At 40.4% G+C, this 144,179-nt stretch overlaps 1 protein-coding gene across 1 annotated transcript; it reads left to right on the top strand.

The window, feature by feature from the left end:
* Positions 1 to 41,700: 41,700 nt before the first annotated feature.
* On the top strand, positions 41,701 to 42,222 carry LOC149246594 (uncharacterized). The gene has a single exon (XM_089441918.1). The coding sequence runs from the start codon at positions 41,701 to 41,703 to the stop codon at positions 42,220 to 42,222; it is 522 nt and encodes a 173-aa protein (XP_089298044.1).
* Positions 42,223 to 144,179: the final 101,957 nt, after the last annotated feature.

Below are 144,179 nucleotides of genomic sequence, written 5' to 3'. Positions count from 1 at the left end.
TAGTGGGTACAATCAGATTAGAATAGCAACAGAAGACCAAGACAAAACTACATTTACTTGCCCATGGGGAACCTATGCATATAATGTTTTGCCATTTGGTTTATGCAATGCACCTTCAACTTTTCAAAGAGCAGTGCTTGCGATATTTGTTGATCTAGTCCATGAATGTGTCGAAGTTTATATGGATGACTTCACAGTGTATGGAAATACATACGATGATTGTCTTAACAATCTTGAGAAAGTCTTGAAGAGATGTATCGAAACAAATCTGTCATTAAGTAACGAAAAATGCTATATGATGTTAACAGAGGGTATAGTTCTGGGACACCATATTTCCGGCTCCGGAATTAAGGTGGATCCAGCCAAAATTCAAGTCCTAGTTAACCTGATGCCACCTACAACTCAAAAGGAGGTCAGAAGTTTCTTGGGCTATGCGGGCTATTACAGACGATTCATAGAAAACTTTAGCAAAATAGCTCAACCCCTGTTTAAACTATTAGCACGAGATGTTGAATTCCAATGGACGAATAGCTATCAGAATTCTTTTCAAATTTTAAAAGATAAGTTGTCAGTGGCACCCATACTTCGAGGGCCAAATTGGTCTTTGCCATTTCATATTTCCACTGACGCATCAGATACTGCAATAGGTGCCTCTTTGGGACAGAAATAAAATTTGTTCAACTATGCAATATACTTTATCAGTAAGAATTTGACACCTGCAGAAACAAACTATACAGTCACCGAAAAGGAAATGTTAGCCGTCATACATGCAGTAAACAAATTCAGGCATTACATAACAGGATATCGAGTTTTTATTCACACAGATCATTCAGCAATAAAATACTTGATGAACAAACACATCACTAATGGACGAATTACAAGATGGCTCCTGTTATTGCAAGAATTTAACATTACAATCCAAGACCGGCCAGGTAAAGAAAACCAGGTGGCTGACTTTCTGTCCCGCATCCAATCACCTGAAGACCCAAATCCAGTTATAGACAAATTCCCTGATGAACATCTGTTTGCCATAACAGTTAAAACACCTTGGTTTGCAGATATTGCCAATTATTTGTCATCTGGAAAATTTCCAACTCAATTCACTAGCAAGCAAAGAAAGAAAATTGTTAGAGAAAGTTCTAGGTATAGCTAGGTGAATGGTGATTTGTTTTATACTGGTCCAGATCTAATGATTAGAAAGTGTGTGCGTGAAGATGAAATACTAGATATTCTCAGGGCATGTCATGACGAACCATGTGGTGGTCATTTTGCAGACAAGCGAACAACATATAAAGTGCTGCAACTGGGCTATTACTGGCCATCTGTCTTCAAGGATTCTAAGGCATATGTCAAGCAATGTGACAGTTGCCAAAGAATAGGGAGACCCATCATGTCAGATGAAATGCCGCTCAAACCGCAGGTCCTCATTGAGCCATTTGAGCAGTGGGTAATTGATTTTGTTGGACCCATTAATCCACCATCAAATGGAAAAAGGTACATCCTAGTGTGCACGAACTATGTAACCAAATGGGTGGAAGCCAAAGCAGTGAGCAGAGCGACAGAGGACACAGTGGTTAACTTCCTCTTTGAAGAAATTTTTGTAAGATATGGAGTACCAAGACAAATAGTGACAGATCAAGGAACGCAGTTTACATCAAAGTTAGTGCGGGATCTGACAGAGAAATATAAGATAAAACATAGGAAGTCTACTCCATATCACCCTCAAGCAAATGGTCAGGTAGAATCCACAAACAAGGTCTTAGAAAATATCATGACTAAGACGGTGCAGCTGAATAGAAAAGATTGGTCTGAAAAGTTAAAGGATGCATTATGGGCCTACAGAATCACATGGAAAAATACAACTGGTTTTAGTCCATACCAGTTGGTCTATGGGAAAGAAGCCTTATTGCCTATTGAATTTCAGATACAAACCTATAGACTAGCAGCAGAATTGGGCATGGACCTGACTGAAGCACAACAACAGAGGATCATGGAACTTAACCAATTGGATGAACATCGTTAACAAGCAATTGAACAGACAGCATTAGTACAGCAACAGAGAATGAAATGGCATGATAGATACATTAAAACAAAGACATTTCATAAGGGAGATTGGGCCTTATTATTTGACTCCAAATTCAAGGATTTCAAAGCGAAGTTTACAACACACTGGCTAGGGCCATATGAAATTGAGGAAATCTTTGACAATGGAGCAGTAAAGATAAAGACCATTGACCAAGACCCCACCTCGTTTGTTGTAAATGGTCATAGGCTGAAAGTTTATCATCAGCCTATTAGTAAAGAGACATTCATGAAACAACTGGTAGAAGAAACAGGACTGGAAATTATGGCTCTGCCATCTTCCAGTTCGAAAAAAGAATAAAAAATTGTTGAAAAAATAAAAAATATATAAAAAAAACATAAAAAAAGGAAAAAGATATATGAAAAAACAAAACATAAAAAAAAATAATTTGTTTGCTGGTGAAAACCAGGCAACTGGCACCATGCAAACACGAATTCATAGGGGAAAACTAGGGAAACCTGGACTGTATGAATTCTATATTCTTGTTTTACTATTCTCACACAATTTCAATGCAGGACCTTTCCACAATTGACTTGAGGACAAGTCAAACTTTCAGCAAGGGAGAGTCTTGTAGCAAGCTTTTAGCTGCCACAGCTAAGGGATTGTGTTGTCCACTTTGGACCTGAAGCAAATTTGTTGCAGCAGAACCTGAAGGGACCTGAGCTGAAACATTATTACAGAAGGGACCTGAAGCAAACATTAGTTGCAGCAGATCAAATCATTCCAGAAGCATTGCAGAGGGACCTGAGATGAAATAGTATTGCAGAGGGACCTGAAGCAAACTTGTTGCAGCAGAACCAGATCAAAGCCGACACAATATACCAGAAGCAGTGCAGAGGGACCTGAAAGGAAAACATTATTAAAAGGGACCTGAACAATTCAAGAAATGGAGCATAGTGAACAAGGAACAGTAATAAAAGTCTACTTTTCATCTATCCACAACATTCAACATTCCACCTATATAAACAGCATTCAACATTCCACCTGTACAAACAGCATTCAAGGGAGTATATTCATAGCCATTTTGTGCTTGAAATTCAAATTTTTTTTAGAAACTTTTAGTTTTGATCTAATTGAAGTTAGTATCTGCGAATATTCATTAATATTCATTCCCAATATATACCCCAAATTCCCTATACATATTCCATTTCATTCACATACATTTCCTATACATCTTCTTATAACCCTAGGTATTTTCCTTAAACGCAAAAAGATCAAGCTAGGACAACTCTTTTCACCTGCACATAAACTCAGAGCATTAGAATGATTATAATTTTAAACATGACCCCAATGGTCATTTTAAAATTATAAAACTATGTTATAAAGATTATGCGCTATATAAGTCAAAGGCATTAAACATATATATCATAAGTTTATATATGCGCTAAAGTCATGTGCATAAGCTAATGGTATAAGGTATATATGTTACAAAGAGAATATAATATACGCATATATCAAAAACATTAAGGTATAAGGTAATGCGCATATAACATGGAGGTATAAGGAATATACATAAATCAAATGCGCATATCCAAAAGCATATAGCATAGTTATGAAGGGCCGCGGGTTATGATAATGAAGTTCATGGGTTGCAAAGGAATGATATAAGGAGAAGGCCGTAAGCATTAGAGAATGATAGCGGAGAAACATGGTATTCAAACAAACATTATGGCATATAAATTTCCAATGCAAACCTATGATATTTAAAGTGCAAAGATTAAAGTTTGGGCGCATATCATATGGAGTATAAGGGATGTATTTGGCACATTTATGCAACCAGCCATATGATAATAATCAAACAGCAGTGCTGCGGCCAAGTCATGAAATAATGTATGCAAATGTCATTGCAATGAAGGCGCACGATGGTGGCCATAATCAACGAGGGTCGCAGCAATGAAAAAAACGATAACCCATAAACACCACACAGGCCAACACGCAAGTACGGTTTGAACACGGTGTCATGGCAGTTTATGGTTATTGGACGGCGTAGCGGCGGAAGAAATATGCGTATGAAACAATAATATGGCCATCCTCATGACTCAGTCGGGCGACTGAGTCAATGAGGACGGCCATGTAACCACGCATAACAACACCAATGAATGAAACGCAGGGTACAGTAGTGAAACGGTCATAAACCAACCTCCCCTGCGCTGTTCAAATCACAAATCCTCATTGCCATAGCTCAGAAAATCGTGTTTGAAGCCGCAGCATAGTAAAAGGAGAAAGGAGTGTATTGAGGTGATTTTAAAGATGAAATCTGAGTCAAATGAGTGGAGAAAGCCGAGTTTTGGAAGCAAGCAAGGTAAGACTGGAGTTTATTTCGCTCGGCGACTGTAGATATGTATGAGTCCTCGCCATTAAACTGATAGATTTTGTTGCTTTGCCACCAGTTTGACTGACAAAAGAAAAAGGGATTTGAAGTGCTTGTTTGCATTCCACGCGCCCAGTGACAGTCAGGTAACACTAAAACCATGATAACTCCAAGATGACAGCACTTATGGATAGACTAAATAGATTTTTATGCGTCAATTATGGTATAGAAACAGTGGTCAACCGTCCAGCATTTAAAGTTTAGCTATTGCATGCATAACACGTTATAAGAATTTGGAATATAATGCATCAAACGCGGAGAGTTAGTTTGAATGCCGAAGTGCCGAAGGTTGTTTATATATGAGCGCTGATTGTTTAAACCATTGTTGCATTTAACCTTCCTTTTTGCTGCGCGCTGGTCTCTGTCATGTGTTTTATGCATGTTAATATGTGGTTTGACCAGAACAGAGGAACGCATTAAATCAGAGAATGTTTGTCATATGTGTTGTTGACTGCCAAACGAAATCAGATTGTTGAGCATTGTTGTATGTGTTATGGGCTGCAAAACCGAGAAACACATTATTATATGCCAAGAGAGGTTGGATTGTTAAATGTGAAACAGAGGAATGCTGTAGATTGCGCAGATTTCAAACTAATGAAATGCATTCATGCCTTAATGCGCGCCTGTGTATTGAGATTTTAATGTATTTATGCCATTTACATTAAAACAAAGGATTGAAATGCGTAGGGATTGGTTGCATACATGCTGTGTTGACTGCAAGATTTAGTTGAATGCCAAAAATTTGCATTGTTCTGTGTCTTGAGGCTGAGAGCCTTTTTCAAAATTTTGAAGCCAAGGATTGAGAAATGCATTCTGCGTTTTTTTTTCAAAATTTTTTTTGACATTTGTTTATAAGCAGTAAGCATAATGAGGTTGAGCGTATGTGAATAGTCCTCTAAGCTTATAACTTTGTCAATTAAATCCATGTGCAGCAATTTGCTACATTACACAGTCATTTTTTTGAGTATTTGTTGAAAGGCCGAGAGCAATTTGCTACATTACATAGTCAATTTTCTTGAGTATTTGTTGAAAGGCCGAGAGCAATTTGCTACATTACACAGTCATTTTTTAAAAAAAATGATAAAATGGGATTAGGCCGAGAGTGTTGTGAGTCCGAGAGCCAATTTTTTTTCAAAGTTTTTGTTTAAATACACAGTAACTCATGTTATTTTGAGCTGAGTAAACATGGTTATTGCTGCATGTGTATTTAATTTTCAAAAACAAACAGAGAGCAGTGTATTGATAGAAGATATTCAGGTGTTGTTTGCCTTAAACAGGGAATTGAAACAGTGCTTGTGCAGAGGAAAGACAGCAGAGGTTAAAGAAGGCAGAGTCAAACAGATTAAAGTTGAGTCAGAGGGGGAAGGTAAGCCTCGTTGCTTCTAGAATTTCATTTAAAAACAATAGTCATAATTTTTGTTAAAATGAAGTTAGTAACAGCAGAGGATTATATTGATTGGTTCACAGAAATCATGACAAACCGGGTAGAACCAAGATTTCAAATAGAAAGATGGGGAAACGAAACTGTAGAAAAACTGTATCAGTCAGGGATGATAGGATTTCTACAGAAGTTTAATGGCCATTCTGAGCAGATAACTAAAGATTTCATTAATAATTTCAGCCAAGACCAAACTCAAGTAGGAGAAATCATTGTCCCAATAACTCAAGAGTACTTGTCCAAAGCCTTAGATTTGCCAATGATAGGGGAGAAGTATCATAAAGGTTTACACTTCAAGGAGAAAGCGTGGACTTTCTTCCTTGAGAAAAACCGGAAGGGGACATTTGATAGGATGAAAGGGATACCCAGGGAGTGGTTTAATGAACCATGGGGGGAACTGGTCTTGGTCATTCAAAAGTTCTTGACTTGTGATCATGGATACAGCATTGCTCACTTATATCATGTTAGATTACTACAGCATATCAAAGGGGATGATATGATTAATCTACCATATTTCCTATACAAAAGTCTTGTGAAAATGATTGAAACAGTGAAACAGGAGCATAGGCCAAAGGCAACACAGATATATCATCAGGGGTTAATCAAAATCTTAGTGGAACACCAGGTGAGATCAAAGGGCCTAGAATGGAAAGAATTCATGAATAAAAATCATTTTACTGAACAGATTATTGGGGTACAGGACAAAGTAGAACAGGAAAACAGGAGCTTGATGAATTCTCCCTTATATCCAAGAACAAGAGCTAGAAATATGGCCATGCATGAGACTGAAACATCTGTCATGTCTGTTCCTAGGAATAGGAATTCTATTGACTGGGAAAAAGAAGTAGAAACATATTCTCCTAGAAAACCAGAAGAACATGATATGGCACAAGAACCCCTTGAAAGGGATTCCACATATGATAATGATGTAGGAGAATCATTAATGAAAACCACCCAGGACTTTGAAAAGGAAATTAATTTGGCCAAAATCCAAGACTTAACTAATCAGATAGAAATAAGCAAAATTGTGGAAAAGCAATTAAAAATAGAGAATAAGACACATAAAAAGGACAATGCAAAGCTGATCAAAACAAATGAAAAGTTACAAGAAGAAATAAGCAGGTTGAAAAGGAGAAATGAATTACTTTCCAAGCAAGCATTCAAATGGTTAAAGGACAAAAATATGTGGCAAGCCAAATATGAGAAACAAAAGGTTAAAGCAGCAATGTTGAAGGTAAAGCAGGAATCAGAATTTGATTGTTTGAACAGGGAAACAGCTACAGGTACAGCATCCACTTTAGAGGGCAGAAGGTCCAAGAGAAGCAAGCAAGCATGGGGACATGCTTGATCATAAGCATGGGAGAGATGTTGGGCCTCAGTTTTGATCTTATTTTGCTTTGAGAAACTTACCTAACCATCTATTTATCCTTCATTTTCACTCCATCCATTCCATTTTAATGAATATTTGATGTTTAATCAGGTATTTAGCTTTAATTTGTCAATTTCTAAAGTTTTTATAAAAGTTTGATTTTAAGTGCAATTTTGGCAATCTCAGAAATTCCCGTAATCACTTCATGGTTGATATGGATGCAGACCACTTCAGCACGAATGGGATACATGAATGGAAAGCTTGGGAACTAGGACCAAGCCACCTGTGCTTGGTTCCAATAGAACGAGCTTTATTATGCCTATTTGGAGCTAGTCAATCATGACTAGTCATCCAGAAATCCCATCTAAATAGGGCAGTTTTGAGATTCCATGATATTAGTCATATTTCTTGGGATGAGGGGAGTGGATTTGACTTGGATAGGTGGCTTAGAGTAGATAGGTTTGTTAGAGTGAATGTAGATCAGTTGGTTTCATGAAACTCCTTATTTAAGAGCCACAACTTTGATGGCTCAACACATTGACTTATGATACTTTTATGCTGTAATATTTTTGGTTTGAAGACTTAATTTGAAGACTTGTGCTACTCTCATTTTTTCTGCTCAATACATGGATGTGTGACTGATATAAAGCTTCTGATATCATCTTCAAAAGTGTGCAAGGCAAGGGTGGAGGGCCCCCACTCCAAGCTAAGTACACTTCCAAGTTAAACTAGTTTTATTTCATTGCAAATCTGGTTGATTGTAGCTTTAGTTTTTCAAAGTCTTATTTCAGATTGCCTTATGGTTATGCATAGTGATTGATTTCATTTGTTAATGGTTTTTTCATCATCTAATTGAGTTGGAAAACAAGTGTTCAAGTTGGGCATTCCCTCTATGAAATGGTGAATCAAAACTAGTCTCTTTTGTCTACATGCAAATAGTTTGTTTCCATTTAGATTTATATCTTGAGATGAATGAGTTATGATGGAAAACTTTAAGTTTCTCTTAAGTTAAGAGCTTATTTCATGTATAATTTATGCATCTTGAGTTTTTGGTTACAATCTCTAATTCATTAAGTAATAACTGAGGTGGAAGTGGACTTCTTGAGTTCAAGAACCCTTTCAATGTTTTCTCTTTTGAGCTGATTGAATTAGAGTTATAAGATATATTCTCTTTAGCTTTTAATCATTTATCTTTCAAGGTTTGGTTGTATTAGATCTTCAAAAATAGTGAATTTGCCTCAAAGAATAAACAACCCGGATTGATAATAAATAATTCTGTTAGTTTAGGAACATAAATTAGCTCAACAGTGCTTCATGTTGAAGTGCTGCCAGGTTCAGCCCAACTCCCTTCATGTCACTAACAGTGGGCCTGTTAGCCTCATTTTCTGTGGTCAGTGCTCCATCCGACATCATTATCACACTCGAAGCCTTCACACACAGCATATCGACAGCCTCTGAAGTGTCGGTATCCAAGATGGTAGACACCATACCAGCATGTGATGCATGGGTTTGCAACTCTTGCAACCTGGTCTAGATAGCTCCTAGGATGATTTTCTATTGTTGTTCAAATTGCTGCAGGGCCTCCGCAGTGACATCCCTGACTGTGTCACCGATATCATGTAAGTCGCCCTTTGTCAATGTGATAGGGTCCAATGAGGTCTTGGTCACCTTTGATTTCTTCCTGGACCCTCCCTTCTCCAGCTCTCTTGGGTGCTTAATGCAGGTGGATGTCTCCTAAGGGTCTACGCCGTGCTATTCTGTTTCTTCCTCTTTTGTCTCAGGTGAAGGCGATCTCACACCTTTGTGAGAGCCACGCTCTATTCCAACTATTTTCTTTCCTGCCTGTTCCACCTGGGGCTTATCAGTGGCCTCCTTTTTCCTCTTTTCAATCAACTGTGCCATATTTAGCTTTGCCTACTCTTTCTTCCTTTGTGTGGTGGACTTTCCTCCACCTACACTAAGTCCGTGGTAGTGCGCCACTCCGCCGGCCATGGATCTGGCACCACATCAATGGCATCATCCATGGCTAGATATGGAAATTCATACCACTTTTGCATAGGGTCCTTCTACGCCCTATTGGATATTTGATGGAAATCAGCTTTAAACTCGGTGTAGCCCTACAGGTTTGCATACACCATGGGTGACAATCACATCTTGCGATTGATAGCCATCCCAATGTTCATCTCCATCAAGATCCAGAAGATCTTGTTGTCCTGGACTCGTTGCGCATCCTTGGTCACCCACAATGAAGCGTACTTCATTGCTTCATGGTCTGGGGAAACCAAAGGGAACTGGCTGTCTTCTGGTAGCTCCCACGCTACCAGCACAATCAACAACAAGAGCCATGCATAGTGGAACATCTTGCTGAGATCTTGTGCTCTGCAAAAGTTTGCCAAGAACTCTCCATGAAGGTAGTCTGACCAATTGAACTGGACTCCTTCAGTGCACTAATGTGCGAACGCGACGACAGGCACCAGCACCTCATCGATGCGACACTTCTTCATTACCTTCCCTATGAGGATCTATGTGGCTACCTTCATAGAGGGGTCACATATGCTAGAGACAGTGTACCTGCATGACTTCTTCACTAGCTTGAATTTTTCCTTCATTTACTCTACAAGAGCCTACTCACCACCCTTTCCACCAAACATCGCGGTTGGATTCTCACTTATATGGCAGGCACATTATTCGGTGAATCAACCTATTTGTGATGGGTATTGTTTCCTCCAGCCACAAACATCCATCATGCACTAAGCACAACAGTTGCTTGATGACCAAAATTATCACCGGGATGCGGTTGTAGTGTGGCACCCAAAGCAGGTTGAGCAACCCTGCCTTTTCTACTCCCTTGAGCCACCTACATGGCTATAATGTAGTCATTCCCATATTTAGATCTATGATGCGGCACATCAGCTTCTCAGTAGCTAGGTGTGGGAACTTCTCATGGTCCACCAAGTCCCAGTCTTCAAGCTTCAGTAGGGGCACTCATGCCAAGTGCGGACCATTGAAAATAATTTCATCCAGAAGTAGAGGCGCTTGCAAGGGAGTCTTACTATCATCAATTTCCTTTGAGACCTTGGACTTAGGCTTGTGTCGAGGGACATACTCTGAAAACCATGTAATAAGGTCTGTACCGTGGGCTTCAACCTCCTCCACTTTCATTCCCACATCCTCATCATCCATCAAGATGTCTTTAATATCTTCCTCTTTTGGTTCTAGGTTTATAGCCTTGCCTTTCTCTTGTGCAGTGGGCTTTGATGGGCTTCTCCTTGGCGATGCACACACCGGTATGGCAGGCTTCTTACCCTTGTTGTCCTTCAAAGTATCCTTAGTTGGGGTTGGCTTTGGTCTCGGCATTCTCAGTGATTTAGGAACCTCTGCCAATACTTTGGCTAGTTCCGGAGCAACTACTTCTGTCTCTCTTTCTGTTTCCTGTGTCGTCTCCTCTACTACTTGTTCAATATTTACAATCTTTGCTGGTGCCAACATAACACTTTATAGCAGTGCACGCAATGCCTCTGGCAAGTTCGCAAATGTGAGAGTCTCTTTGAAAGCCTCGAAGAATTCTCGGTCCATAGGTGTCTGAGAGCTCAATAACTCAATACTCAAAATGCCAAGTGTTTCTTGCTAGACAGCCACTTGTAATTTATAGGGCATTTTGAATTCAAATTCGATTGTTCCCCCCAAATTTGGTTCATTAATGCCAGATTGGCAGTAGATTTTCAAGGATCTGAGCCATAAATTTCATCTTAAATGCCGGTCGCCCGCTCCATTTGGCCTCACTTCTGCCATCAAATCATGAAAAATAACTTTAATGGTCACTTTCCGGCTGACCTGCGCAAGTTCTCCCTAGGCAGCATAGCTCCCTCTGCGCTGCTGCGAACCCTGTGACACTTCCTTGCTTCGCACCATCCTCCACCCACATAGCTCCCCAACCTGGGCAATGTCGTTTATAGTCCCGCGCATCCTTTCAACTACCTGGAGTACCAATATTGTGCTACCTTTATTTAGTCACATGGTCGGACCGCTGGTGTATGGATTCAAGCAACTGCCATTCATGTTTCCTAGGAAGGGTTCTCCATTCAATTTGATGAGTTGTACTGCTCCTCCATCGATAATTTCCTTAATGACATACGGCCCTAACTAGTGCATTCTGAATTTCCCTGGAAATTTATCAAACTTACTATCATATAGCAAAACCAGGTCATTTACCTTAAATGAGCACAACTTAATGTGTCGATCATGCCATGCTTTTTTGTGCTGCTTTTGGACCTGCTGGTGAAATCTAGCCAAAAATATCTCTTCCTAGAGATCATCCAGCTATGCAATACTCTCATCCAGGGCTCTGCGATCCATCATACCTATGAGTGCTGCTATACACAGACTAGGCACAATATATTCCATAGGCATTGCCACTTCAACACCATAGACAAGGCTAAAGGGGCTTTGTCCAGTCAACTTCTTGCATGTCATTCGATAAACCCATAGTATTGAAGATATGCATATGTCCCAATAACTTTGCTGAGCATTTCAAACCTTGGTCAGTGTGTTTTTGAGCACCTTGCTGAATGCGTACACCATCCAGTTAGCCTGCGAGTGATAAGGTGTGCTCTTTTGGTGGTATATCTGAAATTCTTTCATCAGTGCACTGATCGTCTCATTCAGAAAGTGCATACCATGATCACTCATCAAGATATTTGGATATACAGATCGCATTAGTACATGCTCAAAGAGGAAATTCGTAGTGGTCGCACCTATGCAATCCTTCACAGGCTGTGCCTTCGCCCAACGAGTCAAATACTTTGTTGCGGTGATAATGTATCTTGCTCCCGTCTTTCCTTGGGGCTGAATGGGTCCCACAAAATCTATCGCCCATTTCTCAAAGGGTTGCAACGTCATCTATGGATTCAAAGGCATCTCATCCCTCTGTGATGGTCTGTCAGTCCTTTGACACACATCACACACCTTGCAATATGCTTTTGAGTCCTGATGGAGGGTTGGCCACCACAACCCTGCACATAGAATATTTTGTGCGGTTTCTCTTCCTGCATAATGTCCTCTCGTGGTGCCCCCATGAGCGTCTATGAGGATGATGCTTCTCTTAGACTCAGGTACATATCATCGCAATATCTCATCAGTCCCCATCTTGTACAGATGCCCAACAATGACAGAGAAACCTGTCGTGCGAACCACTAATTCCTTCTTCTGCTGGATAGTGTATCCTCCTAGTGCAGTACCTATCGTTAGGAAATGTATTATATCCTCAAAATGACCATCCACAACGCACACTGCATATATCTATACGTTAGGTAATCCCTCCTCCAAAGTAGTGGTATCTTCCCCTGTTTCGATGCGTGATAGATGGTATAATCCCACATTTAGTCATCTATGCTTTACAATAACTTCAAAATCATATTCTTGGAACAATAAGAGCCACCTACAGATTCTCCCCCCCAACATAGGCTTATTGACCAAGTACTTCAGCGCAGAGTGATCCATATACATCTTAAAAATCCCTTCCAGCAAGTAGTGCCTAAACTTCTAGAGTGCATACACCATAGCTAACCCTTCACGTTCGGTGGTGGAATAGTTCTTTTTTGCTTTGGATAATCTTTGGCTCGCAAACGTGATAGGATGGTCCAAGCCTTCTTTGCCAGCCTCTGTCAAGACTGATCCTAGCACTATACATGATGCATCGACATGTACATGAAACTCTTTCTTCCAATCCAGGAAGACTAGAATCAGCGCAGTGACCATCTTTTCTTTCAATACATCCAAGATCTTCTTACAGTCATTGTTCCAGCACAATGTGACATCCTTCTTCAATAATTTCTCCATAGGCATGGTGATCTAGGCATAGCCTTTGATGAACTTCCTGTAATATCCTGTATGTCCCAGGGTAGCACACAGCTTCTTTACACACTTCAATGTTTCCAAGTTCAATATCAGCACTATATTTACGGGATCTACCATTAGTCCCTGTCTGCAAACCACATGCCCCAACAAGTTCCCAAAAGAAACACAAAACAGATACTTTTTGAGATTGAGCATGATCTGTTATCTTCTATAGGTATCAGGCATTAGGTGCAAGCTTTCTACATGGAGTTTAACCAGCCCAAACATAGTCCAGTCATCAAAATATACCTCCAGGAAATTATGAATAAATTCCTTGAATGCAACAACAACTACGTGCGAGAAGATCACAGGTGCATTCTTCAATCCAAACAGCATTACAGTGTACTGAAAGAAACCCCACTCAGTCAAGAAGGTTGTCTTTCTCCTATCCTCCGGTGCGATTTTGATTTGGTGGTACCCAGAGAACCCATCAGTGAAGGAATATGCTTCTTGGCTGCCTACATTGTCCAACACTTCATTAGTGAATAGAGTCAGGAATGGATCATGTACATAAGCATCATTCAGCATTTGGATATCCACACGTGTCCTTATTTCATCGTTATGCTTTTTCTCCTGTACCATCATTGGTCTTACCTAGTCAGATTCTTCACCAGGCTGAATGATGCCTATTGCAAGCATATTATCTAGTTCTAAGCAGACCTTCTCCTTATATTTTGGGTTGGGATGGTAAGGTCTTTGCTTAACTAGCTTCGCATCAGGCTTCAATGTAATCTTCACCATTCCTAGGTCCTCGATTATCCCCTTTAGATCCGTACACTTAGTAGGGAATAAATCCTGGTATTCTCGTGGAAATTCAGTGACCTTACCTACCGTTGCGTCATCCCAGTAGTATCTAATCTTCGCGAATTTGGGTTTTGCCTCCATACCAATGTTTGCTTGTTTCATTTTCAACAACGTGGTTATATTAGGGTTCTGAATCTGTGGTCCTTTAACCTTGTGGTGACCTTCCATTTCCGGAATGATAATCTTCCGTGGATCCTCATCTTCTTCTTCAGCGGTCACATTATAACATTCCAGCACATGACTTAGGTGAGTAGCCCACTCAGGCTAAGTGAGGTCCAAAGGATCTTCTGGTATCTGTCAGGTAGCTGCTTTCACTTCTTGTAGTGGCTCATCACTACAATCAAACCCATCTTCAAAACTAAATGCCATTATGAATCCCTTGTGCAGAATATCCCATTCACCTGTACCATGGCGAGCTTTGTTTCGACATACCAATTCATTGGGACAACATCCAGAGTCTGACAAAACAATTGTGCCCATTCAGGTTGGGGCTTTTCTCCATACGCCTAGGCCCATTTTGCCAAATACGCACACGGATCATCCTACCCATCATACTTGTCTGTCATTCACATCTTAGTCTTCCCGAATCATGTTCTCATCATCCTCTTACACTCGTGCCAATCATCAAAGCTTCCTTTATGCATACCCCACCATCTTGCGGGCGTAGTGCGCAGCGCCCAATCCAACACCTGGAAGTGCTGCTTTTTTGGCACCTCCCTTTCAAGTACATCCAAAAAGATATCTACCTCATTCAAACCATACTAAATAGGCAGATTTCTTACCTCTGAGGACACACAGCGCAATGATCAGGTCATCATGTTGCAGTGCAGCATAGTCACTTCATGTAACTGATTTTTCCAGTGATCTAACACTTCATTGGAGTCTAAAGTGCAGGAACTCTCACGATCCCATGTAATTTTTCAATCCATGCTAGGATTTACCTGGGCTTGATCTCGCATTGTTATCTTATAGATACAGTCCAAATCATCATCACTCTCATAATCATGGACTAGTTCAGTATAGAACAATCCCTCAGCAGGATCTAGGGGTACTATTACACGCAGCGATTTCTTCTCAAAGATCATCTTCTCCTTCTTTAAATTGATTACCCCATTCATATCAGTAGCCCAATCAATTCCCAGGAGCATGGGATAGGGATTGTTCTCATCCACTATCTCTACTACTTCAAAGTTAGCCAGTGCTCTCTCACCTTCAATATCCACAATCACCCCCTGCAGCCGCCCCATAGGAATGATCTTCTGCTAATTGGCCATCCTTAGCTAAATTGGAGACCACTGTAGCATGGGTCTCCCCATTCGTTCCCAAGTCTACTTTGGTAGGATGTTCGCATCTAACCCTAGGTCTAAAATAACCTGATCCATTTCATACTCTCCTATCTGCGCGGTCAGTCTCATCTCCCATCTCATTCTTGTTTTATGCTTGCCAATCTTTCGTACTACGTGCAGCTCACCCGACGCAGTTCCAGTGCATCTGTTGATGAGCTCTTATAACCCTTTCACAACATTACTATCTTGCAGTAACTTCATATAGGTCTCCAGGAATGTTGTGAGCATAGAGGGGTCCATCTCCTGCTCAGGTTTATCCTTGCTTCCTAAGGTGGAGGCCTCAGCGAAGCTCTTCTTAGCTTTGATGAAGGTTTGATGTGTGCACTCCAAATCGAACTTAGCCTCCTTCGTCGGAGCTTTGGGAACCTAGGTACTGTCTTCTGGTGGTTTCCCTTTGTCATCTCCTGTCACGATTCCACTTCTGAGCACAATATTTACATTTGGATCCTCTTTGCATAGCTCAGATCTCATCATCTACAGGTGCTGAGTTGGCAAAGTTGGTAGTGCCCCTTTGTCACGTGTCCTAGCTATTAGCATAGGACAGTCGTTCGTTTCATGATCAAACAGTGTGAAATACTTGCACGACGGACGTGTTGGGTTAGTGCAATCACGGGCATAGTGTCCTAGTCCTCCGCACTTGTAGCAGATCAACTGTCCTTGAACTTTTCCAGGTCTTCGTCTAGCTCGACCTCGCCCGCACTCATGAAATCATATTTGTGTTTTTATTCCTCTAAAATTACTGCATCAACATTGGGGAAAACCACCCGGTCTGGACCTTAGTGGACTTCCTTTTCCGTTTGGTGTGGTGGCTCTGAGTGGATGTAATAGGACCAGTTTCCTAGTGATATATGAGTTGGTGGGTGATTGGTTTGTAATGTATAATGAAAGTGATAAGTGCTCTATTCTAAAGTGCAAAAATATACAAAGATAACTAATCTATCCCAGGTGTTCTTCTAACAATGCGATTCTCAAATGTTTCTATTGACAAATAAACATAAAGATGACTTATTCATAACATAGAAATATGCATTCATATGATGATTACTTTGTTTAATTAATTAAACAAAGTAATAATTAAAACATTACCGCATTGATCATAATATATCACTGACATATATATTTAAAATATGACAACTCTAAAACATTCAAAAGTGACAAGTTAAAGAATTGTTTTAGAAACATATACATTTCAATAATAGAAAAGTTGATAAATGCTAATTCACATGGGAAATAAAGAGAAAACATAAATAATAGTACCGTATGCATTTGGATCTCCTCTGATGTAAATCACATTCAAATTTTTCCTTCCAATTTGGGAATACTTTCATAGGATGCAAAAGTGCAAATCTCATAAAAGCCTTCTTTGACAAAATTCAGAATTCTGGTCTAGTCTTTTATATAAAAAATATATATCGGAAGTACAGTAGTGCAACCTCCGATTTAAGTCTTAATACAAAATGGCAGACCCTTTCTAAAAACATGAAAGGGTCTTTAAATACTACAAATAATAACAAACTATGAAAGAAATTCGCTATGTGCTGGTATAACAAAAAACACATAAATCTGGGATTTATTCTGAAAATAGTAGTGCTGCGGCGGTCGAATGGATTCACTGTATCGGCTTACCTTATTGTGATCGCAGTTGATAAATGGAAAGCATTGGCTAGATCTCTAGTGGCTGACTCATTTGAGAGTGTAACTAAGTTGTATATGTGCCATCGACAAGTTCGGAGATCATGCAATTATTCGCTTCCATGAGACACTTCATCACCATTTGCTCACTATGTGGTTTAACAAGGAAAAAATAGAACATTTCCCATGTTAGGCTTTGAATGCCTCCGATCAATTTTTCTTTTTGCATTAGCTCTTGTTTCCAATTTCGTTCCAACAATTTTACCTTTGGGAGTTTTCTTGGAGAGCAATCTGTAATTAGATTAGATAAATGCAGACTATTGTTGATTAATTCAATCAGATTATTTGTTGTTGCTCTGCATCTAGATGTAGCTCTCTCAACTTTCATTAATTGAGACTCCCATTCGGAAAACAAGATTTCCTTATGTGACTCCTGTATCCTTGGCAGATTGGTAGCTTTTCCCTCTTTCGAATCTTGCCATGATAGAAAATTAGTTAATCTTTCATCTGCCTTCTCTAACTCAAGCCTTGCATCCACTGATTTTTCAATCATAGATGCTGAGATATCACATAAGGGGATGGCCAATGATATATTATGACATAGAATATCCAATTTCCGGGACAAAGCCTTGGTTATTTCTAGGGCTTCAGTTCTGAATTCATTTACCTGGGGATATCCTTTGAATCGCTCTATCTGATCTTTCATTTGCGCGATTTGCTCTTCTTTTGATTTCTTCTCCTGCTCGCTCAATAGCTGTAGTTTGCTCAATGCTTGAGACAACTCATGCTATTTATGGATGGCCTATTCATCAATCCTCTGCTTTTCATGTTTTAACTACTCATTTAATTGTTCATTAAGCTGCCTCTGTTCTATCAACTGTTGTTCAAGCTGCTTTATCTTTTTTTGTCGTTCTGCCAACTGTGCCTCTAGCTAAATGATTACCTGGTATTTTTCCTTCAACAGATGACTAACCTCTAAAGCCTTATATATTTTTGCTGTTGTATATGCTTCAGCATACTGAGATAGTTTTGTTAAATCTTTGAAGGGATTTACCTTCTCTCTCCATACCATGTTCATCATTTCAATTTGAGGAGTCAAAAGAGGAATGTGATCAATTTTCTTCTTCTTCATTTGTCTTTTGACTACAGCCCTATGCTTAGGACTGTAGAAGACATCCAGTGGTGGTATTTCTTCAATTTGCAGTACAATCTCCTCATTGGTATTTTCAGGGATAATCTCTATGTCTTTGTAGAACTTGGGTGGGCCGCTTGTTCCAACAATCGAAACTGTGTTGACTACTGATTTCTGCATTGTAGAAATTTATGATGTAGTGAACCCTTGGATTTTCTCAGGATTACTGATGATTGAATCAAACTGTACCCATCCCTTGATTAACGTGGGATCAATATTAATATTTGTATCAAGGGGTTTGCTAGCTGTTACCTGCTTCTGCTCCTTTTTTGGTGTCCTCTCCTTCTCAGAAATCTTTTCAATTTCAGGAGTCTGCTCAGTAATTTCCTTGTCACTATGGCCTTGTGGTTGTACCATAGAAGTTATAATTAATAAGTCTAGACAAAGTGTTTCCAATCTCTTTGCCCTGAGCTTATAGAATTCCTCTAGTCTTTCTGCTCCCAATTTGATTTTGGCCATATGTTTGACTTGAGAAAATACTTTTGAAGAAACAAACAAGTCATTGAAGCTATCCTCCTCATGATCAAATTTGGCTATTTAAGCCTGAGAGGTAACATTGTAGGCAACCTTTCTAGGATCGTACTGGATAGTGGCAAGTTTTAACAACTTTATTTTCTCACCCTCTTTCCTTGCATGTTTAAAATCATGTAGGGTAAGAGCTCCACATCGAAGGGGAAATGTCAGCCACATGTGTTTTTTAAAGTCCCTAAGGGTCCTTGACATCCCTTCAACTATTATCTGATGTACTAATTCCTTGGCCAGCAGTTTATCAGGGATGTACAGAGGAAGAACATGATGGTTGGAAACGCTACTGAAAAGTCTTATATAGGTGAATCTTTCTTCTCCAAACTAACTGCCAATTGTAGTTAGGTCGACTGATGCTTCCTCGGATATCCTAGGTGCAGGCTTATTAAATATGGCATAATACACCGGAAGAATAAAACCATAACAAATTCTATACAGATTATTCTTATAATGGGCTTTCCATATCTCCTTATGATAGATGTGAATGCGATTACGATCCTACAGAGTCCATTTCCATCCAAGAACAGGGTATTCAGAATTAAAACAGATAGTTTCCATGATATCGACACTCATGTAAAAGGGAGGTATCACCCAGGTAGACACAAACCTATTTTTCCTATATTCAAGTATCTCTGTGGCCATTTTAGCAGACATAATGTTTGCCTAGTCCATCACATAACCATTAATTTCAACCTCCATTAATGGGACCATATCTATAGAGAATTTAGCAGAATCATGGACTTCGAAGAGTCTTCACATCATTGCACTAGCATAACAATAAGGAGAAGCCAATGAATATACAGGGTACATACCTAATGTCTCATGCTTGTGTTTGGTTAGAAAATGTCTCCATTGTCTAATAAGGTCAGATTCAATGTAATTCTCCTTGGCAAAAGCCTCCAAAAATTCTTTGTTATACCACTTCTCCGGCTGAGGTAAATGATACATTTGTCTAAGATCCTTTGCTCTAAACGAACCGAACACTTTTCCATCAGCTGTAGAGAATGTCATGTCAGTGGTCGCAATGCTTTCAACAATCCACATGACCACATCATTATAGGGTAAAACCTTGGCACGAGCTGCTATTCTATGTAGATATGGACAGGCCAATTCCTTAAGAGTATTATTTGATTCGCTCTTGGAATATGATGTTGCTTCCTCGAGTTCTTTAGGCTCCTCTGCTTCCAACAGATTGTAGATACTCTCCCAGGGTGCTTTGCCTAAACTGAGGCAAGTAGTATCAAATATCAATCCTTTCTTATTTGGTTCATCTTTGGCTATGACAGGGGCCTTGGGTTTCTTCACCTTCTTTCCCATTTTCTATGGATTTATCATCTCAGAGTAGCTCTGCACAGACAATGAAAAACGTAACAGAGAAATATACCTGCTCAAAGATAATATGAAATGAAAATAGCTATGGTAATTTACGCATGATAAACCAAATGTAATTAAGTATTACCACGGGAGAAATCCTTGAAGGATTCACCCTTAACTACAAAATTAATGACCTCCATAACCACCAATCGTAGTTAATAAATGTAATAATTATCCATTGCATCGCACATATGCTTGATGTTCCTTTAAAAAGTATCTTTTGATCTTCTCAATCAGCGATTAGCGATAAATCGCAAATCGCTATCAGGAGGTTCATCAGTCCGGCTTATCATTTTGGGTTGATAGCCCTGATTACAATAAAGGTGAATATAATAAGGCGGAGGAATAGTTAGTGGACTGTTTGATTTATTGCTTTTCCATTTATTATTCCTTTTAAGGTTTACTCCTGCTAATAATACCTTTTGATGGTCTTTTCTTGAAACGTGTGCCTTAATTTATGGTATCACAATCGGGGAGTTTGAAAGGGATTTCACTATGTGTCATGTGATATGTGCGACCGCTGATTGCGATTACGTTATTGGATCAGAAGTTTAGTATAGACCATTTGGGATGCATCCTTGTTTAATTTTGTGATATGCGATCTCTGATCGCATTATCGCATCGGAGATTTGCTTATGAGGGATTTTCAAAGAAGGAGATATCATATTATATCACATTTTAACAAAAGATTTTGGATATTAGTTGTATCGGGTCAGACCTTTTGAAAAGGATTTCTATGTGTTATATAATTAAATCCAGGCATGAAATTATTATTGAATCATTGAATTTAACTAAGTTTTTAAAAGGGACCCATTTCTATTTAAAGTTTTTTTATAAAAAAATTTGAAATGGGGGGGTTGTTGTACAGCACAACAATTGACGATTCACTGGAAGGAACAATTATCTCTGAGAATGTAATGAAATATTTTGACTTTCTTAATGTGGAAACCTTTGAGTATAGAGAAAATAATTTAAAAACAATTAGATAATCATTAACTCTAGATATAATAAAAAAATGTTTTTGCAATTTCTTTCCCATATTAAAAATAAAAACATTCTAAGTTTATTTAAGCCTTGATTGGTTGATAAAGATAAAACAAGAGGACCTCTCCAACTTAGCTTATATGATGACTTCATTGTCATAGGTAGAGCCTCTGCTGCCAGCAAACATTTATAGTCTCGACATGGTTACCTTTTAACCATTCAATCATTCATTGTCCCATCCATCTCAGAGTATAATCTCTAAGAGTAAATCCAAAAAGATATGTTTACACATATTTTCCTTTTTGTATTTTCCATCTTCTTTACTTCTTTTTAAGAGATAAAAAGCCAATGTCATGGTTTGATGGCCAGCTGTTGACAATTGCATTCACTGGTTGTAATTGAACTAAACAAGTTGGCTCGTGATGAGACCCCTTGTTTTATAATTATAAGCCATTACCATGTTTTGATATGCAGTATTGGTAATGTCAGCTTAATTAGTTCCCTATGATCATGGTAAGCAAGCTCGTGATGAGACCTCTTATCTTTTTAATCAAACATATTTTATAATTACACTCTGAATAACTCATAAGCTTTGTGGATGGGGTGAATGATTTACTCCTTAAGAGAATATGGATGACAATTTAAGAGTTTTAGATGCTAGGTTTGGATAAGTCTTTGCTTTTTACAGATAACCTCATTTGGGATTTAAAAACATGGGATGAGTTACATTATTTTCAAGGTTTATAAAATATTTTACGAAAATAAAAGAGGTTTTCAGAGTTTTATTTTTATCTAACTCCCTAGAACTTACTTCTTTTCCTTTAAGGCTTCCAATCAAATTTCAAAACAATAAAGGCCAATAGAAGGTTATTTACAGCCTTATTTCCTAACAAACAAACAAAACTGTAAATTCAAACAAACACAACTGCAAATTGAATATTTACAAGTAAGAAGGGGTTACCTTCTTAGGTAAATAATTTTTTCAAGATAAGCCCATTGACAGGAATAGAATCTCTCTTTCTTGATATATCTTGCAATATGAATGTTGATGGGCCTACCTTCTCGATGATTTGAAATGGCCCCAACCACATTTTCTGAAATTTAGTGTGTTTTCCTTTATCTTCGTGGGCTTTGTCCCATTTCAAAACAAGATCACCAATTTGTAAAAATTTTGGGATGGTAGAAATTGTATCAAAATAATACTTAATAACCTATTGATGCTTTGTATGTGTAATTTTGGCTTTTTCTCTTTCTTCTTCTAATTTAAGGATTTGATTATATCTCAATTTAATAGAAGATGAGGGATTTTCTTCAATAAACTGCACTAAGGCTAGAGATGGGGGTGCTAATTTTGCTGGTATGACAGCTTCCTTCCCATACACTAAATTGAATGGAGAAGTGCATATTGAGGCCTATCGTGTTATACAGTCTGTCCATAATGCAAATACTAAAGACTTGTGCCAATTCTTTTGATTCTTATCAACAATTCTCTTAATGATTTTGATAAGATTTTTTCTGCTAAACCATTACCCTGAGGGTAGTAGTTTGTAGAATACTTCAATTTAAATCCTATTTTAATAGCAAATTAAAGTATGGTATTTCCAGAAAAATAAGATGCATTATCGAAAATGAGAGCATTAGGTACACCAAACCTGGTAATGATAAACTGATCTATGAATTCAATAATTGCCTAAGAGTTGGTTGCCTTCAAAGGAATTGCTTCTATCCATTTCATAAAGTAATCTGTGGCTGTAAGGATATATTTGTGCTGCTTGGAGGAATGTGGAATAATCTCTCCAATGATATCCAGTCCCCATTGTTCAAATGGTTGTTCAATGTTGACTGGTTGCAAAGAAAAGGCTGGCTTTCTTTGCCTTCCACTAGCAGTTTGACATGTTCTGCATTTCCTTACATATTCATGGGCGTCTTTAAATAACATGGGTCAATAATAACCAGCATGTATAATTTTATGAGCTATTGTATCACCTCCAAAATGTCCACCTGCTGGACCATCATGTAATTCCTGCAAGACCTTTTGCGCTTCAGTTTTTTCAAGGCATCTTAACAAAACCGAATCATAGTTCCTTCTAAACAACACATCATCAATAAGCTCAAAGTGTTTCGCTTTCAATCTTAAGGCACATTTATTTTTGTAAGAGATATTAGAAGGAGTGTACCCATTTTTCAAATAAAATAACAAATCTGCATATTGAGATTTAGGGTTGATGGTACTTATCTCATTGATTTTCTCAATATTGTTTGAACCTTCATTTTCTTGAATGATAGAAGCTCCAGATAATAACCTACAAAAACCTTTACCTTTGACAATTTTCTCTAGTTTAATGTCCAAATCATATTCTTGTAATGTTGTAACCCAATTTTCCCTCTTCTCTCCTAATTCCCTCTAGACTAGTAATTGTCTCACTACTGAAAATGGGACTATTACTTTTGTATGAGTTTTTAAGAGGAAAGGCCTAAAGTGTTTAAGAGATTTGAGCACAGCGAAGGCTTACTTTTCTACTTCGTAGTAATTAAGTTCAGCACCTTGGAGATTTGAACTAAAAAATGATATGGGTGCTTCAACTTGCTGGTCATTGATTTGTGTCAATACAACTGCATAGGAAATATCAGATGCTAAGGTCTATAAAATAAAATGATTGGAAAAATTTGGAGTGTTTAATGCAGGAGTACTTATGATTTCTTGTTTGATTAAATCAAAATCTTCCTTTTCTTTATGCCCCCATTTGAACACTGAATTTTTCTTGATCATGTTCTGTAGTGGTAAAGAAATCTGTGAAAATTCTAGAACAAGTCTTTTTACAAAATTTATTTGACCTAAAAATGATTGCATTGATTATTTATTGTGTGGAAGAGGAATATTAGAAATCTCCTTGATCCTTTCTAGATTGTTATAAATATCATCATTTGAGACAATAAACCCCAAGAGTTTACCTTTGTCAAAAGCAAAAAATGATTTCTTGGGATTCAATGAAATCCCATACCTTTTACATCGTTCAAATATTTTCTTCAAATCATGTAAATGATTTTCTCTTTTCTTGGAGAAGACAATAATTCCATCCAAATAGACAACAACTGACTTATTAATTAAACCCTTGAATGCTATATCCATTGCTCTCTGGAAGGTAGCCCCAACATTAATCAAATAGAAAGGCATTTTTTGGTAAGTATATGTTCCCCACTTAGTTATGAAAGTAGTCTTGAGTCTGTCATCTGGATGCACCAATATTTGGTTATATCCAAAAAAAACCATCCAAGAAAAACATTAATTTGGAACCAGCTATTGAATGAAGAGTTTGCTCCATTGTTGGTAGTGGGAAGTTATCCTTTTGGATAGCTTTATTAAGATTTCTAAAATCAATGAAAATTCTAATGTCACTATTCTTATTTCTAACAGCCACTAAGTTAGAAACCCATTTTGAATGTCTAACAGGGAAAATTATCTTAGCTTTCAAGAGTTTGTTTAACTCTCCTTTAATTGGACTTTCTAGGTTTGGATGAATTTTCGCCAATTTCTGTTGCACTGGTTTCTCTTCAGACATCATTGGAATTGTATGTTGTATGATAGAAGTATCATATGTTTTCAAGTCATCATAATTCCAAGTGAAAACATTTTTATATCTATTCAATAGTTTGATAAAGGAAAATCTTTCTTCTGAGATAAATCCTAATCCTAGATTAACATTTTGTGGTTTGGCCTCAGTGCCAAGGTTTATTAATTCAAATATCAAAGTAGAACTTTGAATTTTTGAATTAGAAACTTGTTTAAATCTATCCTTGATGTCATATTGATCCTCAAGCTTGATTATTGATTTAGGTATGGAATTTTCCTCAAGTATTTGCTTCATTTGAAGATCATGATCACTCTCATCAATAATCTGATCATCATAGGATTTCTCAGAAGTTAAGAAATTAAAAATGTCATCGTCATGATTGAATACCCACCAGTTAGTGACATTGTTTGGAACTGATTGTCTAAAAATTAATTCAACTAAAAATCTATCAGGGCTATAATCTTCGGATGGGAGGATCTTAGAAGCAACATTGGCTAGTAAATCAGCTGCTACATTCTGAGATCTAGGAATGGGAGAGATATTAAATTCTAGAAAATGAGATATAAGGTCTTGAACCAAGGACTGATAATGTTTAAGATGACCAGAAAGGCAATGTATAGTATTCCTTGCTTAATAACAATATCAGAGTCACTGAATACTTTAAGATATTTCACTTTCAGACTTATTGCTTTGTAGAGTCCTTGGATCAATGCCTCATATTCAACAATATTATTTGTACACTCAAATTATAATCTGCAAGATAACATAGTTTTTGCCCCCTCTGAACTAACTAAAATACATCGTGCTCCTACACCATCATTGGATTTTGACCCATCAAAATATAAATACCAAAATACAAGCTTATCTACAATTTATTCAACAATATTAACACACCTTGATGTATTTGTATGAGAAAAATTTTCTATTTGAGATGTGAAACTACTAACTAAGAAAGGTGATGATTGAGCATTAAAATTACCAAAGAATGATTCAATATTTCCCCTCCTCGCCAAACGTCCTTCAGCGATGGCGACGGGCGGCTATGTCTTGATCTATATCCCTCCAGAGTAATTTCCAAGAATGTTATTATTGAAAGTTATGGGTTGATTTTCTTGTTCAAACTCTGTTACAGTATGGGTCATATGTTTTTCCTGATCGATCTTAATTTGGTTTGGTTTCCCTTTATAGGGAATCCACATATGAGACCAATCAGTAGAAATGTAACCATGGAGTTTCTCAAACCAATCCCTGCTTAGAATTAACCCATAAAACTCAGGGATGCCAGCAATCAATATATCAATTCTCTGAACAACTCTAGGATTAGTTGATAACCTAATGGTAACTGAGTTTATCTCTCCTAATACTTGAACCTTAGTTCGATCTAACTGCACAATATGAACTGCAGATTTTTGGGGCTCAATATTTAATTTTGAGAAAACCAAAGCTGGCATTATGTTTGATGAAGCCCCTAAATCTACTAAGCAATTATGCAGATTTGTCTTGTAAATTTCATAGGTCAAGAGAAAAGGAGGGGTATGAGAATTAGATCTATCTCCAATCAAAACAACATCTGTAGCTTCTACTCTATCAGATGGTGGTTTACCTATTCCATTAGCTGCCTTGGATAGTACAACATTTGGGAGAGGAGAAGAAGATACTGTATTTAATTCTTTGAGTAGCAATTTTTGTTGTTGTTTGAGCTTTCTAAGCTCAAATATAGAGATATTTTCTCTAGTCTTCTTTATCTCTTTGATGATGTTGTAATCCATAGAGTCAGCACCTACCAATGTCTTGGATGATGAGGGTGGATTGGAAGATGATGGTTGGTTTTGAGTAGGCACTGCTATAGATTTCTTTGTGGGAGCCTTATCTTTGGTAGTAGGACTCACATTTTTCTTCTTTTGAATTGGTTGAACAGGCTCTACGGCTCCTTTACTCCTAGTACTTATTGGGAAAGCTTCCTGTTCACTTTCAATATCTGATTTGGGCAAAATGAAGTTCCACATACCATGAAATTCAACAACCTCTTCTTCTTCAGTTTCTTCTGATGATGAGATTGTATCTTCATCTTCTTCGTTATCCAGATCTGATTCTGCATTAGATATAGCATTAGGTGGTTTTGTTTCAGCTATTTTGAAGTTCCTAAATGGATTTTTAGTGGAGGTCTCAGCTACTTGTTTCTTGATTTCTTCCATTTTGTTTGACATAGTTTTTAAAACCTTTTGTAGACCCTCCATGTCATATGGATCTTTAGCCACTTTCTTCTTTGATTCGTCTTTAAAAGTAACTTTTTTGGACATTTGACCTTCAAGGGCGGTTTTCTATTCTAAGGCAATGATACATTTTTCGACAGCAATTACTTCCTTCATATTCTCTGCTAAAGTGGGCTTTGCAGCTCTATCTACGAAGATTGCTATATTCAAAGGTAAGGTAGATATATACCATTCACTTCAAACCTATTCACTAGGTTTATATGTGGTAGGAATCTTATTTAAAAGCTTATTAAACCGCGAGTTGAAATCTTTGATAGGTTCTCTTGATTCAATTTTAAGATTTGAGAGATCATTGATTAATGTCGCTATAGACATATCATCACCAAATTTGGTCCAGAACTGCACTTGGAAAATATTCCAACTAGTAATGGATCTTGATGGTAATAAAAAATACAAGGACCCAGCTGCTCCTTGTAAAGTATATGGGAAAAGCCTAACAACAATGTCTTCTTCAGTAACTCCATTTAAGTTTACTGACAACATAAAGTTATTTATGTGTTCTTCTGCCAGTATGCCTATATCCGGGTTAAACGTTGGCAACCATTTTTTGGGATGAGTCGGAAATTGACCCAAGGAACAATATAAACTTTGAAATGGGAACTATAAACTCAAAACGGGAACTCTGGCCAAAAAACCTCGAAAAAACATCAAAAACAGTGCTAAAAATGAAAAGTGTGTATACTGGAACAATGATTTTATTTTTTAGGGGCCAATTTTGAACATGTTTTAAAAATGGCAGTGACTACGAAATTTACTACGAAATTTTCATGCAAAATATAGCTTAAAAACGAAAGTGATGATACTGGAACAATGACTTTTTTTTTTAGGGTCAATTATCAAAATTTTAAAAAAATGCTAGTAAAACCAAATTTTTATGTGCCAAACAAAGTTGTTTATGTGAAAAAAAACACATTAATGTTTTTGGTAGGATATCATTTTTCTTTCCTAAGTATAAATTCAACATGTTTCCAACCATAACATGCTAGATACAAAAGAAAAATGATTCCAGGAATTGCCCATCCACCAGCCGGGTGGACGGGCGGGCCGCTAGGGTGGCGCCAGCGCAGCCATGCCACCCCAGCGGCCAGCCTGCCCACCCTGTTGGTGGCTGGGTAATTCCGAGAATCGACCAACCACTAGCTAGGCGGGCGGGTAGGCCGTCGGGGTGGCACGGCTCGTGACTGGGTGATTCTCGCAATCCCCCAGCCACCAGCCGGGCAGGCTGGCGGGCAGCCGGTGTGGCGCCAGCCCAAGCCGCGCCACACGAGCGGCTCGCCTCCCCAGTGGCTGGGTGATTCCCAGAATCACCCATCCACCAGCCGGGCGAGCGGCTGGTGGTCGGGCAATTCACGAAATCGCCAAGCCACCAGCCAGGTGGGCAGGCAAGCCGTCGGCGTGGCGCCAGCCCAAGCTGTGCCACCCCGGCGGCTTGCCCGCCGGCTCAGCTGGTGGTTGGGTAATTCTCGAAATCGCCCAGCCACTAGCCGGGCGGGTGGGCGGGCCACCAAGGTGGCACCAGCCCAGGCCGGGCCACCCCAGCGGCCCGCCCGCCTGCCCGGCTGGTGGCTGGGTGATTCGCGCCACTCAACCTGCGCGGCTGGTTGGTGGTTGGGTGATTTCGGGAATCGCCTAGGCACCAGCTGCCCGCGCCCGCCCGAATCGTGGCTGGGTGATTCCAGGAATCACCTAGGCGGCTGGAATCACCCAGCCACCAGCAACCTGCCCGGCTGGTGGCTGGGCGATTCCCGGAATCGCCTAGCCACCATCCGGGCGGGCGGGCGGGTCACCTGGGTGGCACCAGCCCAGGCCGCACCACCTCGGCAGCCCGCCCCCCCGCCTGGTTGGTGGCTGGGAGATTCCCTCTGCCTGGGTGATTCCCAGAATCACCCAGCCACCAGCCAGGTAGGGCACTGGTGGTTGGGTGATTCCCGGAATCAGCCCGCCCGCCCCGGTGGTGGCTGGGAGATTCCGGGCTGCCCCACCCCAGCAGCCCGTCTGGTTGGTGGCTGGGTGATTCCCGGAAGCACCCAGCTGGAATCACCCAGCCACCAGCTAGGCGGGCGGCTGGTGGCTGGTTGATTCCCGGAACCACTCAACCACTAGCCGGGCAGGTGACTGGTGGCTGGTTGATTCCGGCAGTCACCCAGCCACTAGCCGGGCGGGGGGCTGTGCTGCTGGTGGCTGGTTGATTCCTGGAATCACCCAGCCACCAGCCGCCCGTAATCAACCAGCCACCAGCTGCCTGCCCGGCTGGTGGTTGGGTGATTCCGGAACCAACCAGCGACCAACCGCCCGCCTAGTTGGTGTCTCCGCCCGCCTGGTGGCTGGGTGATTCCGAGAATCAACGAGCCACCAGCCGGGCAGCTAGTGGCTGGTTGATTCCCGGAATCAACTAGCCACAAGCCGAGCGGCCAGCTAGTGGCTGGTTGATTCCCGGAATCAACCAGCCATCGGCCGGCCGCCCGGCTGGTGGCTGGTTGATTCCCGGAATCATCCAGCCACCAGTCGGGTGGGCGGCTGGTGGCTGCTTGATTCCGGGAATCAACTAGCCACCAGCCGGGTAGAGCCACCAGTCGGGCGGGTGGCGGGTGGCTGGTGGCTAGTTGATTCCGGGAATCAACCAGCCACCAGCCGCCCGCTCGGCCGGTGGCTGGATGATTGCCGGAATCAAGCAGCTACCAGCCACCCTCCCGGCTGGTGGCTCTGCCCGGCTGGTGCCTGGTTGATTCCGGGAATCAACCAGCGACCAGCCGCCCGCCTGGTTGGTGGCTCCACCCGGCTGGTGGCTGGGTGATTCCGAGAATCAACGAGCCACCAGCCGGGCAGCTAGTGGCTGGTTGATTCCAATCACCCAGAATCAACGAGCCACCAGCCGGGCAGCTAGTGGCTGGTGGCTGGTTGATTCCCGGAATCATCCAGCCACCAGCCGGGTGGGCGGCCGGTGGCTGGTTGATTCCGGGAATCAACCAGCCACCAGCTGGGTAGAGCCACCAGTCGGGCGGGTGGCTAGTGGCTAGTTGATTCCGGGAATCAACCAGCAACTAGATGGCCGCCCGGATGGTGGGTGGTTGATTCCCGGAATCATCCAGCCACTAGTCGCCTGCCGGCTGGCGGCTGGATGATTCCGGGAATCAACCAGCCACCAGCCGCCCGCTCGGCCGATGGCTGGATGATTGCCGGAATCAAGCAGCCACCAGCCACCCTCCCGGCTGGTGGCTCCGCCCGGCTGGTGCCTGATTGATTCTCGGAATCAACCAGCGACCAGCCGCTCGCCTGGTTGGTGTCTCCGCCCGGCTGGTGGCTTGGTGATTCCGAGAATCAACGAGCCACTAGCCGGGCAGCTAGTGGCTGGTTGATTCCAATCACCAAGAATCGACGAGCCACCAGTCGGGCAGCTAGTGGCTGGTTGATTCCCGGAATCAACCAGCCACAAGCCGGGCGGCCAGCTAGTGGCTGGTTGATTCCCGGAATCAACAACCCACCGGTCGGCCGCGCGGCTGGTGGATGGTTGATTCCCAGAATCATCCAGCCACTAGCCGTGTGGGCGGCCGGTGGCTGGTTGATTCCTGGGTGATGAATCACCCAGCCACCAGTTGGGTGGCGTGACCGGTTGGTGTCTGGTTGATTCAAGGAATCAACCAGCTATCAATCGCATGGCCTGTTGGTGGCTGGTTGATTCTGGGTATCAACCAACCACCAGCCGGGTAGAGCCACCAATCGGGCGGCTAGCTGGTGGCTACTTGATTCCGAGAATCAACCAGCCACTAGATGGCCACCCAGATAGTGGGTGGTTGATTCCCGGAATCATCCAGCCACCAGCCGCTCGCCGGCTGGTGGCTGGATGATTCCGGGAATCAACCAGCCACCAGCCGCCCGCTCGGCCGGTGGCTGGATGATTGCCGGAATCAACCAGCCACCAGCCACCCTCCCGGCTGGTGCCTGGTTGATTCCGGGAATCAACCAGCCACCAGCCGGGCGGAGCCACTAGCCGGGCGAAGCCACCAACCGAGAGGGTGGCTGGTGGCTGGTTGATTCCGGCAATCAACCAGCCACCAGGCGGCCAGCTGGTGGCTGGTTGATTCCCGGAATCAACCAGCCACCAGCCGCCCGCCCGGCCGGTGGCTGGTTGATTCCGGGAATCACCCAGCCACCAGTCGGGCGGGTGGCTGGTGGCTGGGTGATTCCCAGAATCAACCAGCCACCGGCCGGGCGGGCGGTTGGTGGCTCGTTGATTCCCAGAATCAACCAGCCACCAGCCGGGTGGCCAGCAGGTGGCTTGTTGATTCCCGGAATCAACCAGCCACCAACCGGCCACCCGGTTGATGGCTGGTTGATTCCCGGAATCAACCAGCCACCAACCGGTCCCCCGTTGGTGGCTGGTTGATTACGGGATTCAACCAGCCACCAGCTGGCCGCCCGGCTGGTGGCAGGTTGATTCCGGGAATCAACCAGCCACCAGCCGGGCGGCCAGCTAGTGGCTGGTTGAATCCCGTAATCAACGAGCCACCAACGAGGGACCGGTTGGTGGCTGGTTGATTCCGGGAATCAACCAGCCACCAGCCGCCCGCCCGGCCGGTGGCTCGTTGATTCCCGGAATCATCCAGCCACCAACCGGGCGGGGGAATCAATCAGCCGCTCGGTTGGTGGCTAGTTGATTCTGGGAATCAACTAGCTACCAACTGGCCGCCTGGCCTGTGGCTGGTTGATTCCGGGAATCAACCAGCCACCAGCCAGGCGGAGCCACCAGCGGGGAGGGTGGCTGGTGGCTGGTTGATTCCAGGAATCAACCACCCACCAGTTGGCTGGCTGGTTGGTCTACCAGCCGCCCGCCCAAATGGTGGCTGGTTGATTCCGGGAATCGAATCAACCAGCCACCAGCCAGGCGGGCGGCTAGTGGACGGTGGCTTGTTGATTTCATGAATCAACAAGCCACCAACTGGCCACCCGGCTGGTGGCTGGTTGATTTCGGGAATCAATGAGCCACCAGTCGCCCGCTTAGCCGGTGATTGGTGGCTCGTTGATTCCTGAAATCAACCAGCCACCAGCCGGGCGGCCAGCTGGTGGTTCGTTGGTGGCTGGTTGATTCCGGCAATCAACTAGCCACCAGCCGGGAGGGTGGCTAGTGGCTGGTTTATTCCGGGAATCAACCAGCCACCAGCTGGGCGAGCGGCTGGTGGCTCGTTGATCGGGCGGGCTGCTGGTGGCTCGTTGATTCCCGGAATCAACAAGCCACCAGCCGCCCGCGCCGGCTGGTGGTTGGGTGATTCCTGGAATCAACCAACCACCGGCTGGGCGAGCGGCTAGTGGCTCGTTGATTCCAATAATCAACCAGCCATCAGCCGGGTGGCCAGCTCATGGCTGGTTGATTCTCGGAATCAACCAGCCACCAACCGGCCGCCCGGTTGATGGCTGGTTGATTCCCGGAATCAACCAGCTACCAACCGATCGCCCGCTTGGTGGCTGGTTGATTTCGGGAATCAACCAGCCATCAACCGGGTGGCCGGTTGGTGGCTGGTTGATTTCGGGATTCAACCAGCCACCAGCTGGCCGCCCGGCTAGTGGCAGGTTGATTCCGGGAATCAACCAGCCACCAGCTGGCCGCTCCGCTGGTGGCTGGTTGATTCCGGGAATCAACGAGCCACCAGCCGCCCGACCACTAGCCATCAACATGGTGGCCTGTTGGTGGCTGGTTGATTCCGGGAATCAACCAGCCACCTGCCGGGCAGAGCCACCATCCGAGCGGGCGGCTATTGGCTGGTTGATTCCCGGAATCAACCAGCCACCAGATGGTCGCCCGGCTGGTGGCTGGTTGATTCCTGGAATCATCGAGCCACGAGCCGTCCGCCCGGCCGGTGGCTAGTTGATTCCCAGAATCAACCAGCCACCAGCCGCCCGCCCGGCCTATGGCTCATTCATTCACATAATCATCCAGCCACCAGCCGAGCGGGGGACTCAATCAGCCGCCCGGTTGGTGGCTGGTTGATTTCGGGAATCAACCAGCCACCAGCTGGCCGCCCGGCTGGTGCCTAGTTGATTCCGAGAATCAACCAGCCACTAGCCAGGCGGAGCCACCAGCCGGGCGGGTGGCTGGTAGCTCGTTGATTCCCGGAATCAACCAACCACCAGCCGGGCAGCCAGCTGGTGGCTCGTTGATTCCCGGAATCAACCAGCCACCAGCCACCCGCCCCACTGGTGGCTGGTTGATTCTGGGAATCAACCAGCCACCAACCGGTCGCCCGGTTGGTGGCTGGTTGATTTCGGGATTCAACCAGCCACCAGCTGGTCGCCCAGCTAGTGGCAGGTTGATTCCGGGAATCAACCAGCCACCAACCGGGTGGGCGGCTAGTGGCTGGTTGATTCCGGGAATCAACCAGCCACCAGCTGGCCGCCCGGTTGGTGGCTGGTTGATTCCGGGAATCAACCAGCCACCAGCCGCCCGCCCGGCTGGTGGCTGGTTGATTCCCGGAATCATTGCCCGGCTGGTGGCTGGTTGATTCCAGGTGCGGCTAGTCACTGGTTGATTCCCGGAATCACTGCCCGACTGGTGGCTCCACCCGGTTGCTGGCTGGTTGATTCCCGGAATCAACCAGCCACCAGCTGGTCACCCGGCCGGTGCCTGGTTAATTCCGGGAATCAATGAGCCACCAGCCGGGCGGAGCCCCCCGCTGGGCGGGCAGCTGGTTGATTCCAGGAATCAACCAGCCACCAGCTGGCCGCCCGGCTGGTGGCTGGTTAATTCCCGGAATCAACCAGCCACCAACCGCCCGCCCGGCAGGGGGCTCTGCCCGGCTGGTGGCTGGTTGATTCCCGGAATCAACCAGGCACCAGCCGGGCGGCCAGCTGGTGGCTGGTTGATTCCTGGAATCAACCAGCCACCAACCGGCCGCCCGGTTGGTGGCTGGGTGATTCCCCCGCCCGGCTGGTGGCTGGGTGATTCCGGGAATCACCCAGCCACCAGCCAGACGGCCAGCTGGTGGCTGGTTGATTCCGGGAATCAACCAACCACCAGTTGGGCGGCAGCCACCAGCTAGTCGCCCAACTGGTGGCTGGTTGATTCCCGGAATCACCCAGCCACCAGCCGGGCGGCCGACTGGTGGCTGGTTGATTCCCGGAATCAACCAGCCACTAGCCGGCAGCCGGCTAGTGGCTGGTTGATTATTGGAATCACCCAGCCACCAACCGGGCGACCGGCTGGTTGATTCCGGGATTCAACCAGCCAGCAGTTGAGTGGCTAGCTGGTGGTGGTGGCTGGTTGATTCCCGAATAAACCAGCCACCAGCTGGCCGCCCGGCTGGTGGCTGGTTGATTCCCGGAATCACCCAGCTACCAGCCGGGTGGGCGGCTGGTCGCTGGTTGATTTCCGGAATCAACCAGCCACTAGCCGGCTGCCGGGCTGGTGGCTGGTTGATTCCCAGAATTACCCAGCCACCAGCTAGACGGCTGGTGGCTGGTTGATTCCCGGAATCAACCAACCACCAGCTAGCCGCCCGACTGGTGGCTGGTTGATTCCCGGAATCAGCCAGCCACCAGCCAGGCGGGCGGCTGGTGGGTGGTTGATTCTGGGAATCAACCAGCCAGACTGGGTGATTTCAGGAATCAACCAGTCACCAATCGGGCAGGTGGCTGGTGGGTGGTTGATTCCCGACTGGTTGGTGGCTTGTTGATTCCCGGAATCAACCAGTGGCCGGCTGGTGGCTGGTTGATTCCCGGAATCACCCAGCCACCAGCCGTCTGCCCTGCTGGTGGCTGGGTGATTCTTGGAATGAACCAGCCACCAACTGCCTGCTCGGCTAGTGGGAATCACCCAGCCACCAGCCGCCCGTCCGGCTGGTGCTGGTTGATTCCCAGAATCAAAAGCAAAATGAGAGATAGTTAAAATTTATCAAAAACCACAATTATTGATTAACTATCTTATAGACATTTGTCAGATGAAGGAGATTGGGTTCTGGATTTATTTTCTGGTTCAGGTAAGTTTTGTTATATGGAATTGAATTTCAATATGTTATTTTTTAATTAATATGTCATTGTACTAATTTAGTCCATTATTTCTTTTGTGCTTGATAATTAGGTACAACGCTAGCATGTTGCCTTCAAAAAGGAAGAAATTACATTGCAATTGAAAAAGATCCAGTATAGTGCAATTTCATTCAGCAAAGAATTAATGTTCTTCAATTTCTTCCAGATGCAATGCAAGAAATTTGGTTGAATAAATGGGACTTTAGTGAATCACGTGTGGCAAAAAAGGCAAAGGAACCCCAACCACTATTACATGGAATGTTTGGAAATACATACATTGGGAGATTCGCAGACATCAAAGACCCATTAGAAGAGGAAAGTGAGCAAAAGGGAACAAAAAATATTGTGGAAGAAGACTGATGAAACTCTAGAGGACGAAGAGTTTGGATTACGTGACATTGTTGATTAAATTTAAGTTATGCTTGTAAATCAAGCTTTGCAATGTTTTGACTTTGACATTTTATGAGAATAATAAACACTCAATTAGGGTTGTTATACGTTCAATATTTGTAATATGTGATTTTCGCATTGATTTTTAAGTTAATCATTATTTTTTGAAAAAAAAGTGATTATTATTATTTTTTTGACATGAAATTTATAAAAAAAAACTATTATTTAACTGTTTTTGGTTATAATTATCGTATAAAAATTGTGATTTTGACATGTCAATTCTAGCAAAAAATTATCAAAACATGTAATTTTTTAGTTATATTTATGTTAAAAATGGTTATTTTTATGTCCATTGTTAAAAAATATTGTTTTTTAGAAACAATTATTTCATGTGGATTCAAAAATTAATTAAGGATGTATAAATATGTAGAATATCGAAAATTCTAAATTTCGACCTCCTAATTTAAAAACGCAAAACAATAAAAACCTCACTAAAAAAAAGTTAAAATTAAAATAAAAAACAAGAAAATGTGAAGAAAACGGCCACTTCAAAAATGATCAAATTTACAAAATAATTATTTACATTTTATACATTAGAAAATTTAAAGCCAAAACACAAGTCTTTTAAAAAAAGGTGGTGATGCAGAATATTCGCTTTTTTAAATCAGCATGAAAATCACTGCCATTCTAAAACGATTCTAAAATGTAATGTACATAAAAAAATTAAAGTGCCAAAAAGTATGCTCTAAAAAAAACATGTTCGTTCTGCATCACCCCTTTTCAAAATCAGATCACTTTTTTGCTATCTCTACGAAACGGGTAACAGTATCAGTTCCCGTTTCAAAGTTTACATTGTTAAGGGTGTAGGCATTGTGAATGCCCTTGGATTGTTCCATGGTCTCTGTGCCATTGTTGAGCTACTAAGAGAGGAAAGCGCATATGAAATTACAAGTGGTTGGGAAGACAATGTTGAAGTTCCAGTACCCTGTTGATCAACAATATGGAGTTGAGGAGTGGATGGTTGACTTTTCAATGGATTAGATGAAATGGATGATGATGATGAAAGAGTCTCACTATCAGACTCTTCAAGTGTCTTCCTTGCTCTTTTTCTTTTAGGCAGAGGGAATTCTATGGGTTCAATACCAAGCTTTTCATTTTGTAATCTGGTAAGAGGATGGGAAGGAATATATTGCGAAGTTACACTGCCTTGAGATAACTGTGATTCCTATTGTGATATCGAAAATCCTTGAATTTTATGAACTAAAGACTGAACTTTAGGAGGTTCAAGAGTGGATTTGTCTGATAAATTCGAGTTTTCAGCAGTGGTTGTTTTCACAACTTCTCTCTTAGAAATTGGAGATTTGGAATGTGAGGGAGAAGTCGGGGGAGATGTTGAGGGAGATTTACTCTCGAAATGGGCTATGGATTTGGATTTTCTTACCATTCACAGTTCATGCCTTTCTTCTAGCACCAAAAATGTTGCTGCCTCTAAAATCGCTGCATCAACATCGGGGAAGACCACCCGGTCAAGACCTTAGTGCAACTCCTTTTCCATTTGGTGTGGTGGCTCCGACTAGATGTAATGGGACCAGTTTGCTAGTGATATATGAGTTGGTGGGTGAATGGCTTGTAATTTATAATGAGAGTGATAAGTTCTCTATTCTAAAGTGAAAAAATATACCAAGATTACTAATCTATCCCAGGTGTTCTTCTAATAATACGATTCTTAATTGTTTTTATTAACAAATAAACATAAAGATGACTTATTCATAACTTAGAAATATGCATTCTTATGATGATTACTTTGTTTAATTAATTAAACAAAATAATAATTAAAAAATTATCGCATTGATCATAATATATCACTAACATATATATTTAAAAGATGACAACTCTGAAACATTCAAAAGTGACAAGTTAAAAAATTGTTTTAGAAACATATACATATCAATAATAGCAAAGTTGATAAATGCTAATTCACATGGAGAAATAAAGCGAAAAGATAGAAAATAGTACCGTATGCATTTGGATCTCCTTTGATGTAAATCACATTCAAATTCTACCTTCCAATTTGGGAATACTTTCACAGGATGCAAAAGTGCAAATCTCATAAAAGCCTTATTTGTCAAAATTCAAAATTCTGTTCGAGTCTTTTATACATAAAATATATATCGGAAGTACAGAAGTGAAACCTCCAATTTAAGTCTTAACACAAAATTGCAGACCCTTTTTAAAAACATGAAAGGGTCTTTAAATACTACAAATAATAACAAACTATGAAAGAAAGTCGCTATGCGCTGGTATAACAAAAACACATAAATCTTGGATTTATTCTGAAAATAGCAGTGCTGCGGCGGTCGAATGGATTCACTATATCAGTTTATCTTCTTGTGATCGCAGTTGAAAAATGGCAAGCATTAGCTGGATCTCTGGTGGCTGACTCATCTGGGAGTGTAACTAAGTTGTATATGTGGCATCGGCAAGTTCGGAGATCATGCAATTGATCTCATCCGTGAGACACTTCATTGCCATTTTCTGACTGTGTGGTTTAACAAGGAAAAACCAGAATGTTTCCCATGTTAGGATTTGAATGCCTCCGATCAATTTTTCTCATTGCATCAGCTCTTGTTTCGAATGTTGTCCCAACAATTTTACCTTTGGGAGCTTTCCTGGAGAGCAATCTGTAATTAGATTAGATAAATGCATACTGTTATTGATTAATTCAATTAGATTATTTGTTGCTTCTCTGCATCTGGATGTAGCTCTCTCAGCTTTCATTAATTGAGACTCCCATTCGGAAAACAAGATTTCCTTATGTGACTCCTGTATCCTTGGCAAATTGGAAGCTTTTCACTCTTTTGAATCTTGCCATGATAGAAAATTAGTTAATCTTTCATCTTCCTTCTCTAACTCAAGCCTTGCATCCACTAATGTTTCAATCATAGATGCTGAGATATCACATAAGGGGACGACAATGATATATTATGACATAGAATATCCAATTGTCGAGACAAAGCCTTGGTTATTTCCAGGGCTTCAGTTCTGAATTCATTTACCTGGGGATATCCTTTGAATTGCTCTATTTGATCTTTCATTTGTGCAATTTTCTCTTCTTTTGATTTCTTCTCCTACTCACTCAATACCTGTAGTTTGCTCAATGCTTGAGACAACTCATGTTGTTTATGGATGACCTTTTCATCAATCCTTTGCTTTTCATGTTTTAACTGCCCATTTAATTATTCATTAAGCTACCTTTTTTCTATCAACTGTTGTTCAAGCTGCTCTATATTTTCTTGTCGTTTTGCTGATTGTGCCTCTAGCTAAATGATTGCCTAGTCTTTTTCCTTCAATAGATGACTAACCTCTGAAGCCTTATCTATTGTCGTTTTTGTATATGCTTTGGCATACTGAGACAGTTTTGTTAAATCTTCGGAGGGATTTACCTCTTCTCTCCATACCACATTCATCATTTCAATCTGAGGAGTCAAAAGAGACTTGTGATCAATTTTCCACTTTTTCCTCTATCTTTTAACTACAGCCCTATGCTTAGGACCGTAGAAGACATCTAGTGGTTGTATTTCTTCAATTTTCAATACAATCTCCTCAGTGGCATTTTCAAGGATAATCTCTATGTCTTTCTGGAACTTGGGTGGGTCGCTTTCCAACAATCTGAACTGTGTTGTCTATTGATTTTTGCGTTGTAGACACTTCTGGTGTAGTGAACCCTTGGGTTTTCTCGGGATTACTAAAGATTGAATCAAACTATTCCCATTCCTTGAATAACTTGGGTTCAATATTAATATATGTATCAAGGGGTTCGCTAGCTGCTACCTGATTCTAATCCTTTTCTGGTGTCTTCTCCTTCTCAGAAATCTTTTCAATTTCAAGAGTCTGCTCAATAATTTCTTTGTCACTGTGGCCTTGTGGTTGTACCATAGAAGTTATAATTAATAAGTCTGGAGGAAGTGTTTCTAATCTCTCCGCCTTGAGCTTATAGAATTCCTCTAGTCCTTCTGCTCCCAATTTAATTTTGGCCATATGTTTGACATGCGAAAATACTTTTGAAGGAACGTACAAATCATTGAAGCTATCCTCCTCATGATCAAATTTGGCTATTTTAGCCTGAGAGGTAACATTGTAGGCAACCTTTCTAGGATCGTACTGCCTGTTTGGGATAGTGGCAAGTTTTAACAACTTTATTTTCTCGGCCTCTTTCTCTGCATGTTTAAAATCATGCAGGGTAAAAGCTCCACATCAAAGGGGAAATGTCGGCCACATGTGTCTTTTAGAGTCCCTAAGGGCCCTTGGCATCCCTTCAACTATTACCTGATGTGCTAATTCCATGGCCAGCAATTTATCAGGGATGTACAGACGAAGAACATGAGGGTTGGCAAGGCTGTTGAAAGGCCTTATATAGGTGAATATTTCTTCTCCAAACCAACTGCTAATTGTAGTAGGTTGACTGATGCTTCCTCGGATATCCTAGGAGCAGGCTTATTGAATATGGCATAATATACGGGAAGAATAAAATCATGACAAATTTTATACAAATGATTCTTATAATGGAATTTCCATAGCTCTTTACGATAGATGTGAATGGGATTGGGATCCTGCGGAGTCCATTTCCATCCAAGAATGGGGTATTCGAAATTAAAATAGATAGTGTCCATGATATAGGCACTCATGTAAAAGGGAGGTATCACCCGGGTAGACACAAACCTATTTTTTCTATATTCAAGTATCTCGGTGGCCATTTTATCAGATAGAATGTTTGCCCAGTGCATCATATAACCATTAATTGTAGCCTCCATTAATGGGACCATATCTATAGAGAATTTAGCAGAATCATGGACTCCGAAGAGTCTACACATCATTGCACTAACATAACAATAAGGAGAAGCCAATGAATATACAGAGTACATGCTTGATGTCTCATGCTTGTTTTTGGTCAGAAAATGTCTCCATTGTCTAATATGCTCAGATTCAATGTCATTCTCCTTGGAAAAAGCCTCCAAAAATTCTTTGTTATACCGCTTCTCCGACTGAGGTAAATGGTACATTTGTCTAACATCCTCTGCTCTAAACAACCCAAAGACTTTTCCATCAGCTGTAGAGAATGTCCTGTCTATGCTCGTAGTGCTTTCAACAATCCACTTGACCACATCATTATAGGGTAAAAATTTGGCACAAGCTACTATTCTATGTAGATATGAACAAGACAATTCCTTAAGAGTATTCTCTGATTTGCTCTTGGAATCTGATGTTGCTTCCTCCTCGAGTTCTTTAGGCTCCTCTACTTCCAGTAAATTGTAGATACTCTCCTAGGATGCTTTGCCTAAACTAAGGCAGGTAGTATCAGATATCATTCTTGTCTTATTTGGTTCATCTTTGGCTATGACAGGGGCCTTGGGTTTCTTCACCTTCTTTCCCATTTTCTCTGGATTCATCAGCTCAGAGTAGCTCTGCACAAAAAATGAAAAATGGAACAGAGAAATATACCTGCTCAAAACTAATATGAAATGAAAAGAGCTATGGTAATCTACACATGATAAACCAAATGTAATTAAGTATTACCACGGGGGAAATCCTTGAAGGATTCACCCTTAACTACAAAATTAATGACCACCATAACCACCAATCCTAGTTAATAAATGTAATATTTATCCATCGCATCGCACATATGCTTGATGGTCCTTTAAAACGTATCTTTTGATCTTCGCGCTCAACGATTAGCAATAAATCACAAATTTCTATTGGGAGGTTCATCAGTCTGGCTTCATTTTGGGCTGATAGCCCAGATTACGATAAAGGTGAATATAATAAGGCAAAGGAATAGTTAGCGAACCGTTTTATTTATTGCTTTTTCGTTTATTATTCCTTTTAAGGTTTACGCCTACTAATAATACCTTTTGATGGTCATTTGTTTAAATGCACACCTTACTTTATGATATCGCAATCGGGGAATTCGAAATGGCTTTCGCTATGTGTCATGTGATATGTGCGATTGTCGATTGCGATTACGTTATTGGATCAGAAGTTTAGTATAGATCATTTGGGATGCATCCTTGTTTAATTTTGCAATATGTGATCTCTGATCACATTATCACATCGGAGATTTTCTTATGAGGGCTTTTCAAAGAAATATATATCATATTATATCACATTTTAACAAAAGTTTTTGGATATTAGTTCTATCGGGTCAGACCTTTTGAAAAGGATTTACATGTGTTATATAATTTAATCTAGGCATGCGATTATTATTGAATCATTGAATTTAACTAAGTTTTAACCTTCACCGGGACCTTCACTTCCAGCTTCGTCACAGGAGGCGACAGACGTTGGGGCTTCAGGGTTTTCAAGAAAGAATTGGGGTCCAAAGCTCCGTGCCTGTGCAGCGCCCCTTAATATAGTTGAAGACATAAAATTACTCCACGCCATGGACATAGCAGCGAAGGTCTTGGTCGACCGGGTGCAAGGTAGACATTACAATGTGGCTAAAGTGCAGCAATGGGTCTCAGAGGTTTGGGGAGATAATCTGAAGGAGATTCCCAAGGTGCAAACCCTGGTCAAAGGGTGGTTCGTATTACACTTCAGCAGCTTGGAGCACACCAACTGGGTGTTGTCCACAGTTTGTCACCTGGATCTAGCCCCAATTCTCCTTCACTGTTGGACTCCCCTCTTCGATCCAGCATGGGAGAGGGTGGATGCAGGTCCAATTTGGGTCCGCTTGCTCAGACTTCCATTGCATTTCTGGACAAAGGATGTATTCAGGCATATAGGAAATGCACTCGGCACTTACCTCACATTTGATGATTCATACCTGACCTCAGGGAAATTAGCATTCGCAAGGATATTGGTACATTTGGACCTGTCTGAGGGATTGCTTGAGTTTATTGACATTCACTGGAGGAATCACACCAGATGGCAATTGTTGGACTACGAGGGTGTTCCATTTTGATGCCGTCGATGCCATAAGGTCGGGTATCTTTTTAAGGAATATCATTTATTGAAAAAAAATAAAACACAGGCCACAAATCAGGGTGTGGCCTCCCAACAGCATATTCATCAGGATGCACAGCCCAAGAGTTAGGCTCCCTTGGCCTCATAGGACCCGGATGCAGCTGTGATCCTGGTCAGTCAACAGAAGACTCCAACAGTTGAGGCAGTGGCTCCTCCACAACCGAAGAAGTTCGGACGGACTCCTAACCATACACAACCTCCTCTGTCTCATCCACAGTCACCATCTAAGGGCCTGCCCTCGACAGGTATGAACCCTTCCACCATCCCTATTCCCTCCTGAAATACTTATCATATTGAATATTTTTTATCTAGTTATTTATCTACACTTCATGTGATAAATCCCTCAATCGATCAACAGAATCAGGATTTTGATGCAATCACCCCTAAAACTACTCCTCTCACCTACCCGATTTCATCTGCCCCCATTTTTTCCCCTGCACCCTCCCCAAATCCGCCTTCTCATCCCCCGTCTACTACTCCTTCCCTACAGGTCCCCCCTCCTGGGAGATACATGACCCGCTCGAAATCCAAGAGACAAGCCCAGGATCAATTTGGGCTTGAAATCCTACACTCTCCCCCTCCCCCGAAAATTCAGAGGGGTCGACCCTCCTTCCTTTCTAAAGCCCAAGGCACAGCTGAAGATGAGATTGCTTTGGGGGTACAATCCACCATCCCAGGGATGCTTAGAGCAAGAGAATCCCAGCCTACCCCCCTCCATGAAGATTTTCTCCTACAACTATAGAGGGCTAGCTAGGCTAGACAAGAAACTAGCTCTTCATCGACTGTTGAAAAATGCTCAACTTGATATTATTTTTCTACAAGAAACCCTGGGACCTATTTTAGACATTGAGAAGTCTCTCCAAAACATGCTCCCTGGGTGGAAATTTTTTGGTCTTGATGCACATGGGAGGTCAAGTGGTATTGCATTGGGCTACACTCCCATACCATCAAATTACATAATTGCTGGGGTGGGCTGGGTCATATTGGAGTAGACATTAGTTTGGCTTATCTGGGGACCCATTTTAGGATCTTAAATGTATATGGCCCATGCCAGAACAAACCTTCTTTTTGGCAGGAGCTCCTTAACTCTGATACTTTTTTGACCGACCACCTGATCTTGGGGGTCGACCTCAATTTTTCCATTGGACATGCTAAATCCTGGGGTCACAAGGCTCAGTGAGACTCTCTCTCGGATTTCTTCTTATCTGAACTAGATGCCCACCATCTGATAGATATCCCCTCTACCAAACCCCAAGCTACATGGAGGAACAACAGGAATAGGGAAGACAGTCTAGCACACAGACTTGATCGCTTCCTTGTCAAAGAAAAGGTTTTGGACTTGGGGTTTCATATCAGACACTGGGTTGGTACTAGTGGAATATCTGACCACCTTCCCATTTACTTGGAAATAGAAGGGGGGTGAGAAAAACCTAAAGGACCCTTTAAGTTCTACTCTATTTGGCTCAAGGACGACTCTTATAAAAAATTGGTCTTTGATTACTGGAGAGCAAATCCCCCTGGTAGAAGAGAAGATAGTACTAGAAGATTTATATAAAATCTTACAGCCCTCAAGAAGATGTCCAAACTATGGGCTCATAACAAAAGATTACAGAAGAATCAAACTCTCTGTAAAATTGAATCTCACATTGCCACTTTTGTAAATCATCTAGGAGGCATCTACTCCTCAGAAGAGCATAAAGATAGGATGGTTTCCCATTATGCGGAGAGAGAAAAGATTCTTAAGGAAAAGGAGAAATCTCGGTGCCTGAGGAGCAGAGCCATCTGGATGTTGGAAGGGGATGAAAACACCAAATTCTACCATAAATTCGCCAATGGAAGAAAGGTGATAAACACCATATGGCAGCTATAGAATGATCAGGGGCAGATTTTAAATACTTTCCCTCAACTTGCTGAACTAGCCTCATCACATTTCAAAAGTGCATACCAAGCCCCAAGGGAGATAAATATTGCAGAAATCATTAGGGTGGCACAACTCTTTCCCAGATATGTGGATCCTGGAGAAGGAGATGAATTAATTAAGGTAGTCACTCTGGAGGAATTCGAACGCACCTTAAAATGGTTAAAAAAGGATAAAAGTCCAGGGCCTGATGGCTGGTCGGTGCAATTCTACTTGGCTTTCTTCAACATCATTGGGGAAGACCTGCTCAGAATTATGGAGGATTCGAGAATCAGAGGATTTCTTGAAAATTCTATTACCTCTACCTTCCTTGCACTTATTATGAAGAAAGACAACCCGGACTCCTTCGAGGACTTTTGCCCCATATCTCTTTGCAATTGCATATATAAAGTCATTGCCAAAATTATTGCCAACAGGATGAAACCCATCCTCTCTAAACATATCTCATCAGAACAATTTGCTTTCTTACAAGATAGATAGATCCATGAAGCTGTTGGCACTGCCCAGGAAGTAATTCATACATTACACTCAAGGCGAGGCAAAGGTATGATCTTGAAGGTAGATTTATCAAAAGCTTTCGACACAGTAAATTGGCTTTATATTAGAATGTTGTTAACTCATTTAGGCTTCCCTTACTTATTCATTTAATAGATCATGAGCTGCATTACTAATATCCCCTTCAGTGTCCTGGTGAATGGAAGTGCATCTCATTTTTTACCTGCGGAAGGGGGCTAAGACAAGGATGTCCCCTCTCGCCTTTGCTCTTCTTGCTCGTTATGGAAGGTCTTAGCAATCTCATCAAAGATGAGCATCAAAGGGGCAGACTAAAAGGCATAAAGATAATAGAAGGTTGCACCCTAACACACCTTCTATTTGTTGATGACATCCTGGTCTTTATCAATGGTAGTACTAGGGACATTAGTATCATCAAGGCTAATTTCTCCCTCTTCCAAGTGGCAACAGGTATGATTATAAATGACAGCAAGTCTACCTTGACAACAACTGAATGTACACCGCACAAGATAATCTTTGCACTGCAGCGCTTCCACTTTACTCAGCTGCATTTAGTAGATGGCCTAAAATATCTGGTGTACAAGTTGAAGCCACTGGGATACAAAATTGTAGACTGGACTTGGCTCATCTCCAAGATGGAGAAAAGACTAAATACATGGTACCTCAAATATCTTTCACGGGCTGGAAGACTCACTCTTATGAAAAGTGCCCTGGAGGCCACCACGGTTTATTTGATTTCCTTGGCCTAGATTCCTAGAGGCATTCTCAACAGAATTCAAGCCCTTAGCTGTAGGTTTCTATGGCAAGGGAACAAATAGGGAAGGATATTTGCTTGGGTCAGGTGGGAGGCCTTGAATCTACCAAAAAAATGGGGAGGGTGGGGACTTAAGAAATTAGAGGATTTTTCTTTAGCACTTGCTGCAATACTTGGTTGGAAATTAGTAGTAGCATACAGCTTATGGAAGAGGGTCACATATGCCAAATACATAGCTCCCCTACATATCATGGACTAGATTAGGAGAGCTCAGCTAAGTACCTCAAGGGTCTCAATTATCTGGAAGGCTATACTTAAGGCTTTGAGCCCGATCAGGGAAGGTATCACCTAGAGAATTAGATCAAGACACACTGTTCGAATTGGTCTTGATCCTTGGGTGGGATGTGGGGACATGCATCGATTACCCAGGGATCTCATTCAGTATCTCCAGCAACGGAAATTCACATATATATCTTAGATTGCTGAACTGGAAAACTCCACTTTCCTTCAGCAAGCCTGGAAATCTGCAGATCAGTTAAACATTCCTCATATTTGGTCTCATCAATGGGAGGAGTACACCCAAGCCCTCATGGATGCCCACATCTGTATTCTTGAACGGGATGATGAGATAATTTGGGCTCTTTCAAAAAATTGCAGATATACCCCAAAGGATGGTTATTTAACCTTGGAAGCACCAAGGAAGCCTCTGCTACTTGCTGACTGGTGGAGACATATTTGGAAACTGAAGCCCCCCTAGATCTAGACTCTTAATGTGGACCATCCTCCGGAATGAAATTCCTAGTGGAGAAAACCTTCTCAAGAGAGCGTAGCATGGGCCCCACGGGTGTTGTTTCTGTAAGCAGGAAAATGAGTCCACTTCACACCTTTTTTTAGAATGTTCAACATCATGTAACCTGTGGAAGCTAATTCTACAACAAATTATTCCTACTGCTACCTGGGCTGGGAACTCTATCCTTGTTGCCTGGCAAGTTTGGTACTACACTTCCACAAAAAGATTCAGAATCTTCCACTGCTAATTTACTGGACAATTTGGATTACGACGAATCACAACATATTTCAGGATTTAGCACCAAATTGGACTATCCTGGTAACAAAATTCATTGCAAATTATTCTCTCATCTCGGATGATCCCCCGCCTAGTAATAGGCACAACCCCTCTCATCTTCAAATAAATTATAACAAACCTTGGGCATATTTTGACAGTGCTATCCAAGAGCAAGGCTACGGTGGGGGGCTATTCTTCACTTATCCCATCATCATTATTACATCATGCTAATTGGATTCTGTAGATGCACAAACAACTCAGCCAAGCTCCTTGCCGCAAAACATATCATACAATTCACATTGGAGAAAAATTGCACATAATTACAACTTTATGGGGAATCTAAAATAATTTGTGATTGGCTGAACAGAAAAACTAGATGCTCTACATACACATTATTGCACATCTTGGATGAGACTTTGAGATTGATCTCATATTTTGACACTTTCACTTGCTCACATATTTATAGGGAGCAGAACGAAGCTTCCTACAGCCTATCCAAAGAGGTTGCGATCGGGGAGCCAGGCTTCTGGATTATCATAGAACAGGAAGGAGATGCCTTCTATCAATATTATCACATGCCTTTTATGGATCTAAATGTTTAATTCATGACATGTTACTGGTTATGCTCATATTTTTTTGATCAGGCATAAACCTTTTTTTGAATATATATACGGTTTCTATACATGTTTATAGTACTTATCATATGACTCTTAGTTATGTTTTTTTATTTCTGTTGTCCCCTGGGTGGAACAAAGGCAACATTTCTATTATACATTATTTTGATCATGCAAAGCATATGCATCAGCATCTACAGCATGTAATTTCCTCTTTTATAATGAAATTACGATTTTTCCTTATGGGAAAGAAAAACTAAGTTTTAAAAAGGGACCCATTTCTATTTAAAGTTTTTTTATAAAAAAATTTGAAATGGGGGGGTTGTTGTACAACACAGTACTACATCATCCCCATGGTCTAGTAAGGGGGGTTCGTTTCTGCTTAAACCCTATAGGCGGGAGTTTTATCCATCATCAACTCATAACTCCTGCAATTACGCTCATCATGCCCTACCAACCTACAAAAGTTGCAGAATCGTTGTTGCGGTGTCCGTACAAACTTCTATAGTAATGAAAATTATTTGTGGCATGTTTTCCTGCTACCTGGTAGATAGTGCACCATAATGCAGACCCCGTGCTATGTCCGGCTTGAGCTTCTGGCCTTAAATGCATCAATCCTCCTCCTGTAATATAGTTTGCAAGGACCGGGCAATGGTCCTTGTCATGCCCCTGACTCTTGAATTTCAAGCACCATAACTCCTCATGCACCTCTAATTGAACCGTCCTATCCTGCTTCAGACTTTGCATCTCAAGGCATAGTTTTTTCGGCTACACATGGATCTATTGAACCCCCAGGTTTGGATCTTGCATCAAAGTTTCATGTAGTCTCATGGCAATTTCCAAGGCCTCTGCCTGAGTGGTTAGCTTCTACTGTGATAGCATGACCCTTAAGTGTGGTAGTAGCGAAGCCACAAATTATTTGTGATGTTGTCTGTCTATCAAATTCATGTTGGCTTCGCAGATTGTACACTTTAACCTCTGATCTAGTTCCCAAGGCGTCTCACCTGGTTGCATCGCAATTTCTTTGAATCCCACAATCGACTACATCTTATATTTACACCTATTGAACTCTCTATTTAGTGTTGTCTGGATACCTACCACTCCAACATTTGGGTTGTCACTAGAGTACTTGATATACCAGGTTAGTGCGCGATCTTGCAAAGCACTATCCAATGTCGCCTTCTTTATATGATCATCTGTAACACCTTGAGCTTCCCATACAACTTTCACAATGAACAATAATTGGTCTAGGTCCTCATTTACCAAGCCTTTGAACAAAGTTAGCTTCACTAAATTTGCCATACTGAAATACAGTGGAGGTGGAGGTGGTACGGGTGAAGTCACTTGGGATGGTGGTGAAGTTAGAGGGCGTGTGGGTGGAGGTGGTATTTGTGAGAATCCTTGTCTTAATTACTGAATAGCACTTCATGAAGAAACCTTCACTATCCCTTCCTTGTCACCTTGCAGAGGTGAAATTGATGGAATATACTCCAAACCCTTTTTTCCTTTGTTCTTATAAGTTTTTCCGCTTCACGTAGTTCCGAACATCAAGGTAGTTGCATAACCTATTTTTCGTACAATAGCATTTTAATCTAGGTATTCAAATATTTCACATTCTTACCTCGCATTCCTTTGAAAAAGTGCCACTCATCCTCGTTGGAGCTGACCAAGGTGTCGACCGCGAATTCAGTCACAAATCCTCCTATGATGTAATCGAGCCAATGATCGATGGCGCGGGTGATCTTGTCCTTAGATGCTTCCAATTTTTGTACTAGCTCCAGGGTCCAAGCAATAGAACTGTCAAGTTTCCACCTTCCTTGGCTATTTTCTAGCTTCGCAATCCACTCATATAGCTCAATTGGGAAGGAGCATAAAAAGATCTCGTGGATCTCTGTATACAGATATCTGTCCAACCACTGTTCCTTTGTTAGTGGTGGGTTTATGTTCTCCTGCGCTGCAAATTCGTGGATCTTCCTATCCAACCAGTCTCTGATCTCCTTCTTAGTTGGATTCTAGTGATATGACATCACACATCTCTTATGCAGATTCCGGTCCCGGCAACGGAACCATTTGTTGGCTTGAGAGGGCCTAACCCAAGTTCAACGTTAATCAGCCAAACAAATCCCTACACTATTGGCCCTATCGGCATCATCCCGTGGAGCGCGAACCGAAGTCTCACCCAAAGTAGTATGGGGGGATGCTGGAACCAATTTTCCACACCATGAGACGGTTGAGATTTTGTTTGATTCCCTCTATCCCTGCCTTCGTGCAGGTTGCTTTGCTCTAGGGCTTGCAAGATGATCCCTTTCTTCTGTCCTTCAATACCTCCAGAAAAGGGTATGATCGACCTTCGTGCAGCCCTAGCTTGCTGGTCACGTACTTTCGTGCTACTAAGGTAGCATTCCATACAGATTTCCTAATTAATCTAAGTGACTTGCTTATCTTATCAAACAATACACTGCATAAACAAATATTCATAAATGCGTTCAATTATTCAATGTAATTGCATTCATTCGCGCATCACATAAGCATAATAAAGGAAATTCATACTTAACATGATCCAGGTGGATATTGGTGGCCACCCGGCAATTCCACTTGGACCCCCACCATTGCTTCTTTTAGTTTTTTAGTTTCCTTAATTGTAGCATAGTTTACTATTTTTAGCAGTTTTTCGGGTCCTAAACTTCCGGAGCCGTTTTGAGGCCCTAAACGACATTTTTTTGGAAATCTACCGCCAGCGATTTGCGATCTAAAATCCTCTTTTTCATCGTAGTCCTTGGAGATATCTTTCCAACAATTTATCATGCATTTCAAACGGAGATAATATGACCAAGTCGTGATCCCGGGAAGTGGGCTGTCTAACTCACCCCAATGGGGCCCATAAACTCTTGGTGTTACATCTCCTCGGGTTAGGGTTTTGGTTGTTTAGGGTTTTCTCTTATTGTTCAATAATAAAAAAGCCCTTGAGCCTCATTGTAAGGCAATTCAAGGCATGTAGCCACCACATCTCTTCTCAGAGATAAGCTACCATCACCCTAGCTACTTTATTTCCATATTTCTGTTTGTAAGCATATTTCAGTGTTTTACATTAATGAAATGAAGTATTATATCCACTGCATCTCTATGCTTATGGTTATCTGTGTAATATTTTGTGTTCCTGATTAAATCCAGATCATTGGTATCAGAGCGGTCTACTTTTTTTTCTCTATTTTTCTTTGCATTTCCCCAACAAGGTCGGGATATAAGGAGTTAGGGCTTGAACTGGTCGAACCATTACAAGACCAACCTCGCAAATCCTAACGGCCTCCCATGGCAAATGAAAAGAAAGATGAGGGGGTAGGAGATCCTATCAAAATATTGCTCGAAGAAGCCCTCGAGCGACAAAGGAACACGATGATGGATAGCTTTGCCCAGATCCTTCAACTGCTACCTAGGGGCGATGCATCAGCTTCCAACATATACTCTGGAAACGCCACACCGTTTAAGGTACAAATTCATTTTGAAATCCCCATATTCGAAGGTCAGATAGACGCAGATGTCGTCGATAAATGGTTAAATCTACTAGAGGTTTATTCTTCTATTCATGATTTTTCCAATCGGGAAAAGATTATTTTCTCTCTTCTCAAAGTAGCCCCCATGTCAGGGACTCTCGGAAACCTACTGCGAGTAGAAGGATGAAAGTATAGGCTCACTATTTTCAGCTACACCCACTTGGAATTCATTCTACGATGCCATCAAGGAGCAGTACTACCCTGTCGGAAGCTATGAGGATCAATACATAAAGTGGACCATGGTGGGGCAGGGAAGGGACCAAGACGTGCCAACGTTTAGCAATATTTTCCATACCCTTCGCACAAAATTGGGTATCAAGAATTCAGAGCAACATTTGGTACTCAAATATTTTGGCTGCCTCCACAAGTACATCTAGGAAGAAATAGAATTCCTAAACATCTCCTAGCTCGGCATGACATACCGATATGTCATCAAGATCAAGCAAAATTTTAAACAGAAGAAACGAGACTTTGGATCTGCGAATCTAAAGCAAGGGAAAGGTGCCCCCAAACCGTAGAACAAAGGACAAAGCCAAGGTGGGGTAGCCCAAGACAACTTGCAAAAGGTGCAAGCAAAGAACAGTGCCACGAAGCTAAAAAAGGACACAGGAAAGTGGTGTGAGTTCCATAAGATCTCCACTCATAACACAAGTGAGTGTCGCACCAAGCAATCACTGGTGGCCGAGCTAAAGATTTCAAAATCAGATGCATGTTCCAACTCTGAGTTAGAACCTGACAAGGGGAATGAGAAAGGGAAGTAGATTATCAATGTGGAGCCCAATGCCACCATTGCCACCACGAATATCCAGAAGGAGGAGGAGCATCTCTTCCACTCCTAGATGTGGGTAGAGGGCTCCCTGCTATAGTTCATTGTCAAAAGTGGAAGCCAAAAGAACCTCATTTCAACAGAGGTCTTAAAGCGGCTAGGTTTACCGAGCATAGCACATCCACAACTGTACACCATCGAGTGGCTTCACCAAGGACGGGATCTTTGCGTAAGACAGCAGTGTCACCTTCCATACAACATCAAGCCCTTCACGGATGAGGTATTGTGTGACATTTCTCCCCATGAATTTTGTGATGTATTATTACGACAGCCATACTTGTGGAATCGACATGTTGTGTATGAATCAAGGCCCCGTAATGTTATTGCTACTTTGGGAAATAAGTGGTACAGGATACTGGAGGTAGCACCGCCTACCACCATCTCTTTGGTTACTGCAAAACAATGTAGTAAGCTCATTTCCAAAACCGGGAAATTTATTTTCCTGATGATACGCCCTCAAGGAAAGAATAAGATGATGGCCACGACCTCCAAATAGGGCCCCTCCACATGAAAACTACAGATGGACAAGGTTGTGGAGGAGTACGAGGACATCTTCACCTCCCCCATAGGGGTTCCTCAGCACTATCAGGTCAAGCACTCCATCGATCTGACCCTAGGTGTGTCGCTGCATAATGGACTAATCTATCGGTGCTCCGTTTTGGAGAACGATGAAATCAAGAGGAATATTCAGGAGTTGCTGCAGAAAGGTCACATCCGTCTGAGTTCATCGCCCTATGGGAGCCCAATCGCGTTGGAACATAAGAAGGATGGGACTTGGAGACTCTATATTGACTATCGGGTGCTAAACAAGATCATTGTCCATAATAGGTACCTGATCCCATAGATTGATGACCTCCTAGACCAACTAAAGGGGGGAAAATATTTCAGAAAAATCGATTTGAAGTCAGGATATCACCAGGTACCAATTGAACCCTCTGATGTGTGGAAGATTGTCTTCAAAGCCAAGGAGGGCCTTTTTGAATGGTTGGTTATGCCTTTTGGATTGATGAATGGTCCTGCAACCTTCATGAGGCTAATGGATGACATCTTGCTACCATTCACCAACTCATGTGTAGTGGTATACTCGGATGACATCTTGATCTTCAGCCAGAGTTGGGAAGAGCACCTCCACAACATCCAACAGGTTCTCCAAACACTGCAACAACACAAGTTATGTGCCAATTTGGAGAAATGCACTTTTGGCATGTCCCAGGTTTAATATCTGGGGTACATTATTGATGAACAGGGGGTGCATGTGGATCCAGTCAAGATCCAAGTCATTCAGGATTGGCCATCTCCAACCACTCTGACAAAGATCCGTAGATTTCTAGGTCTTGCCAACTTCTACTGCAGGTTCGTGTTGGGATTTTATCATATCACTTGGCCATTGAGTCAAGTCACCAAGGGAGGAGCGAAAGCAAAATTATTTTGGTCTAAATCTCAACAGAAGGAATTCATAGATTTGAAAGATCGCCTCTTCTCGGCACCAGTGCTCATAGTACCAAACTTGCAACAACCATTTGAGTTTGAGATAGATGCCTCTGACTATGCTAATGGGGCAGTCCTTACTCAACACATGCATCTAGTGGCATATCACAGTGAGACACTTTCAGACACAGTCTGGAAGTATCCCACTTATGACAAAGAGATGTATTCCATTGTGCAGGCATGCCGATAATGGAAGCATTACATTTTGGGGAAGGAAACGATCATCCACACAGACCACCGACCCGTGCAATTCATATAGACCCAAGGGAAATTGCAGAATGATCACCATCAGAAGTGGTCCACATACCTACAACAGTTCCATTTGAATATCAAGTATAAGAAGGGAAGCACCAATAATGTTGCAGATTGCCTCAATCGACCACCGATCATGGCGTTAACCACCATGCTCAACTCTTGTGGGCACGAGACTTCAGATTGGCCACTTCTCTACAAAAGTGACCCATAATTCAGCCACACATACTAGACACTCTTGGAGGGTCAGCATGTTCTATATTTTCACCTCCAAGATGACCTGTTATGCCCCCGGGTCACCTTTGTGTTCCTTCAAGCGAGCGTGCCAAGATGATTTGGGAAGCAGACTATAGCTGGGCTACTGGGCATTTCGGGGTCGAGAAAATGGTGGAAATATTGCAAAAGTATTTATATTGGTTGAATCTTTGACAGGATGTCAGGAAGTACATCAAATCATGCACTGCCTGTGCCATTGCCAAACTGACCATCAAGAACCAAGGCCTCTATACCCCGCTACCTACCCCTAGTCAACCTTGGGAATCCATCTCCATAGATTACATGTCAGGCCTTCCTTCCACTAAGCATGGAAACAACTATTTTTTTGTGGTCATCGACAGGTTCTCAAAGATGGCCATTATGGCATCCTACAGGAAGAATATCACAATAGAAGCCACTACTAAACTCTTCTTTGAATGAGTGTGGCTACACTTTGGGATCCCAAAACCTATCATCTCAAATTGGGACAACAAGTTCCTCAGTACATCTTGGTCCAATCTCTGGTTGATGCTAGACACCAAATTCACTAAGTTCACAACCTTCCATTCTTAAACTGATGGCCAAACAAAGGTTGTCAACAGGATGATTGTACACATTCTGTGCATGTACAACTCAAAGCATCCATGCACATGGGACGATAGCCTCCTCTATGTTTAGCACAACTACAATCGGGCTCTCCACAGCTCAACTGGTGATAACCCTTTTCAGGTGGGCTTGGGATTCTAGGCACTATGTCCCATTCTTGTGTCCATGCCTTTCGCAGCTACTCAAGTAGATTCGACAAATGTCCAGTCTGAAACATATAAGGCAAACATCTTCATTGAGCACATCCAACATATTCGCTAGCAGTTCCATGACATTCTGGAGAAATCAAATGCCAAGTACAAGCAGCGACATGATCAACATCGGGTGCCACACATGTTTCAGGTGGGCGACAAATTCTAGTTGCATTTGCAAAAGGAACGCCTTACCGGAGCCTACCGGAAACTTAGACCACTCTGATATGGTCCTTACACCATTACCAAGGCTGTGGGAGACAATGCATTTGAGCTCAGCATTCCCCCATTCCTTGTCCTGCACCTAGTATTCAATGTGGACTGCCTTCAGCCATACTTTCCACCATTACTAGACACATCCAACATTGTAGAACAGCTCACACCCACAGAGTTAAATCTAGATTGCATGGAACAAGCTACAACTGATAGGATCATGGAAACACAGATCAAGCACACTCGCGAGCAGAATATCCAACTGTATCGAGTTGTCAAAGCAGGCCAAGTCCTTCACCAGGGCAAGTAGCTCACCAGGGACCAAGTTTAGCAGTAGTTTCCTCATCTCATGGAGGAACTCAACGTAATGGGGATGATTGCTTCCTATTATGGCTAGCAACAACCCCCCTTCTTATTTAGTTTTATTACTAATACTAAATAAGTGGGGACCCTTATTCAAAAAAAATTAGTGCTTGTATTACCTTTTCAATTAAAACTTACTATCATAAACTTAGGAGAATACCCGAAAAATCTAAAAACACTTAAGTTTTATGATAAAGTTTGAATAAAACCATTCCTTCAATAAAGAATGTCGCATCGCAAAAAAGGTAATGGATGCCTTCCTACAAGCGGAATCCTAAGACTTTGAAATCGCGATGCGAAATCACGCACTAAAAGATACTCATCACATCGCATGCCTCAAATATCACTTAAAGTTGAAATGCCTCAAACTGTCGATATGCGGTGCCGCATCTCGCAAATCGCATTTTGCAAAAAACGCATTATAACGGATGATTGCCACACACAACAAAGTAGCGATATTGCAATTATGCGATATTGCGAAGCAAATCGCAAAATCACCTTATCACAGACCTGTAGGGCTCGTTGTTTGAAAAAGCAGTTTCCATAAACCGATGCCCAGTTATGTGTGTTAAGGTTAATTAATGAGCTAGTTGGCAATCATTAATGAAGTATGGTTTTTATCTGATCGAAGAGCCATTTCACGTAAGGTTATATATTTTATATGTTTTCTACATTTAAAGCTTTCCCGTCATATTTTCCTTATCATTACTCTTTCCTCATTTGTAAACTGCAGGAGCGAAGAGTAGAGAAGTATACATAGCAATGTTCAGGATATTATGGGAAAGAAGGGTAAAGCTACAAGTTTTGAAGATAAAGAAATGACACCCTTGTACACAGACACCACCAGTAACAAAGATGTCGGTATTACTACTTGGGAAGGCATGTATAGTCTACTCGAGGAAGAAAATCCCAGGATAATGGAGGTTACAGCTACTGCAGGCTCACACGGGTCTTCTGAGGCGTCAATTACAGAACTATCATGATTCGTTCTTACATTGAATAGCGGCGAGGCCTAAAAATCTTCCATACACGGGCATGGTCAAATGGGTACTGGATAATGTTGATATCACGAATAGAGAATTTAAAGCTCAGAACCAAGAACTCACGGAGTCCTTATTTTTACAAAATTTAAGTTTTATATCCTCTAACAGAAAACACACAAAAGGCAAAAATCTCACCAGGGAACCCCGGATCGAGAAACGGAGGCAATTTCCTAGCGCTAATCATGCATCGCCAAGCAAAACCCCTCAAAAAGGAAAGCCTCTAATCACTCAGTCACCTGTAAGCCTAGAAATTGTAGGAAAAAGCGCTAAAGGCGAAAAGCAAAACTTGAACTCTAAAACCAGTGGTATTTATCAGGGATATTCTCAAGTGATATGCAAATATTTACCAAATGTATAGCACCTACAGACAAGTTGGAGACAGAAGGCTCAAGAGAAAGCAGAGTCCATCAAAAGGTTAACCAAGTTAAATTGGGATTCTTACTGGACATACTTAGTAAAACCACACAGCCAATGCATGACTCTCAAATGTCTCATTAACTCTGCCGAGAAGATGGCGCCAACACTTGCCGATTCCATTTTCGTAGGACAGCTAAAGTTGGAAGTCGGCTAGCCAACTCTCCTTAAGCAAATGTTGAATGCTTGCGACTACAAGGAATAGATACATAGATAGTTAGTTATTAGTTTTAGTTTTAGATTCAGTTTTAGTTTTAATTTTGCTTTATTTTTGCCTAAAATGAGGACAGTCATTTAAACTGCATCTTACAATTTTGTAATAAATTATTTTTAGATTTAGCTAGTTGTATTTAAACCCTTCTCATGCATTTAGAGAAGGGTCCTGAAATTTGTCAAAAACTTGTCCTCAGAACATGCACTTTTGCACCCTCCGAGGAGGTTTTGATGAATGAATGGAACAAGATTTATTGATATCTGCATTTAATATCTACTACTGATGTTGCACTTTTGTACTCTTAGTGGATGTTGGATTAAGAAGAGATAGATCATTATTGTTGAAGCTCATGAGTAGAACTAGTTATAAATGGTAATTTTATCTCTTAACTATTTCTGCTTATGTGTTAAGGTGATATTCATGTTCAGTTATTTATTTATAAATGCTTGAGTTATCATTTGGCACTTGTGTACAGTGATAGCTATTTATTTATGCTTAATATTTGAGTAACTTGTTATGCGATATGTTTTCCACAATCGTTTCATCTAACTTTTTATACGAAATGGTTTATCTTTATTGAATTCTTTTCTCATAGCAATTGAATGATCTTTATTACCAATTTCCATTTGAAATCATTTTAGATCGCATAACTGAAAGATTAAATCCCGGGTTAGTTTAGATTAGATATTTCTGTTCATTAGAATACGATTACATTAGATTTAGAATAAAAGCATTTTACTTAGGAATTATTAGAAAGGAAATATCAATTCTCAACACACACACACATTAATTGGGAAACTGGTCCCATATCCCTGGTCAAACCCACTATACCAAACGAAAAAGGAGCTGCTAACCAAGGTCCAGACCGGGTGGGTATCCTCCTTGTTGTAGACCCAATTTTAAGGGCTTCAACATATTTGGCGCTAGAAGGAGGGCTCAAACTGTGAATGGCAAGTAAATATAAATCTAAATACCATTCTAAGAGTAAATCGCCCTCACCATCTCCCCCGACTTCTCCATCGCCTTTAGAATCTTTAAATCTTGAGCAAGAAGTCGAAAAAACAACAACCACTGCCATAAACCCTGACATTTCAGAGAAATCTACTATTGAACCTCCTGAAGTTGAATCTTTGATCCATAAACTTCAGCGATTTTCTATATCACCCCAAAGATCTAAAAAATCTCAAGGTAGTGTGACTTCACAATATAACCTTTCTCATCCTCTTACCACATTGAAAAGCGAAAAGTTTGGTATTCAACCAACTGAGTTACCTCTACCAACAAGGAAGAGTGCAAGGAAATCACATAAAGGGTCTGATAACGAGACTCTTTTGTCATCATCATCCATCTCAACCTCTCCACCGCAAAGTCAACCATCCACCCCTCCACTTCAGATTATTGTTCACCAGTCCACTAGAACTTCCACATCTCCTTCTCAATCATCTGGAACTGTAATATCCTCATCTTCCCAACTGCAGGGATCATCTTCTGCGCTTTCCTCTATTAGTAGTTCAGTGATGGCCCAATCTCCATGGAATAACCCAGGGGCAGTCCTAATGCCTATGCCCTTGAGTCAAATACCGGCCCATCCTGAAAAATGGTTGCCTAAGTTCAATCCTGAAACAGGCATGCTAGCAGAAGAACATATAAATAACTTTATGTTATCTATAAATCTCAATGGGGTTACTAATGAAGACGCTGTTGTCTGGCTCTTTCCTTACACTTTGCAAGGAGCAGCCGGATCATGGTATTTCTCATTACTATCAGAATCTATCACTAGTTGGGATATTTTCCAAGAACAGTTCCTGACTAAGTTCGGTGATGACAGGTCTACTGTGACACTGATCAATGACCTATCTAATCTGAGGGCTGAGTCAAAGGAACCTATCAAATATTTTAACTCACGTTTCAATAAACTGTTGAACAAAATTCCTACCGCTTCCAAGCCTAGCGAAGAAGTTCAAAGTGAATGGTACATATCGGCTCTCCCATCAAACATAGCAATCTTCATTGATAGGGCTAACAAAACAACTTTAGCTGACAATATGAAGGAAGCAATAGTGGTAGAGAAATGTATCATAGCCTTAGAAAAGAAAAATGTCGTTGATGAATGAAAATCTAAGAAGGTTACTCTTAAGGAAGATCCAAAGAAAAAATTGAAAGACCCATTCGATTTAGAAGGATTGCAGAAAGTTTTGAAAACCATGTCTAACGAAATGGTCGACATAAGAAAACAAGTAGCAGAAACTTCTTCTAAAAAACCATACAAGCCTTATAGAAGAAATCCTTCGACTGATTCAAAGCCTCCCAATGCTATTACAAATGCTGAATCAGAAGAAGAAGAAGAGGAAATTTCCAATGAAGAGCCTACTGATGAAGAAGAAGTTGTAGAAGTACAAGGTATGTGGGATTTCATCCTCCCAGATGAAGAGGATCAAGAGGCATCGCCGGTCAGTACTAGAAGTAGAAATCAACTCGATCCTCCTCAACCTACTCCTAAGCCAAAGAGTGCAAGCTCAATGCCTAAGGACAAAGTCGCAGCAAAGAAGATAGCACCTAAAGCGACTCAAACAAACCCAGTCCAAACAGATTCACCAACTCCATCTAAAACATTGATTGTTTCGGATGAGATGGAGTATAATATCATAGAAGACATGAAGAAGACTAGGGCTAACATCACTTTTTATGAGTTGAGCAAGTTAAAACATCAACAAAAGATTCTTTTGAAAGAATTACAAGTAGTACCAGTTGCACCTCTGCCCACTGCTGTAATCTCGCAAGCTTCTCATGAGATGGGAAGACCTCCAACTAATGTGACTAATAAAGTTGATCCAAATGATATCGCTTTAATTGGAGGAAGGTCAAGATCTCATACTCCCCCATTTCTTCTTACTTATGAAGTTTTCGACAAAAGTTTGCATAATTGTTTAGTTGATTCAGGAGATTCATCTAATATCTTACCTAAATCAATATGTGCAAAGTTTAATGTTCAACCTCAAAAATCTGTTCTACGCATAGTTCAGTTGGATCGGTCGCAAATTGAAGTGATCGGTGAACTAAATCAGGTTACCATAAGGCTATCATCTAATCCAAAGGTATGTCAAGTCATCGACATTTTAGTTGTAGATATTCCAGAATTTTATGGCTTAATTCTTAGCAGAGATTGGTCTAAAAAACTTCATGGATATTTTGCAACTGATTGGTCACATATGTGGCTCCCTTACAATGGTAAACCAAATCAAATAAAGGTTGAGTGAGAAAGACATCAGAAATACATAGTAATGGAATTGGAAGGAGAAAATGAACCTGTAGCATACAGCAACAATATAATTGGCAACTATTCTGTTGATTCTTTTTTAGGAAACTTTAATTCTCATACTTCACCTTACTTAGAACATTCTGTTTTATCTCAAGTAGAAATTTTTTCTCAAACAGATAGTTCTAAATGTATTAATTTTATAGATAGTCCTATAAATAAATCTTCATTTTGGAAGTTATTTTTTGACGGTTCTAAGTCTAACGAGGGAGCAGGAGCAGGATGCGTATTAATCAGTCCAGAGGGAAACAAAACTATGCTAACTTTTAGACTCGAGTTCGATTGCACCAAAAATATTGCAGAATACGAGGCTTTAGTCCAAGGATTATATAAAGCAATTGGATTAGATATCAAATATCTACAATTCTTCAGAGATTCTGACATTGTTATCAGACAGGTATGAAATACTATACATTGTTTGTCATGTCATTTAAAGCATTATCAATCTTTAGTACAAGATCTGACTGAACATTTTATAGCATTCAATATTTCATCGATTCCTAGACTCCATAATGCTAGTGTTGACCTCTTGGCAAACATAGCTTCCAAGCTCATTCCCTCAGAAGACTATAGCCCCGATAGATTTTCAATAGAATTAGTCTTTAGACCCTCGATTCCTGATAACATTACCAATTGGAGAGTTTTCAATGGTGACCTTGATATTATAAGCTTCCTCACATCAGAGGGATCTTACACTAATCAAATAATAGATGAGGAGCAACATGACAAACAATTGCAACAAGATAGCACTAATAATGCTATGCCAAAATTAGTAGTCAAATTAGAGGATATAAATGATTCGAAATATCGATTCAAAAGATCTACCAATTCAAAACTTCAAAGTTCAACTCTGAACTATGAATTAGTAAATCTGGGATCTGATACCAAGCCGCAGAATATAAATCTAGGTCTTGGCCTAGCCCCTGGAGAAAGATTAGCATAGGTTCGTCTCCTGAAACAATACAAAAGTGTCTTTGCTTGGAACTACGATGAACTTAAGACTTACGACACTTCTATCATCTAACATACTATCCCAATGATAAATGATGAAAAACTTGTCCAGCAAAAGCTGAGAAAGATCCATCCTAATTTATAAAACTAGATCAAATCTGAGCTCAATAAGTTATTGAAAGCCAAAATCATTTTTCCTGTTCCACATTTTAAATGGGTTTCCAATATGGTTCCCGTTAGAAAGAAAAAAGGAGACATTATAATTTGCATTGACTATTGAAATCTTAACAAAGCATGCCAAAAAGATAATTTTCATTTTCCTCCCATGGAGAAAATATTACAGGCAATTGCAGGATCAGAATTAATGTCCTTTTTAGATGGTTTCTCCAGCTACAACCAAGTTTTGGTCCATCCCGATGATCAATTAAAGACCACATTCAGAACCAAATGGGGTACTTATGCATATCAAAAGATGCCTTTTGATTTGATCAACATTGGCGCCACTTTTCAAAGGGCCATGGACATCGCATTTAAGGGATTAGTAAACAAATCATTAGTAATCTACTTGGATGATATAACTGTATATTCCAAGAAACGAGGCAATCATCTCAGAGATTTAAAACAAATCTTTCAACATTGCCAACGATATGGAATTTCACTTAACCCAAAAAAGTCCTTTTTTGCGTTAAGTGAAGGAAAAATTCTTGGATTCATAGTGTCAAAATCTAGAATCCATATTGATCCTGACAGAATCAAGGAGATTTCCGAAATACCCTTACCTCACAACAAGAAAGCTATGCAATCTTTCCTTGGCCAAATTAATTTTGTAAAGAGATTTGTTCCATATTTTTCAAGAATCGTATCTCCTTTACAAGCAATGATTAAAAAGAATGCAATCTTCAAATGAGGCGAAGATGAATATGAAGCATTCAATCTAATTAAACAAGCAATTGTTAACGCTCCATCTTTAGCAACTCCAAATTTTTCTGATCCTTTCATTTTATATAAATTTGCCTCTGACAAATCATATGCTACGATACTCACTCAAGCAAATCAAAACAAGGCGGAAGCCCCAATTGCCTTTTTCAGTTCAAATCGACAAGGGGCTAAACTAAATTATTCAGACGTCGAGAAACAAGCTTATGCTGTTTTCAAAGCGATCAAGTATTTCAGACCCTTTCTGCTTAAAACCCATACAAAAATCATAGTACCATTTCCAGCGGTAAGAAATATCTTGGTACAGAAATATGTGGGTGAGAAAAGACCCAATTGGGTTACTGTCTTACAAGAATACGACGTTGAAATTAAACCAGCAAGTATTGTAATAGGTCAAGGCTTTTGCAAAATTCTAGCTGGAGCATCGCTTATTTCCGAAATACCATCTTCAGAAGTACAAACGTATGAGGTAAGCCTAAACGATGTTGAATCATTATACGCTGATATCATATTTTATCTAAAGAACAGATATTCTCCTTCCAACCTCGATTATACGAAGAAAATAGCCCTAAGATTGAAGGCTAAACAATATCAACTCGTAAACGATGTACTTTTTAGGATGAATTATGATTATGTTCTCCTTAGATGTCTTGAGAAATCTGAAGCTGAAAAGGTATTGTAGGAACTTCACGATGGACTAGCAGGTGGACATCATGTTGGAGATGCCACTGCACATAAAATCTTGCGCGTAGGCTACTATTGTCATACACTATTCAAAGACACACATAGCTAGGTAAGGAAATGTAAAGTTTGTCAAACTGCTGCTGGGAGACAAAAGAAACCATCATTGCCTTTGCAACCAGTTAATATTGAGCAACCTTTTGATCAATGGGGATTGGATATAATAGGTGAGATTGTTCCTCACTCTTCTAAACAGCATAGGTATATCCTTATGGCTACAAATTATTTTACTAAATGGGTAGAAGCAGTTCCTCTCAAGACAGCTAATGCCGAACACATCATTGATTTCATAGATTAGTTCATAATCACCAGGTTTGGTTTACCTTCTGCTTTAATGTTTGATAATGCATCATATTTCTCTGGCAATGTTATGATTGAATTTGCACTGAAAAGAGGTTTTAAGCTTAAATACTCTGCCAATTATTACCCACAGGTGAACGGGTTAGCTGAATCAATGAATAAAAACTTAATCAGAATCATTAAGCGAACCATTGACCAAACTCATAAGAATTGGCACAAATCCCTAATATATGCTCTATGGGCAGACCGAATAACGTAGAAAGCCTCTATTGGCACTTCTCCCTTTAATTTAGTTTATGGGAAAGAAGTGGTCCTTCCAACTCATCTAGCGATCCCCTCTTTGGCCTTAGTTCAATATATTGACAAAACACCAACTTCTTTCTTACAACTAAGGCAGCTACAAATACTTAAGCTAGAAGAACAATGAGAACATGCTAAAATAACTCATGCTCATCACCAAGCATTAGTTAAAGCTTCTTTTGATACAAACATGATATCCAGAAAGGACTTTCAGATTGGAGATCTAATTTTAAAATGGGACAAGGCTCATGAGGAAAAGGGCAAACATACAAAATTTCAACGAATGTGGCTTGGCCCTTTCCAAATTGCAAAAATCATAGGTCCATCTACTTTTATGTTACAGGATTTAAGAGGAAAAAGAGAATCTTTACCTGTTAACAAGAAGATCCTCAAGAAATACTTTCCATAGGAGATCATTCTTCTATTTTTGTAGATTAGTTGTTCCTTTGTTTTCATAATAAAACCAGTTGTAAATGGTTACATTTGGAATTCACGAAAAAGACAAGTATTTCGTTTAGATTTTGTTTTTTCGCTTGTATAAATAGAATTGTTTTGGAAAATTGGTCATTATTATTGAAGGATACAGTCAAAAGCTATAAGCTTGAAAATGATATTAGTTTCAACCTTGTAAATTTTGATAAAAAGTGACCTTTAGTGGGAATTTGTTTTATCAATTAAATGAAAGGTATCAATAACAAAATAAAGATTCTCTGTAGAAAAGCTCTTTCCAAAAACTCTACCATTGTCATCCAGAGCTATTCTTAAGGAAAAAATGACTTCCTCCCCACTTAGGAAATTACGAGCTTCAAGGAATAATCTAGCAATACACTTTAAACTTAAAGAATAAAAGGTCTCATCACGAGCTGACTTATCATGATCATAGATATTATAGCTTGCTGACTTTGCCAAAACTACATACCACAACAGGGCAATGACTCGAGATTGTAACAATCAAAAGACAAGGGGTCTCATCACGAGCCAGCTTGTTCAACAAAGTTATAAATCAAGTGAGTGGCACTGTCATAATTTGGCTACCAAGCCAAGGCATTGTTATTTAAGGATTAAAAGAAAATAAAAGCAACAAGTGTGGATATGGATTTCTCTTTGAAAATCGTATAATTCTCCAAGTAGGATACAGGATCATTTCTGGGTAACAGGTAACCCTGTCGAGGCTATGAACGCCTGCTGGTAGCAGAGGCTCTACCTATGACAAATGAGCATATTTAAAACTAATTTACAGAGAAGTCTTTGTTTTTATCTTTATAAACCAAGTAGTGACTGATGTAGTTACAATGACTAACTCTAGGAAGTAAATAACCAAAGTTAACATAGAAGAAACAAACTATCATTGATAGTTGCAAGCATGGTGTACTTTATCTTTCTATAATAAAGTTTGATTTTCTAGAAACATTTTTTGTTTTAGAAGTTTAAAAAATTCAAAAGAAAAGCAGAGATAACTGGTTCTTCCAAGTGACTCGCCAATTGTTGTGGCCAGCAACAACCCCCCTTCTTATTTAGTTTTATTACTAGTACTAAATAAGTGGGGACCCTTATTCAAAAAAAATTAGCGCTTGTATTCCCTTTTTGAAAAAAACTTAGTATCATAAACTTAGGAGAATACCCGAAAAATCTAAAAACACTTAAGTTTTATGATAAAGTTTGAATAAAAACATTCCGTCAATAAAGAGCATCGCATCACAAAAAAGGTAATGGATGCCTTCCTACAAGTGGAATCCTAAGGCTGCGAAATCGTGATGCGAAATCATGCACTAAAAGATACTCATCGCATCACATGCCTCAAATATCACTTAAAGTTGAAATGCCTCAAACCGCCAATATGCAATGGCGAATCTCACAAATCGCATTTCGCAGAAAACGCATTATAACGAATTATTGCCACACGCAACAGAGTAGCGATATTGCGTTTCTGCGATATTGCAATCTACGATATTGCGAAGCAAATCGCAAAATCACCTTATTGCAGACCTATAGGGCTCGTTGTTCGAAAAGTTGTTTCCATAAACCGATGCTCAGTTATGCCTGTTAAGGTTAATTAATGAGTTAGTTGGAAATCATTAATGAAGTATGTTTTTGACCTGATCGAAGAGCCATTTCACGTAAGGTGATATATCTTATATGTTTTCTGCATTTAAAGCTTTCCCGTCACCTTTTCCTTATCATTACTCTTGCCTCATTTGTAAACTGCAAGAGCGAAGAGCAGAGAAGTATACATAGCAGTGTTCAGGATATTATGGGAAAGAAGGGTAAAGCTCCGAGTTTTGAAGATAAAGAAATGACGCCCTTGTACACAGACACCACCTGTAACAAAGATGTTGGTATTACTACTTAGGAAGGCATGTACAGTCTACTCGAGGAAGAAAATCCTAGGATAATGGAGATTATAGCTACTGCAGGCTCACACGAGTCTTCTGAGACGTCAATTACAGAACTATCATGATTCGTTCTTGCATTGAATAGTGGCAAGGCCTAAAAATCTTCCATACACAAGCATGGTCAAATGGGTACTAGATAATGTTGATATCATGAATAAAGAATTTAAAGCTCAGAACCAAGAACTCATGGAGTCCTTATTTTCACAAAATTTAAGTTTTATATTCTCTAACAAAAAACATGCAAGAGACAAAAATCGCACCAGGGAACCTCAGATTGAGAAACAGAGGTAGTTTCCTGGCACTAATCACACATCGCCAGGCAAAACCCATTGAAAAAGAAAGCCTCTAATCACTCATTCGCCTGTAAGCTCAGAAATTGTAGGAAAAAGCGCTAAAGGCGAAAAGAAAAACTTGAACTCTAAAACCAATGGTATTTATCAAGGATATTCTCAAGTGATATGCAAATATTTACCAAATGTACAGCACCTACAAACAAGATGGAGACAAAAGGCTCAAGAGAAGGCAGAGTCCATCAAAAGGTTAACCATGTTAAATTGGGATTCTTACTAGACATACTTGGTAAAACCACACAGCTAGTGCATGACTCTCAAATGTATCATTAACTCTGCCGAGAAGATGGCACCAGCACTTGCCGATTTCGTTTTCACAGGGCAGGTAAAGTCGGAAGTCGGCTAGCCAACTCTCCTCAAGAAAATGTTGAACGCTTGCGACTACAAGAAATAGATACATAGATAGTTAGTTATTCGTTTTAGTTTTAGATTCAGTTTTAGTTTTAATTTTGCTTTATTTTTTCCTGAAATGAGGATGGTCATTTAAACCGCATCCTACATTTTGTAATAAATTATTTTTAGATTTAGCTAGTAGTATTTAAACCCTTCTCATGCATTTAGAGAAAAGGGTCCTGAAATGTGTCAAAAACTTGTCCTCAGAACATGCACTTTTGCACCCTTTGAGGAGGTTTTGATGAATGAATGGAACAAGATTTATTGATATCTGCATTTAATATCTACTACTGATGTTGCACTTTTGTACTCTTAGTGGATGTTGGATTAAGAAGAGATAGATCACTATTGCTGAAGCTCATGAGTAGAACTAGTTATAAATGATACTTTTATCTCTTAACTATTTCTTCTTATGTGTTAAGTGATATTCATGTTCAGTTATTTATATATGAATGCTTGAGTTATCATTTGGCACTTTTGTACAGTGATAACTATTTATTTATGCTTAATATATGAGTAACTTATTATGCGATATGTTTTCCACAATCGTTTCATCTAACTTTTTATACGAAATGGTTTATATTTATTGAATTCTTTTCTCATAGCAATTGAATGATCTTTATTACCAATTTCCATTTGAAATCATTTTAGATCTCGTAACTGAAAGATTAAATCCTGGGTTAGTTTGGAATTAGATATTTATGTTCATTAGAATACAATTACATTAGATTTAGAATAAAAGCATTTTACTTAGGAATTATTAGAAAGGAAATATCAATTCTCAACACACATACTCATAAATTGGGAAATTGGTCCCATATCCCCAGTCGGACCCACTATACCAAACGGAAAAGGAGCTGCTAACCAAGGTCCGGACTAGGTGGGTATTCCCCTTGTTGTAGACCCGATTTTTAAGGCTTCAACACTTCATAAGGGGGGAGGAATGATCCAGGTGGATATTGGTGGCCACCTGCCAATTCCACTTGGACCCCCACCATTGCTTCTTTCAGATTTTCAGTTTCCTTAATTGTAGCACAGTTTACTATTTTTAGCATTTTTTTGGGTCCTAAACTTCCGGAGCCATTTTGAGGCCCTAAATGATGTTTTTTTTGGAAATCTACCTTTCGGAGCTGTTTTGAGACCCTAAACAATTTTTTTTCTAAAATTGTATTTTCCGTTGTAGTCCTCGGAGAGATCTTTCCAATGGGTTATCATGCACGTCAAACAGAGATAATATTACAAAGTGGGGACCCAGGAAGTTGGCTGCCCAACTCACCCCAATTGGGCACATAAACTCTTGGTGTTACATCTCCTCAGGTTAGGGTTTTCGTTGTTTAGGGTTTTATCTTATTGTTCAATAATAAAAAGGCCCTTTAGCCTCATTGTAAGGCAGTTCAGAGGCATGTAGTCATCACATCTCTTCTCAGAGATAAGCTACCATCACCCTAGTTGATTTATTTCCATATCTGTTTTTAAGCATATTTCAGTGTTTTACATTAATGAAATGAAGTAGTATTTCCACTGCATCTATGTGTTTATGGTTATCTATGTAATTTGTTGCGTCGCTGTTTAAATCTGGATCATAACATGTCAAGATGCATCAACAGAATAAAGACACTGAAGTTATAGAATATTTCTCTTTATTGATATCTTCCAAGTGTTTACAAACTTTGTCCACCCTACACACAGGGCTGCAGGGGTTTGTGCACTTAGCTACGGACTTCTACACTATGCCTCTGCACACTCAGCTGCAGAGCCTCTACCTACGCTGCAACACAAGACTTAGACTTCTTACTTTGGAGCTACGACTCTCTTACATTATGTTATGTCTCACTACTTAGAGTTAGCTCTTTTTATACAATCCCATGGTCCATGGACCATGGGTAGATCTCTTACAGTCAAATTTTCTTTACAAAACTAAGGGTGGACTATCCTTTATGACACATGACACCTTCATGCTTTGCGACCACAAAATGCGAAGACTTTACAATTTTATTACAAAATTTGACTCAAACTTGGGATTTTAGCCCCAAGCCTGCCCTTGGGGGATCCCGCTCCCAACAAGGTGTTACAAACTAATGAGAAACACTATCTTTAATTCAACATTTATTTGTATTCTTGTTTTTTATTTCTATCTTTTTGTTGTGAGAGGGGACCATGAGAACTAATTGTAAATCAAAATTTTCAATCAACACCAACCTCTTATGAAGATTAGAATTTTCAAATAAATGGTTTCTTTTATTCCTCACGTTATGGTTTCATTATTTGTCAAGTTGGAGCTTTATTGACAACCATCGACCATGGGGGATCCCTTATTTATTTCTTATTGTTGGACCTTCAAGGACATCTTTAATTCTTCATGAATGTTTTCTGACTCATCTTGCTTTAGCCTATGGGCTCTAGTCTTTTTTTTTTTTCTGTTAAGATAGTCTATAGGGAAGAGAAACCAAAACTCTTGTTTTGTTTTGGTTGGCCTTTCATGAATATCTCGATAATTTTGATGGACATTTGCTCAATCCTTAGATTTTATTGGTGGTTTGATTTACATATTGGAAAACCAGGGTAATATAAGAAGCTTTTTATGCGATGTAAAGTTGGCATTAATTATGTATAATATATGTGTTTACAAAAAAAAGTTATACATCAATAAAGAAAATTTACATTGATTACATGCTAATAACACTTTTTGGGCATGTTTTGGTTTATATAATGTAACAAGTTATGTCTAAACCATATATAATTGTGTGTGTGTGTGGTTCAAAAACCTCAAAGATTGGTGACTACTATGTCCACAAAATATTTGCACCAGACAGATCCACCCAAAGGGATCTCAACCATGGAGCTTAACCCTTAGAATGTTGAAAGAATTGAACTTGTAACCTCTCAACAAAAAATGTTCTTTAATGGAAGGGACTTGACCAATTGACATAACCCTAGACACTCTCAACCATATATATATATCTTAGTTATCTCTAATACTAAAACTTAAGAATGATGTATAAATCAAACAATTTCTTTCAAATTTCAAAGTAGTTTTCCCTCTAAAATTATATAAAGGAAAACTACTTTGAAATTTGAAAGAAATTGTTTGATTTATACATCATTCTTAAGTTTTAGTATTAGAGATAACTATGTGTCTTTGTGTTAGCTTTACATATTTTCTTACTAAATAAAACTTGTGCAACAATAGAAATTATTTTTTTACGTCCATACACATTTACGGTATTTTTATTACTTCTAGCCATTAATGAGAGATCGATTGCACAATTTGTTTAACCACTTTCTTGGGCTCTTCTTGTATAGTGTCTTCATCCATGGCTACCATTTTGTCTATGTCCAAGCGAGCAAACAAAGAGAGTAGGGTAATTGATTTCTTTATTTCCTGATTTATTTACCTTTTCTCCAATTCCAATTTTGAAACTATCCCCTAAGTACTATTATTTTCTCCTTATATTCCTTTAATCTATGAATATCACTTTCCTCCCTAATTTCTAGTTGTGTTTATATGCCCTTAAGCTTCTCTAATCTCTTCTTTTCACTAATAATTTTCCCTTTCACTACTGATATATCCCTTAAACCTTTTTGATCTAAATATTTCCTCCATCCTTCCCACTTCCTCACATATAAAGGGAGGACATCTTAGATGTAATCATAGTTCATTTGATTACTAGTGAGCACCAGTATTGCAGCAATAATGCTGCAACTCCTGGGCTACCTACTTTACTCTTATCAACCCAGCAGTTTGTAACAAACTTGGAAGCGTCGGTGTTGTATGCACAAGTACTAGTTCTCTCTGCAGGTTGTCACTTGGTCAGCCAACGCGAGATCAATAGGAGCTCAAGCCAACTTCGATGGATTCTAGAAGAATATATATATGTGATGGAAGGAAAGAAAGATTACTCTACAGATGCTACTCTAATTGCAAAATGAGAATGATTGAAATGTAAAGGAAACCTAGTAAACCCTAATTAACCAACTAATCCTAATTTTGTAGAAAGCGCTATGAAAACAATGAAAGGAATGCCATTACCTACTCAAAGAAGTAAACAACATCTAACTATGTTATTTCTAGAAGTAAATAAGCAAAGAACATATTTTTGGATTTTTATGTATTTTTATGTGAAATTGACATGCATGTAATTTATTGTGTGTGAGTGTGGCAGCGAATAGGTGGCGTTGGAGGGCATTTTTGGTACTTGATAGGATGTAGGATGGTGTGGATGGGTCCTAGGAGGTCTTAGGTAGCATTCTGGAGGTTTTTCCCACACTGGGCCTTCAAAATAAAGCCTACAAGAAAATCTACAGGAGGACACAGGAAATCTACAGGAGGACAAACAACGTTCTACAAGAGGCCTACAGGAGGAGGCCGAGAGTAGTTTTTACTATTTTTGGGGTGTGAGAGTCAGTGGAAAAGGTGGATGAAGGTTGGAATGAGCTGTTAGGGAACCTAAGGTCTACCATTAACCACTAGGAGAGAGAAATATGGCTGGATTTTCTCAAGGAGAGAGGAAGAAGTTCTAGGAAAAATACAGGAAACTAAGGCAGATTTGAGGTGAGGTTTAGGACACCAATAGGGCACGGATTAATGGAGGGTGTGATCACTGATAATATGGACTACTGCTGGAACAGATCTACTGCATAGAAATTGACAGTCAACCCAAGAAATCAAGCAACAAGTGAAATGAATGTATTGAGGAAAAACAAAGTTTTGCATAAAAAGTGTCTAAACTATGATCTATGAAAGGAAATGTTGAGAAATATTGTAGGAAAGGAAATCATGAAAGAAGACTATTGCAAATAAATAAGTGAGCATGATGAATAAGATCTGAAGCAAAGTAGAGCTCGACTATTAACCTGCTAAAAAGCTGCAAACATTAGAAGTCCTATGAATGAGGAAAATCTGTGCTTTTGGAGCATCAAAAGGGTCTTTGCCTCACATCATGGTCCCAAAGGGAGGAAGAGAGGCCAAGGCACTATTGCTAGAATTTTGAATCTTTGTTGATCATTATTTAACCTGCTACAGAAAGCACAAATGGAAACAAACTACTAAGTCATCAAAAGCAACCTATTCTTAATCATAAAAGAAATACATCTAACAACAAACTAATCTACAAATTGAAACAAAGCATATGGATACAAGTAAAGAGGAGCTTGGCTACTTAGATTTGGCCCTAACCCAAGAGCTTCAGCCATCCAAGGTAACTTAGTGCTAGCTCAAAAATGATTCCATCTTTATTTCCAAAACAATAGCAGGATTACATGAAACTGTCACAAAATAATAAGCTTGAAGTTGAGCAAAGTTTACATAAGCAAAAATCCAACAAAAATTTGACCCTAGTGAGGCCCTAGGCCTCTCTACTTATACAAATGAAGCTACCAATAGCTTCCTTAAAATTAGGGAGGCTTGGCTCCCAAAACTTGAGATAATCATCAGTCATCCTCCACTTGCTCGGCTGCCTCCTAGTGCATGATTCGGCTGCTTGTACTCCGAGCTGAATGAAGGGGAATTCGAAGTGAGGAGTAATAAATGAGGGGGATTCCCTCCTATAAGTCCTCTCCTCTATCCACTTCAAGTTATTGCTGCCATTTGTCCACTGGATCCTTGACTTTGACTTCGAAAATCATCAATAATCTGCATTAAATACACATTAGACCACATGGCACAATAACTAACTCAACTCACTCTATAAGCATAAATATAATTAGAAAATCATGTAATAAGCTAAGAGAATGGTTGGTTTGACTAGGTTAGGAGGTAAAATGAGCCCATATAATTACCCATTTATTAGGCTTATCAATAACCTACATATTTTTATGCAAATCTTGGAAGTTTCAAAAATTCCTTACTTTCTTGGATTCCCATATGAGTATTCCATCATCACAATCTAGTTTTTGCATGACATTCGAATCTTGGGCATAACAGACTACTTTTACATAAAACCATAGAAACCAATACTCTTTCCAAACATCTACATTTAACAAGGAATTTTGGTGGGACTAGCTCTCAGTAATGAACAATAAATCACATGTCTTCAACCATCATATTTTGATAGAGTTAAAATGGGATTCACCTAGCGGTAATAGATACGGAAAGGCACAAATGTTTGGGTTCACTAATATTTCCCTAAAAATTGATTGCATGGTTTGAAACTTTTCAATTTCATGGGATAGTGTCATTTAATAACTATAGTTTAATCTATTAACCATGGTATTTTTTTAGGAATTTTCATCATTTGTTATTCTATCAATTGATAATTTCAAACCTCTGGAAAAAATGAAAAAAATCCACAGGTTAAAAACCTTTAACTATTTTTTGTCGTATGAAGGCTATCCTTCTAAATTTAGTTTATTGGTACAATAACCAATTGAATATATGTTGAATTATTTCCAAGGATTATTGTACCATCAATGTATTTTAAGAATGGACATATTATTCCTAGAGCTAAAATATTGGCTAAATGGTTGGTGGTATTTTCTATTCCCTACTTAATGGTTATCTTTTTATTTTCTTCAGGGTCAAGGATAAACCCATTGATGACTTCCACACAAAATTTTGTTTATAGAGATCAAAATCATCCTCAAGTGGAAATATTTACCAAGATATTGAAGATCTATGTTCACCAACAAAACCTGTTATATTTCCATACTAGTCTACAAATTGTTTCGAACAATATTACAACGGGGATTGGGGAAATCCTAAGATAGAACTACCTTCACACTTGGAGGAGGTATAATAAGTGGAACATTTTGTGTAGATCCCTTCCTCCAGGGTTTTATTTATCATTTTTTAATGTATTGTCTAAAAACATTAGATAGGAAATATTTTTGTTACTTGAGTGTGGAAGTGTTTTGAATTTTCAAGGTTTGATTTATGGGTGTGGAAATGTTTTCACTTCTCAGTGCCAATGTAAATGTTGGGCACAACCCAACTTGGTCCAAGTTTTTGTCAAAGACTCCACATTTTGAGGAGAAGAGTGTGAAGAACCGAAGAAGTTCTATTCATCATGCAATATTTAGGGGCATTGGGGTGGGTCAAGCCCCTTATTTTGTAACATGTATCAGGCATTCGTCCATTGTTTTGTCAGATCCATGGTATGTGGACCATGGTCTTGTAGTAAGGAAAGCCATATAAAGAAGATGTAATACTTTTTCAAAGATAGAAAAACATAGATAAAATTGATAGATTGATCATAATTTTTGTCTTGAGTCTATATTTTTGTGGAAGGCTCCGCAGCTAAGTGCACGATGGCCTTGCAGAGTTTGTAGCTGAATGTGTAGACTGCCGGCAACTAGTTGCACAGGTTGGAGAAATATATGTATTGAATATCTTTATTAATAAAGAAGAAGTTTTGGCGAAGTATTGAGTATATTTCTATGTTCATTATCTATTTTAATATATATCATCATGCATGCCTTCTACTAAATTATGCAAAATAATATATGTTATACCGTTCACTATTATGTTTATGCATTAAGTAACAATCTGTAAAGTTAATCATCAGTGCACATTTATTCATGTATGCAAAGTTGTAGGTATATATAAGACATAAGTGAAAACATGGGTACCACAACGAGGATATCCCTCTAGTTGTAGAAACCTGGTTTTGTAACCACCCATAACCGCTTTGGGTGAGATTGTGATCTCCTTGCAGGTCATTTCTGAAAGGGCTAGTGGTTGAGGGTTTTATTGGTGCGCAGTACACCCTAAAACTAGGTCAAGCTATTGGTTTCTAAATTTCCCTACCTTTTACCTGCCTTTTTACCCCTTTCCTTCACCTATTTCATGTCCTTTCATGATTAATTTGTATCTCGAGCAATGAAGATATATCTATTTTTCATGTCTTTATCAATTATTAATAAATGAACCATAGTCCTAGGGGAGCGTTTCTTATGAAACTTGCTAACCCATGTTTCTTTAAATATTTGAAAGGATGATGATCTACAGACTATAATTCAGTGTATGGTTATCGATGAGCTGGCAACGTTATCTTAGGATGTCGACTCTAATGATGATTCCACCTAAGAGAGTCTGTTGGACCAATAAATTTGCTATCTTTGTATTATGTTTATGTATCAATGATCGTTGTATATTTGTAGGGAGACAACTACTGTAATCTTTGGAAATTGTTGATAATATCTTTCTAACATTGAATGTGTAAGTGAGGATTATGGGGCTAGAAAAACTAGCCACCGCTAAAGATAGATATGAGAGTTCTAAGAATTTAACAACAAACTTATGTAATTTTATTCTGATTAATGTAATCCTGATCTTCTTAGTATTCATTAGCCTCTTATCTTTTACCACAACCCTGATCAAGGAGTTGTGCCCACTCTCCTGATCAAGTGTTGTTGGATTAGTGGTGTGCGTAGATTTATCTCCTGTTATGTTTATTTCTTTATCACTGTAATGGTTCATTAAGTTCTGTTGTTGTGAATCATAACTTGTTGTTACGTCGATTGTTGTTACTATTATCGGTTGTTGTTACACATTGTTATGTTGTTGATTGAATGCTCAATGATAGGTAGGGAAATTGTGGCTTGCATAGACCTTGCATGGTAGCCTTGAAATAACTAGACGAGCCCCAAGTTGACAATTAAAGTGCAAAAAGGATGAATTTCATAATTCTTATATGAAAACCAACATTATTTTGCCTCTTCCAAGGAGACTATCGAAGGCACGAAAGTGCAACAAGTATTGACCATAGGACCGATCTCTCATCCTAGGGAGGGATGTTTTCACCTTGCTCTAGGTCCTGAGCATTAGATCTGTTTGGTTGCTTTGATTTATTTATTTTTAGGATCACTCTCTCATCCTTGGGAGTGAAGTTTCCACCTTGTTCCAAGTCATGAGCATTAAATTTATTTGGTTGTTTTTATTTCTTGCTTATTTCAGGAACTAGTCTCTCGTACTCGGAAGGGAAGTTTTTTTTACCCTATTTCAGGACCTAAGCTTAGATTTTGTGGTTGGTTTGTCTTTCTTTCTTTTATTTTCCTTTTAGGGGCCACTCTCTATTCATGGGAAGGGGACTTTCCACTCTGTTCCAGGTCTTGAGCTTCAAATTTTTTTGGGATGGGGTCCCTTGGGCCGGTTTTGGGTTAAAAACCCATGTTTTGATCTAAATTTTGACAAAAAGATGTAAAGTCTCTGCGAATTGTGGAAGCGGAGCACGTAGGTAGATATGAGTCAAAAAGGGTTTTTACCCTGTAAAATTTTGAGTCAGTTTTGAGATCTACCCTTGGTCCGTGGACCATAGGATTGTATAAATAGGTGTGTCTTAGAGAGTCTAAGGCAGATCTATGCTTTTGTTTATGCATACAACAAATGGAATCTTAGAGAGTTAGCACAAAGAAGTAAGTCTTAGAGGAGGGAAAGGCTCTGCAGCTGAGTGCGATGAGTCCTAGAGTAATGTCTGCATCTTAGTGTGTGAACCCCTACAGCTAAGTGCACAAGGAAGTTGTGAGTTAGTAACCTAGTATTGAAGATCAATAAAGGAGACTATTCGACAAATTCATATGTTTTATATGTTTCCTTCTTTTGTGTATGTTTGCGATATATGTTGTGATGAGATAATTTCTTTATGAAATTATGATGTATTGATGTGAAAATCTACTCTACAAGTCTTATTACCTGAACGTAATACATGCTAAGTATTTACGTGAAGATCATAATTCATTCTGTTACATTTATCAAGCACTTAAGTAGATCTGAGTAGATTCTAATCTATGGATACTTTATGGTGCACGTAAGTAGGTAATTCATTTGTTCAGGGTCTGCAAAAGCTGAACATTGACCTTCACGAAGGTCCAAAGGCTGTCCAAAGGGAGTTATAGTACCAATCCCTAGGGGCTTACAGATCTATGTGGAGTAGATCTAGGCATGAAAGGACATCACATTGATCTCTAGATGCGGCAATTTGGTTCCATCATCCCCCCCTAATGGTTCGGGTTAGATTTATGTCCGTGTTAAAGAGGGTTGATGCCGAGAGGTCCAGTAGTGTAGGGTTTTGTTTGGCACAACTAACTCTGAACCTAGGTCAGGACCCACTAAGCCAACAAATGTTTTCGTTGCCAGGACCGAGATATGCATAAAGAGATGTGTAATGTCGCATCACTGGAATCTAAGGAGAAAGGAAATTGAGAAGTGGTTGTATAGAAAGACCCACAAATTCGTGGTGCAGGAAAATAGGAATTTGTGCTTGTCAAGAGAGTAGTGGTTAGATAGATATTTGTACACATAAATACATGAAATTTTCTTCTACACCTTCCCGATTGAGTTATATGAGTGGATAGCTAGATTGGCAGAAACCAAGGAAGGTGCAGGCTCGACGGTCCAATAGTGTGTGTAACAGCCCAAAGTAAATATAAAATTAATTTCCTAATTAAAATCAAAATAAAAAAATAAGTACATACCTATATTACCTGTGATCGATGTCTACCAGATGACAACAAGGTTTTGGGGATGACTCTCCACCCAACTGTAGGCTCAATTGTGCAAGGCTTTGCTACAACTAGCCACCCCCAAGCCCTCAATCAACGTACTACTGCCAGTGACTCCTAAGTATTAGTACACCATTCTCCCAAGAGAATGAAAGATAGACTCTCGGAATGATGGAATGCAGGAATGCCTCTCATCTTCCTCACCATCTAATAAATAGAACAACATTGGAAGGGGAACCACATGCACACACTCCATGTGTCTACATGCAACTTTCTTTTGATTTTTAGGTTTCTTGTTTTATTTCCTTGTTTTTGATAGTTTTCTTGTTTTATTTCTATTTATTCTTATTTAGAGTTTTAGTATGGTTATTACTATTTTTATTTTTATTATTTTTATTTATTTTCTTGTATATATTTTTAATATCATTTATTATTTAACATTTATGATTTATTATCTTTATTATTTTTATTATTAATTATTATTTTTGCATTATTTATTATTTTTATTATTTATTATTTATTAACTTCATGTTGCCAACACCCTTTGCTGAACTAGTATAACCAACAGGCATCGAAAGTCCCCAACACCTCGGGAAATCTCAAGGAATCTCTGTCCTTTTTCCCACTTTTGGCACCAGGCTAAGCCTGACCCGATCTGTATCCTAGTCCAAGGCTGGCCCCAAGGCTCACGCCTGACTCAGACCTCATCTGCCCCAAGGCAGGCATTCGATCAGGTACTTAATGACCCTGAGCATCTCGCAAGGCTGGCCCACTCCCCCCACAACTACTAAGGCGCACAGCCCTAGGCATCGAAGTCCTTTACAACCCTTCTAGACTTCGGCATCCCAATCCAATAACAGGCACCTAGCCTAGAACGTCAGGCACTTGGCCTCCTCAAGATGGTCTCATAGCTCTTCAAGAGCTATCCATCAAGAGTTATACACAAGACAAAGGAACCACTGGCATATGTAGTGTTGATTGAGTTTTTCCCCAGCCCATATGGTGTTACGTATTCTCCCTCGTGTGTATGGGCTCACACGAGATCATCAAATAAACCGACTCGCTCGGCCCATTTGTGGAGTCCTGTGAATCATCACATCTCAACATGCAACCAATGCATTAACCATACCATCATAGTATCATAGGAAATAATCCACATGCCAACTCTTGCATGTCACCATGAGAACGTTCATCTTTGTTAAGCGCAGCATTATCACTAATAACGAACTGCATGCTCATGCATATCATAAATTTGTAGGCAATTATTGCATACTTCACCTTATGAATACCCTCGTAAGTTAGATCCTCAACGTATTTGCATCAAAGATATATCATAACTTCACATAAATGAATCACATGTCAATAAGCCTCATAGCATCATAACTCTTAAGCCACATTGTGTACCCTAGTTGGTAGTAGACGTGTTTGTTGTAGTCGAGGTCGTGGATTCAAAACTAGTCATTCAACAAGTTAGAAAAGGATTTTCAATAATCAGTTCGACTTCTTTCTACTAGGTAGTTGACCATTTACACCAATGGTATAATCATCTAAGTACATCGTTAAATTTCATATGAGTCTCATCATCTTGAGTCTTAATCTCTCGTCATATATTCTTCCTTCCCCAAGGAAATTTTGGTGAAATTCATTGTTTAAGATATTACTAGTGATACCATCTTTATTAAATCATCTATCTCAAAATTAAAATCCTTTGATTTTACATCCATTTACCCTTTGGCTTACTGATTCCAATACCGTTGTAAACATTTTTTTTCATCATGATTTAATTTTATATCATGCTTAATTTACTTGCACAAGGATTTGTTGATCCATGTTGACTTATTTAACAATTAGCACTTCATCCACAGAAATATTTTCTTATCTCGTCGAGTTCATAAAGTTCGTAGCTCAATACCACTTGATTGCTTTATCATAAATTCAGTTTCCTCAAGTTGGGCAAAAGACTCTTTCTTATTAAATAGTATCATTATTTTAAATTTTGAAATAGTTGGAAACACTACTACCATCATTGTCCATTTAACTGTGAGGTGTTATGTGGAAACAACCTCTTTTAACTTTATGGGAAGTCCTACTCATGAAACGATGAGTGAAAATTAGTCAAGTACAACCTCTATTAATTGACTTTCACTTCTTTTGTCACTATGCACACAATCCTTTTCAAGGTATCCTTATAAAATTTCTAGCAACATTCCTTCCTATCTTCCTTGTTTATTATCACTTGGTCATCATGGAACTTTACACCTTCACATTTTTAAAATATGTAGATCATCATTATGACCATTACCCATCATGTTTCTCGCTCCACTCATCAATACCTTTCTTCTTGATAGAACATCCCTTCATTTCCTCCTACCAGATATTATTATATATTTTTCTCCTAGTCTTCCATGTCTATTAGCTTAAAATGGAAATTTCTTTACTTTATTCTATTTTGACTTTAATTTTTCACCTCCAGTCATTGTGGTTTCTTTTCTTCCTCTTTTAAACATAGCACCGATATACCTTGGAAATGTTGTTACTATTTCCCAACTTCGGTAATCCTTGATAAATAAATTCATTAAGATGGCTACCAAATGTAATCCTGTTTTAAGACATCCACCTAATAAAATTGCCTAATCCTTCATCTTGTTATCCATAATTTATTCATATAGTTAGTCACCTATGGAAAACTTACAATGCGGCTCTCCCATTGTTATAGATGTTGTTATGCACACAACTTATCTTCTCCAATCATTCTATTTTATCGTACCTTCCAGGTTCCTTAAAATGACCTTCATTATTACCATGATTTTTCAACTTCCCTGGTTGATTGCCAAGATTTTCTTCCTTAGATATACCTTATAGTGATACCTTTAGAGTACCAAGTGATGATTATATCAAACTCTTTCATTATGTTCTAAAATAGGTTGTCTCTTCTTACTGATTTCTTACTCTTGTTGTGATACTTCTTCGCTACCACCATAATTATCTGATCCAAGTTACCCATAATCACATGAATTATCATTAGTTATCATCCCAAAAATTTGCAAGTTTCTCCTTTCCATTTCTACTTAGACAACTTTGACCATTATATGCAATTATCCTTGAATCACTAACCTCATGTAACATTATACTCAACTTCTGAACTTTAATCCAAATTTATACGATTCGCCACTGAGACTAAAAGATACCCTCCTGTGGTTTATATATATACTGCAAAACCCAACTGATTCACTCAAGAATGAAGGGAACTTCAATGGTAGCTTGATGATGTTTAGCAAATGAGCAGATACATGTAATCTGAATGGCAATTGCAATGCAAAATTAAATTTATTAGAAGATCATATTGAGAGAGATGTGTTCTTGCAATACTATACCCAAGAGATGCCAAGCAACTGCTATCGCTAAAGGAAATGAGAACAGCAATCCAACCCAATTAGTGAATAGTATGATCAACATTCGAGGAATGTTATCTCTATGTTTTTAGATCAAATTTGAAGAGTAAAATAATGAATAGATTGCTAGTGAACCATGATCATCTAAAGAGACTAAGATATCAGAGTTTATCCATTGTAAATTGGAACAGATTTCACTATTTTAGAGCACTTTAATTGGTGACAAATTTCAACTTCAATTATCCAAATACTTCAAAAACTGTGTTGTAAAATGAACTAGTGGTGAGTGGTTACACCAGCATTAAAAATTTGTTACAAAAAACATGCCAGCAATTTTACATTGTTAATTATGGGTAGATTATCACCATCCAAGATTACAAGATTATATATTGTTTCCAATGAATCAATGAGTCATAAAAAAACTATATACTTTTAATTAGGTGAGTCATTTATAATACTTAGATTATTGTTGTGATAATTATGCAGTGAAATTTTAACTAGATATGTATTAACCATGCCAAATTTATTCAACAAAGTTTTGAAGATTCTTGATTCATTTCAATTTACTATTTTGTATATTTTTCCCCTACTGCATGACATGCAATCAGACCATTTCCAAATTTGAAAATGTGTGATTGATCATGAAAATTATCAATAATTACTAATTTTGTAGTATTAAAACTTAGAGAATTGTCTCAACATAAAATCAAAATTCCAATGAGTAAAGCTTAAGAATATTAGTGGCAGTATTGTTTTAAGAAGGTACTTGAATTCTGAAAGAAAATTCACCGTGACTTTTGAAATTATATGTCACACCAATATTAAGTCTATAGATTCATGACCTTATGTGCTAAGATAAATTGAAATTATGTGTTGTAGAGTGAAATATTTTGAGTATCTGTTTAAGCAATCATAACTTATGTTAGAAGAATTAAATGGATTGCAAAATAAATCGTTTAAACAAATTTATTGAATGTATCTTGAGATTCTTATGGCTATTAAATGATTACTCTAAGGAAATTTAAGAAATAAAATAACCAAAGAAATATTCCACACCATAAAGAAGAGACACCGCCACCCGACCCAAAACCAGATCGGATGACTAGGAAGGTTATCCCTCCCCAACACAAAATAAAATCATTTTATTAATTATATGGCCTGCCTGCAAGCGCACCTGCGAAGGCAACACCATCCCTCAAATTAAAATACATTTTAGCCATAATAATTTCCCGGATAAGACATAAAATTGCCTGCATAAGACATAAGACATAAGATTGTAAGCTTGCGGCCATGGCTATGCATGTTCCTGCAAATTCCATTATTCTTTTCGACAACAATGTCGAGAAATCTGCACACACTATAAGGTCAATAGTACCATTTACATATGCAAGGAATAATAATAGCCCGATCACATAATCTCCACCTACTCAAATAGCCAATTGCATACTTGGTGGCTTTCCAGCTTACAAATGCAAAAGTTGTTGGTGCTTGGACCACGGTGTTTAACAACTAGCAGCAATCATTGCAGAAGTGCGAGCAATTATTTTCGTTCATATCAGAAGGAATGCAAATAGATTAGCGGACCTCCTTGCCAATAAAGGGGTGGAAGATAATCTGGCTTTGTCTTAGCTCACACAGAGTTCTCTCTCAACTGTCACCTAGTTCTCTCAATGTCATACCCTCATCTCTCAAGTAGCAAAGACTAATATAAAACAACCAAATGGGAAAAGGGGAAGATAAACACCTGATATAGATTGTTCTCAGGATCCCATGATGCTTTCTTAACAGTTCGCCGATTAGGTTTGGCACTTGTAGCTTATATGTTTGAACATATGATCTTACTAATCATTAGAAATCCTCTATTTCCTTACCTAATTTTATTTTATGTAATACTAATAAAAATTATAAATATAATTATTTAAAAAATTAATTACATTATAAAATAATTATACATTTTCTATAATAATTAAATAATAAAATTTTCAATAAATAACATGAAGACATATAAATATATAGATTCTACAACCAACTTAGTTACTTTATCATAATAAATAATATATCAATCCTAAAAAATTCAATCTTGTTAATATATATTAATGTTAAAACTTGAACAGTGATGCTAAGTGTTAAAAAAAATCATCCCTATGCCGTAATAGAATCCTTTAAATATAATTATAAACATTTATGTTAACTTTAACAAATAGTCACCGGATAAGTCGTGTCTAAGCATTAAAGCAGTTTTTCAATTTGTTTGCATCTGAGAATAAATTTGATAATACGAAGTACATTGTAAGGTTTTCCGTTATTTTTTGAAACTAGCAGAGCATAATAAGGGCAATTTGCCTGAACTTCTTATCCATAAATGAGAAGAATACAAGCTTAATCTCGAGGAGGATTTGCAGCGATTACTTCAAAATTTTAACCTTTAAACAAAGAAGAGAATAAGGAATTCCAAGATAAATCTTCACGCTTAATTTTTCGTCATAATTTCAATAATTATAGCCTTAAACCGAGAAATACAGAAAAAAAATAAATCAAAACTGAGTCTCATTTCAATATTTTAGCCTTACTCCGAAAACATGTGAAAAGGAATTCCAAGCTAAATATTGGAATCTTGGCAGGAGCTTGCAGCAATAATCACGCTGGACTAAATTTCAAAGCGAACTTTCCATAACAATCTCAAAATTGTAGGCTTAAGTGAGTGTGACTGGTTAAGCTTTAACTTATTAGGTAAAAAAAAATAACCACACATAAACACTGGATAGTAAATAGTTAAATGATGAGACTTGGGATAAAATCCATGAATTATTTTATTAAAATAATTTAATAATTCCATGTTATACATGCGTTTTTCTTACTTTTTCATAAGTATTGCAAATGGGACAACATTATCACAATAAAGACATCAACTATAAAACCATTTTAATGTCTAACTCACTCCATTCTTTTAAAAAGCCAGTACCTCTTTTTGCATGTCTATGAGCAGTACTTGCATGCGATTTTTTTTATTTCTTTTAATTTAAGAGTTTCTTTAAATTAAATTGGAAAATACGATTGGTTGTTCCGTGTACTTGAGGCGGATTAATGACTCAAGTGGTCATGGGTTTGAGAGACACAATTAATTATATATATATATATATATATATATATATATATATATATATATATATATATATATATATATATATATATATATATATATATATATATATATATATATAAACACGTGTGGACACCAAAACCAAACTGCAATCAATAGATGCAACCACGTCTTGCCTTGCTCTATAATTTTCGAATTTGGGCATGCCCAAGTCTATGGAAAGTAATTTTCAGATTTGGGCATGCCCAGGTTTATGGAAAGTAATTTTCATTGTTTGGCATGCGCAGGTCTATGGTCAAAATGAAATCCTAAAATAACATTCAAATTTCCCAAAATATTCGTGGTAGAAAACAGGAAGCGTAACGAAAGAAAAGACACTTATTTTAAAAATAGCTATCTTAACCAGAACCAGAAGCCACGAGAATGGAACTCTTAACCTTCACACACTTGGAATTTGGGCTTTACTTCTCATGATTTTTTTTTTTGACGCTAAATTAGAAAAATAAACTTCGTCCATTCAAACATGCACACTTTGATTTTGAGTATATATAGTTATTTATTTATATATGTTACAACCCAAAAAATTAAAATATGTACCTTCTGATATTGATTCGCACTTAGTGCTCTGCCCTTGAAGCTCATTCATCCTTTTGAATGGAGATTGCTGGCTTTGTTTCACCGAAACACCTACGTTTCAGAAATGTTATCCGCTCTGTTTTGCACTAGCTCGCTCTCGGTGGTTAATTTCATAAGCAAACTACATATAAAAACAACAAAGAGACAGCACAAACATGCAAGAAATCCACATACTCAACGAAGAACAAACACACAAACAAAACAAAGGGAGCATTCCACATATTCAATCAGAACACACCATTTCATCCCATCTTTTCCCTCTCGATTTTACCTTTATACAACGGTCATGTTTTACTAATTCTGGATCTTGGAGATTAGATTCTTGAAATTTGACATGAAAAACCGATTGCAGCCAATGAAAACAAAAATCTGCTAATATTGGAAATTACTCATAAGAATGACTTTAAAAATGAACACCATCAAAATATAACTACGCAGTTAGCATGTACTGAATAAAAAAAATTCGTGTATAGGGAGGGTTTGTAGAACATGCTGCTTTCCTGGAAGTAACCATCCTGTAACTTTCAAAACAAGTCAAGTTAAAAATCCCAACAAAATAATATTTTTTTTTTTTTCTAAGATGCCCATAGACCCTAAGGGTTGAGCCAAAGCTCTGATACCATATGTAATAGCCCAAAGTAAATATAAAATTAATTTCCTAATTAAAATCAGAATCAACAAATAAGTACATACCTATATTACCTGTGATCGATGTCTGCCAGATGACAACAAGATTTTGGGGACGACTCTCCACCCAACCGTAGGCTCAATTGCGCAAGGCTTTGCTACAACTAGCCACCCCCAAGCCCTCAATCAATGTACTACTGCCAGTGACTCCTAAGTCTTAATACACCATTCTCCCAAGAGAATGAAAGATAGACTCTCGGAATGATGGAATGCATGAATGCCTCTCATCTTCCTCACCATCTATTAAATAGAACAACATTGGAAGGGGAACCACATGCACACACTCCATGTGTCTACATGCAACTTTCTTTTGATTTTTAGCTTTCTTGTTTTATTTCTCTACTTTTCTTTTGATTTTTAGCTTTCTTGTTTTATTTCCTTCTTTTTGATAGTTTTCTTGTTTTATTTCTATTTATTCTTATTTAGAGTTTTAGTATGGTTATTACTATTTTTATTTTTATTATTTTTATTTATTTTCTTGTATATATTTTTAATATCATTTATTATTTAACATTTATGATTTATTATCTTTATTATTTTTATTATTTATTATTAAGTGATTTATTTATTATTATTAATTATTATTTTTGCATTATTTATTATTATATTATTATTTATTATTTTTATTATTTATTATTTATTATTTATTATTTATTATTTATTATTAAGGGGAGGGATATTACAGTGTGGACTCCATAATTAGTGCAGAGGTTGGAAGTTGATGAAGATAAGATTGCGTGCACTATTTACCACTGGCTTGATTGAATCATAGGAGGATTTGTGACAGAATTCACGACTGATACCTCAGTCAACTACAATGAAGTAGAGTGACACTTCTTCAAAGGACCGCAAGGTAAGTATCTAAGAGCTTTGAATACCTAGATTAAGACGATGTTTTTTGAGAAACGGGTTATGCCATTGCCTTGATGTTCGGACCTACACGAAGTGGAAATATTTTCAGAGATCAAGGGAAAAAGGGTCCTGAATATAGCCCATTGATTGGACCTGCTTTGAGCAATGACAAAGGAATGATACAGTCTTCACTGCGGAGTGTTGAACAGCTGATAAGGCAGGGTTTTCCGCGAACTCATCATCCATCCACTCCACCTCCACCTTCACCTCCACAGCATAAAACTTCGCCCATAGTGCCACCACCACCACTACCATTCAACATGTTGAATATAATGAAGTTACCTGTTTTCAAGGGTATAGGGAGTAAGGATGCAGATCAATTTTTGTTTATTGCAAATGTTGTGTGGAAATTGCAACAAATTACAAATGATAATATGAAGAAGGCGTAGTTGGTTATTTCTCTACAAGATCGCACGCTGACATTATATGTCAAGTATTGCACTGATAATCCTTTGGCATCGTTAGCAAACACTAAGGTTGCTTTTAATAAAGAATTCAGTAAGCCTAAGTCTGACTCGCAATTAGTAGTTGTATTCAAGGGAATCAGATGAGGGATGGTGAAATACCCTGGGAGTTAGATCAAAGACTGAAGTGTGTGAGCCGTGAAGCTAATATGCAACTCACAGATAATCAAAACCGCGAGTGGTTTATAGCCTCACTCCTAACCAACCTAAGGATTGCTTTATCACAGCAGAAGATAAGGACTCAGGCAAAAACCCTAGAAATCACGATTAGATTACATGAAATGCCTATCTAGGATGCATCTTTGGGAGTTCAACAAATTCACTCGCAGTTACAGAACCTCTGCTTGGAATTGCAGAGCTTGAAAAAAGAAAAAGAGGTTAGGTCAGAGGTGCATGAGGAAGTCTGGTGCTTCAAATGTAAGAGCCAGGGGCATGATAAAGATCATTTCCCTGTCTTCGCAAATTATATCACAAGGGGGGGACCAATGCCCCTGAGGCAGGAAGCTCTAGCAGGATTAAGTACGGGACCCACGCTATGGTGCGCTATCTGTCAAGTGGTCAGAAAACACAGAACAAATAATTTTCATTTGTTGCAAATGTTTGTGTAGACACTGTTAGAGTCAGTCTAGTAGCCCTCCATCAGCGATCAAAGCTTTTTGCATTTGCATAAGTAGGTGTCTCATCATTGTCATTTCATTGCATTCCATTAGGCATGCCATAACCCTGATGGAGGAGCTGGTGTCTTTATTCCCCTCTTGCCACTGCTGGATCAAGTTGTTTCAGTCTATAAATTCTTTCAAGGTTCCTTGTCTTGTCAAAGTCCTAGGTCTAGGGTTTAGGTCCAATTTGTCTTTGAGGTCATGTCTTTAAAAGCTCAATGAATGCCCAGCAGGCCAGAGGGATGACTATCCAAGTTTTTCTTCAAATATTTCTTCAAAGATTTCATCTTCTACAGTTAATTTTAACCTTGGATTTAAAAACCCTATTTTAAAGACAAGGTCTTTTTCTCATTTTTGTAAAAAAAAAAAATTGTAAAAATTCAAAAATTTTCAAAGGACAGCATATAGCCCTGGTCCCCTTTGCCAAGATCCTCAGAAGCTATCCCTACAAGAAATTTTCAAGACAAAGCATCAGTTCAAACAATTTCAGGACAAAAGGAAACCATAAAGTCAACAGCATTTAGATTTTGAAAAAAGTGTCAAGTTAAAAACATTAGAAAGAGGGTTTGAGGAGAAATTAATTTGATTCAAGCCTGTAAAGCCCCTCTCTTCTTCTATTTCATCATCATTTGTCTCAAAGCATTAATGAAGAGCGATTTGGGCGATTTAGAGAGAAATTTAGCAAAATTGGCAAGCTGAACCCGCGCGCGACCTGTCAGCACTTGCGCGTGACCTATCAGGGGGGTTCCTCCAGTTGAAAAATTACACTGGCGCGACCTATCAAGCGCGCGCGACCTATCAGCACCTGCGCGCGACCTGTTGGGAAATTCATCTACAAAAACCGCCAGTAAACTCCCAAACGACCTCAAAATTCTTCAAGACTGCAGGTAGGTTTCTGATCATCAAAATATTTTACTTGATAAAGAAAAATGAGCATGGGAAAGGTGTTTTAATGTCGTCAAACTGAAATGAGAGATTCATGTGTATTTGCTTTAAGAATGTCAAAATGCTTGTAGAACTATGGTTTGTTTTGTTGTTTCAAGGTCATCCTTGTCAACCCACTTTTTCCCCACTTCTCTTTACCACCTCATATATCATTTCTACCTAATATCCCTACCAAAATATCAAAACCCCCTAAAACCCCACCCCTATTCCTAAAAATCAAGAATCAAACCCTAAAACCCTACTTCCCATAATATCCTTGCAAATGGAATTGTATGATGATATGTATGTCATGATTCTTCCCATTAACTCCCTATTTCCCTATTTCATATATTTTTCCCAATTTCCCTTCAAAGTTTCCCTTCCCTAACATTTCCCTTGTGCTATTTGTCCCCTTGAAACAGCATTACAAACAGGGAAAAACAGCAGGTCATTTGAGCAAAAGCAGCAGTATATTTCAGCCACTTTGCTCCTGAAACCATGTCAGAAACAGAAACCGACTATGAGCAAAGTGATGACCATGAGTCAACACCAGAAATTGAGATACAAAGGAGGCCTCATAGGGGTGGTAAGAGTGGACACCACAAGAGGGAGGAGCCCACCTCTTTGACTGATTTGCAGGCTTGTCCACTTGCAGTCACATGTTTCCGCTACCTCTCATGTTATGAATTTTGCGAGAGGATTTCTCAAATTCAGCATCATAGGGAATTGGCTCGCTTGTTTGTTTTGCATCTACATAATGGGCATGTAAACCTTGCAGGGGTGGATTTTACATTGTCATCTGAAAGTATTGCTCAAGCAACAGGAATACCAAATGTGGGAGAAGAGTGGAACAAACGCAAAGTGTTGAACAGATTTCATTATGAGCCCTTTGTTAAACCTTCCTACATGAGGTCCATAACTGGTATGTTTCCTTTCAGATTTTTGAGGGATGAGTATGCTCCCATGATGAGGCTCATCATGCTCTACTTCACTTGTGAAGGCAGGTTTGCATATGTGTATTCGTACCATATTCGCTTGTTGATGCATTTCACATGGGTACGAATGATGAACATACCATGGTTCATGTGCCGGGATATTGAGAGGATGGTGCCCTTGGTGCAGAGAAGGAGTCCAGCACAGCAACATAGGAGCGTTTATCATTATGGTTTGATTCAGCTTGTGGTCATGCATCAGTTGGTTCAGCAGGGTATCCCATGGGAGGATTTTATCTCCCGGGATTTTTTCATAGCATCAACATCATCTCCCCCTGAGGTTGTTCATGAGGAGGGAGGGCCTTCACAGCAGCATGATAGTCCTGAGACCAGACATGTCAGCTCTCCTCCATTGGTCACTTATCAGAGAGGACACAGAGCCTTATTTGCATCAGCTAGGCGAGTATTATCTCCACACCAGGTGGAAGGGGTCTCGCCTTCTTCATCAGCACCACGAGTGTTATCTCCACACCAGGTGGAAGGAGCCTCGTCACCGACAGCAGCACAGGTGTCAGAGAGGGGCGAACAGCCCAGGATTGATGAGGGGCCATCAGGTGTTCCAGACATAGAGATTGTTGACCTTGATATCAGTTCTCCTAGCCTAGAGTCAAAGGAGATCATTCAGCACCTAAGAGCTGAAAATGATTCATTGCAGCGAAGATTGGAAGGAGCATAGTGGACAATCACATATTTAGAGCAGCGCAATAAGCAACTTGAGGAGGAGCACACTCTTGATGAGTTGCGGAGGATTCATGAGGACCGCAACTTGGCTCGAAAGAGACCCGGTGATTTGGTACCCGTTGAGCGAGAGGCTATGCTTCTCCGGGTCAATGCTCATTTGGAGAGGTTGCTGGCCAAGGCCAACCAAGATAAGGACTTGCTCAGGAACATGAAAAATCACTATTGGGCCCGAATGCACGTATGCAAGGCAAAAATGAAGGTGATTCAAGGGCGGTTGACCAAGGCACTAAAACGACGAGAAAGGCCCGATCCCCTCCACATCTTGGCTGAGGCTTCCTTGAAGGAGCATGATATTAAATGACCTCAATACAGCAAAAATATCAAAAAAATTTGAGCATTTTTGGTCTTTTATGAATTTTGGGCAAAAAACAGGTTTTTCTCCTTGATAGGTCGCGCGCCGCGCGCGAGCGGCGCGCGACCTATCCGATGGGCAACTTCATTTTGGGAAAAATCAGCATTTCTAGATTTTTCATGCAAAGTTACACCTTTTCAGCAATTACCAAGAGATTTTATCAAGTTTTGAGCCTCCAGAAGGTCAAAAAACATGCAAAAATTGACTTCTGCCACCTTTTTGACAAACAGGAAGCAGTCTTGGGAGATTGCAATTTTGGAGAGGAAAATGGCCACCAAATTCAGAAATTCCAGTTGGGTTGGAAAGTAGACATCCAGACCTTTCCAAAAAGCCCACTTTTGCCTCATTTGGACACCTAGAAGTGCCTCCAACGGAGCTCCAAAGAAGCGCGACCTATCAAGATTAGGGCGCGACCTATCAGGCAATTTTCATAATTTTTCACCTACAGCTCAAGAATTCGCCCAGCTTTGGCCAGTTTTGACTTGGGATGGGATTTTTCACCCTCTTTGATGTAATTAATGTATTTTCATGTTGATATGACACTTATTTACCTATTCTAGAAGATTCATTCATGAAACAACAAACATTTAATGAATGAATTGGTTTCCTATCTTATAGAGGCAAGTTGTTTTGACTGCCTAGATTTTAGTGCTTAGTTTAGAATTGGTTGAAACAGCTCCTAGAAGGATGAGCTCGACCCTGTTAGCTACCTATACCAATAGGTTTCATATTTCATGATTGGCAAAGAAAGTTCCAAATATGCTCTGCTTTGGTGATACAAAGATCCCATATTTCCAAAAAGAGACAAGGTGTGTATATAGCTTCATGGTGACTAAGTTTTGATGGATGGTCCAAAAGCCTAATCTGGATCAGGCCATGTTTCAATTTTGCTGTTGTAGAATAGAGAAAGAATTCTGTCCAAACTGTTTAATCTTGGCAGACCAGTAGCTTAGGTAGAGAAGTAAGGTTCCCAACTGCTTAATCTGGGACCTTGGAAGCAATAAGGGCAGTTCTAGATAGAAAATCAAAGGGAAAAAGCCAAAGAAAAGAAAAGGCACATAAGAGTCTGCAAGTCTAAGTGCACCCTCCATGAAGAAACAAAAAATGCTAGGCAAATAGATGGGTAGGCAGATGGGGTTGCAGAAATGTCATTCCTTACAATTCAATGTGTTCTAACCTATTCACAAAGGAATATCAATGGATTGAGAAGGTCTTCTTCTCCATCATGTTGTAGCAAAATAAAGAAGCATGACTAACTTCCTTTTCCCCTTTATCACCTTCATTACTAACATCCCTTCATCAGTTGTGTTCATTAAATAATTTGAGGTTTTATGCTGGTTCTTATCCCTTTGAAAGCCACATTTCTTGTCTAAAAAACTTTTTATTTTTGATCTACTCCCTAAGCTAAGTTATCTTCACATAAACTTAGTGTTTTCACTCCTCATTCACCTTTTCCATCCATATTAACCCCTAACTTCTATTATCTAAATCCCCTATGTTACCCTTTCCCTACTATTATAACACTATGGTGTATAAACCCCAAGCATTGTATAAATATCCCTCCCCTTGGCATTATAGCCCTATGTTCACTATCAGGGATTAAATTGACATCTAGTCAGTTTAAGAGCCCTAAGCCTTACCCCTCTTTCCCCTTCAGAAATCATTTAACCCACTAAACCCTTCATTTGCCAAGAAACCTTGTGATAAACCCCTTGTTTACCCCTAACCCGCTTCATTTGCAAAATACATACAAAAAACCCACTTTTTCAATTTACCCAAAGTCTTAGCACTATCCGTATTTTGATAAAAAACATTGAAAAAACCATGTAAATTGACAAAAATCCTAATGTTCCCGCCGGGCGCAAATCTCAAAAGAATTATTATTTTAATCTCGCCCCCCATCCGTATCGTCCGGCCACCTCAACAATCCGTCGACCGTCGGATCGGGCCCTTTTCATCCGACGGCCCTCGTACATTTCGGACTAGCCCCGACGTCCGAAAGATAAAGTCCGAAATTTGTCAGAGGGTGACGTCAGGCCTCTGCCACGTGTCACCCCCACATCATATCGGAGGCCCCTCTGACAATTCTGCTTCCGTATGGAAGGCGGTGCGATATGAAACCGCTAACCACTTCCGGTTTCGGTGTACCCACCGCTAGTGTCACTGCCAGCGTCACCACCAGCATCATCACCACGTCGGCACCCCCGTCCGCCTGTGCTCCACCTGTCTGCCACCTCACCATCCCCGTGGATCTCTCTTATGCTGCCACATCACCCGATGACGTCATGCTGACGTCATCCGACCTTGACCCCACCTGATGACGTCATGCTGACGTCATCCAAAAAAAGCGCCAATGTTCCAAAAAATCCATATTTTGGCCAAAATCTCGCGTTTTTTGCACTTTTTGCAAAAACGGCTGTCGTTTTCTCTGCATGTTTTTCACGACCAAACTCTCGCCAACCTGCTGAATTCGACCTGGAGACCGCTGGCGCGCCATTTCCACCTGCATTCGTGACCATTGTTAACAGTTACCAGGTATTTATCCCTGTAAATCCATCCTGCGCCTCGTTTTGTCTGTAAATCGCCAAAACTAGCATAAAACAATGAAAAAACACATAATTCACCGGCGAATCCCCTGTGCCTAGTCCCCATTTGCACTGTAAGGTCGAAATTCACCAGCTGAGCTTTATATTACCAGTGTTTTCACAAAATTTACATTCAGTTCGCGCAATCGTGGACTAGTAGCCTAAACTACACCAATTTGCTGTGAAAGATAGTCTAAAGCCAGGCCTTTGTCTTATCCATACTTTGAGCAGTATTTCAATTGCTGTAATTAACCATTTATTCTTTGTCCATCAGTAATTCACCTTTCTTTCTAAAGAAAAACTCTTTGGTGTCGCTTTGCACAGTAACACCAGTTTATAAACAAACAGAAGTCCTAAAGGTGACCATGGAGCCTCTAGTAGCACCTGTAGCCTTGAATGTTGCCCCTTTAAATGCCCCTCAAAGAGAATTGGACTGGCAACCTCTAGCAGACCTGGATTATCAAATAACAGAGGAAATGCTGATGAAGACCAAGTTCCACATCCACCTGCTAAATGAATTGAAGGCCAAACATGAGAGTGGAACAGATGTATTGGGCATATGGGACTCTTCTCTCCCTATCTTCAAGCTCCCTCAGGTCAACCAGTTTCCTGATTTAATCCATCTATGTGCTGAATGCTATGACACTACTCAGAGGGCTGTGCTTGACCCTTCAGGCTCAGTTGTTTTCTTTATCACCCCTGAAGCTATCAAAGAGATGCTGAACTTCAAGACTGAGAAGAAATTAGTTCCTTTATCACTAATAGATTTGATAAATCAAGGAGCTAGATTGACAGATGCTCAGGTCACCAAACTCAATCAGCTGTACATTGGCTCTGACTCTGTGAAGTATCCTCCTATTAACCAAGTATACCTCAACCCATTGGGCAGAGATCTTGCAGACATGATTAGTCCCATTTTGGGCTATAATTCAATTGAATTTGTTGATGAAACTGTGCTGGTGATCATGCTCATGTTCGCTCCTGGCAAGTCTCCAATCTGCTATGACTATGCCACCTACATCTCTGATAAGATACATGAGCAGTTCATGAACTTGGCAAGAGAAAAGGTGTTCAGATACACCTCTTACATCTACCACCTAATCCTATATTATCAACATGAGAAGTTTTATTTTGTTGTGAAAAGAGTGGATGCCCAAGGCAATCCAAGGTCGGTGGTCTATTGGTCCTCTGTCTTCCACTGCAGACCTGACTCTCCATATACCTACTGTGAGTTCATAGATCTCTTCATCCACCCAGCCATGTCTCCGATGATGAGCTCACCTCCTCCAAGACTAACCGATGAGATGCAAAGGATACTTCAGTTGTCTAAATCTTACAGCATTGGGGACTGGTACTTCTACCAGAACCACACAGTTATAAGGATATATGGGTGTGAGTTACCCCCATACAGATTGCCCAAATATGTGCCCATGAGATTGTTTGCCCTGGAATACTTCAGGCAATTTGGGAATGCTGATGTGCTACACTTTTCAGGCAGAGGCAAGAAAGCACAGCTCAAGGTCAGGAACCAATTAGGCCACTTTATCTACAACAAAAGGGAGGAAGGCTGGCAAGAGGCAGATAGAATGTTAGAATCCCTTGGCATGAAAACCAGTTTCCTTTGGAAACCTTATGACCCCAATCACTTCATAAGCCTAAGAAGGGTCAAATATAGGCTGGCCAGTTATGACCATGTAAGGCTTCCTCATATAGAAAAGTATGCAAATCAAACAAAGTGGAGGAGAGGAACCTTAGAGGAGCCTATCACACAAGAAGAGTTAAATCAAAGAGCACTAAGAAATCTAAAAAAGGTGGCTGACCTAGAGCTTTGTTCACAGGTGTTCACTCTTCCAAGCACTCAAGTGGGAACAGTTGCATCTTCCTCCACAGCAAATCAGCAAGCAGCCAAAGCCACTGAGCAAACCTCTACCAAAGGCAAGGAAAAGGAAATGGAACCAGAACAGCCACCTCATGAGGAGGTACAGCAGCAACAACAGCAGGCACAACAGCCACAAGAGGGGCAGCAAGAGAAAGAGCAGCCACTACAGCAAGAAAAGGCAGTCGAGGCCCCAATTTTAACTGAGCAACAGCCACCACAAATTGTGCCTCCTAGGCAGGAAACAATGGCCGAAAACTCAATCCTTCAAACCCCACAAAAGGAGGATATAAGTAGAAAGAGGGACAGAGAGACTCCCCTCACAACAACAACAACTCAAGGGGTGAAAAGACAGAATGAATCCCCTTTCGGAAGAGGAAATGCCTATGGGGCAATCTTTGGGCATGGGCCCACCAAGTATGGAGGCCTCAGCAAGTTCCTTCCAGCAGGAGCAAGAGAGGATAGTGGGAGGAGAAGTCAGCTCCTCAAGCCAGCAGAGAGAAGGTGAACTGAGCATCAAACAGCAGTTCATTGACATAAAAAGGAGGAATGAGCCAATAAAAATACAGCTATATAATCATTTGTTAAAAATGGCTCCCACTAACCAGCAAAGACTAATGTCTGCATATGATGTTAGTGAAGGCAAAATGATCATGAGTCCCTTCATGCCAACTGCATTGCAACCACAGTCCCCTTCAGACTACTTGAGGACCAATCTTGAGGTCCTTGCCAAGGACATCCACCCAATGGACAAAATCGAATTGCATAAGCAAACGGGTGAGATGGTGTATGCCTCCTTGGCAGACAAGACACTGGATAACTACAGGCTAGAAAATAGCCTAAATAATACAACTGCCCAACTTGAGTTGGAGAGAGCATCCTCTCAAGCAAAGGACAACAGGATCATGTCCTTAGAAGACATAATCATAGAGATTGGGCATGACCCCAAGGACATCAAGGGCATACAAGAAATATTGAAATTGAGGGATGCAGACATGGCAGCTTTGAGGAAAAAGATCAAAATCCCAGCAACTATTCACCCTCAAACGGAAGAAGTTGCTGAGCTGAGACATGATCAAGATGCCACAGCTTTGCTGGTGTCTTTATATAAACAACTGATCTAGACTCAAGAAAAGCTGGGAGAATCAGAGGCTGCACAGGTAGCATTACAAGCAACATTACAGCAAAAGGAAGGAGGTCAAACATCTCAGCCTCCTCCAGAAATAATTAACCTTGAGGAAGCTCCTCCAACTACCGCTCCCCTCACTCAACAAACAGAACAGGCAGCACCTTCTACCTCAGCACCACCACCAACAACAGAGCAGGCACCAAGCCTGGACATGCAAAAGCTGAGAAATGAGATTCAGGCCCTGGAAGCCCAAATGACAGAATTAAATGAGGCCAGTGGGAATTTAGCCAAGGTAAATGAAAGATATGATAAATACAAGCAGACTGTGGCAGAAAAGGGCAGGGAAATAAAAGCCCTCAAAGACAGGATAAAGGAGTTGGAGAAGGAGCTCAAACTAGATAAAGTAGTGGCTGAGCTCAAGACAGTGCTATGGGCCAATATTGGCCAATCCATCACTGATCAATGGCAGTATATTGAGACAATTCATGAACAGTTGGAGCTCATTGCAAAAGCACAGAGGGAAATTCAGAGATCAAGGGCCTCTCTAGGCAATATGCCTGAAGTTGCCAACAGGATGATCAATGTGCTTAATAATAGAACAAGTTCTCAGTTAGCAACTATGGGGATCTCCAATAGGAATGAGACTATTTTATTAGTAAATAGGGTCCTAACACTAAGAAACCTGGTGCAAACACTAGAAAGAAGGACCCAGGACATGCAGACAGAGGTCAATAGATTCATGGACAAATATGTGGCATTGCAAAACAGAGGTCTCCCTGGCTTACTGAACAACGCAGGAAGGATACTTACACATGAGCAGTATGCCAAGAGGGTCAACACATTCGCCACAAATCAGATCACTGAAAGGCCCAACACCTCAGAGGAAACAGGGCCAGCTACAGGGAGAAGTCTCTATAATAGGATAGAAAACTTATTTTTTATCATGGATGAGATCAAGCATCTATTTGAAGTGCCTCCAAACTTCTACAAATATACAGAGGCAGATGAGACTTTGGATGCAATTCTGAGACATCAGTTGCCCACACAGGAATGGTGGACTAAGGCAATATAGATGATATTATAAACCAGAGCCTGTAAATCAAATTTTCATTTAAATTCATAGGTGATCATGCACAGGAAAATTTGACAAGACCAGCAGGCATGAAAAGGAAAAGGCTGGGCCAACTCAGCAGAACTAATCGGCCAATAAAGCAAGATTGACAGCTACAGATGACAGGGCCAAAAAACTACAGCACGACAGCCATAAAGGCACTTTTTCCAGAGTTAAAGCAGAACGTTCAGACCGACTCAGTGGCCTCCAAAGATCAAAATATCTTCTGACATACATAAAGAGCACTTATTTTGTATTCAATGATGTAATAACTTTCTTATCTGCTATCTTGAAAGGTGGGTGAACGTATTCATTTCTAGAATGACTCAAGACTCCAGATATTTTGTATGACCAATTGTATATATTCCCCCCTCGCATAATCTTGCAGGGGTTGATGTTGATCTCTCTTCAAGAGTTTCTTATGCTGTAAATTTTCCAGACTATTAATACAAAAGCTGATGGAATTTCCAAAGCTCTGCGTTATCTGAGTCATTGTGGTGTCTTGCTGAATGTTACAGGATTCCTGCGTGTTTCATGAATCAATAAGTTTTCTTCAAACTCTTAGTTATGTGTTTTGTCATCTTCTCATAGCTCATTCATGTTCTGTGTTTTACAGTTAATGGCAAAGAAAAAGAATAGTTCTAGGATTTAATCACAGATTACTCTAGACTCAATCTATGCTATTATAAATGTTTTCTTCAGTTACAGTTATAAAGGTGTAATTCTTAATTGCTGCACTTTCAAACTATATACTTTCACAGTGATTGTTGTTTCAGGAATTCAAGTTTGCTCCTGTGCAACATATCTCTTTCTCACACCCAGCTTAGTGGAAAATTCTTAATTGCCTTTCACTGGTTGAACACACTTCACCATCATAATTTCAAATTTGTTTCATGAAGTACTTAAACGGCCCTGTAATTTCAGTAACTCAACTCAATATTCAGTCAACCTGTAGCCACAGACCCCATTTCCCAATGGACTAATACTGCTTGAAAACTTACACCTTAGATGCAGAAGACATCCCTCAACCAAAACATAAAACAAAACCCTGAACATCATAGCTAGCCTAAAATACTACCAAAACAGAGACAAATCATAAAGAGAGAGCCCTCTCTGATTACAGTTTGGCTAGAAACTGTAATCCAAAGATTGGTTAGTGGTTACCCCGGCCGTATTCCCTTGGGAGTCAAAGGGAACAACCTGGGTGTTAACATAATTGGCGACTCCACTGGGGATCAACTTATTTTTCAACTGTTGTCTGTCTATAGACAGTGGTTCTAAAAATTTGAGCAGTCCCTTGAAACAATTCTAAAAATATCCTAAAATATCAAAAACAATTTCAGAAGCTGGCTCCTAGAAGGGAAACTAGACACACTAGGTCAAACCCTGACCCCAATCCACCAGCTATTTTTGAAAATCCTAATACAATCCCCAAGATCATTAGGAAGGAGCAGGAACAGGAAACCCTTGCTGACTCAAGTCCTGAGACAGCTCATCCAAACCCTGTTCCAACTCCAATCAAGGTTCTATTTCGGTCTACCCTTGGTTCCCCCAGCTCACGATCCACATGTCAAAGCCATCCTTTCACACCTCCATCCACTGCACATATTCCCTTGACCAACACTCTAGTTTCCACCTTTCCCACTACCCCTGTTATACCAGTCATTCATGCTATCCCAGTTATCCCTGTTAACCCTCTAAATCCTGCAAATATGGCTAATAGATATGCACCCCTGCAGTTACCTGCCAATGCTCCAGCTCTACCTCAGGACTATCAATCCAAGATCTCATATTTTGACTCCACTGGCCCTTTCACAACAATTCAGCATTCCAGACGGATGCAAGACCACTTTGAGAACTATGAAATAGATGATGACAGTGTGAGAATGAGAATCTTTGTTCAGAGCCTCACAGGGGATGTAAGAACTTGGTTTAGATCACTAGCTGCAAATACCATCACAACTCCTGATGACCTTTATCAAGCCTTTACTAATAGATGGGAGAAGAAGAAAGATCCCCTGCACATACTTGGTGAATATGACACAATCAAATGAGGTCCTCAAGAGACCGTTTTGGAGTATCGTGCAAGATTCAATAATGTATATAACGCAATACCACAGAATTTAAGACCTCCCCCTGATTTAGCCTTGTACAAATTTCCTGATGGTTTTGACCCTGATATGGCATATCAATTGAAAGAAAGGGCGCCTGAAACCCTTAAAGAAGCCCAAAAGGTTGCTGTCACAGTGGAGGTTAACCTGATTGCCAAAAGAAACAGGGCAAGATTAGAAAAGAGAACCACCTTTAAAGAAGAACCCTCAGCCTTTGATCAAAAACTGGATGCAATACTCACTGGCATGAAGAGATTGGGGGACAGAGTAGAATCAGTTGAGAGAAAGTCATCATGGGATGCACCACAAAATAACCCTAACAGGAATCCAAACTTTAGCAGAAATCAAAACCCAAACGTTGCCAAGACCGGTTCTGACCCAGACATAAGACCTCCTTTCTAGGAAAACTATACTGAGGCATCCACTTCGGATGAACAAACAGATGACACCCACATTAACCTGATGGGCCTGAATGATGAGCAACAAGTTTTTCTAAGTCAAGAGGATCATAAATATGATGACATTCAGCAATTCCAAACCAGGTCAGGTGAATCATTTGACTTTAAACAAGGATATGACACAGCTGTTTATGAAGTTCATAAACAATATAAGCTAAGAAGCAGAACTATAAATGTGACACAGCCTGACAAGACAAAGGACACAACACAGCCTAAGAAAGCTATTATCACAGAACCAAGTGACAAAACTGGTCCAATTACAGATGAGGTAACAGTTGAGGAAATAGCTGTAACTTCTCCCTCAAAACAACAACCAGTAGAGTCATCACCCTTGCAGCCCAATCCAACTAACACTCCTCAAGAGATGAGTAAAAAGGATAAGCTTCAAGATCAAGAAAAGAAACAAGAAGAAAACCTAGTGAATAAGGAAAAGGCTGTCACCCACAACACTAAAATATCATCTGAAAAGCCTTTTGACTTAGAAGCTGAAATTGGCAAACTAAAGGTAGTTATTCCTCTTTCAGAACTAGCCAAGCATGACATTTATAGACAACAAATCAAGAAGTCCCTTCAAATTACTCGTAATAAAGATAATGTCAATGTGTTGGATGACACCCCAGAATTACTGTTCGGTCCAGAAGTTGATGGAAAAACAGCCGTTGCAGGTATCCTACCTTTTTATGTCAGTTTACATGTTCATGATAAGATACTACACAATGCAATGTTTGATTCAGGTGCCTCTCACAAATTGATGCCCAAATCAGTCATGGAAAGATTGAATCTAGATATTACAAGACCATATAAGGACCTATTCTCATTTGACTCCAGCCAAGTCAAGTGTCTAGGCTTGATAAAAGACTTATGTGTGTCCCTTGTTCAGTACCCAAATAAAACAATTCTCATGGATGTTGTGGTTGCCGATATCCCACCTAAATACGGGATGCTGTTATCAAGATCATGGGGGGCTAAACTCCAAGGTTCCCTACAACTAGACATGTCATATGCAACCATCTCTGTCTTTGGGCAACCAAAAAGACTATACAGAGAAACACTTATGAAATACATGGTCAGCAGTGAAGAAAAACCTCAAAATTTTCCCATATATGCTGTTCATTCTGATATAGACTCATATATTCTTTTCAATGACAATACAGGTCTTACAAATAATGATGTTGAAACCAAAACATTTGAACAAGACCGGGACATTAATGAACAAGCTGCTGCTCTAGAAATCAAGCTAATTCAATCAAGTGATCAGACTTTCCTAGAAGACAAACCAGGTGAAAAACCAGAACTTCAACTTATGATCCCACATCACAGAGAAATTATTAAATCTCCCCTAGAAAAAGAGAATCTATGGTTTCTAGAATTTGATGGGTCAGTTAACAAATTAGGGGCAGGAGCTGGGGTTTGGATACATAACAAGCAGAATAATCATGCAGAAGGCCGAGCCTATAGACTAAATTTCAGATGCACTAATAACATGGCAGAATATGAAGCTCTCTTGCTAGGCCTTAAGTTAGTAAAATCCTTACAAGCCATAAAAGTTTCAATTATGGGAGATTCAGACTTGATTATCCAACAGGTAAAGGGAAATTTTGTTACTAATGATAAAAGACTGAGATCTTATAGATCTGCTGCTGCTGAACTACTACAGTCCTTCACTGAATTTCAAATTACCAAGATTCCCAGGACCCATAACCTGCATGCTCATAGCTTGGCCACATTTGCAAGCACCTGCAAGTTACCTTTTGAGCCCCATCATTGCTTTACAGCTGAGGTAAAACACAGACCTTCTGTCCCAAACAATGTCAAAGACTGGCAAGTATTTGAAGATGATGCAAAAATAAATAATTTCTTGACCTTGCAACAAGAATTTGCAGGACTAAATATTGACATTGAAGGAGCAAGTCAATCACAAATACCTGAAAGAGCAAGTAGATCACAAATACTTGAAAGAGCAAGTCAATCACAAATACAGAGTAAACAGAATAACAAGCCAATATCACCTAAGACAACTCACCAAATCCTACATCTAACAATTTTCAGCAAAGACAACATACAAGAAATTCAACAGATCAGTTGTGAAGAAGTGGTTGATGCTGAAGCTGAAGTGATACAATTAAAAGATAATTTTCTTCCAACAGGCCTAACTCCACTAGAGGATATCTTTGATTCAAATGATGTCCCAAGAAAACCAAAAATGCAGCCCCTTAACTCTGCCATTCAAGAATGCAACATTGGAACCATTGAAAAGCCCAAGATAATAAAATTATTTGCTTCCCTACCCCCTGATCAAAAGCGCAAATACATTGACCTTTTCAAAGAGTTCCAAGATGTCTTTGCATGGAGTTATGAGGACTTAAAATCCTATGATACCTCTGTTATCCAACACACAATCCCTCTCAAGCCAAATCAAAAGCCATTCAAGCAAAAATTGAGAAGAATAGACCCCATGCTTCTCCCTGCAATTGAGAAAGAGGTACAAAAAATGTTTAAGGCTGGTATCATAGCACCAATCGGGTTTTCTGATTGGATCTCAAATTTGGTACCTACTGATGAGCCCCAATTTTGGTACAATTTGGGCTCATTTTTGGCCTATTTTGCTTGCTCAAACCATTCATTCTTATTGTTTATGCATACACTTCTTAGTTTATTCATGTTGTTTGTAGGAGAAAGGATAGGCACTTTATCTACGTAGCTAATGCATTGTGATTCCAGGTTTTGGCATTAAAAGGGAGCAAAAGACAACGAAAAGGTGGCAAGGAGACAACGAGTTGGCATTGCTGACGTAAGGAGAGGTTGTCCACGGTCTTGGGGGACATTCCTCGTGATCCTCACCAAGAACTCCGAGCCCCACTCCATCCTCCCTCCGAGCTTAATACACGGCCAGCTGTTCTACAGGAACAGCAGTTCAAAACTGCTCTACAGGAAACAGCATTTATGACCATCCTACGGGATTAGCAGTTAAACTCTAGATTAAACAGCCGAGCTCCTAGAATCATGGATACTTGTTGGATCATCATTTTGTATAAGTATAGAGGCCTTAGCCTTGGTTAGGTTGTTGAAACTCTCGTATTACTATTGTAATTTTGGAGCACAGCTCAAGTTTCGTTCTCTTTTGTAAGCCAATTTGGCATGTTATCAGATTATGAATAAAGAAGGCCACTTTTGAGTTAGTTCTGAGCTTTCTCAAGGAGCTATAGCTCTCAGGTTAGGGCCCAACCTGGGAGCCATAGACCTCCTCAGTGTTGTAATGCATTTACAATTAGGTCCAGCACTTGAGTTTGTTTAGTTTCCTATGCAATTCGGATTTCCAGCTTGTTAGTTTAATTGTTTTCATTAGCATAGATAGGACTGGTATGATGCTTTGCTTTCAGTATTCAAGTGTGATAGGTTGGTAGAATAAATCTCTTGGAGCTCCAACAAAAACAGGTTGTAAAGGCTCACTACCATCTCACTGTTTGGGATTGGGGCGTAGACCATGATCAGCCACCAAAAAGAACAGCAGTCGTTTCATCTCCACGCAAGTTGCCACATGAACGTTTTTCATTAAGGATTTATTCATACATTCTTGACATTGATCCATACTGCACTCTCACGCATTAGTTTTATTGCTTGGTTTCCATTTTGGATTTATAGGTTTCATGGCATAATAGGTTAATGAATTCCTTGTTTTCATGCACAGGTCATTTGTTTTATTTACACTGCTTTTGCTCAAGCGATTTCCTTCGTCGTTTTCTTCATCCACCTGCAAGTTCTATTCACCCTCTATCTCACTCACGTGCCCTCCAACTCTCTCATTTCACGTACAGCTCCATCTCCTTCACTCTCGTTGATTCCACCCTTCCAAAACATCAACCCATTGCATGCACCCTTCCTTCGTCTGACTTGCCATTTCCTAAGACATCATTAGGTCCATCTCCATCTCCCTTAGCCTCCCACACCACTCCAACACTCCATCAACTCCTAAAAACCTCCACGGCCAACCATCCTGTAGACGTGCACAGCCATCCTGTAGAAAACAGAGTATCCTGTAGGATCCCTTGTAGCCTTCCTGTAGGAGGCCATTCACTTCGTTGCCGAGCTTCTGAACGTGAGGGACCTCTGTGGATGGGTGCTAAGGATCCTTAGGAACCTCTCCTATCCTCCCCAACCTGTCCCACACTTTCCTTCCTTCTCCATCCCACCTGCATAATCAAACCCTAATTAGGCCAAGTTCACACTCATTCCACACACCTAGAGGAAAAACACAAAAACACATTTCTCATGATGCAGGTAGCTTAGACCCATGCATTTACACTTGTTAGAGGTAATGACAGCATTCATAGGAGTTGCATCCACATTCTTTGCATTATAGAAGATAGACTAGTCAAATTAGGGTTTCATGGATTTACATGCTCTAAATTGCTTTTGATTCAGTTTGTCAAGCAGCGTAGCCTTCCTTTGAGTTAGATTTCGTCCATCATTGATAAAGCTTCTTCTGTGAGCCTATAGAAGTTGGCTTAAGCCCTAGCGGACTTGTGCCAGCTGACCAAGTGACAGCTGCGACAAGGGCTAGTACTTGTGCATACAGCACCGTCGCTTCCAAGTTTGTACAAACTACCGGGTTGATAAAATTAAGAGACAGGAAGCCCCAGGAGTTGTAGCATTATTGCTACAATACTGGAGCTCACCACCTACAAGAAAGAAAACTGGTGAAATAAGACTTTGTGTTGATCTTAGAAACCTAAACCAAGTATCCCTCAAAGACAACTATCCCCTACCTAAAATGGATCACATCCTCCAAAGAGTGGTAGGAGCATCAAGGATCTCACTACTTGATGGATTCTCAGGTTTTAATCAAATCCTAGTGCACCCTGATGATCAAGACAAAACTGCATTCACAACCCCATGGGGAACCTTTAAATATGTAAAAATGCCTTTTGGATTGAAAAATGCAGGGGCAACATTTCAAAGAGCAATGGATATTGCCTTTTCCAAAGAGATTCATGACTTCCTTGTCATTTATTTGGATGACCTCACACCTTTCTCAAAATCAGACCAAGAACATCTGAAACATTTGAGACAGATCTTCCTAACATGTAGGAAATATGGAATTTCCTTGAACCCAAAGAAATCTCTATTTGGTTTGGAAGAAGGAAAGCTCTTAGGACATATCATTTCAAAGGATGGCATAAGAATTGACCCGGACAGGATACAAGCTATCTTACAAATGCCCCACCCAAGAAACATCAAAGAGTTGCAAGCCTTCTTGGGTAAGATCAACTTCTTGAGAAGGTTTATCCCTAACTTAGCAGAATTGATCAGATTACTGAATAACATGCTAAAGAAGGACTCAAAAGTGAAATGGACAGTTGAAGCAAATCAAGCCTTTGAAAGTATAAAATTAGACCTTACCCAAACCCCAGTCTTAACAAATCCTCAATTTGACAGAGAATTCATCATTTTCTCTTTTGCCTCCCAGCATACCATTACTGTTGTTTTATTACAGAAAGATGACCAAGGAAATGAGAAACCCATTGCCTTCTTTAGCAGAGCTCTTAGAGATACCCCTCTGAAATATCAAATCATGGAGAAACAAGCTTATGCTTTGGTCAAGGCCATTAAAGACTTTAGGATTTATATCCTTTATTCCCATGTTATAGCTTATGTGCCAAGTCCCATTGTTAAAGAAATTCTCACTCAAGAAAACTTGGAAGGTAGAAGAGGAAAATGGATTGCCAACATCTTGGAATTTGATATTGAGATAAAACCAACAAAACTAATAAAAGGGCAAGGCTTGGCCAAACTAATGACAGAAGCAAACTTCCAAGCCCTAGACATAAACCAGCTAGACAATGAACCGGAGCTGGCGACTCCAAAGATCAATGTAGCCTTTGAACAATCCCCTTGGTACTCTGATATATGTTATGTGTTACAAAACCTGTGTGCTCCACCAGGATTGTCCAGAACTAAGTGTAGGTTCCTAAAAATGAAAGCTTCAAGATTTTGTGTCATGGAAGGAAATTTGCTTTGGAAAAACCATGAAGGTATACTGTTAAACTGCCTGATTGAAAATGAAGCTAACAATATCACCAAAGAATTTCATGCAGGTGACTGTGGTGGACACTTGTATTGGAAGTCCACTGTGGATAAGATTTTGAGGGCTGGTTATTATTGGCCCACTGTTTTCTCTGATGTCAGGAAATTCACCACCTCTTGTCATAGCTGTCAAGTGTTTGAGGGAAAGAGAAAGTTAATGCCACTTCCTTTGAGGCCTATTGCAACAGAGAGATCTTTTCAACAATGGGGCTTGGATTTCATTGGGGAAATTCACCCTTCATCTTCAGGCCAACATAGATGGATTCTAACAGCTACAGACTACTTTACTAAATGGATTGAAGCTGTTCCATGCAGACAAGCAAATGATTCCACTATCATTCAGTTCCTTGAGACCAATATTCTTTCTAGATTTGGTTGTCCTAATAAAATAATAACAGACAATGCTGCTGCCTTCAGATCTAAGAAGATGGTGAATTTCTGCCACAAATTTCACATTACCTTGGGCCATTCTACTGCATATTATCCCCAAGGAAATGGCCTTGCTGAATCATCAAACAAAAGCCTTATGAACATCATAAAGAAGGTATTGGAAGAAAATAAGAAGAATTGGCATAAGAAGCTTGTGAATGCCTTATGGGCAGATAGACTAACAACCAAAAGATCAATTGAGATCAGCCCATATGAGTTAGTTTATGGATTATAAGCCAAATTTCCTTCATCACTGGCAATCCCTGTCATGAAATTACTTCAAGAGAGTCAAGCTGAGCCAAATGATATGCAAAGAAGGATAAATCAAGTAATATGTTTGCAGCAAACTAGAGACCAAGTTTACAGCAGAGTTCAAGTTTTACAAGAAAAGTTAAAGAAAGCCTTTGACAGAAGGACCAAGGCAGAAGATTTTAATGTTGGAGACAAAGTCCTCAAGTGGGACTCAAGAAGAGAAGATAAGGGAAAACATGGAAAATTTGATTCCCTTTGGAGAGGACCATTTGCTGTTCAAGCAGTACAAGGAAACAATACTTATTTCCTTAAAAGTCTTAATGAAACTGATTTGGATGAAGGTCCTGTGAATGGCAGGATGTTGAAGCACTATTTTGACTACTACCCATAAGTGCAGCCTGAGTTTCCCTTGTACATATTCAGGTGTATATATTACTTTCTGTTAAAATGTAAAAATGTAGTTTCTCAAGTTTTATTAGTTATCAGCAGAGGGAAAATGAGTTCAGAGATCTACCAAGATGGCAAGAGTACAATTTGGCATGTCAAAGCAGCATACTTCAGGATTTAGTAAGAGAAGTCAAGGGCCCAGGCATTCTGACCTGCTGTTCTTGGATTTTCAAATGGAAAATCCATCCCCATGTGGAGCCACTGTTAGCTACCTATACCAATAGGTTTCATATTTCATGATTGGCAAAGAAAGTTCCAAATATGCTCTGCTTTGGTGATACAAAGATCCCATATTTCCAAAAAGAGACAAGGTGTGTATATAGCTTCATGGTGACTAAGTTTTGACGGATGGTCCAAAAGCCTAATCTGCATCAGGCCATGTTTCAATTTTGCTATTGTAGAATAGAGAAAGAAGTCTATCCAAATTGTTTAATCTTGGCAGACCAGTAGCTTAGGTAGAGAAGTAAGGTTCCCAACTGCTTAATCTGGGACCTTGGAAGCAATAAGGGCAGTTCTAGATAGAAAATCAAAGGGAAAAAGCCAAAGAAAAGAAAAGGCACATAAGGGTCTGCAAGTCTAAGTGCACCCTCCATGAAGAAACAAAAAATGCTAGGCAAATAGATGGGTAGGCAGATGGGGTTGCACAAATGTCATCCCTTACAATTCAATGTGTGCTAACCTATTCACAAAGGAATATCAATGGATTGAGAAGGTCTTCTTCTCCATCATGTTGCAGCAAAATAAAGAAGCATGACTAACTTCCTTTTCCCCTTTTTCACCTTCATTACTAACATCCCTTCATCAGTTGTGTTCATGAAAGAATTTGAGGTTTTATGCTGGTTCTTATCCCTTTGAAAGCCACATTTCTTGTCTAAAAATCTTTTTATTTTTGATATACTCCCTAAGCTAAGTTATCTTCACATAAAATTAGTGTTTTCACTCCTCATTCACCTTTTCCATCCATATTAACCCCTAACTTCTATTATCTAAATCCCCTATGTTACCCTTTCCCTACTATTATAACACTATGGTGTATAAACCCCAAGCATTGTATAAATATCCCTCCCCTTGGCATTATAGCCCTATGTTCACTATCAGGGATTAAATTGACATCTAGTCAGTTTAAGAGCCCTAAGCCTTACCCCTCTTTCCCCTTCAGAAATCATTTAACCCACTAAACCCTTCATTTGCCAAGAAACCTTGTGATAAACCCCTTGTTTACCCCTAACCCGCTTCATTTGCAAAATACATAGAAAAAACCCACTTTTTCCATTTACCCAAAGTCTTAGCGCTATCCGCATTTTTATAAAAAACATTGAAAAAACCATGTAAATTGCCAAAAATCCTAAGGTTCCCGCCGGGCGCAAATCTCAAAAGAATTATTATTTTAATCCCGCCCCCCATCCGTATCATCCGGCCACCTCAACGATCCGTCGACCGTCGGATCGGGCCCTTTTCATCCGACGGCCCTCGTGCATTTCGGACCGGCCCCGACGTCCGAAAGATACCGTCCGAAATTTGTCAGAGGGTGACGTCAGGCCTCTGCCACGCGTCACCCCCACATCGTATCGGAGGCCCCTCTAACAATTCCGCTTCCGTATGGAAGGCGGTGCGATATGAAACTGCTAACCACTTCCGGTTTCGGTGAACCCACCGCCAACGCCACCGCCAGCATCACCGCCAGCGTCATCACCGCGTCGGCACCCCCGTCCGCCTGTGCTCCACCTGTCTGCCACCTCACCATCCCCGTGGATCTCTCTTATGCCGCCACGTCACCCAATGACATCATGCTGACGTCATCCGACCTTGACCCCACCTGATGATGTCATGCTGACGTCATCCGAAAAAAGCGCCAATGTTCCAAAAAATCCATATTTTGGCCAAAATCTCGCGTTTTTTGCACTTTTTACAAAAACAGCTGTCATTTTCTCTGCATGTTTTTCACGACCAAACTCTCGCCAACCTGCTGAATTCGACCTGGAGACCGCTGGCGCGCCATTTCCACCTGCATTCGTGACCATTGTTAACAGTTACCAGGTATTTATCCCTGTAAATCCCTCCTGCGCCTCGTTTTGTCTGTAAATCGCCAAAACTAGCATAAAACAGTGAAAAAACACATAATTCACCGGCGAATCCCCTGTGCCTAGTCCCCATTTGCACTGTAAGGTCGAAATTCACCAGCTGAGCTTTATATTACCAGTGTTTTCACAAACTTTACATTCAGTTCGCGCAATCGTGGACTGGTAGCCTAAACTACACCAATTTGCTGTGAAAGATAGTCTAAAGCCAGGCCTTTGTCTTATCCATACTTTGAGCAGTATTTCAATTGCTGTAATTAACCATTTATTCTCTGTCCATCAGTAATTCACCTTTCTTTCTAAAGAAAAACTCTTTGGTGTCGCTCTGCACAGTAACACCAGTTTATAAACAAACAGAACTCCTAAAGGTGACCATGGAGCCTCCAGTAGCACCTGTAGCCTTGAATGTTGCCCCTTTAAATGCCCCTCAGAGAGAATTGGACAGGAAACCTCTAGCAGACCTGGATTATCAAATAACAGAGGAAATGCTGATGAAGACGAAGTTCCACATCCACCTGCTAAATGAATTGAAGGCCAAACATGAGAGTGGAACAGATGTATTGGGCATATGGGACTCTTCTCTCCCTATCTTCAAGCTCCCTCAGGTCAACCAGTTTCCTGATTGAATCCATCTATGTGCTGAATGCTATGACCCTACTCAGAGGGTTGTGCTTGACCCTTCAGGCTCAGTTGTTTTCTTTATCACCCCTGAAGCTATCAAAGAGATGTTGAACTTCAAGACTGAGAAGAAATTAGTTCCTTTATCACTAATAGATTTGATAAATCAAGGAGCTAGATTGACAGATGCTCAGGTCACCAAACTCAATCAGCTGTACATTGGCTTTGACTCTGTGAAGTATCCTCCTATTAACCAAGTATACCTCAACCCATTGGGCAGAGATCTTGCAGACATGATTAGTCCCATTTTGGGCTATAATTCAATTGAATTTGTTGATGAAACTGTGCTAGTGATCATGCTCATGTTCGCTCCTGACAAGTCTCCAATCTGCTATGACTATGCCACCTACATCTCTGATAAGATACATGAGCAGTTCATGAACTTGGCAAGAGAAAAGGTGTTCAGATACACCTCTTACATCTACCACCTTATCCTATATTATCAACATGAGAAGTTTTCTTTTGCTGTGAAAAGAGTGGATGCCCAAGGCAATCCAAGGTCAGTGGTCTATTGGTCCTCTGTCTTCCACTGTAGACCTGACTCTCCATATACCTACTATGAGTTCATAGATCTCTTCATCCACCCAGCCATGTCTCTGATGATGAGCTCACCTCCTCCAAGACTAGCTGATGAGATGCAAAGGATACTTCAGTTGTCTAAATCTTACAACATTGGGGACTGGTACTTCTACCAGAACCACACAGTTATAAGGATATATGGGTGTGAGTTACCCCCATACAGATTGCCCAAATATGTGCCCATGAGATTGTTTGCCCTGGAATACTTCAGGCAATTTGGGAATGCTGATGTGCTACACTTTTCAGGCAGAGGCAAGAAAGCACAGCTCAAGGTCAGGAACCAATTAGGCCACTTTATCTACAACAAAAGGGAGGAAGGTTGGCAAGAGGCGGATAGAATGTTAGAATCCCTTGGCCTGAAAACCAGTTTCCTTTGGAAACCTTATGACCCCAATCACTTCATAAGCCTAAGAAGGGTCAAATATAGGCTGGCCAGTTATGACCATGTAAGGCTTCCTCATATAGAAAAGTATGCAAATCAAACAAAGTGGAGGAGAGGAACCTTAGAGGAGCCTATCACACAAGAAGAGTTAAATCAAAGAGCACTAAGAAATCTGAAAAAGGTGGCTAACCTAGAGCTTTGTTCACAGGTGTTCACTCTTCCAAGCACTCAAGTGGGAACAGCTGCATCTTCCTCCACAGCAAATCAGCAAGCAGCCAAAGCCATTGAGCAAACCTCTACCAAAGGCAAGGAAAAGAAAATGGAACCAGAACAGCCACCTCATGAGGAGGTACAGCAGCAACAACAGCAGGCACAACAGCCACAAGAGGGGCAGCAAGAGAAAGAGCAGCCACTAGAGCAAGAAAAGGCAGTCGAGGCCCCAATTTTAACTGAGCAACAGCCACCAGAAATTGTGCCTCCTGGGCAGGAAACAACGGCTGAAGCCTCAATCCTTCAAACCCCACAATAGGAGGATATAAGTAGAAAGAGGGACAGAGAGACTCCCCTCACAACGACAACAACTCAAGGGGTGAAAAGACACAGAATGAATCCCCTTTCGGAAGAGGAAATGCCTATGGGGAAATCTTTGGGCATGGGCCCACCAAGTATGGAGGCCTCAGCAAGTTCCTTCCACCAGGAGAAAGAGAGGATAGTGGGAGGAGAAGTCAGCTCCTCAAGCCAGCAGAGAGAAGGTGAACTGAGCATCAAACAACAGTTCATCGACATAAAAAGGAGGAATGAGCCAATAAAAATACAGCTATATAATCATTTGTTAAAAATGGCTCCCACTAACCAGCAAAGACTAATGTCTGCATATGATGTTAGTGAAGGCAAAATGATCATGAGTCACTTCATGCCAACTGCATTGCAACCACAGTCCCCTTTAGACTACATGAGAACCAATCTTGAGGTCCTTGCCAAGGACATCCACCCAATGGACAAAATCGAATTGCATAAGCAAACGGGTGAGATGGTGTATGCCTCCTTGGCAGACAAGACACTGGATAACTACAGGCTAGAAAATAGCCTAAATAATACAGCTGCCCAACTTGAGTTGGAGAGAGCATCCTCTCAAGCAAAGGACAACAGGATCAGGTCCTTAGAAGACATAATCATAGAGATTGGGCATGACCCCAAGGACATCAAGGGCATACAAGAAATATTGAAATTGAGGGATGCAGACATGGCAGCTTTGAGGAAAAAGATCAAAATCCCAGCAACTATTCACCCTCAAACGGAAGAAGTTGCCCAGCTGAGACATGATCAAGATGCCACAGCTTTGTTGGTGTCTTTATATAAACAGCTGATCCAGACTCAAGAAAAGCTGGGAGAATCAGAGGCTGCACAGGCAGCATTACAAGCAGCATTACAGCAAAAGGAAGGAGGTCAAACATCTCAGCCTCCTCCAGAAATAATTAACCTTGAGGAAGCTCCTCCAACTACTGCTCCCCTCACTCAACAAACAGAACAGGCAGCACCTTCTACCTCAGCACCACCACCAACAACAGAGCAGGCCCCAAGCCTGGACATGCAAAAGCTGAGAAATGAGATTCAGGCCCTGGAAGCCCAAATGACAGAATTAAATGAGGCCAGGGAGAATTTAGCCAAGGTAAATGAAAGATATGATAAATCCAAGCAGACTGTGGCAGAAAAGGGTAGGGAAATAAAAGCCCTCAAAGACAGGATAAAGGAGCTGGAGAAGGAGCTCAAACTGGATAAAGTAGTGGCTGAGCTCAAGACAGTGCTATGGGCCAATATTGGCCAATCCATCACTGATCAATGGCAGTATATTGAGACAATTCATGAACAGTTGGAGCTCATTGCAAAAGCACAGAGGGAAATTCAGAGATCAAGGGCCTCTCTAGACAATATGCCTGAAGTTGCCAACAGGATGATCAATGTGCTTAATAATAGAACAAGTGCTCAGTTAGCAACTATGGGTATCTACAATAGGACTGAGACTATTTTATTAGTAAAGAGGGTCCTAACACTAAGAAACCTGGTGCAGACACTAGAAAGAAGGAGCCAGGACATGCAGACAAAGGTCAATAGATTCATGGACAAATATGTGGCATTGCAAAACAGAGGTCTCCCTGGCTTACTGAACAGCGCAAGAAGGCTACTTACACATGAGCAGTATGCCAAGAGGGTCAACACATTCGCCACAAATCAGATCACTGAAAGGCCCAGCACCTCAGAGGAAATAGGGCCAGCTATAGGGCAAAGTCTCTATAATAGGATAGAAAACTTATTTTTTATCATGGATGAGATCAAGCATCTGTTTGAAGTGCCTCCAAACTTCTACAAATATACAGAGGCAGATGAGACTTTGGATGCAATTCTGAGACATCAGTTGCCCACACAGGAATGGTGGACTAAGGCAATACAGATGATATTATAAACCAGAGCCTGTAAATCAAATTTTCATTTAAATTCATAGGTGATCATGCACAGGAAAATCTGACAAGACCAGCAGGCATGAAAACGAAAAGGTTGGGCCAACTCAGCAGAACTAATCGGCCAATAAAGCAAGATTGACAGCTATAGATGACAGGGCCAAAAAACTACAGCACGACAGCCATAAAGGCACTTTTTCCAGAGTTAAAGCAGAACGTTTAGACCGACTTAGTGGCCTCCAAAGATCAAAATATCTTCTGACATACATAAAGAGCACTTATTTTGTATTCAATGATGTAATAACTTTCTTATCTACTATCTTGAAAGGTGGGTAAACGTATTCATTTCTAGAATGACTCAAGACTCCAGATATTTTGTATGACAAATTGTATATATTCCCCCCTCGCATAATCTTGCAGGGGTTGATGTTGATCTCTCTTCAAGAGTTTCTTATGCTGTAAATTTTCCAGACTATTAATACAAAAGCTGATGGAATTTCCAAAGCTCTGCATTATCTGAGTCATTGTGGTGTCTTGCTGAATGTTACAGGATTCCTGCGTGTTTCATGAATCAATAAGTTTTCTTCAAACTCTTAGTTATGTGTTTTGTCATCTTCTCATAGCTCATTCATGTTCTGTGTTTTATAGTTAATGGCAAAGAAAAAGAATAGTTCTAGGATTTAATCACAGATTACTCTAGACTCAATCTATGCTATTATAAATGTTTTCTTCAGTTACAGTTATAAAGGTGTAATTCTTAATTGCTACACTTTCAAACTATATACTTTCACAGTGATTGTTGTTTCAGGAATTCAAGTTTGCTCCTGTGCAACATATCTCTTTCTCACACCCAGCTTAGTGGAAAATTCTTAATTGCCTTTCACTGGTTGAACACACTTCACCATCACAATTTCAAATTTGTTTCATGAAGTACTTAAACGGCCCTGTAATTTCAGTAACTCAACTAAATATTCTGTCAACCTGTAGCCACAGACCCCATTGCCCAATGGACTAATACTGCCTGAAAACTTACACCTTAGATGCAGAAGACATCCCTCAACCAAAACATAAAACAAAACCCTGAACATCATAGCTAGCCTAAAATACTACCAAAACAGAGACAAATCATAAAGAGAGAGCCCTCTCTGATTACAGTTTGGCTAGAAACTGTAATCCAAAGATTGGTTAGTGGTTACCCCGGCCGTATTCCCTTGGGAGTCAAAGGGAACAACCTGGGTGTTAACAGACCCCTAGAGGCAAGGGAAGATGTTAGATTGCCTATATTATGTACTTTCTTGGTCATTTTCATGGTTGGACTCTTGAGGGAGAAAGCTCTATTGTATTATTCATTGTATCTCTGCAATTTTGGCAAAGGAAGAAAGACCAGGGTTTTGCAGTCCTTTTTGGGATTCCTGTGGTTACATGTGTTGATGGTGTGTTTCTCTTTGTACTTGTAAGTGTGTTATGTGATTCATATTCTCACTTTTTCTTCTAAAATTAGGCAAATGAAGTGTTAAAGTAGAATTCATGATTGCCATGCTCTGCTTTTAAGTTTTCTTAATATTAATGTTTTCATCTGTTTAAGGAGAACTCAAGGTGATTGTTTGCTCTCCTTAGCTCCTCACCGGTCATTCCTACCCATTCACTTAATTTAAAGGCATCAATACAGTCTCCTACCTTGCCCCAAAGAACCCCCTACAAAAACTGTGTCCAATCCCCGCACCCAAAATTGCCTTTTCCCGATTTTCCACCAAAAAATCCAAAAATCCAAAATCAAAATCTTTTTATCAGTTTACTAGCCTAAAATCAGTGTTTCCTTATTGGTTATCTCACCCTTTGAAGATATTTACCGAGATAGACCCGGAGAGAGCCCTCTCCTGCCCCGTAGGGCTAACTACAAGGCTAAGTGGTTTGATGTTGCCTTAGAGTTTACCTTTCTCAGCCTGAGGTGAAATTTCAAGCGCTAACATATTGGCGACCATACTGGGGAAAAACGAATTGTCTGTTGATTGATGTGTTTGCTTCATAAGTCTTAGAAGGAGCCTAAAGTTACGCCAGGTAGCCTTCGGAACTCTTTTTCTTTGCATAAGCGGAAGTAGATAAACGTTGCTTCAGTCAATCTCCGTGAGCTTGTGAATACAACACTTCAATTGCATTTTACCCCAGTTCATTTGTAAACTCTGAACTTTTGGATGATTATTTAAGAGTTTTCACAGGCTGATTGGTTATTTGTTCCTTGATTTCCAAACTGGCTTCCAATTCTGGTCGTAAATTCAAATCTCATTCATGTCCAGCTATTTTTGAGTATCTTGAAGACATTTATTTTGACGAAAATTTTGAGTTGTCCTTGTTCAAAACTAAATCTGAAAGTGCACTTGATTCTCTAGTTCCTAACCCTGATTTCGTAGCTGCTCTTGAAATTGAGAGACACAATAGATTGGTTGACAATTTCATCCTAAGATCTCTTCAGTCAAATATTCATGCTACAAATCTTGCCGAGTTCGTTGAAACTATATCTGGTCATATTGGATCTACTATCACGGCGCATGAGCAGTCCAATCCTCCTTTCATTTCTGTTTCTCCCATAATCACTTATCCCGCATCTACATTTGGTTCACCTTCTACATCCCATACCACTTCTCCTTCTCATACACCTCATACTACAGCTACACCTACTCCACCGGCTACTCCTAGACCCAATCTACCTAAAGCAATGGCTGTCCAGTTTGCCCCACTTGATCTTCCCCAAAATCTGCATGATATGCCAGCCGATTATCAAAGTAAAATTCCCATGTTTGATGGCACTCCACAGAGTATTTCTGCTCAACAACATATAGATAAAATGACGACTTTCTTTGATCTATATGAGATAGATGAAGAAGATGTAACTATGCGTTTGTTTGTACAAACGTTTGATGGCGAAATAAGAAAATGGTTCAGAGGTTTGACAGCCCGGAGCATTGCTACCTTGGAAGCACTTCAAAACCAGTTTCTAGATCGATGGGAAATCAGAAAGGATCCGCTTCAGATTAATGCCAAATACAACAACCTCAAGCGTAATCATGGTGAGTCAGTCCAAGATTACATTATCAGATTTAACACGGTTTACAATGCTATTCCAGATGATTTGAGGCCATCTAGAAAATCAACACTTCTCAAATTCCCGGATGGTTTTGATCCGGAGATGGCTTATTCATTGCGAGATAGAGATCCGCCTACCTTGGAGGATATGCAGGAAATTTTTGTTAGTGTTGAAGTGAATTTGAATGATAAAAGGGCAAGAATGAAGGTGGAAAAGCGAGTCACAATAAAAGAGGAAGCATCCACATCAGATCAGCTTCTTCGTGAAGTTGAAAAGATTAAAAGGGCACCTGAAAATGTTCATATTGATAAGCCGGAGCCTCAGATTCGTAATCCTAATTTCCGAGGTGCACAATAGCCACAATATAGAATCAAGGAGCGTGAAGCAAAGGCACAAGAAGCAGCAGTTCAGCAGCAAATTAAACCTCCTTTTCAGCAGAATTTTGTTAGCCAAGAATCAGAGGATGAAGGTGATACGGTGGGAGAGGAAAACCACTTCTTCACTCCTGATGATCTGCCCACTTATGTTACAGAAGAAGAAGAATTGGTAAATCACTCCATCATCCCTCAGGATGAACACTATATCTTGTCAAATGATGCAGCACTTGAAGAAGAATCGGAAGAGTATCAAAGAGGGTACCTAAATGCTTTATCCTCTCAGCAGAGACAATTAAGAAACCGAGTTGTTCCCATAAATCCCATTCAGAAAAGGAAAGATACTTCAGCGAAGAATGATTCAGCTTCCCCACACACAAAAGGAAAAGACATAATTGATCCTTCAGCAAGTCAATCGTCATCAGCAAGTAAGATAGATCAGCCATCAAGCACACCAAGAGATAAAGCTGAAAGAAGAGAAGTTCCGGCCAAAGAAGGTGAGAAGGTTTCAGTTTTCAGTTTGGAGAATGAAATTTCAAAGTTGAAAGTGTCCATTCCCTTGACGGAAATCATGAAGAACAACACTTACTGAGGTCAAATTTCCAAGATGCTGAATTTTGATCCAATGCTAGACACGGTGAATGTAGAAGATGATCAGCCGGAATTGATTTTTGGGCCTACTTTAAATGGTGAGTCTCCCGAAAGTGATGTTCCTCCATTCTATATCAGTTTGTGATTGCATGAGTATGTGTTGCACAATGCCATGTTTGACTCGGGAGCTTCGCATAATTTGATGCCAAAAAAGATTATGGAAAAGCTGGGACTAGACATTACAAGGAAATATCATGATTTGTATTCATTTGATTCCAGCCAGGTAAAATGTATTGGTTTGATCAAGGACTTGGTAGTGAGCTTAGATCAAATCCCAGTAAAGAATGTTTTGATGGATGTGGTGGTGGCGGATATTCCTCCGCGATTCGCCATGTTGCTTTCTAAATTTTGGGGAGCGAAACTCAAAGGTACACTTCAACTCGATTTTTCCTATGCTACAATTCTGGTCTTTGGTCAGATGAGAAAGTTATATAGGGAGCAAAAGATGAAATACATGATCACTAGTAAGAAAAAGCCAGTTAATCATCCTGTAAATTATGTACATATAGATTTAGAGTCATTTGTTTTGTTTGCGGAGAATTTTAATGAAATAGATAGTCAGTTAGTTCAAGCAGAAGATATACCAGACATTTCAGAAAATTTCAGAGAAGTTTTGAGAAAGGAAAGTGAAGAACGGTCCGCTGTCATGAAGCCAACATCTGAGATCAATGGGCAGCGAACATAAAATGCAGAGACATCACATTTTCAGCATTTAGAGGATGATGAGGATGGTCTTTGGACCATGGATTTTGATGGCGCTGTGGGTAGCGATGGTGCTGGTATAGGTGTGTGGATTCGAAGCCCATTTTTTGTCCGAAACAAAGTCCCAAGCAAGGTACGAGTATGCTCTTACAAATTGGCATTCGATTGTTCAAACAATGAGGCGGAATATGAGGCTCTCATTGCTGGTCTGAAAATCCTTCGGAAGTTGAAGGCAAAGAAGATAGCGGTATATGGCGACTCTGAGTTGGTTATAAAGCAAGTGAAAGGTGAGTTTCAGGCCAAGCATCCTCGTATGCGAGCATATCGAAATGCTATCCTAGATATCTTAAAACTGTTTTCTGAACATACTTTGACATGTGTGCCCCGTATCAAAAATGGTGTCGCAGATGCATTGGCTAAGGCAGCAAGTAATCTAAAAATCCCCATGAATTCCAGCAATAAGTTTGAGATTTATGTGAAGCATCGTCCTACAGTGCCAGAAAATCAAATATGTTGGCAAGTATTCCAAGATGATGAAGAAATCAAGGATTTTCTGCAAGTTGAAGGTGAATTCAAAGACATTTCCATAGATACAGAACCTGAGGAAGTAAATCAAATGGATGTATTGCAGCTTAAGGATAATTTCATTCCTAAAGGATTAATTCCTTTGGAGGAGCTGTTTGATCAAGATGACATGGCTCGCAAGCCAACCTTGAGGCCAACGAAAGAAGGTGTCGAAGAAGTGAATCTCGGAACAGCTAAAAATCCAAAGATGGTGAAATTATTGAAAACATTGTCGCCTAAGGTAAAGAAGGAGTATATCAGATTGTTGTCTTCATTTTCTAATGTTTTTGCATGGGACTATTCAGATTTGAAAACTTATGACACAAGTATCATTCAGCATACCATTCCCATAAAGCCAAATCAAAAGCCTTTCCGACAAAAGTTGAGAAGAATTAATCCTAAGATGCTGCCATTGATTGAGAAGGAAGTCAACAGGTTGTACAAATCTGGAATTATAGTGCCAATCAAATTTTCCGACTGGATTTCCAACTTGGTGCCCGTGAGAAAGAAGACCGGTGAGATCCGCTTGTGTATAGACTTCAGAAATCTCAATAAAGTGTCGCTAAAGGACAATTATCCACTGCCCAAGATGGATCATATATTGCAGCGGGTAGTTGGGGCATCAAGGATGTCTCTACTTGATGGTTATTCCGGGTACAATCAGATTTTGGTGCGTGAGGATGATCGCGACAAGACTGCATTCACTACTCCATGGGGAACATTTCATTATGCCAAGATGCCATTTGGATTGAAGAACGCAGGTGCTACCTTTCAGCGGGCGATGGACATGGCTTTTGCTAAGGAGAAGGATGTCTTTTTGGTCGTTTATCTTGATGATTTAACTGTGTTTTCTAAATCTGATGAAGAGCATTTGTATCATTTGACAGTAGTGTTTGAAAAGTGCAGAAAATATGGTATCTCATTGAATCCGAAGAAGAGCCTTCTCGCCACGAGTGAAGGCAAGCTGCTGGGCCACATCATTTCCAAAGATGGCATTTGTATAGATCCTGCACGTGTGGAAGCAATTCAGCAATTAGAGCAGCCTCGAAACAAGAAAGAAATTCAGTCTTTCAATGGCAAGTTGAATTTTCTGCGTCGCTTCATCTCGAATCTTGCCGAACACCTCAGAGAAATCACTAACATGCTCAAAAAGGACAACCAGCTCAAGTGGACCGAAGAGGCAGTAAAATCTTTCAATTTGGTAGAATTAATCTTATCTTCAGCCCCAACTCTAATCAGCCCGGATTACACACAAGATTTTATTTTATTTTCATTTGCTTCTGAGCATACATTGGCAGCTGTGCTCATGCAAAAATGAGATGGAGTTGAGAAGCCCATAGCTTTTTTCAGTCGTATTATAAGGGATGGAGCGCTGAAGTATAATATCATTGAAAAACAAGCATTGGCGCTGGTAAAAGCTTTGAAAGATTTCTGTGTGTACATATTGAATTCTCATATTTTGGCATATGTTCCTAATGTGGCTATTAAAGATGTTTTGGTACAAGCGGAGCCGGAAGGAAAACAGGGTAAGTGGATTGCTGCACTGTTGGAGTATGATGTGGAAATCAAGCCTACTAAGATGATCAAGGGCCAAGGTCTCGCTAAATTGATGGCTGAAACAAATCTCCATAACCTAGACATTAATTTGATTGCTGCCTTGTCCGACGAAGATGAAGAAAATTCAGTGCTACAGGTATCCGATATCTTTGTTTCCTCTCCTTGGTATGCTGATATTGTATATGTGCTTCAAAACTTGTCTTCACCTCCCGGAATTCCTAGAAACAAAGCAAGGACATTGAAGTTAAAGGCTGCCAAATTCTGCATCATCAAATCTGCACTATATTGGAAAGACCCCGGTGGCATATTACTGAATTGTTTGGTTGAGGAAGAAGCTAAGAGAGTTGTTGAGGATGTCCACAAAGGTGACTGCGGGGGCCACTTGTTTTGGAAGACTACGGCAAACAATATCCTAAGGGCAGGTTTCTATTGGCCTTCATTGTTTTCATATGTATATAAAGCAGTCAAAAGTTGTCATGAATGTCAAATTTTTCAAGGAAAGCAGAAATTACAGCCTTTGCCTTTCAAGCCCATTGAAGTCAGCACACCATTTCAGTAGTGGGGCTTGGACTTCATCGGCGAAATTCATCCAGCATCTTCCGGACAGCATCGATGGATATTGACAGCCACCGATTACTTCACAAAATGGATTGAAGCCATTCCCACCTGGCAGGCCACGGACTTGGTAATTATTTCTTTCCTTGAAAGTAACATATTGTCACGTTTTGGCTGTCCACATAAGTTGATTACAGATAATGCAGCAACGTTTAAATCGAAGAAGATGATTGATTTTTGCTACAAATATAATATCAGTTTGGGGCATTCGTCTGCCTATCATCCGCAAGGAAATGGGCTGGCAGAATCTTCAAATAAATCCTTGGTAAACATCATAAAGAAATTGCTGGAAATCAACAAGAAGAGCTGGCACAAAAAGTTAGTAAATGCATTATGGGCTGATCGTGTAAGTCAGAAAAGGTCAATTGGGATGTCACCTTTTGAACTGGTTTACGGGACATATGCGTTGTTTCCTACTTCACTTAGTATTCCGGTAGCAAAGTTGCTTCAAGAAATTGGTGGTGAGGAAGATTCAATGCAAAGGCGGATTACTCAAATGATTCATTTACAGCAGACACGGGAGGACGCTCTTCAAAATACTCTCAAGTTGCAAGAGCGCATAAAGAAAATCTATGACAGAAAAGCAAAGCCGAATGACTTCCAGATAGATGATGTTGTTTTGAGGTGGGATGCTCGAAATGAAGACAAAGGGAAACACGGAAAATTTGATAATTTATGGAAGGGTCCTTATAAAATTGCTGCATACCGTGGTTCAAATGCCTTTCTTCTCAAGGAAATGAATGGTGATGATTGCCTCGGAGGGTCGGTCAATGGCCGGCTACTTAAAAGGTACCATGACTGAGCATTTTTTTCTCTAGCCATTGTCATTGTAATTACCATTTTACTTTATATTTCACTGCAAGCGTGCACTGATCTTTCATCGTTAGATTGGGGCCCGCAGTGAAGGCTATAATTCTGAAGATGGAGATTAGTTGGTGTGGGTTTTTTATGTTGTTTTTATCAGTCTATTTTCTGTCCAAAAAGTTGCGTTAGTTTGGGTCAAAGTTAGTCTAATTTTCAGTCAGTTGTTAAAGTCAATAAAGCTGTCCCGTTTTGGGTCACATATGTAAATAATGACTCCATTGCCTAATGATCAAAAGGCACTGGTCTGCTCTCCCAGAGATCTAAGGTTCTTGGTACCTCCAAGGAGCTACCATCCCCATTGGAGCCAATGTTAGAGTCGGTCTAGTAGCCCTCCATCAGCGATCAAAGCTCTTTGCATTTGCATAAGTAGGTGTCTCATCAGTGTCATTTCATTGCATTCCATTAGGCATGCCATAACCCTGATGGAGGAGCTGGTGTCTTTATTCCCCTCTTGGCACTGCTGGATCAAGTTGTTTCAGTCTATAAATTCTTTCAAGGTTCCTTGTCTTGTCAAAGTCCTAGGTCTAGGGTTTAGGTCCAATTTGTCTTTGAGGCCATGTCCTTAAAAGCTCAATGAATGCCCAGCAGGCCAGAGGGATGAATATCCAAGTTTTTCTTCAAAGATTTCTTCAAATATTTTATCTTCTACAGTTAATTTTAACCTTGGATTTAAAAACCTTGTTTTAAAGACAAGGTCATTTTCTCATTTTTGTAAAAAAAAAAAAATTGTAAAAAATTCAAAAAATTTCAAAGGACAGCATATAGCCCTGGTCCCCTTTGCCAAGATCCTCAGAAGCTATCCCTACAAGAAATTTTCAAGACAAAGCATCAGTTCAAACAATTTCAGGACAGAAGGAAACCATAAAGTCAGCAGCATTTAGATTTTGAAAAAAGTGTCAAGTTAAAAACATTAGAAAGAGGGTTTGAGGAGAAATTAATTTGAATCAAGCCTATAAAGCCCCTCTCTTCTTCTATTTCATCATCATTTGTCTCAAAGCATTAGTGAAGAGCGATTTGGGTGATTTGGAGAGAAATTTAGCAAAATTGGCAAGCTGAGCCCGCGCGCGACCTGTCAGCACTTGCGCGCGACCTATTGAGCGCGCGCGACCTATCAAGCACGCATGACCTATCAGCACCTGCGCACGACCTGTTGGGAAATTCATCTACAAAAACCGCCAGTAAACTCCCAAACGACCTCAAAATTCTTCAAGACTGCAGGTAGGCTTCTGATCATCAAAATATTTTACTTGATGAAGAAAAATGAGCATGGGAAAGGTGTTTTAATGTCGTCAAACTGAAATGAGAGATTCATGTGTATTTGCTTTAAGAATGTCAAAATGCTTGTAGAACTATGGTTTGTTTTGTTGTTTCAAGGTCATCCTTGTCACCCCACTTTTTCCCCACTTCTCTTTACCACCTCATATATCATTTCTACCTAATCTCCCTACCAAAATATCAAAACCCCCTAAAACCCCACCCCTATTCCTAAAAATCAAGAATCAAACCCTAAAACCCTACTTCCCATAATATCCTTGCAAATGGAATTGTATGATGATATGTATGTCATGATTCTTCCCATTAACTCCCTATTTCCCTATTTCATATACTTTTCCCAATTTCCCTTCAAAGTTTCCCTTCCCTAACATTTCCCTTGTGCTATTTGTCCCCTTGAAACAGCATTACAAACAGGGAAAAACAGCAGGTCATTTGAGCAAAAGCAGCAATATATTTTAGCCACTTTGCTCCTGAAACCATGTCAGAAACTGAAACCGACTATGAGCAAAGTGATGACCATGAGTCAACACCAGAAATTGAGATACAAAGGAGGCCTCACAGGGGTGGTAAGAGTGGACACCACAAGAGGGAGGAGCCCACCTCTTTGACCGATTTGCAGGCTTGTCCACTTGCGGTCACATGTTTCCGCTACCTCTCATGTTATGAATTTTGCGAGAGGATTTCTCAAATTCAGCATCATAGGGAATTGGCTCGCTTGTTTGTTTTGCATCTGCATAATGGGCATGTAAACCTTGCAGGGGGGGATTTTACATTGTCATCTGAAAGTATTGCTCAAGCAACAGGAATACCAAATGTGGGAGAAGAGTGGAACAAACGCAAAGTGTTGGACAGATTTCATTATGAGCCCTTCGTTAAACCTTCCTACATGAGGTCCATAACTGGTATGTTTCCTTTCAGATTTTTAAGGGATGAGTATGCTCCCATGATGAGGCTCATCATGCTCTACTTCACCTGTGAAGGTAGGTTTGCATATGTGTATTCGTACCATATTCACTTGTTGATGCATTTCACACGGGTACGAATGATGAACATACCATGGTTCATGTGCCGGGATATTGAGAGGATGGTGCCCTTGGTGCAGAGAAGGAGCCCAGCACAGCAACATAGGAGCATTTATCATTATGGTTTGATTCAGCTTGTGGTCATGCATCAGTTGGTTCAGCAGGGTATCCCATGGGAGGATTTTATCTCCCGAGATTTTTTCATAGCATCAGCATCATCTCCCCCTGAGGTTTTTCATGAGGAGGGAGGGCCTTCACAGCAGCATGATAGTCTTAAGACCAGACATGTCAGCTCTCCTCCATTGGTCACTTATCAGAGAGGACACAGAGCCTTATTTGCATCAGCTAGGCGAGTATTATCTCCACACCAGGTGGAAGGGGTCTCGCCTTCTTCATCAGCACCACGAGTGTTATCTCCACACCAGGTGGAAGGGGCCTCGTCGCCGACAGCAGCACAGGTGTCAGAGAGGGGCAAACAGCCCAGGATTGATGAGGGGCCATCAGGTGTTCCAGACAGAGAGATTGTTGACCTTGATATCAGTTCTCCTAGCCTAGAGTCAAAGGAGATCATTCAGCATGTAAGAGCTGAAAATGATTCGTTGCAGCGAAGATTGGAAGGAGCACAGTGGACGATCACATATTTAGAGCAGCGCAACAAGCAACTTGAGGAGGAGCACACTCTTGATGAGTTGCGGAGGATTCATGAGGACCGCAACTTGGCTCGAAAGAGACCCGGTGATTTGGTACCCGTTGAGCGAGAGGCTATGCTTCTTCGAGTCAATGATCATTTGGAGAGGTTGCTAGCCAAGTCCAACCAAGATAAGGACTTGCTCAGGAACATGAAAAATCACTATTGGGCCCGAATGCACGTATGCAAGGCAAAAATGAAGGTGATTCAAGGGCGGTTGGCCAAGGCACTAAAACGACGAAAAAGGCCCGATCCCCTCCACATCTTGGCTGAGGCTTCCTTGAAGGAGCATGATATTAAATGACCTCACTACAGCACAAATATCAAAAAATTTTGAGCATTTTTGGTCTTTTATGAATTTTTGGGCAAAAAACAGGTTTTTCTCCTTGATAGGTCGCGCGCCGCGCGCGACCTATCCGATGGGCAACTTCATTTTGGGAAAACTCAGCATTTCTGGATTTTTCATGCAAAGTTACACCTGCTCAGCAATTACCAAGAGATTTTATCAAGTTTTGAGCCTCCAGAAGGTCAAAAAACATGCAAAAATTGACTTTCTGCCACCTTTTTGACAAACAGGAAGCAGTCTTGGGAGATTGCAATTTGGGAGGGGCAAATGGCCACAAAATTCAGAAATTCTAGTTGGGTTGGAAAGTAGACATCCAGACCTTTCCCACAAGCCCACTTTTGCCTCATTTGGACACCTAGAAGTGCCTAAAACGGAGCTCCAAAGAAGCACGACCTATCAGGATTAGGGCGCGACCTATCAGGCAATTTTCATAATTTTTCACCTACAGCTCAGGAATTCGCCTAGCTTTGGCCAGTTTTGACTTGGGATGGGATTTTTCACCCTATTTGATGTAATTAATGTATTTTCATGTTGATATGACACTTATTTACCTATTCTAGAAGATTCATTCATGAAATAGCAAACATTTAATGAATGAATTGGTTTCCTAGCTTATAGAGGCAAGTTGTTTTGACTGCCTAGATTTTAGTGCTTAGTTTAGAATTGGTTGAAACAGCTCCTAGAAGGATGAGATCGACCCCTAGAGGAAAGGGAAGATGTTAGATTGCCTATATTATGTACTTTCTTGGTCATTTTCATGGTTGGACTCTTGAGGGAGAAAGCTCTATTGTATTATTCATTGTATCTCTGCAATTTTGGCAAAGGAAGAAAGACCATGGTTTTGCAGTCCTTTTTGGGATTCCTGTGGTTACATGTGTTGATGGTGTGTTTCTCTTTGTTCTTGTAAGAGTGTTATGTGATTCATCTTCTCACTTTTTCTTCTGAAATTAGGCAAATGAAGTGTTAAAGTAGAATTCATGATTGCCATGCTCTGCTTTTAAGTTTGCTTAATATTAATGTTTTCATCTGTTTAAGGAGAACTCAAGGTGATTGCTTGCTCTCCTTAGCTCCTCACCGGTCATTCCTACCCATTCACTTAATTTAAAGGCATCAATACAGTCTCCTAACTTGCCCCAAAGAACCCCCTGCAAAAACTGTGTCCAATCCCCGCACCCAAAATTGCCTTTTCCCGATTTTCCACCAAAAAATCCAAAAATCCAAAATCAAAATCTTTTTATCAGTTTACTAGCCTAAAATCAGTGCTTCCTTATTGGTTATCTCGCCCATTGAAGATCTTTACCGAGATAGACCCGGAGAGAGCCCTCTCCTGCCCCGTAGGGCTAGCTACGAGGCTAAGTGGTTTGATGTTGCCTTGGAGTTTACCTTTCTCAGCCTGAGGTGAAATTTCAAGCGCTAACAAACACCACAACAACTGTTCTACAATTTCTACAAGTCGATGGGCCACGTTGAGCGCCACTGCCATAATTGTGAATTGATGATCGAAAGGACGCATGCGTATCGAATGCAAGCATAAACCTGACCTTCAGATTAGGGCATTAGGGGAGAGTGTGGAGGATATCAGGGGCACAGATGAGGCTGAGGATGAGGATGACCTAGTGGAGTTCGTGGACAGGTTATTTGCTATAATTGCGTGATGCCAGGGCACTACGCGTGGGAATGTCTAAATCAGACACACCCGTCATGCCAATACTACACTCAGTTTGAACATAGGATAGAAGAATGCCCTGTGCTTATAGCCAAGATGTAGGAGAAGAAGGTGCAGCCTCAGTGTCATGCAGAAAGAGTCAATTTTGCAGACAAAACCGACCTCCCTAGAAGCTAAGGCTTTCTAGTGACAAACAAGACAATCAAGCACTATCTTTCCCTAAATATGCATTTAAAATACAAGCAACCAGGTGTTTAAAGCATACCTTTAGTCCAACGTTGTTTGTAGCAGTCCAGCCTCTCCGATCCAGATGAGCTCCTCCTTCTCTTTGAAACCTGCATTCACTAACAAGCAAACGATTACATAGCACCTGAATAACTCATAAAATAAAACATATTCATCATAAAGACCAAGGAGTATATGAAACAGATTATATATAACAACTTGTTGAGAAAAATGAACTTAATTGTATTAAGTGGAAACAAAAGAAACCATTACAACCAGTGCCTTGGTGTTGTGCAGGTCTCTCCCAGGGTCCATCAAGAGTTCTCCTTTACTTTGATCAGCTCACCCACTTCCAAATGAAGCTAAGAAAGGATGGGAATCTCTCCTCTCAAGCTCTATAAGGGAGTCCTAATTTCAGCAGCATCTACCCTTAGGAATGTTCAGCTTTCAACCTCCCCTCCCTCTGGCCCAATGCCTGTATTTATAATGCTTTGGAGGAAGTTAATCAGGTCCACCATCAATGGGATAAGCCCCTCTTTCAATGGGATAGCTCCCCTCTTGATGGGATAAGTTCCTCTTTCATAGGGATACATGAACCATCTGGAGGCGCTCAATACACGTCAAACCATCTTCTATAATGCTCTAGAATCGACCACAAGTAACTTTTATGAAGTAAAACTCGCGCCTTTTGACCTTTATAGGAGTACGCACCCATCCCTTTACAGACAGAGCGTACAAGTACGCAGGTATTGTGAACTTGAGGTGCGTACACGCAGGTAAGGTTAAGAGAAACTGCGTAACCAGAGTTCATTGACTTTTTAAGGACTTTCTCTCTTTCTTGGAGTTTGACATGAGGAGCAGAGGTATAAGACTTGCCAAGGAGGATAGTATGGTAGTTGATGGAGCCATACTAACTGCAAATAGTCATGGTGACAAATTTTAGTGTAACAGATTGCCCCCTAAATTGCGAAGCCTGTAGTAGATTATGGTTTCATATCATCTAGGAAGGGTGAAGTACTTTATCATTTCAAGGATTATCTTGTGGAGAGCCCAGTCGGAACCTGCAAATATTCAATACAAAATACATATATAAGATCATATCATCGCTGAGGTAGGCATTCCCATACTCAGATTGAAAACTTTAACTAACAAACTAACTACTGCTCTGATATAGGAATGATTTCGCAATACATCATAATCATAGACTCATGTAGACACAGTATGGACGCAGCCATCTGTTTATGAATAGTCTACTATATAATGAATACAAAACTCCTCGCAGCCTGGATGGTGGAAACTAGATCCAGGGTCTTCATTTCTACTTCCTGAAATGGTACGATTCTATCCATGCGAATAAATGAGTTGATGTCGAACATGGTAGAAACCACTTGATTACCAGTCGATGATGTAAAATGTTAACAAGTGTGAGAGAGACCACCAATGATGTCAATGGTTCTAAAAGTACCCAGGACAATCCATGAGATGTGAATGAATGTGTTGATGTCGAACATGTCACGGAATCCCTCGATCGAAAGTCAATGATGTAAACTGTTGTCAAAGGCGAGAAACCTGCCATTGATGCATGCAGATTTCAAGGTACTGATGATTTCTAGGTCATCTTTCTAGATAATGAGCTGATGTCGATAGAAAGCGACCCGTTGCAGGCAAGCCCACAACACGAAATCATAGATCAAGTTGAAGAAATGTAGCTGTAAGGACTGACTCAGGGATGGTCAAAATGGATGACAGGTATTTTGCAGATGAATGGTTTATTTGCAGTGACCTCTTGAACACATAACGACACGACAGATGGCTTGGTGACAATTGACCCAAAGTTAATACCCGGAGCCAGCTAAAGATTTTCAATGTGGTTTGATCAACTGTTAGGCAAAGGATTTCCCAACCCAGGTGAATGAAAAGTGTCATGTTCAAGAGTGGTGATAAGGTTTCTTCTGAGACAAAGGATAACAAATAGGCTCATTTTCCTCTCTTTTCCCCCACCATTTTTGGCAAGTACCTCTTTATTTTTTACAAGCTTGAGGAGGATAACATATGCTTGATTATAAGCTCATCCTTCGGGTGAGTCCAACTTAGTTTAGATTTGAACCCTAAGAAGGAGTGGTCCGTTCCTGTTTGTAATCGAACAGGACCTTTACTGTGAAATTTTAACGAGTCCAGTATAGGAGAAACTCGGCGTTTTTCAATTTTAGAGAGTCTGAAAAAACTTAAGAAGACTCCAGGGTTGACCTTTTTCGTAAGTTTGTGTCTCCCAAGCCCGAAAAAGTATAAAATAATACTTGAGAGAACCGCTTGATCTTTACGACCAAGGAGTACTTTCATGATTAGTGTCTTTGACCTAAAAAGTAAAAAGCGATCAAGGACACGTCACTTTATTTCCAATATCGAATTTGAAACGACAAAAATCCGGCAATCTTTTCATGTTTTCACGGTCAGAAAAGGGCTATAAGAGGACCGTCTTTTAATTCCGTTTTAGCGAGTGTAAAAGAAACGCTCGGCAATCTTTTCATGTTTTAGGAGTCAGAAAAGGGCTTAAAGATGACTCTGATGTTTTTGTTTGTGAAAAATGACAATTTTCCCTGAAAATCCTTTATCCTACACAAAAACCAACACATTACTCATACCTGTTTAAAGATAGATAAAAATACTTTGAAAAATACCTTTTCATGGTGAAAAATAAACAAATTTACCATTTATTTACCCAAAAAACCTATAAAAAGGGCTTTTACCAATTCATTTTTACCGTTTTACTGTTGAGGAGAGAAAAAGGGCTTTTGGCAAGAAACTTCCCGTGGACATTGCAGGAATCCGACCGTCGAAATTGAACGCCGTCTCTTTCAGGTATTCTACAACATCCTCCTCTTCATTTTCATCCATTTAGAATTTGTTTTTAGGCCCTAGTTTCATTTTTTTTTTGGAGGCTTTGGGGTTTCAAGATCCGCCTTTCGGGGTACGCAGGTGCTCCACTGGTGACCCGCGTACCCCGACATTTTCTCAGTTGGGAAAATGGCGGGCGTACGCACCTTGCCTTAAAGGAACCCACGTACCCACGCTCTGTTCCTAAAGGCGGGGTGCGTACTCCGTGCAAAGGGTTTACAAACCCCAAATTCTCCAAATTGGACCAATAATTTTTGATTTTATGGATTCTAATGGATGTTTTCTGGTGTGTAGATTTCCCACCATGCTTGATTGGCGTGAGAGAGAGCACGAAGATGTTGATTTGGCCGCCATTAATCATCAACCGTCCATTGATGCTTTGAAGGCATGCGGCCTTTACAAATACTGGGCCATACCTGGCATGAGGGCCCAGGTGCGCTTTCTAGAGTGGCTGGTAGAGAGATGGAACGTTCAGGACCAGTGTTTTTACATTGGAGGGCACCAGCTCGAGATAGAGCCCTCAGATATTTATTTCCTCACTGGTTTGCCCAAGAGAGGCGAACACTTAACTCTGTTCGGGACTAGGCCGGGTGGCCAGTCAATCGCTAGTCTCCGACAAGAGTGGTGTAACACTCAGTTTCAGGAGAAGGGGATAGAGATCAAAAATATATCCCGACCTGAACTTATGGTGATTGCTTTTACAGTTACCAGACTTTGAGGGGCTGCCGCTTTACACATTTCCACTGGATCCCAGATGCGGATGGCGATTGATTGCTATCGAGGCACCATTTTCAACTGATGTGATGCTGTGTTGGCCAATTTAAAGGGCCAATTGACTAGAACCAAAAACGGACAGCTAAAGACTTTTGGTTATGGGCCCTTAGTTGTCAGTTTTGCCTTAGAGAGGATTCCGATGCTGATCCCACAGCAGCTCACTATTGAGGTTGGGCCGCCCTGAGAGCCTAAATTGATGCGATGGGTTGCGGTTATGGCCCGTCATCCTGATGAGGGCACGGAGGTTGTCCGATTTACTCCGGAGTATTTTCACTAGTTGGAGGACCAGATCTTTTCTATACATGATTTTCCTTATGCCGGAGTTGATTTTCGTGGAGATCTGGACATGGTTCTTCCACCGGGAGAACAATGGGATGACACAGGTAATTCATTTTACACAAGTTTTTAAATTATCTTCTTTTTTTTTTATATCGTCTCAAAACTGACAGTAATAATTTTCAAAATGCAGATGTAGGCCCACGTCGTCCAGCCAATCTCTGGCCTTTCGAGAGGAGACTACCAGTTGCAGCGGCACCGACCCCACGGGACGAGGCCACAGAGACCCTAGCTGAGTTGGAACAAGACCTAGAGCGTCTTACAGCAGACATACCAGAGACTACTATAGATGATATTCCTATCAGGCTTCAGCGCTATGTAGTCGCAGTCCCAGGACCTTTTAGGAGGTTCTTGTGTAGGGTGGCTCGTGCAGTGGTGTCGTATAGAGAGCATCACCAGTGATTGGATGGTCGTTTTTGTAGACACATGTGACATTTTGGTTTTTTGTACTTATCATTTTTGCCGATCATAAGGTGTTTTTCAACCTATGATCGAAGACGATGTATTTTTGACACACTCCTATCTATATATATCATTATTACCGGCTTATCTTGTTAAACATGTGTGATGAAATGTTTTTAAATTTACATGTATGATTATTGCAAATGTCTGTTTAACATTCGAGAAGCAATTGCATCTGCTAATGTATTTAAAGACCTTGGAATATGCTGATATTCAATGTAATCAAATTCACGTTCCAAGAGACGCACTCTCAAAAATAACCTTAATAACACTGGATTTCTAATGGCATACACTCTATTAAGCTGTAATACAACGAGTTCAGAATCTAACCTCACTATCAAACTCCGAATCCCAAATGAAATAGATTCAGACAATAACTCAATCACTGCACTGTATTCTGCAATGTTGTTTGTTGTTTGACCGAGGCTCACCCCATGCATAGAAACTAACTCGTCAGAGGGCGAATAGATAACCCAAGCTGCGGAAGAGATATTCCGTGTACTACGACAAGCACCATCAGCAAATCCAATGTATGTTTGGAGAGGCATCGACATCTGCAAACATCAAGCGTAAAACCAAGATAAGCAGAATAACGACGAAAAACACACTTTCTAAGCTAAGCACACTGTCTAAACTAACAAACACACCAGCTAGAAAGAAAAACCTAACCTAACTAAAATCTCCATACCCATCATTTAAGCATAATACCTCTTTAGGTAAAGTCCATTTCTGGGTTTACCCAAAGAGTCCCCGTCAAAGTCTACCAGCTCATAGGCCCCTTTTGCTAGCTTTCGCTTGACAATGTAGGGCCCATGCCACATAGGAACGAATTTTCCAGCACCTAATTTATCGTTAGCTTGATCATATAATAGCACTAGGTCTCCTTCCGAAAAATTTCGAGGGGTCACATTTCGATCATACTGAGCTTTCATACGTTTTGCGTGAGTCTCGATCGCCAATGCAGCATCACGTCGAGTCTCATCTAATTGAGCTAAGTATAATAAACGCTTCTCCTCTTCGGAAGTAGCTGGAAGTAATTCGACGGCCATTTGAAGTGACGGGATTTCGCATTCAATGGGAAACACAGCTTCCAAACCATAAACTAGTTGGAAAGGAGTGAACCCTGTTGATGTTTTCACTGAGGTTCGGTACGCCCAAAGCGCGGAAAATAACATGTTGTGCCAATTCGACCGATGAATACCAATGATTCGTCGGATCATGATAACTAAAACTTTGTTGATGGACTCAACCAGACCATTCGCTTGTGGATAATAAGGAGTTGAGCTATCGTGACGCAAACCAAGCTGGCCTGTAAGTTCTGTCATCATAACGTTTCGAAAATGGCGCCCATGGTCAGTGATTATCGCTTGTGGGACACCAAACCTAGCAATAATGTGATTGAATACGAAAATTGCAGCTGTCTTGCCGTCTGCCTCGAATGTAGGCATCGCCTCGGCCCACTTAGTAAAATAATCTACCGCAAGGATGATATACGCATGCCCCCCGCCGAGTGAGGGTTACATGTAATAAAATCGATACCCCATTTGGCAAAAGGACCAATGGCAATTATAGGGTGGAGAGGAGCAGGTGGAGCGCGCATCTTGCGATCAAACACTTGACAGTTGTGGCATTTCCGGACCGCAGTAATACAATCTTTAAACAAGGACGGCCAGAAGTAGCCAGCGCGCAATATCTTTTGGGCTGTGGCATACCCAGACATATGACCGCCACACGCTCCAGAGTGACAGTCATTCAGAACCCTTTCAGCTTCCTCGTGAGTTAAACAACGTCGAAAAACCAAGTCCGCCCCACGGCGATAAAGAGTATCTCCAATAATTTTGTATTGTTGGGACTGGAATCGAATTTTCCGACGTTCCGACTTTGAAACTTCGGGCCGAAAGGATTGGGTCTGGAGATAGACGATGATATCCCCATACCACGGATCTAAAGTGCTGATGAGAAACAAAGATTCGTCCGCAATGGGCTCCTCTGCCACAGTTTCCGTGTCAGCACGCGGGAAGTCACACATTAACTCTGCAAAAACTAAAGATTTCTTAGACTTAGATTTTTCAAACTCCAAGTCGAACTCTTGCAGGATAACAATCCATTTAGAGTACTTGCCCCCTAGCAATTGTTTAGTCAAAATGTAGATCATAGGGTTGCAATCCGAAATGACTGTAGTTTTACGGAGTAGAATGTAGTGACGAAAACGTTGGACAGCTTGAACGGCTGCCAATGCCAATTTCTCCACATGTGAATATTTGAGCTCAGTTGGATTTAACGTCCGACTAAGGTAATATATCACATGTTCCGTTCCGAATTCATCTTCCTGAACTAAGACCATCCCAATGGTGGAATGGGCGGCGGCGAGGTACAAAAAGTAATCCTGGTTGTAGTTGGGAGGATGCAACAACGGTGCATGGGTCAACGCGTGCTTGAGTGCATCAAAAGATTTCTGAGCTATCTCATCCCAAGAGAATTGAGCGTTCTGTTTCAACAACCGGGTAAAACCCTTTGTAACCTCGGCGTAGTTAGGAATGAATCGTCGTAAAAAGTTTGCTTTCCCTTGCAAACTTTGGAGTTGGCGAAGACTCGAAGGAGGAGGCAATTTGATGATAGCTTCTACCTTCGAGGGATCGACGCGAATGCCGGCTTTTGAAACTACAAATCCCAGCAATCGTCCCACTTCTATACAGAAGACACATTTGTGTGGGTTCAACCGAATACGATAATGCCTACACCTCATGAAGATTGCTCGTAAATGGACAAGGTGATCAGCTCGATGTAATGAATGAGCGGGCAAATCATCGAGATACGGTTGCACAATGTGTTTGATGTCATGAAACGCATAAGACATCGCCCTTTGAAAAGTGGCTCCGGCATTCTTAAGCCCAAAAGGTAATTTGCAATAAGCAAATGTCCCCCATGGACAAATGAAAGCCGTTTTTGGTTGATCGGCAGGTAGAATATTGATTTGATTGTAACCGGAAAAACCGTCCATAAAGGAAAATATTTCACTGCCGGCACAATCGTCAATTATTTGATCGATATAGGGTGTTGGGTAGTTGTCCTTGGGACAAGCTCGATTGATATCCCTATAGTCGATGCATATTCTTATTGTTCCCTGTTTTTTGTTAACCGGAACAATATTCGATACCCAATCCGTTAACGGGATCGGATAAATGAAACCTGCTTTCAACAGCTTCTCAACTTCTGCTTTAATTGCAGCCGCTTTTCGTGGGTGAATCTGACGCAAACGTTGCCGGACGGGTTTAGCGTCCGGGTAAGTCTTGATCTCATGGACAACAATCGCGGGATCAATTCCTGGCATTTCCTCATAGGACCAGGCAAACACGTCGCGGAATTCTTGAAATAGGGCCTTGTATGTCTGAATTTCGTCATCTGAACACGAGGCACCTATATGAATGTGCTCAACAATTCCGGGCTTGACTGAAATGTCAATGGGAATAGTGCGAGAAATGTTTCCCAAATTCAGCTCTGAATCAGGATGTTTCATTGGATTCTGAGCTTCTTTGACATATTCAGCTGTAAAGATTGATGAGAAATCATTTTCAAAACGATCATCCTCAGGTAAAAACGAAGATCTATGATGGAGATCTTCCCATGGTAAATCGTCTACACACAGGACTTCACGAAGTTGCTCGTCAGATGACACAACTTCGGGAAACGCTATTAACTCCGAGGTTGACGTGAAAAGTGATTCCTCACGGACCACATTCATTTGGTCGATTTTGGTTGAACGCGGGTCGGTAAAAGACTGCACGGCTTCATAGGCAATTTCATATGGACTCAAAGGCATAGCATCACCAAATGAGTCTATCTCAGATTCAGAAGGAACGATCCAAGGATCGTCATAAACAATGGTGTCTGATGTAATCATATGAATGGATGCAAATGAAGACAAGGCGTTGATTGGAGGAAAAGGAAAAGTTCCCAGTAAACCAACATCTTTAACTAATCCTACTCCAACATCCTTATAAGGGATAGTCGTTTTACCGACATGCTGGATACTCTCTGAAGAGGCTGGGTCGGATGAAAAGTAAGCCAGCTGGTCTATTGTTACGATCTTGCCATTATGTGGAAACTTTATTACTCTGAAGACCGATGAAACGACCGCTGTCATAGCGTAAGACCAACTTCGACCCAAGAGAAGGTTGTAGTCTAGAGGGGCATCAACCACCTCCACATCTAGACTAACGGTTTTTCCTTCAACCCCTATAGGCAAATCCTGTAGAATGCCAAACGGATGAAACCCACGGCCATCAAAGGCCTTAAGAATTGTCGGGGATTGATTTAGTGAAGGAGAACCAAGCGATCTCCAACACTGTATCGACATAATACACGTGGAAGCTCCCTCATCAATTACAGTCCGATGAATAGGCCTGTTTTTTACTATCACTGGGATCTGGAAAGCCATTTGATGAGGTAAACGCGGTGTACTATTTTCTAGATCAAAGATTATTAGGTTCGGGTCCTGAACATCAACAGCTCCTATAGCCGACAAAAGTAATTTGCGTTGTGCTGGGCATGATTGCAGCACTTCCAAAGCCGACATTGCTGAGGGTGAAACAGCTAAATCCTCAACAATGTTGTAATTCTGGGCCGCTCTCGCATGTGGATTGAAAGCAGACCTTCGAAGTACACCCTTGGCGGGCGGTTTGATTACTAAGTCCGGGTTAGGTTTCTCGATCTGTAGTGGATCGGAACCGGGAGCTGAGGTTGATGGATTAGAATGAGAAGATTCTGCTTCTTTGCCATCAACAGGACTTTTACTACCATAATCTTGCGATCGAGTCGCAATCCTTACATGAGACATCATCAATATGGGTTCTTCACTGGCACTCGAGGAAGAACCTATCATCTTACTCTCCTGCTTTGGAAATGGATCTTTCAAAACAGCAGGAGTTGGGGAACCCTTGACGATTTTCACAACCTCGGCCCGATGAGGGCAATCTCTTGTAAAATGATCCTCTTCACAAATAAGACAAGGATATCGAGGTTTGCGCTTTTCGTCATTGGTTTCCGACTTTTCAGTTTTCTCCTTTGGAGTTTTGTCTGCTTTATTCTTCTTCTTACCTTTCTTTTTCCCACCGGATTTTGATTTAGCCGTAGATGACTCTACAGCGTGAATATCAGCGGAAACTTCAGCAGAAGATTCTCCTGTCGGGGAGTCTGGTAAGGTTATAATAGGAGAAGAATTCTTTGAGGATTTCTTCTTGCTTTTAGTATTCACCGTACCAATCATGCCATCAGCGGCATGAGACCCCGAAGGAGCAGCAGCGATTTGATTTGACTTAGGAAGATCTGGGATCTTTTCGTGTAACGTACCTGACTGAGTATAAACTAAGTCAAGGTACTGCGCTTGAGCAATCACTTGCTCCTCAGTAACTACTCCGGCCTTAGCTACGTCTTCAGTAATCTTCGGTAACAATGATTTAACAAACCATTCAGCTAAGATTTGGTCCGGGATAAAAACTTTCACTAACCGCCTTCGACGTCTCCATTCATGAATATGATCAGAAATATAAGTGGACGTCGATTGTTTTAATGAAGTTAGTAACTCCGTGCCATTATCATATCTGACCGGCAACTGAAAATGAGTTAAGAACGAGGTAGCTAACTGGCTAAAATTATAAAAAGAGGCCCGTGGTAACTCAATGTACCACTTGGCCGCGAGACCAATGAGAGTACGCTGGAAAAGACGTAAGCGGATCGAATCATCCGAGATGGAATTAGAGGCACACCAGAGGTGGTAAGTCATCACATGATTCGACGGGTCCTCTCCAGACTTACCTTCGAACTTGGGAATGTCACTGGGCAACTTATTTGGCATTGGCGGCCAAAACGGAAGATAATTTATTGGATCGTTCGTTAGGCGCGACAAGTCTGGTAAATCCAAAGTTGCGATAAACGGTAATTGCCGATTAGGATCCCTAAAACTCTGGGTCACGAGACCAGTCCCAGGAGGAGGATATCCAGGATAACTAGGAATAGGAATCGCGTTCGGGATATTGTATCCTCCCGGAAAACCAGGATTAACCGGACCGTACTGGGGTTGTTGTGATTGTTGATAAGTGTACCCAGGATACGGTTGATACTGGTAAACTGGCTGCTGGACAGCAGGCCCGTATTGGTACTGTCCCTGGTACGGTTGATAAGTGAATTGTGGTTGACTTGTGACAACCGTACTTAAACCAGGTTGTCCTACAGGCATCTGAACCGTAGTTTGAATCGTGGATCCAGACGATGGTAAAGATGTCTGAGGAGTAGTTACAGAGACAGTAGAAACCGAAGCTGTCGATACTCCAGAAGTAAGTGGGGTAGATTGAACAGATGTTGCGGTAGTTGCAGCAGTCGTTTGAGATGGAGTACTAGGTGCAATAGGCCCAGACTGAGAAACTACCGAAGGTACAGAAGTTTGAACATTAGACTGGACTGGTTGCTGGGGTGAACCAGAAACTAAGGGTTGTCCAGTTTGAGATGACAACTGTACACTTGGCTGCAATACCTGTTGAACTTGCGATGGATCCCACACTATGTTCATTCCGGGGTATTGACCCATAACAGGTTGAGGATATTGAGATCCATAACCGGATTGAGGGTAGGATTGATAATTGAAAGGTACATTTCCCGTACCTTGAACATAAGATTGACCTTGGGGTGGTTGATAACCTTGACTCGAGTACTGACCTTGGGGTAGATACCCTTGAGGTAAGTACTGATACTGGGGTTGACCTTGAGGTATAAATTGATACTGAGGTTGACCTTGGGGTACATATTGAGGCTGGGGTTGACCTTGAGGAATGTATTGCACCACGGGTACATACTGTCCTTGAGGTTGCCCCCCAGATGCAATTTGTGTACCTTGAGGTTGCCCCCCAGGCGTTAATTGAGGCTGCCCCCCAGGCGGTAACTGGCCACCTTGAGGTTGAGAACTGGGAATTGAACCTGACATCATGTAAATGTCTCCTACGCCCAACGGTTTATTACCATTGTTTCCAGTTAATAACCCATGTTCAATGGGTTGAGGAGATGCTCCCGCAAAAGTACCAGAAAGTGACTGATACCCAGAGGGAACAGAAGGACCGCCGTACAAAAAATTCAGGAGATTGAGTAAACATGGACGACTGACCAGACATATTTACAGGAGTATAAATACCTCCAGGTGGATAAGGAGCACGAGGTGGAGAAAAACTTGACCCTGAGTTGTCCAAATAATTAGTTAAAGAAAGATACCAAGTAGTACTTCTAGGTGGACTGTAAAAAATGGATTCACGCTCCCTTAGATCAATAGTAGGTTGATCTTCAGGGATAGGGACACCTATTTCTTCTTCTGGAGCAAGTTCTTCAATAGCTATCAAACCAGAAGGAAGATTTTCGGTGATGACTCTTTCTACCCTAGGTGAATCAGGAGCACTAGAAGTTGGAGTAACAGGTTCAGATACTTCAGGTTCTTCGCCTATATCACTAGTAGATGAAAAACTACCAGCAAGCTCGGAAACTGCAATAGCTTCGGGATTATAACCTGTTTCTAGACTTTGGTAATCAGGATGAACTACCAACGAAGACTCTCCTTCTTCAGGTGAACCTACTTTACTGCCACTAGGAGTTACAAGGACTTTCAAACCTTCGTAATGACCCGGGACGTCTTCAGGAGGTTGGCCCCGAAGTCTACGGGACTTCCTCAACAAATCGGCCACGGTTACAATCTCAGGAGACTGGCCCCGAAGTCTACGGGACTGTCTCGGTAATTCAGCCACAGTTAAAAACTTTTAACTACTGCACACGCAAACAAAGTAAAATCTCAAAGCAAACCGCCTAAAGTCTCTAAAGAACCAAACAAATTCGAATCACACGCCTAAAGAATCTAGGGCGTCAAACCATACACAAACAGTAGCCTTCCGGACCGAAAACACTAGTTGGTGATGAAGTCCAACATCGCCGAATTCAGTACAGAAGTGGCGGGTGGAACAGTTACCCCGGCAACCTGCTTAATGAATAGACCGGCACAAGTTCCTCCACTTTAACCGTCTCGAGTGAAGTGAACCCCTCGGAAAATCCAAGTGAGTCTAGCCGACGTCTGCTCCAGGTACAGTGGGATCTTCCTTCCACCGTCACCTTGGGTAGAACCCTAAAGATAATGGTCACTAAGGTCACCAACAACAACAAATATACCTGGGGGAACAATCTACGATCCGATAGCATGCAAGGGCAGAGTATCAAGCTCAATCCCCTTGCCGGCTCCTTGACAATAATCCAAGGTTTACCGACAAGTGACCCCAGGCTCCTCAACAATAATCCGAGGTTTACCGTTTGTAGTACGTGCGTATCTGGCGTCATTCCCAATGAAGGAGGATTGATCCCCTCACTGGTTCAGACACGATCTCGTGCTTCTCCTTTAAGAGGAGCTTTCCCAGAGCATAAATGTAACAGCTGGATTTATCCTACCACAAGATGAGCTACTTGTTTGGTTTTGCTGTCTTGGAGAGTTAATTACTCTCCTACTCCAAGACACTAGCCTGATCTATATTGGTGTTTCAGAGCCCTAGTAAATAAAAAGTTACTAAGTAAATTTTACTTTAAGCGTTAATTTTTATGGCTTTTCTTTAGGACAAAAGGTAGTGGAGATGAAACTGATGGTGTGTAGACTCGACTCAAATCCACTAAAAAGATGCACCTAAGATGATTTATACTATCTTTCCTTTTCAATGAATTCCCTAGCTAAGAGAGTTGGAGAATGCAAAATTTATAAAGACAACTTTCTTGGCAATGAAAATCAAAGAAACAATCTCTTTATCTTTTCCAAAGCATACAACACATGACCACTAATTATTTCACGAAAATTCCTTTCTCTTTTCAAAGACTTCAAATGCTACTAAAACAAACTTTTCTTCAAAAGAGATTTTTGTATTTTTTCCTATATTAACAAAGCATGTAAAACTACTTAACAAAAATCAATTTTAAAAAATCTATGACAATCAAATCAATTTTACCTAAAAGCAAATCTAAGAGAAATTCACCTAAAAGCAAATCTAATGAGGCAAAAGCCTACAAAGTATAATTCCAGGATGTTTTACTCAGTTACAATTCAACCAAGGACTAGTTCATGCAGAATCATAAACCAGTCAAAAACAAAAATCAAAATCTTTTGTTCTTTTTCTTAAGAATGAAATTCACAGCTTAACCAACAAGCTTTCTCGAAATTCCGCAAAGAGACAACACAAAGGTAGGTTTCTCACAAAGGTGGATTTTATGAAAGGTCCGACTCCTAAGAAGACTGAAAAGACCAGGGATATCCAAGGTTTAACAACTTCTAAAGCCAAAGTAACTACAGGACCAATACAAAAATCAAACCTAGTGCTAGAACTTCTATGAATTTCACTAAAACCCTTGATACTAATGAAACAAGCTTAGATGAAGACTTCTGACAGGTAACCAGTGGATCTGGGCAGCAAAAAACAAATTATAAACAAAAAATAAGAGGCAAAAAGGAAAAAATTGAAATTTTCTCAACTTTTGACAGGGTACGCAGGCAGCCTGTTTGCACAGGTGCGGCCACACTCTGTGTACAAAGCTGCAGTGCGTACAGGTACGCACTGTGCTTAACACAGAGGGTGCGTACTGCTAGCAAAACCAAGAAAAATAAAATCTAACTTAACCCTAAGCTATTCCACCCAAATTCACAATCAATTAGTCAAAAACCAGAAAGAAATCGACTTTTCTCAAATCAAAGTATCAATCAAAAGAGAAATCAATCAAATCCATGGATTCCCCAGCGAGTCGCCATTTTGTCATGCGGAAAGAGTCAATTTTGAGGACAAAACCGACCTCCCTAGAAGCTAAGGATTTCTAGTGACAAACAAGACAATCAAGCACTATCTTTCCATAAATATGCATTTAAAATACAAGCAACCAAGTGTTTAAAGCATACCTTTAGTCCAATGCTGTTTGTAGCAGTCCAGCCTCTCCGATCCAGATGAGATCCTCCTTCTCTTTAAAACCTGCATTCACTAACAAGCAAACGATTACATAGCACCTGAATAACTCATAAAATAAAACATATTCATCATAAAGACCAAGGAGTATATGAAACAAATTATATATAACAACTTGTTGAGAAAAATGAACTTAATTGTATTAAGTGGAAACAAAAGAAACCATTACAACCAGTGCCTTGGTGTTGTGCAGGTCCCTCCCAGGGTCCAGCAAGAGTTCTCCTTTACTTTGATCAGCTCACCCACTTCCAAATGAAGCTAAGAAAGGATGGGAATCTCTCCTCTCAAGCTCTATAAGGGAGTCCTAATTTCAGCAGCATCTACCCTTAGGAATGTTCAGCTTTCAACCTCCCCTCCCTCTAGCCCAATACCTGTATTTATAATGCTTTGGAGGAAGTTAATCAGGTCCACCATCAATGGGATAAGCCCCTCTTTCAATGGGATAGCTCCCCTCTTGATGGGATAAGTTCCTCTTTCATAGGGATACATGAACCATTTGGAGGCGCTCAATACACGTCAAACCATCTTCTAGAATTCTCTAGAATCGACCACAAGTAACTTTTTTGAAGTAAAACTCGCGCCTTTTGACCTTTATAGGAGTACGCACCCATCCCTTTACAGACATAGTGTACAAGTACGCAGGTATTGTGAACTTGAGGTGCGTACACGGAGGTAAGGTTAAGAGAAACTGCGTAACCAGAGTTAATTGACTTTTTAAGGGCTTTCTCTCTTTCTTGGAGTTTGACATGAGGAGCAGAGGTATAAGACTTGCCAAGGAGGATAGTATGACAGTTGATGGAGCCATACTAACTGCAAATAGTCATGGTGACAAATTTTAGTGTAACACTCAGCACCCTACGCATAACTTACAAATAATGAGGGTTGCACCCAGAAAAGAGGATCCCAATGTGAATATCATACTGAGAAGTGGAATCATGACTGGTGATGATAAGGGAAAACAACCTGAAGAGGATGGGTGGGTTCGCAAGGTCCTAGAAAATGAAGTTGGCTTCAATCTAGAATGTGCGAAGGAGACATTTATGGAGGCAAAGAAAATCTTCGTTGAGCCATCTACCTTAGGAAGTCAAGACAAACTACCAGAAAGCAGTGCGCCAACATAAATTGATCCCTCTGTACTCACCACATTCTTGGAAACCCATATGAAACTTCTGAAAGATAGTAAGGCTGTGAAGGGCTTACAGGAATTGATAAACAATTGTGTTGGTAAAGAAAATGATCCTGATGGACATCGTGTAGTCAGAAAGATTGGCAAACATAAGGCAAGAACAGGGCATGAGATGAGGCTCATTGTGTAGATAAGATACTATGAGATGGACCAGGTTATTTTGGATCTGAGATCTGATGCAAATGTTTTTCCTAAATAGACATAGAAGAGAATGGGGAGACATGTGCTATAATGGAAGATCATCCCTATGGGACAATTACATGGAGTAAAGTAGATATCGAAGGTGTGAGCACGTTGGTTGATTTTTAAGTAATAGAGATCATTGATGATAGTAATCCATATCCCACGCTCCTCGGAATTAGTTGGGCCATTGATATAAACAGATTCATCAACCTAAAGAAGTGGATTGTGTCATTCGACAGGAACTCACTTCGAGTAGTAGTACCATTAGACCTTGTAGAAAGGTCGTGTTATACTAAATTGGTCTGTGACTATGAAGAAAGTGATGATGACTTGGATCAGCTTTAAAAATAACAACATGAGATGAAGACTAGGCTAATCCAATAGTGGATGGATGGATTGCATGGGACTATGAAAGATCCTGTACCTCTTATTCAGATGAAGAACTAGATCATTCGCAGAATAGGCTGCATGAAGTGTCCACGCTGCACTACAACATGCTGACTAAATCGATGTGCTGTGTGTCATCAGAGGTAAGAAATTTACCCTATTATGATGGTTTAACTAATGTAGATAAATTTTTGGATGCTTTTAAAGGAGAAGTCCCTAAGGATCATCGCTTCCAAGTGCTAGATTTGGCATTGTGTGCTACGCCCGCATGGTGGTGGGGTATGTGAAAGGACAACTTTGATGAATGGCATGATTACAGGAAAATGATGAGGTTGCAATTTGGTCATCCTAAAGTGTGATTAATGGAGAAATATGATGGGAGAAATGATCCGCATGGTTATTTGGAAAAATGGACTAAATTCTATGGAATAGAGATGTAGCGAGAGTGGGTGCACTTATTCTGTCATAATTTGTATATAATCCCTATGAATTGGTACCTGGAAATAGAGCTCTGTCATGGCACCAAGGAGTGGGATATATTAAGGTAGGGTTTCTTAATAACCTTCAGTTTTGAAGATGGGTTGATGATCCCAATGGTGGTTCAGGAAAAGAAATAGAAGAGAGCAATAAGGATTTGCTTAGATCTAAGAAAGCTTAATGTTTTTTGATCCATGATCCTTTTTTGACACCATTTACAGATGAGGTGTTGGAAAATGTTGGAGGGCAGGAAGCTTACTAATTCACTAATGGATTCTCTGGGTACCATTAGATTAAAATCATGATAGAAGATACGAGTAAAACAACCTTCATGATGAAATGGGGTTGTTTCCAGTATACTGTGATGACGTTTGGACTCAAGAATGCACTGACAATATTCTCTCACATAATCATTGCAGCATTCAAGGAGTTTATTCACAAGGTATTGGAGGTGTATTTTGATGATTGGATAGTGTTTGGGTTAGTAAAGCACCATGTAGCCAGTCTACACTTAATGTTGGATATGTGCCGAAAATACCAGATCACGCTGAGCCTGAAGAAGTGTTTGTTTTATGTCCCTTTCAGAATTTTACTAGGCCATGTGGTATCCAAGGAAGGGTTGATGGTCGACCCTGCCAAGATCGCACTGATAGTAAATTTCAAGGCCCTGAGGAGTGTCAAACAACTGTGTGCAACGCTGGGCCATACTAGATATTATCGAAATTTCATCAAGGCTTGTGCTTGGATTACTGCGCCTATGGAGAAGCTATTGAAGAAGGGCACTACATTCTATTGGGATGAATAATTTCAGCTTAGTCTAGATGTATTAAAGGAAAAGATGGTCACCGCACTGATCTTGGTCTTCTCGGATTGGAAGAAGGAATTCCATGCGCATGTTGATGCCTCGTGTATTGCGTTGGGAGCCATGCTGACATAGGCCGATGAAGGAGAGATGGATTACCCTATAATATTTGCAAGTAGGAAATTATCAAAGGATGTGTAAAATTACTCAATGGCAGAGTGCGAAGGATTGGCTATGGTGTACGTGCTTCAAAAGTTCAAGCACTATCTGTTGGGTAGACATTTCAAGATGTAGATAGATCATTACACCTTGAAATACCTAATCATAAGCCTATGTTGGGTGGGGGAGCATATGCAAATGGTTGTCTTTATTTCAAGAATATGACTTTGAGGTAATTGTGAATCAAGGAAGGTTGAATGCAGGACCTGACCATTTGTTGTGAATTGAAATAGGGGAGGAGCCTAGTAATTTGTATGAAGGGCTATCCAACGTGCAACTCCTCACAATGCATGTAGTGGATAACCATTTTGTAGAGATTATCCAATTTTTGACTTCAGGGACGGCTCTAGAAAGATATACCAATCAGAAAAAGAATGAACTAGTCGTGCATGTGGCAGATTTTTCAGTGATCATCAAAAATTTGTATAAGATGGGCATTGATGAGATATTGTGAAGGTATGTGCCTGATTTTGAACAAAATAGCATCCTCGTTGAAGTTCATGGAGGATCTATGGGAGGACATTATGTACAAAAAGTGACAATGCAGAAGATGTTGTTCACAAGTTTGTGGTGGCCTATGTTACATAAGGATACGAAAGCATATTATAGGGTGTG

The sequence above is a fragment of the Pinus tabuliformis genome, chromosome 7, assembly GCF_031772625.1.
Source record: "Pinus tabuliformis cultivar Carrire ecotype Pingquan chromosome 7, CPIR1, whole genome shotgun sequence".
Taxonomy (NCBI): domain Eukaryota; kingdom Viridiplantae; phylum Streptophyta; class Pinopsida; order Pinales; family Pinaceae; genus Pinus; species Pinus tabuliformis.
Note: the sequence above shows the minus strand (reverse complement) of the source record. Positions and strands in the feature narration are given on the sequence as shown.

Bases quoted from the DNA above. Each gene is read 5' to 3' on its own strand.
- LOC149246594 (XM_089441918.1), top strand. From the start codon at position 41,701: ATGGACATAGCAGCGAAGGTCTTGGTCGACCGGGTGCAAGGTAGACAT.